This window comes from Gastrolobium bilobum, unplaced genomic scaffold (genome assembly GCF_033153095.1).
Source record: "Gastrolobium bilobum isolate Gb01-03AN ecotype WA unplaced genomic scaffold, APGP_CSIRO_Gbil_v1 utg12317, whole genome shotgun sequence".
In the NCBI taxonomy this organism is placed as follows: domain Eukaryota; kingdom Viridiplantae; phylum Streptophyta; class Magnoliopsida; order Fabales; family Fabaceae; genus Gastrolobium; species Gastrolobium bilobum.
In genome coordinates this window covers 2945-143850 of record NW_026895991.1, presented here as the reverse complement: position 1 = coordinate 143850, position 140906 = coordinate 2945, and the positions used below count along the sequence as shown (strand labels likewise).

The following is a 140906-nucleotide window of genomic DNA, read 5'->3' as shown; positions in this document are numbered from 1 at the left end:
GTCGCTGAAAGGAGAAATAGAACCTTTTTAGAGATGGCAAATCGATGCTCAGTTATTCACCTTTGCCTGATTCATTCTGGGGATATGCCTTATAAACTGCTATGTACCTTTTGAACTTGGCTCCATCAAAATTTGTTTTAAAGACACCAATAGAATTATGGAAAGGGTGTAAGCCCAGCTTGAACCATATTCGGATTTGGGGTGCACCAGCACATGTCTTACAACGGAAGCCAAATAAGATGGACTCTCGTACAGAAGTGTGCATATTTATAGGCTATCCTAAAGGAACTAGAGGCTGGTTATTTTATAGTCCAAAAGAAAAGAAGGTCTTAGTGAGTACACATGCGACTTTCTTAGAGGAGGACTATATGGAAAATAACAAGCCGAGGAGTACGGTTATACTTGATGAGCTAGACTCAGATCAAGTTTCGCGTCAACCTCAAGGGGTTCCAGCTTTTATTCCTGTATTTGTTCAAAGAGGGGAAAATATGCCTGAAGTTGAACATACATAGGAACTAGAAACAGAACCAGAAATTCAGCATGATGAACAACAAGTGGAGTTACCGCTTGTGGAAGAACAAAATCAAATGGTTAATCCAGAAATAAATGAGGGTCCTCCTCCTGAAATTGTTAACCCACCAGACTTGGATCATCCTGTAGATGCTCAACAACAAGTGTAGCACAGTCGTAGTGGGAGATTGATTCGTAAACCAGCAAGATATCTCTTGTTGGGTGAATCAAGTCAGGATGTCATCATTGAGAAAGATGATGATCCCACTAGTTATGACAATGCACTTGAAGATGTTGATGCTCAAGAATGGCTTGAGGTTATGAATCGTGAGATGGGATCTATGTATTCTAACTCAGTTTGGACTCTTGTAGAAGCACCTAAAGGGGCAAGACCTATTGGATGCAAGTGGATCCACAAGAGAAAGAGAGGATCGGACGGAAAGGTTCAAACCTTCAAAGATAGATTGGTGGCAAAAGGGTACACCCAAATAGAAGGTGTGGATTATGAAGAAACATTTTCGCCGGTTGCCATGCTCAAGTCCATCCGGATTCTCTTAGCTCTTGCAGCAAATCTTGATTATGAGATTTGGCAAATGGATGTCAAAACTGCTTTTCTAAATGGAAATTTGGAAGAGGATATCTATATGGAGCAGCCAAAAGGGTTCATAGCCAAAGGGCAAGAAAATATGGTATGCAAGTTGCAAAGGTCCATTTATGGACTTAAGCAAGCATCTAGAGCATGGAACATCATATTTGATCAAGCTATTAAGTCTTATGGTTTTTTGAAAAGTCCTGACGAGCCGTGTGCGTATAAAAGGATCCAAGGTAACGCAATATCTTTTCTATTGTTTTATGTGCATGATATTCTCCTCATCGAAAATGATGCAGAGGTATTAGCAGGCATAAAGACTTGGTTGAGCAAGCATTTTGATATGAAGGACTTGGAAACTCTTGCGAGACCGTAAGAATAGGGTATTGGCATTATCCCAGGCTAACTACATTGACAAAATACTTGCCAAGTTTGGCATGGAGAATTCCAAGAAGGGAATTCTACCCTTCAGGCATGTGATTCATCTCTCTAAGGAGCAATCTCCTAAGACTCCTGAGCAGAAAGAACGCAGGAATAGGATACCTTACGCTTCAGCGGTAGGTAGTCTCATGTATGTTATGTTGTGTACCAGACCAGATATCTGCTATGCAGTGGGAGTAGTAAGCCGGTACCAATCTAATCCTGGAGAGGAACACTGGATAACGGTTAAACATATACTCAAGTACCTACGGAGAACGAGAGATTATATGTTGGTCTATTCTAGTGGGAGTCTTGAAACCGTTGGTTACACAGACTCAGGTTTCCAAGGAGATATTGACTCAAGAAAGTCAACCTCGGGATATGTGTTTACCCTTAATGGTGGGGCCATTTCTTGGAGGAGTGTCAAACAGTCATATGTGGCAGACTCTACAATAGAGGCTGAGTATGTAGCTGCTTTTGAGACAGGAAAAGAAACTTCATGGTTAAAGAAGTTCCTAATGGATCTTCAGGTGATACCAGGTGTTAGTCGTCCCATTGTACTTTACTGTGATAACAGTGGGGCAGTAGCACAGTCCAAGGAACCAAGGTGTCACAAAAGGCAAAAACACATAGAGAGGAAGTACCACTTGATCCGAGATATCATTGAAAGAGAAGACACAGTGGTTTCCAAGATAGCATCAGATGAGAACCTTGCTGACCCTTTTACTAAGAGTTTTCCTGAATGGTGTTCGAGAGGCATGTTACATCTATGGGTCTTAGGAGGATTCCAGATTTGCTATAGCTTTAGGAGTTGATTTTTCACTTTGCTATTTTGTGCTTTTTGAGCAAGACATTATGGCATTGTTATCTTTCTGGATGTTATAAATGAGGTATTTTTCATTTATTTCGCACACTATTTACAAACAATACGGTCCAGATCAATTGTAGAGTATATGACCATATGGATACGTTCATGGAGGACATGGTCATTGGTTCTCACAATTAATGAATAAGTTCACAGCCGTTGATAAAGTTAGGCACTTTATTTAGGCTGCAATATTTTACGAAATGGTTTTGTCCAAATCATTGTAAATTATTGATGTGAATTAATACTCACATTGAAAGGATCAAGGAGAGATTTGATTACAATTGTTTTTCTATCATAAGGAATCAAGTCTCCAGTTAACTGTAGTTATGTAATTGCTCTAAATCCTGAGTTTATTTTAAATAGGTAATTAAATAGTCTTCATTCTTTGATTTACCAATGGGTGAGGTTCGATCAATTGACGGCCAATAACTCGGTATTTTTGGGATTGAGATTATCTGGTTATCAGTATTTATGAGATAAACAACAAGGAGTTTATAGGAAATGTCCTGTTGATATGTTTCAGTACTTTGATATTAAAGACACTGGCCAGTGCAATTAATCCATTAGAGAAACTATCATAGTCAAGTGAATAAATAATTGATTGGGTTACATAAAATTAATCAATCAATTATAAATATTCTGTAAAGGGGCAATGCATATTCATGTTATAAAGGTCATTAATCTTGGAGTTCACGTTCGGGCTTTTAGTGGAGTAACGCCGAATTAGATAATCTTTCAAAGATTATCAGGAGCCTTGATGACTGACAAATGGTAGATCCCCAGGCTAGCTTGAGACAAGGGATGAGTTGTATAATCAGATGATGATGGCTTATGGGCTACATAGTCTTGTGTTTATGAACTCAAGTTTTGTGTCCAAAAGAGCAAGTGAGAGATTGTTGGATTTAGTATACTCTTTTCACTTAAGCCCAATAGCTTTAGTGAGAGTGAGCCCAAAGTCTAATTTTAACCCATGAAGCTTAGGGTTAGTTTTGAATTGGGTAGGGTATATAAACTATCTTTTCTCTGTAGTGCCTTAAAGGGTTACAGGCATCAGAAACACACCAAAGAGGCAGACGTTCATCATCTGAACAGTTGCCCACACGACCCCCTGATCCCCTTGAGTCATAGTCTGGAAGATCAACCGTAGAGCAGAATTGCGACCGTTCGTGGTGCGTTGTTGTAGATCGTGAGGCTTGAGAAGGAGAACTGAACGTGAGAAATTGTCACGCTCGCTACTTCACCCCAGGTAATTAAAGCGGTGTCTTTATTCTTCATCGCATCGGTACAATGCGCTTCTGCATTTCTGATGATAATCCTTCATTAGATGCTTAGTATTTGTAAGTTTATAATTTTTCTCATGTAATATTATTCATAAATTTCGCTTTAAAAATAATATTTCGGTTCCTTTGTATGATCACAAGTTGGATAATAAATTAAGAGTGAAGATAAATATGTGCAAATCCAAGTTATAAATGAATCTAAATATTGAAACAGTGCATTGTAAAGTGAGATCAATAGTACTATATTCATTCGCCCACTTCATATATAACTATTAATTATATATAGTGAGATTATTTGTTTATAGGAGGGGAGATCAGCAATTAATTAGCTTATGTAGCTTTAAAACTAGAATTTGAAGAACAAAGGATGCCTTGAGATGTTCTTGGGTGCTTTTAAAGTAAGAGAATTTTTTTTTATATAAATATTATTCGGTATCCGAAGATCAATGCCAATGGATGTGGATTAATTTGAATTTGAACCGTGCAAAATCACAAATGCGACGAAACTCTCATTACCGGGAGAAATTTCTTACTCTAAACTATTGAATATGCACTAGTTTAGCTGCATAAGTCATAATTATTTCCTAATTTAACTAATGTTTTAATAATATAATTGATGAGGAGTTACACATTAAATGATACAAAGTTCAAGAAAAATATCTTATTCGTACAACACTTAAAAATTTCTCATAACAAGATGTCATTGCATTGATAATGGAGATTGAGAGGGATTAGGGTGGGCCATCACCCCTTTTCCAAACTTACATAAATATTTATCTTAGATATCATTAAAATTTAATAGAAAAATAATGTAACATATATTTACCCCTTCAAGCTAAGCCATTCAACTTTTATCCATAAGAAAATCTGAGAAGTCCTTTAAATCTGAATAGGTATTGATCCCTGTTATCTTATTTTGGCCGAGTTGTTTGAATTCCGTTTCCATTCCCCCACTCACGAATGTATGTTCTTTTAAGTTTCTGGAAAATGTTATATTAAATGGTATTTGGAATAGTAGGCTTTTAGTATATGAACGAAGTCACGTCATTATTCATGATGGTTTGACATTAAATTGCTTGCAATAGTCTGTTTTAATATAGGGTAAAGATAGTCAATGTAGATAAGTTATATCCGGTGAATTTAAAATGGCATCGTTTTAGGGCAAAAATTAATATGTTTTTGTAATTTTAATATATTGAAGGGTTATATTAGTCTTATTATTATATGTAATGTCCCAATTTAACAATCCAATTAGTCTTATAATTTCAAAACGACATCGTTTTGAATTCACTGGAGATAACTTTATCTCCAGTAACTGAAGAGATACTTTTTCCTTTGGGTTCTTTTTAACATTTGTGTTTAATTTATAGCATATCAAAAAAAAAATTAAACAAATAAAGAAACTTAAATCATCCACGATATATCTTTATAAAATGGCTGAATGAACATCTTGTCCACATTTTAATAAAATATTTATCATTTTATCCCTTTTTAATCTTTTCGAATAATATACCAATTTATTTATATTTTAACAAAGCTTGACCCACACTTATTTGAGTAAATGAGTCACTTACTCTATTAAATGACTTACTAAGGATTAGGATTAAATCAAATTACATATCCAAAAAAAGAAGAAGGGTTAAGTCAAATTTTAATAGGGGCAGATTGATGTATAATTTAAGAAAATAAATAAAGTGATAAATTAGTTTTAAAAGAGGAATAAAACAATCAACCAACCTTATAAAATATCACATTATGTTTAGAAAACATATACCAAATCATACAATTGCAAACACAAATTTTGTAGCTTTCTACATATATAATTGAAAATGGCTAAATGCGAAGTCTGTTAGTTAGTGACGAAGTACGTAATGTCCCAATTTAATAATTGGATTGTTAACTACAAATGGTCATACTATTCACATATAATTAAATTAAAGTCCGAGTATATGACCCTGATACTCTAGTGCAGGACCATATACTCGATTATATGATCCTGTACTCGAATATATGGTGACCAAATCCCCTACAAGATTTTTTCAACGCGTAGCTCTCAAAAAGTTATGTGGAATAAAAAAAAAGCACCTGATTTGGACCTGGGTCAAAAGTTATGGCCTTTCGAAGCTTTACTGAAAAATTTCTAAAATTTTCTTTTACATGCCAGGTCTATAAGCCTAATCGGATGTCCAAATTAGGTGCTTTTTTTTATTCCACATAGCTTATGTGTTAGCCTATGTAGGCCGAAATTATAAGTCTGGTCTGGCATATATTAAAAAATAAATTTTTTGACTCAGGCCTGTAGTAAATCCCCGTTACCGGAATAGTGTGCTATCATCACATATGATATTAACCGCAGTTACAATGATAGTAGTTCATTTAAAAATACATAAAACTTTCTTCTTCTTTTTCCTTTTCATTTACCAACACTTTCTTTAAAATCCTTTTTGTATTTAAAACAATTGCATTACCGATATTGCAACTTTTCTAAATACGGAATACTTAGAACTTTTGCCTAACATCATGTCATAGGTTTTTATAATCCAAATTGATTATTTGTCATTTTTCAAAGTGGGGAATCGATTCCTTAATGAAAGGAATCGATACCCTATCTCTATTAATTTTTTCTTTTTCAGCTGGGGAATCGATTCCTTCTTGATGGGAATCGATTCCCATTGCCCCTGTGAGTTGAGGCAGAAGATAGGTATCCTACTTTGTTCTGAGGGAATGGATTCCCTAATGGTAGGAATCGATTCCTATGCCCCTGTGACACTAAGACAGAAGTTGGGTATGATGCTCTGTTCTTAGGGATTCCCTCTTGGTGGGAATCAATTCCCATGTGTAATTTTTCTTGGCAGTAGCCAAATTTTGGCTCCCCTATTTTTGGGAATCGATTCCCTCTTGGTGGGAATCGATTCCTTCCCTATAATTTTGTTTGACAGTGGCCAAACATCTTGCAGGAATCGATTCCTATCCCATGAGAATCGGTTCCACACTGGGAATTTACACTTATGACAACATTTTGTTATATAAAAAGGTATGGGGATTCTTCTCCAAATCACTTGGTACATGGTTTTCAACTCATTTAATACTCAAATAGGCCTAAGGCCCTTCCATCTTACATGTAACCTTCCATAGCTACATCATTTACATTATCCAAAATTACATACCCATGATACCTCAATTTGAAAAATCTTATATAAACCACAATGTCAATACCTCAAATATATCAAAAGTGGTCATGGAAATCTCCCATGCTCACCAATAACTCAAACTAACATATGAGGCATATATATATACATGTAGCAAAATACAAACCATGATCAAAGACTTAGAACTAACTATGAACAACCAATACATGGCAAGTACAACCTCATGCAATACCATGTTCATAACCTAAGTCCATGATACAAAATAATGCTATAATATGCATCAAATGAAATCTATCCAAAATGCTATATAGTCCGTATGCATTCCATATATCCATCTCCGCCTCTAAGCAGGCCTCTTGCTCGATGCTCTAGTATGATAAGCAGTACCTGAAATGGTGCCCCAAAATATGGGGTGAGATATATATATATATATATATATATATATATATATATATATCAGTAAACCAAGGGTCATGGAGGGTCACTTCACCCAATGGCTCACTCAAATGTGCAACATAGATAATATCCATACAATATATCATGTAATCAACAATCAACTAGGCACACAATGCAAGAACATCCATCATGGATATTGTTCAAAGACCCCATCATATAACTCCCAAGACCCTCCTAGAGCGTTCACGACTCTAAGGTACAACGCTAACCGAAACTCTCTCATGGAGCCCTATCTGGTGGAATTCCCCAACTAGCAATCAGGCCACACGCAATCAGGCTTTACGAGCAATCAGGCCCCACGAGCAACCAGGCTCACAACAATATACATATTACATGCAACGTGTTCAAATGCATGGGTATACCTTATTAAACATCATCACAGAAATACAATTTCCAACCATTCTCAATGGACATAATGGAGCAAACAATAGAACTAACCCCAAGACACAGTATTTACCTGAATGTTGGTTCCTCCAAGTCTTGCTTCCTTGCTTCCCAAGAAAGCTCACAAATGCCAATCCTCTACAATGAGATCCGTGAGAGGCAACCTACATGATCATACCATAATATGATCAATACCAATCTTGATTACTCATGCAAGCTACAAGACAAAAACATTTCCCCCTTAGATTTCCTCTAAGGCTTTCATCGCCAAGGAACCAAGGGATTTTCAATTGATTTCCTTATGTTTTAACCTTCATTTAACATCTTCATTAATACCCCCAAAAACCAACAACCAATTCATTTAGGTGCATTAACTCCTTTCATCAATTTCATCAACTTTCCATCACCAAATTTTACCTAAGTGTCATAAATACATCACCATAAATTTTATTGATTCAATCATCAACATTCATCATTGTGAGCATTAAATTACAAAGGAACAATACCATTAAATTCCCCCAACTACCTGAACCTTTATATTCATAATCAAATATTCATCCATTTTTATGATCCCAATAAAAATTCACTCACAAGAGGGTGGAGAACAACTTTGTAGTTCAAGGTTTTGTCTCAAAGTTTCTAGAAAATGAAATGGAAGTTCAAGTTCTTTCTTTGCTCTCAAAAATGGCAACTCACAATTGGAGGAGAGGAAAAGATCGGCCAAGGGGAGAGAAATAGGCTACAAAAACTGATTACACATGTTTTAACTCACTTAAACCATCCATTTAATCCACCAATCTTCACTACATTCATATTTCATAAATTTAATCCAAACTCAACATATTTTTACTTCCTAAAACATAATTTCACTTTTCACATTTACCAGTAAAATTACACTGCAGTATTTTACCCGATGAAAATCACTATTTATCAAATTTCTCAAATCATACCTATCAAGTTCTCCACAGGACTAATGAGAGTTTTCAAGTTCTCCCGGATCTTAATATCATCCGGCATCACTACATGTGGATCATCAAGAACATAGCGTCTTAGCTATGAAACATGAAATACGTCATATAAATTAGATAAATAAGGAGGCAAGGCAAGTTGATAAGCCACTAGTCCCACACGCTTAATAATTTGATATGGTCCAATGAACCTGTGACTCAACTTTCTCACTCCTAATGCACGACAGCACCCGTAATTAGTGACTATCTCACGAACATGTGGTCCTCTTCATCAAATTCTAGGGCTCTATGCTTATTATCATAGTAACTTTTCTGACGATTCTGTGCCTATTCAATTTATCTTTAATCATCTTGATTTGCTCAGTAGTTTCCTACACAAAATTAAGTCCAAATCTTTCTTTATCACCTACCTCAGTCTAACATGTAGGAGTCCGACATCTTTGGCCATACAAGGCCTCATACGGAACCATACCCAAATTGGATTGAAAGCTACTATTATACCAAAATTCCACGAATGCTAGGTATTTATCCCAAGCAGTGCCCTGCTCCAATGTACAAGCCCTCAGCATGTCCTCCAAGGTCTGAATGGTCCGTTCAGTCTGACCTTTAGTCTGTGGATGGTAAGCAGTACTCAGTCTAAGCTGAGTGCCAAAATCTTACTGCAGAGCTCCCCAAAAATGTGAAGTGAACTTCAGGTCCCGATAGCTCACAATGCTAACAAGAATCCCATGAAGTCGTACAATCCTATGCACATAGAGCTTTGTCAATTTCTCAGTAGAGAAGTCAACTCGCACTGGCAGAAAGTGTGCAGACTTGGTAAGCCAATCCACAATCACCCAAATCGAATCGTAACCAGCCTGAGTTCGAGGCAATTCCATAACAAAATCTATTGAAATTTCCTCTCATTCCCATTTCGGAATGTCAAGAGGTTGGAGCAGCCCAACTGGTTTCTGATTCTCAATTTTAACTTTTTTACAGATCAAACACCGTGACACATAATTAGCAATGTCCTTCTTCATACTCGACCATCTGTAATTTATCTTTAAGTCTTGGTACATTTTTGTCGCACCCGAATTAATAGTATATTGACCCTTATGGGCCTCAGTCATAACTTTCTCTGCTAACACCCTAGGCACAACAATCTTACCTTGGTATAACAATATGCCTTGTTCATTCCATGATATACCACTCTTACCTTTTAGATATTTTACACTTTCATTTTGGTGTTGCACTTCCTTAATTTTAGCAAGCAATTCATTTTCAATTTTGGTAATCTCTATGTCACACAACTTGCCTGCAAAGATTTCAGTTATCCTTAAATCCCTAAATTGTTGTATAACCTCATTGTCCCACATCATTATACTAGACACACAGATAGATTTCTTGCTTAACGCATTTGCCATCACATTAGCTTTACCTGGGTGGTATTTCAGCTCGAAGTCATAGTCTTTTAAGATTTTCACCCATCTACGTTGTCTCATGTTTAGTTCTTTCTCATGAAATAAATATTTCAAATTCTTGTGCTCACTGAACACAACAAATTTCATCCCATATAAGAAATATCTCCATATTTTTAATGCAAACACAATTGCAGCTAACTCCAAATCATGTGTCGGATAGTTCTCTTCATGAGGCTTTAACTGCCTAAATGCATAAGCAATAACACTCCTATTCTGTATTAGTACACCATCCTATCATTTCTTCGAAGCATCATAATACAACTCAAATTCACCCTCAAGATCTGGAAGATTCAGCACCGGAGCTATAGTCAATCTCTCTTTTAGAGTCAAAAAACATTGTTCACACTCTGAGTCCATACAAAAGGAACACCCTTCTGTGTCAAATGGGTCAATGGTAGGACCACAGTAGAAAACCCTTCGATACGTCAACAGTAATAACCGACTAACCCTAAAAAGCTTATAATCTCAGTCACAGTCTTAGGTTGTTCCCAATCACTTACCACCTCTATTTTACTTAGGTCCAACGCAACACCATTTGCAGAAATCACATGACCCAGAAATTGTACCACAGAGAGCCAAAACTCACACTTTGACAGTTTTGACATACAAATGTTTCTCCTTCAAAACTTGCAACATAGTCCTCAGATGATTTATATGCTATTCCTTGCTCTTAGAATAAATTAAGATGTCGTCAATGAACACAATACAAACTGATTCAGATAAGGTTTAAAAATGTGATTCATGTAGTCCATGAACTTTGCCGGAGCATTAGTGAGTCCAAAAGGAAAAACTTGGTACTCAAAATGTTCTTATCTGGATCAGAACGCCATTTTAGGCACATCCTCCGGCTTAATCCGAATCTGATGATAATCGGACCGAAGGTCAATCTTTGAAAAGACACAAGCACCTCGAAGTTGATCCAAAAGACCATCAATTCTTGGTAAAGGATACTTGTTCTTGACAGTAACCTTATTAAGTTGCCGGTAATCTGTACACAATCACATACTTTCATCCTTCTTCTTTACAAAAATGACAGGTGCTCCCCAACGGAGACATATTAGGTCGAATAATCTTTTTCACCGAAAGTTTTTCAATATGTTTCTTCAATTTAGCTAATTCTAATAGTGACATTCGGTATAGAGCCAAAGAGATAGGCCCTACGCTAGGCAATAGATCAATGGAGAATTCAATCTCCCTCTCAGGTGGAAACTCAAGTATTTCATTCGAAAACACCTTCACAAATTCCTTCACCACCGGAATATTAGAAATCCCCACTTCTTTCTCTCCAACAAGACCACCCACAAACATATACCCTAGAGCTCCAGCCTTCAACGCCTTAATCGTCTGATAGACAAATAAGTAAGGAGAAGGACTTACAGTAGGCTCAGCAGGAGACAATATTAACCATTTCCCGTAGCAATCAGATATTGAACAGTTCTTGGATAACCAATCCACACCCAAAATCATATTAAAAATCAGATCAAAAGTGTAACCCCTGCCCTCATACATAAACTCAACATCTCTACAAAAGAATGAAGAATCACTCACCTCCAAGTAGCGGTTGTAATATGAATAGAGGGAATTGTCTTCGTTACAGTTAAATTAGATAGCCTAGCAACGTAATCCGCAATAAAAGAAAGTGTCATTCCAGAATCAAACAACATAGATAAATCATAATTAGCAACGAAAATTATACCTTTTACCAAATTCGGGGCTTTGTCTGATTGCTGAACGTTGGTAGTATATACTCTACCAACAGTAGGAGTGGTTGTGGTAGTCGGCAAGGCCTGCACATTCGCAGCCTTCCCAGCAGTAGAAAAACACTCTCTGGAAAAATGGCCAATATGTCCACATTTAAAACATGAACTTCTAGCCGTCAAACAATTACCTCTATGAAACTTTCAACACTTGTGACATTTGGGAGCATAGTATCTGTTAGTAGATTCGTCTCTCGGGGCTCCACCCCTCTTGAACTAACCAGAAGTTGCCTTACTTGTAAACCTTTTTTTTATTATTATTCCTCCCATTCTAATTGAAGGATTAGCAGTCTTCCTTCCCTCTTGATCAGGAGAAGTAGTAGATTTCGGGTACCTCCTATAAACTGTTTCAACCTTCTTGCATTGGATGACTAGATCAGCAAAATTTCGCACCGCCTTATTTGACATATGGTTAGCAATCTTCTCACTAAGTCCCCTCTGGAACCTCGTAGCCAAGAAATTCGGGGTTGGTAGAACCCCACCGTAGTTAGCAAACTTCACCAGCTCATTAAACCTCTCCACATAAGCATCCATGGACATAGAGCCTTGGACCAACCGATCAAACTCTCCCTGCTTTGCTTACCTAGCATCTCTAGGAAAGTATTCCTCATGGAATAAATTTTCGAACAACGCCCATGTAATCTCTTGCCCTTGAATCTCAAAAGTCCTAGACGCATTGCACCACCACTCGTAGGCATCTCCTTCCAATGTATACACAAAATACCTCATCCTCTGTGGATCCTGACATCTCATCAGTTGGAAGATCTTTTCCATTCTTTGCAGCCAAGTAGTAACTACCTTAGGATCCTTAGACCCCAAAAGGATGGAGGCTTGTGCTTCTAGAAAGAAATTAGTCTTCTCTCTTTCGTACCCGCTTCATCATAATGATGCTCAACAATAGTATATTGACTAGCATTACCAGTGTGATGACTAACCTCACTCTCCCCTTGCTGGGGAGTAATAGTAGGTGTAGGCGTGGGCATAAAAGTCATCGTAGCCATATGGGAAGGAGAATCAGCTCTCCTATTAGCATCCCTTTCAACCCTCATTTCAGTTATGAAGGTCTGAAGCAAATCTTGATTCATTTTTATCAAGTTCTCCATCATAGTTCTATTCGCAGCCGTCTCCGTCTGCAGAGCACTCAACACTGCTGCAGCAACCATATCATACGGTGGAGGATTTGCATTAAGTGCCCCACAGTTATCGCGAAGCCTCCTTCTGATAACTGTACATGTAAAACAAAAGAATGAGCTGATTAGACCTACACTAAGGAATCACATATACAATAATCGTAAAAAGTCTATAAACAACTACACAGCACTAAACACAGTCATACAATATTTAGAGTTCCATAGCAAACTGCTTTGATACAATAAAATGTAACACTTCGTTATCAGACCGGTGTGTTATCATCACATATGATATCAAGCGCAGTTACAATCACAGTAGTTTTTTAAAAAATATTGTAAATTTTTTTTTTATTTTTTTTCCTTTTCATTTACCAATACTTTCTTTAAAAACCTTTTTGTATTTAAAACAATTGCATTACCGTGATTGCAACTTTACTAAATACGGAATACTTAGAACTTTTGCCTAACATCATGTTATAGGTTTTTATAATCCAGATTGATTATTTGTCATTTTCAAATTGGGAATGGATTTTTTAATGGAGGGAATTGATTCCATATCTCTATTAATTTTCTCTTTTTAAGCTGGGGAATCGATTCCCTCTTGATGGGAATCGATTCCTATTGCCTTTATGAGTTGAGGCAGAAGCTATGTGTCCTACTCTATTCTGAGGGAATCACTTCCCTCATTGTGGGAATCGATTCCCATGCCCATGTGACATCAAGACATAAGATGAGTATGATTCTCTGTTTTTAGCAAATCGATTCCCTCTTGGTAGGAATCGATTTCCATGTGTAATTTTTCTTGGCAGTAACCAAGTTTTGGCTCTCTTATTTTTGGGAATCGATTCTGTCTTGGTGGGAATTGATTCCTACCTTATAATTTCGTTTGACAGTGGCCAAACATCTTGTGGGAATCGATTCCTAGCCGTGGGAATCATTCCCCATGGGCAATTTACACTTTTGACAACATTTTGCTGTATAAAAAGGTATGGAGATTTTTCGCCAAATCACTTGGTACCTGATTATCAACTCATTTGATACTCAAATAGGCCTAAGGCCCTTCCATCATACATGTAGCCTTCCATAGCTATATCATTTACATTATCCGTAAGATTACTTAACCATGATACCTCAATTTGAAAAATCTTACATAAACCACAATGCCAATACCTCAAATATATCAAAAGTGGCCATGGACATCTCTCATGCTCACCAATAACTCAAAATAACATATAAGGCATATATATATATATATATATATATATATATATATATATATATATATATATATATATATATATATACATACATACATGTACCAAAATACAAACCACGATAAAATGACTTAGAACTAACTATGAACAACCAATGCATGGCAAGTACAACCTCATACAATACCATGTTCATAACCTAAGTCCATTATACAAAATAACACTATAATGTGTATCAAATGAAATCTATCCAAAATGCTATATAGTCCATATGCTCTCCATGTATCCATCTCCGCCTCTAAGCAGACCTCTTGCCCGATGCTCTAGTATGATCAGTAGTACCTGAAATGGTGCCCCAAAATGTGGGGTGAGATATACATATATATCTCAGTAAACCAAGGGTCATGGAGAGTTACTCCACCCAGTGGCTCACTCATATGTGCAACATAAACAATATCCATATAGTATATCATGCAATCAATAATCAATTGGGTACACAATCCAAGAACATCCATCATGGATACCGTTTAAGCACCTTATTGTTGCGAAATCGGCAATTATACCGTTCGTTTCAAGTAATAAAATGATAAGTAAAGATATTGTCCCATGAGGATTAATACACCAATGATTAATTTTAACTATTCCCTTTTTAATTGGAAGAAAATAATTCAGGTTGATTGTGAAATAGTTGAGATTGTAATTTAAAAACAGAAATTTAAAAGCAATTAAATTCAAACGCATGCAAGAATAGCAAAAACGTCAAGAAGTTATGAGATTGATTAAAAATTGTAAAAAGACTGTAGCCAAGATGCACTTCACCTCCGATCCTCCCTTATATTCCTATATTGTATTTTATAATTAAATAATTTGTTTGCTAAGAAAATTCATTATTTTCCTATAAATTAGTTGAACCCTAGTGTCTTAGTGATTTCAACCCTTTAACCCAATTAAAATCCTAGTGTCCTAGTAATCCCTCTTGAATTAAGCATTAAGCAAATGAATTAAAAGTCTGCAATCTATGTAAGCCTATGTCTAGGTCATGCACAAATTGTTATTCTACCCTTGTCCAGATTAAAACCCCAATATGTCTATTGTGAGCCCTAACCCTCAAAGTCTTATAATTAGAGTGATCAGTTCTAATCAGGATATGGAAAAATTAACACAGGCAGAATAAAACAAACTAAACTAATTAACTTATAAAAACAGTATAGGAAATATAAAGGATTCATATCGGGTGCGTGATCCCAACTACAAAAAGAAATTAGCCAGACATATTCATGTCTGACTTAAAAATTTCAAAGAATAAAAATTGTTCATAAAAGCAGTAAAGAAGAAGAAGAAGAAGATAGAAGATCAATGGTCTTCGATCATCAACTCCGTTGGAATCCTGATCTCCAGCGCGAGTCTTCAAGAATTCTCTCAATTCTCTGTGCTCACGATTCTCTCCAGCCAAAGATTATGTCTTCTGGGGGTCTGAGTCTCTATTTATAGACTCTGTGCCCTTACTTAGAAATCTTGATCAAATCTTCATCGTGTATCTGGTTCAATCTCTTTTGGTACAGTCTGAGATAGGATTTAACACTATCACGTGCCTCCCGCGTTACTAGCGCCACTTTCGCGCTACTAGCGTTGGAGTTTTATTCAGCATACAGCAGGCTCGTGCCACTAGTGTGGTTCCCGCGCTACTAGTGTGGTTCCCGTGCTAACAGCGCGGTTAGCATGAATGGCTGGCGCTGCTAGCGCCAGTGCCACGCTAGTGGCGTGGAGGTTCTGTCTTAAGAAGTTCTTCTGGCGCTACTAGCGCCAGTGCCGTGCTAATAGCGCGGGCTTCAGACTTGTGCTTTCAATTTGGGCTTCTTTTTGTCCTATTTTCCTACAAAATTATAAGAAAATTAGTGACAAAATATCTGATTGAGATTTATCAGTTTAATAGCAATTATAGCCCTTTATAGTCATGATTGATCAAGATTCTTTCTCTTTTTGGCTTAAAATCGTATATATGCTGGAGGCATATCAAACAATTCCCAGATTTGAACGTTGTTGTCCTCAGCAATGTACTAGATCAAAATTTAGAAGTAAAGATTAACTCTGTGAAGAAAAAGATGGAACACAATTATCTTAAGATATCAGACTGCTATACATGTATAACTTCATCGTAAAAAAACTTCAAACAATGCTTTTCAGTTTTATCAAGAAATTCAGATCATAACTTGAATGTTCCTCACTAGATAAATGTATAACTCTCATCACTCTAGTGTTTGGATGGTTTCACACTCATTCCATCAGTGTAGTAGTAATTCCATAGGCTTGATCATATTCTCAATTCCCTAAGATTGAGGGACCCTTTTGACATGCATAGACTAATCAAAAGGTCTTTGACAGGTTATAACTTGGCCTGGTTTGGGGGTAAGAATCTTTTGGACAGAGGCTGATTAATTTGTGAGACTGAAATACTGAGACTTATTTTTTACAATACTTTCTTCTCAGTCTTTAATTCTGCCACTTTTCGTCATTTTGGAATTCTTATTCCCTTTTTCACTACCTTTTCTTTTCTTTCCTTGTTTGCAGATGTTTTCTTTCTTTTCTCTTTCGAGCTGCATTTTTGCAGACCATTCTTTTTTTTTCTTTTTCAACTTACTTAACTTTTTCTTTTTGAGAAGTACCTTGATTTTCCTTTTGACCAGCATTTCAATCTCTTTCAAGGTATGTCAATGGAGAAATGGTTAAGTAATTTTATCAGGTTTTTTAATAAATTGGTCTAAGGCTTAAAAGGGGCTTAACAATGGAAAAATTCTTCTAGGTAGGCTGTTTGGCTCTAAATTAACAAGAATAAAAGTGTCTTTGTCATGTCAGTAATGCATGCAAGCTAGAGAAACAATTCAAGTTCTAGAAAACTACTACAATGAGGCCTCTCTGAAAAAAAAGTTTTTGTTTAGGCTCAATCCTCACAGTTATAATTCAAGCTAGAATTTAATTTCAAAATTTCACATCAAGCATTATCTAAAAATTATTCATCAAAGCAATTATACAAACGAGCAATCATCACTCTCAGATTATCTAAAAATTTAATGCTCCACTGATATCACATGTGGTTCTTATGATTGAATCTAATTAATTACTGAGTAAGCTTTTGCAAAAAAAAAAAGCAAAAATTAGGAACGCTTGTTCAGGAATTCATTAATTTTTTTTTTTAATTGAATTAAATAAAAAAAAATTGAATTATAAACAACAGAAAAAAAAATTGAAAGGTTAAGATTTCTCCCCTTTTTAACAGAAAAATTTGTGTTAGACGTCTCTGTTGTGCAATTCCGTAGTTAGCAGGTATCGCATATGGTATGGGCCCAATTCCAAGATTTAGAATGTTGTTGTCCTTAACAATAAACTAAACTAGTCGAGTGAAGCTACTTCTGCGCAGGTGGAACACACACACTTGTTAAACATCAAACAGAATAATCATAGAAGTAAAATGTGTAAATAAATGGTGAAGTGTGTGAAGTGTGTGATACAGAGAATGCAAAAATGGCAAAATAAAATATCCAAAACAGCAAAATAAAATGCCAAGTCAAAATAAATGGTGAAGTGTGTGACATGGAATGCAAAAATGGATAAGCGTCCTCTATGGCGGCATCGGCATCATCAGCTGGAGCTACGTGAGGCTCATCCTGCTCTGGAGGTGAGGAAGGTGGTGAAAACTGGGGCCTGAAGCTGGTGGTGTCGATACCTCTATCCAAGTATATCTGCTCCATCATCCTCATGATGTAATCATTCTGAACCATCAGTCTCTGTGTCCGTCGATCAAGGGTCCGGATGATAGGAGAATATGCATAAAGTACAGCAGCCGGTGCTGGCTCTGGCTCAGGCTCTGGAGCTGGTGGTGCAGGTGGAGCTCCATCCGGTCCATGTGAGGCTCTCCACAACGCCTGCGTGTGGACTCATTGCGTATGGCAGTGAAATGACTCTGAGTCATGGAAGCATGGACCTTCACATCCCGCGGCTCATCATCTGGAATCTCCACTCCGGCCTGCAAACATAGTTGTGTAATCAATGAGCTATGTGCTAGGCGTGCATCCTCCCTCCCATGAGTGATAATATAGACTATCCTATCAGATAGGGTAGCTGCTATGTTGAGGTTCTCCTCACCCATGAGAGTATATAATAGAACCACTCACTCTACATTAATATCACTCAGGTTGGTCGAGGCGATGACAGTAGAATTAAAATGTATGCCAAAATATCGCCTCCTCATTAAGATCCAGCCTCTCCAGCTTCTTAGGCACCTCCGGCTGCCCACTCTTAGTCTTCCACACAGACTGTGGATGAGTGATAGCAATCCGCACTCTTTCAGCTATATCTGGCATGTCCTCCCTATATAACCCTCTTCCTTCAAACGGTTGCAACTTGTTGAAATGTTTGTGAAATAGCAGCTCTTGGTAGGATCATATGTGGTTTGAAGGAAGCTCTCTATTGATGCAGCATCAAAAGGGACTTCCTTCCCTCTCACCCAACTCTTCCTGGTCTCAGCCACAGTCTCCTTATCAGCATTTGCACAAAACTCCTTCAGAATTGTGCTGGAGCTAGGCTCAGGGAATTCGACCAAAGTGTGCCACTTTCTTTTCACAATAGTTTGCCACACTGGGCAACTCAGATACAGGGACTGGCTAATGGGTCTCTCTGATATGACCTTCTTGGGCAGGAACCATTTGACATACCGGTCCTGGTGATCAGGTGACAGGAACCGGGTACTATCAAACTCAGAGAATGAAGAGGCCTTGGGCCTCTTAGTGCCAGAGGTGCTGCCAGTCTTCTCACTCCCGGTACCAGTCCCCTTTTTGGTGTTTTTAGCCTGTTTTCCCTGCATCCAGAAAAGTACCAAATAGACATTGGAATTCTGGTAAGAAAATTTTATGCTAAGAGTTTAGACCAGTTGCACCAAAATTCCCAGAATGAACTTGAAATTGACTCAAAATATGCAGCATATGAGAATTTGTCTATCTACATGTGATTACAATCATTGTCATTCAGGAATAATCAAGATTATAAAATTCAGAACTTGTAACAGCCCGTTGTACACCGGTATTGTTAACATTAATTATGATATTAAGCACAGTTACAATCACAACAATTCATTGATAAAATGCGAGTAAATTTTTTCCGTTTATTACGCGAGCATTTAAAACAATAAAAGGCGTAATAATTAAAAGTTGTGACCGTAACTGTAAAATATTTACGGAATACTTATTTAGACTACTTTTATTACTTATTTTACTTACTACAAGTCACTAAGGGGTTCCCATAAACCCACTTAGCATAATTCTCACTTTTACGTTTTCTACTCTTCCGAACAAGGTTCGGTATTTAATTTTCTGCATATAAATCGCATTCTACAAGCCTCCCATATTTTGATATGTTATTCTACACTCAATTAAATTTCCAGGAAGCTATCACATGAGTTATTTAGAGCTCGTTTGCTCCGGATATCGCCGTTTGAAGTTGGACAAGCAAAACTGCCAACCAATCCCAAAACAGCTCTAAACATCCCTCACTCCACAAATTACTGCAGAAATTCCACTCAACCAATTGCTCTCAAAATTTTATACAAAAAACTAGACACCTCAAGCTTCAATTTTATATATCATACACCTAAATTTACAAAGGAGCGAAGCGGGAATTAATTTCCCAAAACCGGTCCAGAACTGCCACAAGTGCAGTGAGCAAATGGGCAGTCTACACTCTCTGCCTTCTGCAGGACGACATCCAACCCAGAATTTTACCAAATTTTACCACAAGATAGAGGACATCTCAAAATTCAAAATTCCGTATGCTACGTCCCTGTCGGACCTCTGTGGAGGGAGATATGTTCTCCCGAAATTTGCCTAAATTACGCCAATTTCTAGAAATTTCGCCAGAGTTTCCTTTGTTTTTACAAAAATTCCCAAATTTGCCAATGTGATCTAAGATCTCAAATGTACCTAATAATCATTGGGTGGCACACACAAGGACCAACAATGCCTTGGGACACTTACAACCCATCACAATTTATTTTACTTATACAATACGTATCACATTGCTTCCTTTATCAATACTTAATACGTTTCAATCATCAAAGTCCAATTGCATGCATTTGCTAATCATACACATAATCATAATCCTAAAATAGTCCTATTGCCTTTTCATCATATTACATATGCTTCACATTACACAAGATCCAAATATCATATTTACAATTATCCAAATTACAACATAATTCATAAGTCTCCAAATGTCATAAACTACATGTATCTAGACTTAGGCAAAATAGCATGAACAAATATGACATAAATCTCATCCTAACAACATATACAATGTTCATGCCCTAAGTCTAGCCTAGGCCCAATGGCCATCAAAATGAAAAAGTATAAAGTCCTCCAACGACTCATCCTACGGGCTTCTTGTCCGCCGCTCTTGCACCACTGCTACCTCCTGAAATAAAGCCCCCAAGACAGGGTGAGATATACGAATATATCTCAGTAACCCAGAGGTTCCGGAGAAAACTCCACCCAATGGCTCACTTCGATGCATATAAATAATATAAAATAACATCTTGAAAAACGGGATATAGCAAGGGATTTAGAGAAACTGGGGAACATAGGGATACAAAATACGACGAAGCTAGAATGGTCACTACCAATACCATGCAACGTCCTGCCTAATGGCTCGGCATATAAGCCTACGGGTCTCAACCAAGGCGTGTTCCTAGAACATCAAACCGAGGCACTCCTCCCATCCATACACACCCGAGACTTCCTAGTGTGCTCCTATCCGGATCACACGCCACGACCCTAGGTCAACTGGAACTCCCTCTCGGAGACCTATCCAGTTGAAGTCCACAACGCCCGAAGGCAAACTGTCTACTGGCCAGAGACTCGGTTCATCCAGTGTACCACTAACATACATAATAAATGCATGATCATGTTATTCTACATTACTTACATACACTTCCTACAATCACCCTCAATGGGCATGGTGGAACACACAAAGGGATCAAGCCTCAGTACCAAGAGGTTACCTGTATAGTCCTCTTCACTTAGCTTCCAATAATATATTCTATGAGCTCTTTACACAGCAGAAATGCCTACACAGAGGACATTCGCAATCACTTAAAATTCATACAACACATGCAAGTTATCAATTACACAAGCATGGTTCCAATTACTCACCTCAAGCCCACTTGGTCCGGGACCAAGGCAATCCACCGAACTCACACTTCGGGGTTCAAATCTACGTACGACAACCTACAACAACCATGTACTAATCATCAATACACGGCAAATCTATCAAAACATGAAAACATCAAAAATCCTCCCCTTCACAATGTAGGTTCGGCCTCTATAGTGTAAATTTGTAATTTATTTTTTTAAATTTTCTTTCTCATTTTCATAGGCATCCTTAGGTTTCCAAAAGGTCATATCAAGTGCCACTTTTCATTTTTCGTCACTCAAACGTCGTTTTGCCTAATATTTTGCTCTAGGTCCAATTAACCACTCAACACTACCAATTATTTTTCCATTGATTTTCCAACCTTTCAACCACCACACAACCCATCTAATTACCATTCAATACACAACACATCATCCAACAATTTTTCAACATAAATTCCTCTCTTTTCCCCTTAATGGCCGAATTTAAACATAGGGTACTCCAAGGGATTTTCAATCAATTTTAACAATTCCACACCTCATACAATCCTATTATAGCATCATTCAATCATACAACAACTCACCAACACAATCCTAACACAATTCAAAAACCCAAAGTCATGGCACCATCAAATTTTCCTAAGTTAAAAATCGTATTTTTCACCAATAATTTTCATTGCACTTATAGCTCTAACACATCATTCTAAGACATTATCATCTAATACACATTTTCCATTTGAGCTCTCTAACAACACAAATCATCAAAGACAAGATTAGGGTTCATAAATTCAAATCCATGAATCAACCATCAAAAGGTGAAGAAACTTACTCACAATTACGTCACAAGACTCCTTCTAGCACTCCACAAGAAATGACTTAAGAAATCAACTCCAAAATCACAAAACTTCCAATAATTTCGTGGCTGTATATGCCCTTTTTCTCATAATAGAGAGGGTTTCAAGGGAAACTAATCGGTGGAACGGGTTCGGGTGATGATTTCCATCGAATTTCAAGACAAGAATCACTCGATTCGGTTAAGATTTGAGGAAGTTATGAGATGAAGAAAATCAAACTCATCAATGGTGTCCAAGGGGGGCTGCACGGTTTGGGCAAGGGGAAAGGAGAGAGAAAATGGTGACTAGTGTTTAGCTTAGGTGGCTTAAAGGGTTTTTAAGTGAGGTGGGCTCCATCGCCATCTCACGCGATTTCAAAATAACTTGAATTTTTCCTCTGATTTCGCTAAACGTCCATAAATTCGCAACCTATTTAGAAACTCTAATTTTTAATATTAACCATTGTCCTTTAATTACCCTTGATCAGATGAATCCTGAGTTTTCCTGTCGATCGGAGAAAATGTTGTTTTAAGCTGTTACACGCGCCGTAGGCACGCTTCCCCAAACTTATTAATTTCTGTCAATTTTCATCAAAAATCATATTTCCTAGTTCTATAAACCATTTATAACTTGTATTCAAAACCTAGAGCTCAAAACTCAATCGGCACATTTTACGGTGCAATCGTACCGCGATATTTTTACCCAGTAAAAATACTATTCACTGAATTTTCTGAAACTTGCCTATCCACTTAATTTTTCATTCTGAATCCATTTCCAGGGTTATTTTTATCATTTGAAACCTCTTACTCAATTTCCTTCCTAGGGTTGTGTGCATGGCAAATTTACTGTTTTGCCATTTCTTTGTATTTTGGCCTAACTTTCAAGATTTTCACTAATCCTTCCCTTTAATTCTCATATAATATATTTTAATATATAATTTAGAATTGCCAGGTGTTATAGAACTCATGAAGATCAGAGATAGAATCAGTCTATTCCAAATTTCCTAGGTGTTTACTTAGTATCACAGAATATCATCATCACAATGACTTATGGATATTAACTCGGATAAACAAATCAGACAACCATCATTCTTCAGTTATCAATATGCAATATCAGAATGACCTATTGTTTCTATTCATGCAATATCATTCAATCAACATCTTTAGTTCTGTATGAGAAAGGTTTATAAGGTTATTGACATGTGTTTCTTTCTCAAGAATTAATTACAATTAATCACATTCCCAAATAAGACTAAATCAGCAATAGTGCATCAGTGTATGACTATGATTATGAATCATCTTGTAGTCCAGTTAAACCAAGATTATTTATATATACCAGAAGTGCAATCAAAACCAGGTGACTCATCATGTGATATTGTGTCATATGCTCAACCTAGGTTTCTAATGATTACTAGCACAATGAGTATAATAATGAGTCATCCATCTTATGATTTATCCTTTTGACAAAATCAATAACCATCATTCTATTCAGCATCCATTATAGGCATAGCTATCAACCTAAACAACAGATCAATCATCTTTAGAATTCTATTGAAGCTCAATTCTACATTCATAAAATTTTGCATCCTTTATAAGCATCCAGTTTCCAACATATCACACTTATAAGCATTCGAATTTGTAATCTATCAGTCAAATAAGCATGCTTAATTTTTTTCCTACATTGGTGACAACATCAGGCAGCATCCAGCAATTATCAAAATAAAGAAAGAAGAATACCTTGTCGCCTGCAATAGTAGCAATGGACGAATTGAAAAACCCTAATTAATTTTTTTTTCTTTTAATCAGAACCCCAAATTATGGCTACCGGTGGTTGAGGGAATTCTGAGGTGATGGGGTTAATGTGGCTGGGTGAAAAAGGATGATATTGGTTTGGTTTCTGGGGATTGGCTATCAGTTATGGAAGGTGGTGTGGTGGCTAGAGTGGTTCTCGGTGGTTGGTTCCTCGGTTGTGGATGGAGGAAATGTGGAAGAGAAGGAAAGGGGGTGAAGAGCCACACGATGTTGTGGGTTTTGTTTGTTGAGGAAAGTGAACGGTGACTGTGGGGTGGCTTTTGGTTCACCGTGAAAAATGGTGGAGTGGCGATTGTGATTGAATGCGGTGGTACTGGTAGTGAGGTGGTAGATGGTGGTGGCTAGGGTTGAAAAGGGTGGTAGAGAGAGAGGGGAAAAGAGGAGTAGGTTGATGTAGGACCAGTGGATGTGGTGGTTTTCGGTGGTTTTGGTGGTGGTTGGGGTTGAAGAAGGATGAGTATGGTGGTGTTGGCGGTGGTTAGGGTTGCTCAGAGAAAAAAAGGGAGAAAGGGTTAGCCGTGAGAGAGAGAGAGAGGGAATTAGGGAGGAAGAAATTAGGGTTAACAATTTTTAAAATCTGATTTTGAACTGGCACTGACAGCGTGGAGCTACTAGAACTTTTGGTCACTCTGGCACTAACAGCTCGAAACTCACGTTGTTAGCATGAGTATTTCTTGTAATTTTCGCACTGCTAGCGCCAAACTAGCGCTGACAGCGCAGAGTTACTGTGAATTTTTGAATTGATGGCGCTGCAAGTGCCAGTTTTCGAGCTGTTGGGCGAACTGGCTAATTCTGAAGGATTTGGCGCTTAGAGCGCCAGTTTGGCGCTATAAGCGTGGACTTACTGTTTCACTTTATTATGTGGTGCTACTAGCGCCAGGTTGGCGCTGATAGCGCCAGTCCCAGAATTTTGGATTATTCCATATGGTCACTACTTCACCAAATACTAAACTTGTTAAAAATTTAAACTAACCTAAGAAAATTAAAAATACCCTAATAAAATATAAACAAAGAAAATTAAATTTGATTATTGGGTTGCCTCCCAATTAGTGCTTGTTTAACGTCACGATCCTGACACGAATAGTTTAAGGCTCAAGTGAATTCAAAGGGACAAAAACCTTGTCATGATTCACTTGTCCTCCGTAATACAACTTCAACCTACAGCCATTAACTTTGAAAGGGTTATCAGTGTCTATAGGTGAAATTTCTATTGTGCTATAGGGGTATACCTTTTTAACTACAAAGGGACCTGACCAACGGGATTTGAGTTTACTTGGAAACAATCTCAGTCGAGAATTGTACAATAATACCTGCTGTCCCGGCTCAAATTCCTTCGGAGCTATCTTCTTGTCATGCCACCTCTTTGTCTTCTCCTTGTATATCCTGGCATTCTCATAAGCGGCTAACCTGAACTCATCCAACTCATGTAATTGCAGTAATCATTTTTCATTAGCTTTAGTTGGTTCAAAGTTCAGAAATTTAGTTGCCCAGATAGTCTTATGTTCTAGTTCAACAGGGAGATGACAGGACTTACCGTACACCTGTTGGAATGGTGACATACCTATAGGAGTCTTGAACGCTATTCGGTATGCCCATAGTGCATCATCAAGCTTCCTTGCCTAGTCTTTTCTTGTGTGCCCACAGTCTTCTCCAAGATCCTCTTCAGCTCTCTGTTAGAGATCTCCACTTGTCCACTTGTCTGAGGATGATATGGTGTAGCCACTTTGTGCGTGACTCCATACTTCGTGAGAAGACTCTCAAATTGCTTGTTGCAGAAGTGGGTTCTTCTATCACTGATGATGGCTCTTGGAACTCCGAATCGGGTGAAGATGTTCTTTCACAGAAAGGACACGACTACCTTAGCATCATTTATCGGTAGGGCCACTGCTTCAACCCACTTGGACACGTAGTCCACAGCAACCAAGATGTATTGGTTGGAATATGACATCGGGAAGGGTCCCATAAAGTCAACCAGTATGCAGTTTAAGGGCATCTCATCCTTTCGGGAGATGTTTTCCGTCTTCTAGCATCTGCCACTCTTCTCTACGAACTCCTTCGAGTCTTTGAATATTGTGGGTCAGTAGAACCCACTTTGCAAGACCTTCTGCGCTGTTCTATTTCCACCAATGTGTCCTCCATAATCCGATGCATGGCAATGCTAAAGATTCTTCGAAATCTCCATCTCAGCTGCACGCCTGCGAATAATCTCGTCAGTACATTGAAAATATAAGTAGGGGTTATCCCAGTGGTACCTCCTTGCATCATGCAAGAACTTCTTTTTCTGTTGCCATGTGAGGTCTTCAGGAATTGATCCTACAGCTTTGTAATTCGCAAATTCTGTGAACCATGGTCCGAAGCGAACTGCCATCACTTGTTCATCAGGGAAGGATTCTTTGATCTCAATTTCAGGACCATCTTGCAATTCTTTGTCTTGAATCCTTGACAAGTGATCAACTACTTTGTTTTCAACTCCCTTCTTGTCTCGAATCTCCAAGTCGAATTCCTGGAAGATAAGCATCCAACGTGTAACACCCTGTGTATACCCGATTGTTATCATATCATCGTATTAAGCAGGGCTTAATAAAAATACGGAACTAACTTTTTCTTTTCAATTATGACGTCATTATTATTAACCAAGTTGATTAATCAATCTTTTCATTTAAAACATCGCATGTATGTAAATTGCAAATAAACATTTAACTACACTGAATAACCTCATTACATAAATAAGTGAGTATCTAAATCACAGAGCCACAACACGTAGTCCGGAACATAATCCTGATACGTTATACAACTCGAATCTAAATCAACATGGTCAAGTCAATGTGGCATGGACAACCCACATGCTCACCAAATAAGGCAACAAAACCCAACATGGTCTCAAATCATATAACAATATAAGACAACAAAACAAAATAACAGCCAGGCATATCAGCACAACATCAAATATCTCAACTTAGCTTCGGCCTCCTACCGCCCGAGGTCTCATCCCCCGAGGTACCTAAACCTGAAAATGTGCCCCAAACGTGGGGTGAGATCTCTAAACAGAAATCTCAGTAAGACAAGGGGTCCTCAAAGATCTCTCCACCCCAAGCTCACTTACATGTGCAATATAAGTTCTAAAAATAGTAAAACAGTATAAGTTCCAAAATCAGTGCAATGCTGCATAATATCATGTCATGTGTGTCAATATCCTACTGGCTAGAGAAAATGCAGGAATTACATACGTCTACAACCCATAGTAGTATAAGGCGCTCCTTGTACCCGCCCACAGAATCACCATATTGTATGGTGCTACATACTCAGGCTTACTGTCTAGGTGGAACACTACATACATATCATAAGGAATTTGCACTTAACAACTCAAAAGAATTTCAATAAATCATCATTTCAGAAAGGCACATCATGCATATAAACCATCCCTCCATGAGGTATAGTGAAACCAAACATGGGCAAAATCGAGGACGCTAAAGCTTACCTCTTAAGCAATCTATCCAAGCCAAGTCCATACTAGCTCAAGGTTCACAAATAACACAATCACAATCTGTTTTAGACCAGTAATCATATCAATATACATACACCGATAGTTCATGACATAACGACAACGTTTCCTTTTACGTTTCATGCCATTAGGCTTCTCCCAAAGCCATAAGCCCTTAATCCCTTTGATTCTGACTTAGATTAATTATTACAGAGGTTCAACATAACCAATCATGGGTCCACAAACCCAAATATACAGTTATGTATAAACAGAACAGTCTCTGTCTCAAAATTCTTAGAATATCCGGATATTTGTCGAGGGCATATCCGGATATCCATATCCGGATATCATAGTCGGATATCCATATTCGGATATCACAAGCTCTATATCCGGATATCAATATCCAGATATTATATACGGATATTTCGCGACATAATGCAGTTTCTACATTTCGCGAAGATATCCATACAAGACTCAACCTTTAACCCATTTTAATGTCCAAGCATGCATTTTTATACACATTTAGGTTCATGTTCCTGTTGGTTACCTATTCAACTCATTTTACATGCCAAGACTCCTCTTTTAACAAGTAAAATCATGATCAAAGGTGATGGTTCTTATCCATAGGCTTCAAAACAGAATCACAAGTGCTCTTGGAGCTCTCAAGTCAGCTCCAAGATTCTGACTCCAAAGGTACGCGAAAATAGTGATCAAAACTTGGTCCTTTGCACAAAAGATGGCTTCTTGGAGTACCAACTACCAAGAAAATGGCTTCAACAACTCAAGCCAAGGTACTCAGCCCACACCCGCCCAAGACAGTGGCTGAAAGTCAGAAATGAGGCACTCCACTCCCTCACAATGCTAACCCACACTAAGCCAAGTGTTTAGATGAAGAAGATTAACAAGAAAGGTGGAATTTTGAGAGGTTTTCAAGCTATGGTGACCAAGGGAGAAGGTGGCAGCAGCTGAGCCTTTAGAAAAACTCACGTAGGCAGACACAATATGGCCTAGGGTTATGTGTCAATTCATTATTTATAGTCGTTTAAGTTTTAATCGCATTGTATTAGCGCTAATAGCTACGCTTAGTATTTTAATCCCAAACTTTGGATTCTGAACCTAGTCATTTTTCTAGGATTTGTCATATTTTTATTTTATTTTTCGCTGCACTTTGCCGGTATGCACTTTTACGTAGCCGATATCAGTTCTGACGCCAGTTCTCATTATTTTGATTCCAAACTTGTTATACTAGTCCTATATATTATTCTAGTAATATATACACACTTTTCAAAAAATTTGGGATACTTCATCGGTACGCATTTATACCGTGAGGCAGAACCGGTATCTGCACTTTTCGTCGAAAAAGCGGCTTTCAACATTATTAATCACTTGCCATAATTATTTAAACCTTCTCATAATTATTAGGGTCAATTATGGAATTATTTCATTAATCTCATAACTAATTAATTAAATTCCTGAATTAACGGTGCAGGTTCTTACACAACGCAGCAGCCGTGGCTTTGCATCCTGTTTACTCATGAGATACTTCAATGCAGCATGGTCAGTAAAAACAATAATTTTAGATCCTATCAAGTAAGGTCTAAATTTATCTAATGCATAAACTACAGCTAGCATTTCTTTTTCAAATGTGGCATAATTAACTTGTGCCTCATTTAACACTTTGCTAGCATAATAGATAACATGCCATAGCTTATCCTTACGCTGACTGAGTACTGCTCCTATTGCATATGCGCTCGCATCACACATGAGCTCAAACGGAAGATTCCAATCAGGCGCCATCAGGAAAGGCGCAGTTGTCAGTTTTTCCTTCAACAGATTAAAGGACTTCAGACACTCTGCATCAAATTTGAAATCAGTGTCCTTCACTAAGAGTTGGCTCAAGGGCTTTGCAATCTTGGAGAAGTCCTTGATGAATCTTCTGTAAAAACCTGCATGGCCTAAGAAGCTTCGAACACCATTAACGTTAGCAGGAGGGGGAAGTTTTTCAATTAATAACAATTTGGCTTTGTCAACTTCAATCCCTTTTTCAGAAATTTTATGGCCTAATACTATTCCATCTTTTACCATAAAATGACATTTTTCCCATTTTAAAACCAAGTTTGTTTCTTGACAACGCTTCAATACTTTAGATAAATTAACTAAGCATGAATCAAAGCAAGAACCAAAAATAGAAAAGTCATCCATAAATACCTCTAATGATTTTTCAATCATATCAGAAAAGATGGAAAGCATGCACCTTTGAAAAGTAGTGGGTGCATTGCAGAGGCCGAATGACATCCTTCTATAGGCAAACACTCCAAAGGGGCAAGTGAAAGTTGTCTTCTCTTGATCCTCTGGTGCAGCATGTATCTGATTGTAGCCGGAGTAACCGTCTAGGAAGCAATAATATGCATGTCCGGACAGTCTTTCTAGCATATGATCTATAAAGGGAAGTGGGAAGTGATCTTTTCGTGTGGCATCATTTAATCTTCTGTAATCCACACACATCCTCCACCCAGTTATGGTTCTGGTGGGAATCAATTCATTGTTTTCATTCTTGATCACTGTGACTTCGCCTTTCTTTGGCACTGTTTGGACTGGACATACCCATGCAGTGTCTGAGATCGGTAAATCATGCCGGCATCAAGGAGTTTCACTACTTCCTTCCGAACTACCTCTTTCATAGTAGGATTGAGTCATCGCTGAGGCTGTCTCACTGGTTTGATGTTGTCTTCCATCAGTATTTTGTGAGTGCAGAAGGAAGGATTGATTCCTTTTAGATCGGAGATGGATCACCCTATGGATGTTTGATGGTCTTTGAGCACTTTCATTAACTTGGCTTCTTCAGTCTCAGATAACTCCTTGTTGATGATGACAGGATACGTCTCTTCATCTCCTAAGAAGACGTATTTTAGATTAGGTGAAAGCTCTTTTAACTCCACCTTTAGTGCTTCAGCTATGATGTCTGACTTTTTCTTCTTCAATTCTTCCATTGGAATTTCAGCATCTTCCTTTGGAGGGTTTTCATCAAAGAATTATTTCTCTTCTTCAAGAGTCTAATCATCTTTCTTTTCATGGAACAGTCCTTCAAGAATGTCCACCCGGAAGCAGTCACTATTATCCTCAGCGTGCTTCATTGCATCGAACACATTAATGGTGACCTTTTCGTCATCCATTCTAAGCTCCAGCTTTCCTTTCTCCACGTCAATCATAGCTCTTGTTGTGGCAAGGAACGTCCTACCCAACAGAAGAGGCATGTCTCCTTCTTCTTCCATATCGAGCACTACGAAGTCAGCAGGGAAGATTAACTTGTCCAATTTGACGAGTACGTCTTCAATTACTCCGTTTGGTCTTCGCAACGTTCTGTCAGCAAGTTGGAGAGACACCATCGTAGGCTTCAGCTCGAAAATGCCGAGAGACTTTATCACGGAAAGTGGCATGAGGTTGATGCTTGCTCCAAGAACGCACAATGCCCGACCAACATTCATGTTGCCTATCGCAATCGGGATGTTGAAACTCCCTGGATCTCGAAGCTTCGGTGGGAAATTTTTCTGAATTATGGCACTACACTCCTCTGTGAGAGCCACTGTTTCAAATTCCTGCAACTTATGCTTTCTAGACAAAAGATCTTTCATAAACTTAGCATAGTTAGGCATGTTAGCTAAAGCTTCTGCAAAGGGAATATTAATTTGCAACTTTTTAAATATTTTTAAGAACCTGACATGTTGTTGCTTATGTGCATACTTCTTTGACTTTATGGGATATGGTGGTTTCTCAAAGCGAGAGAAATCTCATTGCTTCTTTGAAATATCTGCAGCTTTCTCCTTTGCCTCGTCTTTGTCTTTTGTCGCAGGCTCTTTGGTTGCAGGTGTTTCTTCCTCTTTTTCTTGCTCCATGGAGAAGTGTTCTGCGAAAAACTTGGCTGCCAGATCATCCCACGTTCTGATGTTGTTGGGAGCTTGCCTATCCAACCATCTGAGAGTTTTCCCTGTTACAGCAAAAGGAAAAAACCTCAATCGAATTGCATCATCTGATACCCCATGATGCTTGGTAGTGTCAGAGATTCTTAGAAATCTGTCCATGAAAGCATGGGGGTCTTCATAATCTTCTCCACCAAACTGGGTTTTCTCCACCAATCCTATCAATGACAATTGGATGTCAAAGTTGTTGGCTTTGATTTGTGGTCTGACGATGTTTGAATTCGGCCGCGTGAAAAGAGGAGCCAGAATTGACTCCATCAATTCCTCCTCCGGTGGCGGTGGATTATGAGCTGCCATCTCGGGTTCTGTTTTTGGCTCTGAACTCGAGGATTCCTCTTGCTTCCTTAGCTTGGTTAATTTTCGATTTTTCTTTGTAACCTTCTCGATTTTTGGATAAAATTGTAAAGTGTCTCGGTCAACTTTACCTCGCATAAAAGAGAGAAATCAATTAGTAACAAAAAAAATAAAAATTCCAATATCAAAGATCGAAAGTTAAAACTAATATTGGCGTAATTAATTCAAAGCAACGACGCCAAAAACTTGTAGCGAAATCGGCAAGTATACCGTTCATTTTAAGTAATAAAATGATAAGTAAAGATATCGTCCCACGAGGATTAATGCACCAATGATTAATTTTAACTATTCCCTTTTTCATTGGAAGAAAAGAATTCAGGTTGATTGTGAAATAGTTGAGATTGTAATTTAAAAACAGAAATTTAAAAGCAATTAAATTCAAACGCATGCAAGAATAGCAAAAACGTCAAGAAGTTATGAGATTGATTAAAAATTGTAAAAAGACGGTAGCCATGATGCACTTCACCTCCGATCCTCCCTTATATTCCTATATTGTATTTTATAATTAACGAATTTGTTTGCTCAGACAATTCATTATTTCCCTATAAATTAGTTGAACCCTAATGTCTTAGTGATTTCAATCCTTTAACCCAATTAGAATCCTAGTGTCCTAGTAATCCCTCTCGAATTAAGCATTAAGCAAATGAATTAAAAGTCTGTAATCTATGTAAGCCTATGACTAGGTCATGCACAAATTGTTATTTTATCCTTGTCCAGATTAAAACCTCAATATGTCTATTGTGAGCCATAACCCTCAAAGCCTTACAATTAGAGTGATCAGTTCTAATCAGGATATAGAAAAATTAACACAGGAAGAATAAAATAAACTAAACTAATTAACTTGTAAAAATAGTATAGGAAATATAAAAGATTCACATTGGGTCCGTGATCCCAACTACAAAAAGAAATTAGTCAGACATATTCATGTCTTACTTAAACAAATTCAAAGAATAAAAATTGTTCATAAAAGCAGTAAAGAAGAAGAAGAAGATAGAAGATCAATGGTCTTCGGTCTTCAACTCCGTTGGAATCCTGATCTCCAGCGCGAGTCTTCAAGAATTCTCTCAATTTTCTGTGCTCACGATTCTCTCAAGCCAAAGATTATGTCTTCTGGGGGTCTGAGTCTCTATTTATAGATTATGTGCCCTTGCTTAGAAATATTGATCAAATCTTCATCGTGTATTTGGTTCAATCTCCTTTGATACAGTTTGAGATAGGATTTAAAACTATCACGTGCCTCCTGCGCTACTAGCGCCAGTTTCGCGCAACTAGCCCCAGTTTTGTGCTACTAGCGCCAATTTTGCACTACTAGCATGGGAGTTTTATTCAGCATACAGCATGCTCGCGCTACTAGCGTGGTTCCCGCGCTAACATCGCGGTTAGCATGAATGGCTAGCGCCAGTGCCACGCTAGTAGCATGGAGGTTCTGTCTTAAGAAGTTCTTTTGGCACTACTAGCGCCAGTGTCGCGCCAATAGTGCGGGCTTCAGACTTGTGCTTCCAATTTGAGCTTCTTTTTGTCCCTTTTTCACAAAATATCTGATTGAGATTTATCAATTTAATAGCAGTTATAGCCCTTTTTATTCATGATTGATCAAGATTCTTTCTTTTTTTGGCTTAAAATCATATATATGCTGGAGGCATATCACCTGTCATATAACTCCCAGGACCATCCTAGAGCTTTTACTACTCTAAGGCATAGCGCCAACCGGAACTCCCTCGTGGAGCCCTATCCAGTGGAAGTCCCCAACAAATCTTTCTACTGGCCAGAGAAGTAGGCAATCAGGCCACATGAGCAATCAGGCTCACAATAATATACATATTACATGCAACATGTTCAAATGCATAGGCATACCTTATGAAACATTATCAAAAAATACAATTTCCAACCATTTCCAATGGACATGGTGGAGCAAACAAGGGGACTAACCCCAGGACACAGTATTTACCTTAACGTTGATTCCTCCAAGTCCCACTTCCTTGCTTCCCAAGAAAGCTCACAAACGTCAATCCTCTACAATAGGATCCGTGAAAGGCAACCTACACGATCATACCATAATATGATCAATACCAATCTTGATTACTCATGCAAGCTACAAGACAACAACATTTTCCTCTCAACTATCTCAACCTTCATATACATAATCAAAAACTCATCCACTTTTATGATCTTTATAAAAACTCAAAGAAAGTTGGAATACTTACCACCAATAGCTTCCTAGTGTTCAAGAGAATGGTCTTCAAGCAACCAATCAAGTTAAACCACCCACAAAAGCCTCCAATAAACTCACTCACAAGAGGGTAAGGAACAACTTTGTAGTTCAAGGTTTTGTCTCAAAGTGTCTAGAAAATGGAATGGAACTTGAAGCTCTTTCTTTGCACTCAAAATGGCAACTCACGATTGGGGAAAGAGGAAAGGATCAGCCAAGGAGAGAGAAATGGGTTGCAAAAACTAATTTACACGTGTTTTAACTCATTTAAGTGAGAGGTGGGTCTCATTTGTCACTTAACTCACTTAAACCATCCATTTAATCCACCAATCTTCACTAAATTCATATTTCATAAATTTAATCCAAACTCAACATATTTCTACTTCCTTGAACATAATTTGACTTTTCACGTTTACGGTAAAATAACACCGCAATATTTTACCTGGTGAAAATCACTATTCATAAATTTCCCAAATCATACTTATCAACTCCAAATATCGTACTGAATCCATTTCTATCGTTATTTTCTTCAAATTATGCTCAAGTCTAGAGTTTCACTATATAGGGTTATATATTTGGCAAATTACCATTTTGTTCCTGATGGGTATTTTGACCTAAAACTCAGGATTTTCTCTAAACAAACCTCCCCTTAACCCTCAATTATGGATTTAACATTATATTTTAAATATACGAGGTGTTACACCTGTTAGCCTCTTTAAGTCTATTAGACATTCAATAATTAAAAATAATAATTGAAAATTTTGGAAATTTTACAGTAAAACTTTAGAAGGCTATAACTTTTGACTCGAGTGTCTGAATCATGTGTTTTTTTTATTTTACATAACTTTTTGAGAGCTACGTGTTGACAAATTCCTGTAGGGGATTTGGTCACCATATACTCAAGTACAGGACCATATACTCGAGTATATAGTATATGGGTCATGTACTCTAGTAAATATTCATAAAAATCCAAATGATTAATAATACTCGAGTATCAGGCTCCTGTACTCGAGTATTTAATATTCCTCGCAATATACTCGAGTATAAGGGTTCTATATTCGAGTACATAGTTCAGTCAACAGTCAAACAGGAACAAATAGATGAAATATTTTGGAACGGAATCAAAGTTGTATTTTTTAATTCAATTAGGGGCACAATGATCAAATAGCCCAACATCACGCCGAATTTGTCCTGATATTGATATAATGTTCTATTAGGATAAGCTTAAGGAATTAAAAATATTAAATAATGATTAAGATAGTTTAGTGAAAAATAATAAATATTATAACATTATTATTTAAAACAAGTGTTAAGTGAATTATAAAATTAAGTAATTTTATCCTAATCCGAATAAGCGATAAGTTTATAATCTTATCAAGTAATTTTATATTTTCTTAATAATATTTAAAATTATTAATTAAATAAATTATTAATACTTTTTTATGTTCTTGAAGATATTGAATGACACTTATCCGATAATATTTTTGAATATTATTTCTTTCATTTTTTAGAAAAAAATACCTGTCGTTATATGAAAGTTATTTTGTTTCAATTTATTTCGCGTCTTAGAAAATTAAAAACTTAATTAAAAGTTATTAACTTCATCCTTCTCTCCATATGTTTTTATTAAATAAAATAAAAAATATTATTAATCAAGTGATATTATTTTTGATATTTTATTAAATATTTAATAAATATTATTAATTATTGTTTTAATTTATTTAATAACCTCATCGACAATAATTGATGACCTTCCCTTATTAACTTAAATTGTTGGATTATAATTTATTCTTTATATGAAATAAGTCTATGTAATAACCAAACACTCTTGGCATAGATGATAAGGTCTCATAGCCTCTTAATCAAAGGATGAATCGGTTGGAAAACTAAAAAAAAAAAAAAAAATTCTATGTGATGGAATTTTTTAACACATATAAGCCGAATAAAATGTATTGTGCACATTTTAAATGCAATAAACTCTTGTAATTTTTCTTTATTAAGTGAGATGATGGTTGATAATCAGAATGTCCCTAACCGCACACGAGTTCGTTTTAAAATTTTCTGTATAAGCAATGCTCTCCAATCATTACAAGATCTGCCCCTGCTGACCATAGAATCCAACTGCTCTTCAGGATTTTGTCTGATGAAGAATAAGTCCGTGTTGTTTTAAACTTTTTATTTTTTTTGACAGAACAAAAAATAAAAAAAATATTCAAACCCTTATTAAATGCTTCAATTTCCTTTCCATAGAAAAGATTTGGTTTTCAACTGAGATAACCCATCTTAGTGGTGGACCTCTTCCCTCTTCCTCATTATTTATGTATGTGGCAGGATTTTGTCTACTCTTACTGTTTAATAATTATGAATAGGACAACGATACTTTTACAAACAAACTCCTAATATTGGATAACATATTGATTTTAGTATTTTATTTTCAATGCTATTTTTGTCTTTTTAAAGAATGATTTTTTTAGTTAAAAAAATATTTTTTATTTAAAATTTAAATTAAAAAAAAAACTCCAACTCCCTCCGTCTATAATTTTTATTATCTATCTCTTTTTCTCACTTAACATGACATAACTTTATATCCTTTAGGAGGATAAACACTAATTCATATATATATATATATATATATCATCACTATTAAAAATAAAGTTTACTATGACATTTCTACAAAATAAATAAATAAATCAAAATAAAAACTAATTGTTTTCCACCACCTCTTTAGATTAGGAGGTTTATTTTTGTGCTCCAAAACACATCCCACTTAATGGGACGGAGAAGAGAGAGAGGAAAAAAAATTTCCTTCGAGTATCAATCTCTTAATGGAAGAATCGGCTAAAAAATTGATTTATTGTTTTTTAAATAAAAAATTACGAATTTATGACAATTTTGAAAATAATTACATATTTATTGCACAATATCACGTTCAATTTGGGCGTCACCAATCATGCCTAAATTGGGCGTCACTCAAGAGCCAATCATGCCTAATTTAGGCGTCACTCATCAGGTGTTGACACGTGTTACATTTTTTTCCAAAAATAAAAATTAACAATTTAATCATAAAACTACTGAAGGGTTATGACTCGAGTATCCAAATCAGGTAATTCTTTTTTTGATTCTAGATAAATTTTCAAGACCTACGCAATGACATTTTATTTGACATATTTTATTTCTCACAAACACAATTTAAATTTCCAAGAATGGTATTATTAGAGCAGTTAAACCCAGAAGCCTATGTGTCTTGGGTTTGTGATTTAATTTAAAAAAATAAATAAAGATTTGATTTGTGATTTAAACTCAGAAGCCTAGAGATTTAGAATATTTATTTAATTATTTTTTTTATTAATACAGATTTTTCAAATTAATTTTTGAGTTTAAATCACAAATCAAATCTTTATTTTTTTTTCCTTTTTAATAATAATTTTTATTTTTAATTTAAATCACAAACCAAATCTTTATTTATTTTTTATATTAAATCACAAACTCAGAACTCAGAGGCTTCTGAGTTTAACTACTCTTATAATATCATTCTTGCAAATTTAAATTGTGTTTGTGGCAAATAAAATATGTCAAATGAGATGTCATTGCGTAGATCTCGAAAATTTATGTGGAATCAAAAAAAGAATTACCTGATTTGGATACCCGAGTCAAAAGTTATGGTCTTAAGAAATTTTACGATTAAATTGTTAATTTTTTTTTTCAGAAAAAAAAATGACAAGTGTGACGTGATAAGTGACGCCTAAATTAGGCGTGATTGCCTCTTGAGTGACGCCCAATTTAGGCATGATTGGTGACGCCCAAATTGAATGTAATATTGTGCAATAAATATGTAATTTTTTCAAAAACTATTATAAATGCATAATTAATTTATTAAAAAATATTAAATTAATTTTTTTTGCCTAGAAGAATCACCATAGATCTGAATCACTTAAAAATTTTCCCTAGGTTAGATGAAACACGTGGACCCCTGAATTCATTAGAGTTGTACATTTTAATAAGGACCATTTGTCCAGGAGGGCTTGGTACTCATATTAGGCCTTCTCTTTTTCTTGTTTTCTTAATAATGAGGGTACCCATTTTCATATTGAGATTAATTTTTATATTTATTTTTTTCTATTGGTGATACTGAAGCACACGTTATATGGTGTATTTAAGACAAGTTGTAGAGTTTTAAGTGAAGAACAAATTGTCTAAGTGAAAAATACGAAAAGAAAGTTGTATGAATATGAAAACAAGTTCATGGACCCAGTTTCATGATGTAAATAATCTCGAATATCCTGCGCCAGATTGTCAAAATTTAAATTACCTTAAAATGAGAGTTTTAAAAAGGATGTTTATATTCAGAATGAGAAAATGCCATGTTAAAGCCCAGTCACTACAACCATGCCTCTATACAGATATTGTAAAGAAAAAAGACCTTACCAATAACCATTGCTTTAAGTGATTAGGAATTTATTTCTTTGCTAAGAGGTCTCGAGTTCGAATTCTAAAAATTGAATTCTAAAATTAGAGAAAATAATCTTGGGACAGTTGCTTAGATGCTCCTTAGGTTACCGTTTCATGTTCTTTATTTTTGACTTCCAAGGTGAAAATTGGCCACATACAAGAAAGGAACCGTTTTATGTCAAAATTTTCTTTTCACTTAGTACAATGATGCCACTCATGGGATAGTTCCTAGTATATGATCCTAAAAGTAATGCGCTTATAAACAATGAAAGAACCTATTTTGACAGTTTCTGCTTTGCATATACAAAATTACAGATCCCTTCTGCATAATGGACAAGAACCATGCCTTATGAGCCACTTATCAATGCAAGGTAGGTGAAACATGTGATGACAATGAGGCAAGCTTCTACCTGTCTCTCCATGCTGAAAATCCTGGAAATGTACAAATTCAGAATGTCAATTTCAAAATAAATATAACCTTAACAACTCTCCTTTGTCACCAAAAAAAAAGAGAAAGAGCTAAACATCATTTCAGGGTATACATAATCACATGTATTAACAAGGAAAACTACATCATAAACAAACCTGGAGGCAAACTGAACATGAAACTCTTTCACCAAAAGCATCAACATTGTTGTCACTTGTAATTGTGATCATTGGGATCTTTTCAACCGAATCTCCTGATAAACCTTTTGCACCGCCAGTGTCAAAGATGTTTTGAACCTCATCAAATCTCATTTCAACAGCAACCATCTGAAAAGGGAATAGCAAAGAACCTAAGCAAGATAATGCAAGTTCATAACCAATTTCTGTCTCATCACTATAACAAGTGCATTGCACAAATCAAACTACCTGACTTTGGACAGCACTCAACATGGCTGGACCTATCCTTTCACGCACAAGTCTCCCACTGAGTAAACTAGCAATAACATCAATCTGCATAACTCAAAATTATTAGATCACACAACTTGCCAGTGAAAATAACAATAAAATCTTAGGGGGGACTGCAATGAATTCAGCAACTGTATAGCTATATAATAAGCTTGGAAACCAATTCAACCAATAAAAGATCCCATTTTGACGAGGCCTTGAAAGCTGAGTCACTCACCAAGTATAAGAGACACTCAGTTCCAGATGCATCAGATTGCCAAAGAATAAGAGAAGATTCAAACACTTCAATGGAGAAAACAGCTCCTGACATGGCACCAACAGCAGCCCCTCGAATGAAGCCACTCTCTGTCTCTTGCCCTATCAAGGCTCCAGTCATAGCCCCCAACAAAGTTCCCACTGCCAACAAACAATCCATCACACCTTATTAAACCCAAATGTCACAACTTGGAATTAAACAAAAAGAACCACAACTTTGGATGATTATAAAAATGAGACAATACATGTAAACATATGCAAATTGCAAAACAGTCCAACACAAACCAACTTCCAAGTTATCATTTTTTCACTAAAAACAAAACAAACGTGTTCATTTGTGCCTCAAGCGAAAGCACAATAAATTATAATTGCCAACAAATTCAAAGACAACCTCATACATAACATAACATAGCATAACACCACCACAATGGCAAAGAAAAATTCAACAGAAAGCATTTGCAGGATAAACCCATATGAGCAGATCGTGAATTTGACGAAATGCGTGGGGCAAATGAGAATAGGATCATAGAAGAACCGAACCTGATGCAAAGCAGAAGGTCAAGATCGCAGAGAAGATGTTCCCAACGATGGCAGCGACGGCGAGGCTAACAACCCGTTTGACCCTCTCAATGAAATTCCACAAGGAACCCAAAAAAGGGCATTGATTTGCCACAAACTCCATCCGGGTATCTCAGAAATTGGGGTTCTGTTCTATTACGTGAGATTTGGGTTTAAGGAAGACTTGTATAAAAAATAGTATATAGAAGAAGATGAAGATAATGAGCTCTTTTTTTCCCTTTAACGAATGCTTAGTACGTATGGCAGAGAGAAGAATAGAAGATGAAATGAAACTCCCATCAACCAACTCGCATTTAAAGCTTGTGTCCCTTGATCTTAAGGCCACTCTATCTGTATCACACTTTTCTTCTTCTTCTCTCTCTCTCTGTGTATTTTGTATGTGTATGTCAATCTTTTCATCTTAAGGCTGTCACCAAAATCTGTTGGTTTGGACCATAAAGCATTCAAAAGCACACGAGACAACGACAGAGAAAATAAAAGTTAAGCTTTCTTTGACAAACGGCCAATGGGCGAGGACCAGCAATTCATGGATACTATTATAAAGAGAGGAACATTAATCATTGTGACACGGCTGATAAATTTTTTCAAATTATGTCATATCAGAATGCACGGTAAAAATAACACATGTCAAGTAGGTAGTAATTAGTTATCCTGTGTAGCATATTATCTTCGCGAATGATTTTTTGACATGTGACACACTTTCGTAGGAAAAAGCTGACGTGTCATAATTATTGGCCACGAAATTCGCTACCAGTGATAACGAACTATGACACATGACAGTCTGATAAAAAACATTGTTCGCGTGGTATTTAAATAAAAAATTTGACAAAACATAACATTTTGATCACTGTTCCGTGAAGAGAAGAGAAGGGAGAAAAAAAATTAATAGATCCACTCAAATGTGGCAGAAAAAACAGAAACAAGACCCTTGCTTTGATGTTTCTTATAGTATATGATATAATTTTATATGTTTAATATTTTTATTTTTACTGCAAATAATTTTTGTCTGCTACATTTAAATAAAATTAAATGAGTTTCACTAATTTTTTTTCTCTTTACAATATGTTTCATTTATTTTTATATGAATGTGGTAAAAAAATTTTTTTGCAACATTAGCAAAAAAAAATTTAATTAAATTTTCACATATATAAAAATATTTATAGCCTATATAAATTGATATGAGAATAAAAAAGAAAAAGACAAAATATGAGTTCAGGAGCTAAGTTTTCCAACTTCCTTTTGAAAATTAGTAAGAGAAACAGGAAAATAAATCCACATACTGGTTATTTTAAGACAGAGTGGAAAATTTTTTTAAAACTATAACGAATAAAAAGAGTGCTGTTAATTTTTTTTTTTCTTCTCTTTTTTTTTCTTTCCTACTTTCTCCCTCTTTAAGAAAAAATCAATTTCAACTTTTTATATTTTTTCTTCTTAATATACCCTTTCTTTTATATAAGTTCATCCATTGCGAACTCCAATTAGTTTAAGTTAATTATGATGTTTTACTTTAAAGTATACGTTAGTGGTAAGGAAAATTGCCTTGATAAATATATGATCTGCTAATAAAAATTGTTGTGGTCAACTAAGTGACAAAATGTCCACATGGCATGGCTTACACACACATTCACTTGCCAAATAATAATTGCTACCTTACATTTTTTAGAATCTCTTTTGTGACCACCTTTGCACATTACACTTTTGTCCCAAGGCAAGGAGTATTTTTCCATTTGCACCCTCACTCACCCATTGCATCCTGTCTAAGTACTTGATCACTTTGCTAGTGACACACCACCACCCTCTCTTCATGGTATACATTATATATGTGATGACCAAGGTAGTTAAAATCAATTTTTTTATCTAAAAGTGAAAGGAGGATAAAAAAAAGTGTAAAATGTAAAATTGTAATAAAAAATTCATAAAAAAGCAGAAGCGCTTAAAATGTTGATAAAAATATTTTGATGAAAAAAAAAATCATAAAAATGTAAAAGCACAATTTTAAAACAAGTTTTTAACTACCTTGCCTCTAACTAATCACATTAGAGTTCTAGTTTCCTTTTCCAACTACTCGCTTTCTCGTTCTAGACATCAACCAATCAATCCCCTAGCTTGGGTTGAAAGTCTCGTACAAAGGATAAGTATAAGACAACATCCACAATGTGTCAATGTCAATTGGGTATAAAGAGTGGAATGTAAAGCTTACGGGATTAAAAAATGTACCAAATTGGCTATAGCATGCATCAACGGCATATCAATTCACTCTAAATCAATATATATATGCATAAAAAGCATTTCAAAAAGTAATTGAAGCCAATGAAATTGTTTTATCAACAAAAACAGATGAAACTATTTCTAACAAATATAAGAATTTTAGGACATGAAATATAGAATTGTAGCTTTTACTTATAGATTTCCAAACATATTAATTAAAGAATAAAACTCATTGCAAATATTTTTGGGATTTTTTAATTACATGTCAGACTTTATTCTCGACCTTAGAATCATTTGTAAGCCACATTTTAGAAGACTTAGGAAAAATCCTAACCCTTATGATGAAGAGATGACTCAAGTCCTAATTAAGGTAAAATCATAGGTTAAATTCATCCTAAAACTTTTATGATTGTTGAAACTAGTGCCTCTAAAATTTGTTTTGGAGGCATTCTTAAACAAAAAATCCTGAATTCCTCAAAGTCCAAATAATTCAGTTCTATTATGGAGTATGAGTCAGACCCTAATTATATTACAATACTTTTAAAAAAGAGATTTTATCTATAGTACTATATATTATGAAATTTTAAGGTAATATAATTAATAAAATCTTCTTTTGAGAATTGATTGCATAGCTACCAAAGAAGTTTTAGAAAAAAAAATGTAAAAGATCTATATTTTTATAGAAAGAATAATTTCATTCATAATTTTTCAACTAAAGAATTTTTGCACGGATCCAAGAATTTCCTATGATGAGGCCCACTATCTCATCAAAGCCAAGTTGAAAAGCATTATCATTAGATGACTTTACCCCTTCCTTCTCAAAAGATAATGACAAAGCCTTCTACCTTAAGTTCATCTCAATAATTAATAATTAAGAAAAATCCACCTTAATTTAATACCCCTGATAATTTTCGTAAGTTTACTCTGTTGGACATGTCTCCATAATTTCTACGGAAAAACCTTTTGATTACCGCACATTAAAGAATAAAGAGGGATGCAAAAAATAAAAAATAAAAAACCGAATTCTCAAAACTAAGTCCTCAGCAACTAATTATCAAACTCTCACCAAAAGGATGGGTTTTGATTCCAAAATACTTGTGTCTCAAGAAAAATAAAAATAAAAATTATTAGTTCTCCTAATAAACATAAAATCAATAGAAATAATCCTAACGATGATTCCCACCAATCGCTCCAAAATGAATTACTCGAAATTAAAAATAAATAAAGCTGTCTTTTAAGGACTGCAATCAAAACCCTCTCACTGCTAATATTTTCTCCCAACCCTATCGTTCATATTCTTACAATTACTATGATTATCAAGAAGCTTAGTACAAAGCTCTACTTGAACTTAATCCCAGACATTCATGGTACATTACCTTTTTATATCCTCTTAATTTAGAAATTCCAACATGGCTTCTTGATTGATTTTAGTTGGACGGATAGTCAAATTGATTTTATCATATAAAGTTATAGAATTTTATGATAATTACAAATAGCTAAATCCTAAAATACCATCACATTTAAAAAATTGGGTTTCTTTGGGAGTTAGTTGACTCTTACAAAATATTTATAAATCCCATCAACAGATGTTGACTCGTACTTATACAAAGATATTGTGCATGAAAATTAGGAAGTGTTTGGTAGAGAGTTTTAATATAGATAACCAGACAATTTTCATTGATATTTCTATTTGATCATGTTTGGTACAAGAGTTTAACAAATTTTACCAGCTAAATTGTTTCCCCAGTTAGTGCAATTCATTTGCAAAAATGGATGAAAAATATTGTTTTAAAAAATCACATGGAATGTGGTATTTGAGATTTAACTGAGAAACTAAAACGGAGAGTCATTTGCTATGACTAAAATGACCAGAGTTTCTTTTCTCTTTCTTTTTTCTAAAATGGAGCGCCATTGTAAATACTGCAGTACGTTAAGACTTTTATTTTCTTTGCTAAGGGACCCAATCATAGTCAAAAAAACCAAATAACTAAGGGAGCGTTGTGGTAATTGAATTCTATTTTTCCACCAATATTTTATCTTCAACTAAACATAGATTTTGAAAACTTAAACTAATTTTTCTGGTAATTTTTTGTCCTACCAAATAACTTTTTTCTCATTTTCCTACCAAATTTATTTTCTCACTATTTTCCTAGTAATTATATTTCTCTAGTAAAAAAAAATATCTCCCCTACCAAAAGTCCCATAGAGCAAATATGATTTCAAATATCTTGAAGAAAAATTAAAGAACCAGAAGAAAACGATGCACTTTCTCCCCAGCTCCAAGGAAAAAAGAAGAAGGAAAGTTCCTCGGGACATGTCCCTTTGCAAATTAATATGAAAGCAATATCAAAAGAATAATATATACATAAAGAAAATTTGTAAGCAACACTCTCTTCAATATGATCAAACGATGAAGAATTGGGAGAAGATTCCAAGCAAGAATATGATCATTCTTGCATAATGAAGATGATTGCTATGAAATTGAGATAAACTCCAATTTGACAGACTCTTGAATTAGTTGTCTCATACAATATGACAAGTCATCTTTGTGGATACCACGTATGTTTTGATGTTAACAAAGTGACAACAACAAAATAAAATATCTTTGATCAAGAACAAAAAACATTAACTATATATGAAGATTGAAGATGCATAATGGAACCACACAAGAAAATTAATGAGATATCAAAGTTATGGATGGGCTTTGAGAATAATAAGAAGTCAAGAGAAAGTTGATCAAGTGCAAAAAAGAAGAAAAAAGAGAGCAAAACCAAGATCAATAATGACAAACTATGGACAACCTTCAAAAGGAGCTAATGCCACAACCCACAAGCCATCAAGTCCAAATAACACTACAAAAAATGCGGTGATTAGGCATACTAATTTAGGGACATCTAATTTAATTAGCGAAAATGAGGTAAAGAGGAAAATCTTCTATGAACTTAACATGTCGCAAATTTTTCTCTTACTACTTCACTTTTTAACTAGAAGCTGAAGATCCAAAATTCGATTCTCTCGTACTTTTCTTACTTTCCATTGTGACACCCCCAGTCTAGGAGAACCACATTGCTCTAATTTTCTCAATTGGTTTCATCTCCATCTTCTTCCTCAACCTCGATCGTGAGTTCGTGGTTACCGACAGAGTCCATTTGCATCGTCACCGTGAGAATCTCTACAATCGACTACTTCTTGGGGGCTTTGGGTTTGGGATTCAAATTCAATGTCTTCATCTACCACTTCTCTTCTCTCAACTCCTGCACAAGGTAATCGTAGATATGCATATTTTTTGCAGATTTGAATATGCTTCGAAGAGCTTCTTGCCCCCAAGGCCTCCCTCAAACCCTTGCAAGCGTAAGCTCTTGAAAATTTCTGTTCCCGCAACTCTGTCCAGTTCCGACATTTAGGTTTATTCATTATCGTGTTTCTCAACAATTGAGAATTTTACATTTTTTTTAATTTATGATTTTATATTTCACTTTATTGGTTGTTGTGAGGATAAGACCTAGCGTTTCTCAACAATTGAGGATTTTACATTTTTTAATTTATAGTGTTATATTCCATCTCGTAGGTTGTTGTGAGGATTCGGCCACTGTGCCATGACAAGGATGAAGGAGATTCTGTAGTTGACAGGATTTCCAGTGATTCCTTGTCCATTAACGGTCACAATTTCACATTTGACTTCGTTGCTCACACTCATGCTACCCAGCTTGATATTTTATTAAATATTATAGTTATTTGAACTATTATTTGACAGGTCATTGTTATGTAATTAGTGGAAACCCACATGTCTTGTAGATATAGAAATGTCTGTATACGTGTGTAATAGACACAAGTCTCATTTTACCCTCTTTTCAGTTTCAATGAATTTACTTTTCTCTCTCTCTCATACTTTACTCTTCTGTTGTAATATGGTATCAGTTGATAGTTAATCTTCCGTTTCGTTTGCTCTTCTCCTTCGTTTGCTGTGTTTGGTTTTATCTTCTTCATACCCATGGCGACTGAAACGATTTCTCCACTCACCGACGCGATTCCTTCCATCGGTGCAACGAATTCATCAATTCATGTTCGTTATGAGGTTGAGAATCCATCGTCACCTTACTTCCTTCATCATTCCGACAACCCAGGGCTTGTCCTAGTTTCGCAATTGCTCACCGGTGACAATTATAACTCTTGGAGTCGTGCTATGAAGATTGCTCTTTCTGTTAAGAACAAATTGGGATTTATTGACGGTTCAATCCCTAAACCTAGTGGAAACGATGCTGTGCTTTTGGCTTACTGGACCAGGAACAACGACATCGTTATTTCGTGGATCTTGAATTCTGTCTCAAAGGACATTTCAGGAAGTATTCTGTATTCTGAATCTGCTCTGGAAATATGGATCGATCTCCAAGACCGCTTTCAACAGAGCAATGGACCACGGATCTTCCAGCTTCGCCGCGATTTGATCAATTTGGCTCAAGATCAGACCTCTGTAAGTGTCTATTTCACTAAACTCAAGTCTATTTGGGAAGAACTTAGCAATTTTCGTCCTTCCTGCAATTGTGGGAAGTGTACCTGTGGCGGTGTTCGTAATCTTGCATCGTATTATCAAATGGAGTACACCATGGCTTTTCTCATGGGACTCAATGACTCATTTGCACAAGTCCGTGCGCAAATTCTCCTTAGTGATCCTCTTCCACCTATCAACAAGGTTTTCTCCTTGGTGACTCAAGAGGAAAGACAACGTCAAGTTGGTTCATCATCTGTGTCCTACTCCACTCCGGCAGCCACTATGGCTTTTGCTGTGAAATCAGATGTTCCTCCTAAAGGACTACGTAAAGAACGTCCTTTATGCACTCACTGCAAACTTCTCGGTCACACTGTGGATCGTTGCTATAAACTCCATGGATATCCACCAGGATATAAGCCCAAACCCAAGGGACCTGGAGGAAAGTATAATGTTGTCTCGGTGAATCAAGTCTCCACCAACTCAGTGGATAACTTTCTTCATGGATTAGATCCTACAAAATGTTCTCAGCTTATGCAGCTCTTGTCTACACATATGGCAAGCACAGTTACAATTCCTGATTCACTTGCTGCTTCTGCATCCTCTAATTCAGGTACCTTGTTTTCCACATCCTTCCCAAGTGGTATTATCGATCCACATTTATGGATTGTTGATTCTGGTGCTTCACACCACATATGTGCATATCCACATTGCTTTATATCCATGCGTCCAACACATGGTTCCAGGCTTACATTACCTGATAACACGACTGTAGAAGTACTCTTAATTGGTGATGTCCAGCTTACTTCACATATACTGCTTAAGGATGTATTCTTGGTTCCATCTTTTCGGTTCAATCTTTTATCTGTCAGTGCAATCACTTCAGATTTAAGACTCATGCTCACTTTTCTACCTACATCATTTGTCATTCAGGACATTATCAGCAAGAAGATGATTGGCAAGGGTGAGAGATTTGAAGGCCTATACATATTTGATTCTACTTGTAATAATTCTGTTTCATGTTTTGCTCTTGTAAATTCTGTTTCCATAGATACATGGCATAACAGACTTGGCCACTTGTCACATAGATGTCTTTCTCATATGAAACAGTCATTGAAATGTATTGATTCCTTTTCAAATAATAAAATACCTTGCTCAATTTGCCCACTTGCAAAACAGAGACGTTTGCCTTTCTTTTCACACAATAATTTGTCTCAATCTTCATTTGATTTGATTCACATTGATATTTGGGGACCATTGCACACCTCTTCATATTCTGGTTTTAGATATTTTCTCACACTTGTGGATGATGCTACACGATTTACATGGGTTTATTTTCTCAAGAACAAATCAGATGCCATCTCTATATTTCCCAAGTTCTATACCATGGTGCTCACACAATTTGGAAAGCCTATTAAAGCTATTAGATCTGATAATGCTAAAGAACTAGCTTACCATGACTTCTGCCAAGATCATGGAATTCTACATCAGTTATCTTGTGTCGAGACTCCTCGACACAACTCAGTTGTGGAGCGCAAGCATCAACACATTTTGAATGTGGCACGTGCTCTATACTTTCAATCCAGACTTCCTCTATCATTTTGGTCAGATTGTGTTTCTACAGCAGTGTTCCTTATTAACAGGACTGTATCTGCACTTCTCAACTATAAATCTCCTTATTCACTTCTTTTTAGTAAGGATGTTGATTACTCTTTTTTACGTGTATTTGGCTGTTTGACTTTTGCATCCACTTTAGCAGCACACAGGTCGAAGTTCCAGCCAAGAGCTCGAAGGTGTATTTTCATAGGCTATCCTCCTGCTATGAAAGCCTACAAGTTATTTGATTTAGACAAGAGGCAAATTTTCATTTCTCGTGATGCTGTGTTTCATGAAGAGATTTTTCCTTACCATGATTCTTCTCATTCTTTAGTGGTGGATCCATTTCCCACTTTGGTTCTCCCACACAGCAGTCTTACTCACACTTTGGTGGATCCCAACCCATGTTTACAAGATGGTACCCTCATGAGACAGTTTGCTCAGCACCTCCTATTTCCTACACTTCAAATAATGAAGTTGATTTGTCTAATCAACATAATTCTGCTCCAACAGCTGAAGCTACAGATACATCTTCACTTCAGCAGCTTAGGAGATCTACAAGAGTTTCTAAGCCTTCAACATACCTACGTGACTTTCACTGCAATCTTATTACTGATTGCATTCCAAGTGCAGATTCGGTTCCCTATCCATTATCCTCAGTCATTGCATATGATTCTTTGTCTCCTTCACATAAACATTATGCTCTCAGCATATCTTCTCACTATGAGCCACAGTTTTTTCATGAAGCTGTTCAATTTTCACATTGGTGTGCAGCTATGCAAGATGAACTTTCAGCTATGGAAGCTAACAACACTTGGTCTATTGTTCCTCTTCCTCCGGGCAAACATGCAATTGGATGTAAATGGATTTATAAAGTCAAGTTTAAAGCTGATGGCTCCGTTGAAAGGCACAAGGCACGGCTTGTGGCAAAGGGCTATACACAACAAGAAGGAGTGGATTTTATTGATACATTTTCTCCCGTTGCAAAGCTGGTCACTGTTAAAACTTTGCCCGCGGTTGCTGCTTCCCAAAATTGGCATCTTCATCAACTTGATGTCAACAATGCCTTTTTAAATGGGGATCTTTTTGAAGAAGTTTATATGCAACTTCCTCTTGGTTACAAATCTGGACAAATTCCCACAGGATCTAAGGCTGTTTGCAAACTACATAAAGCCATTTATGGTTTAAAGTAAGCCTCTAGACAATGGCATTCTAAGTTTTCTACTGTCCTTATTTCTCATGGGTTCACACAGTCCAAATCAGATTATTCTCTATTCACCAAAGGTTCAGGTGACAATTTTCTTGCTCTTTTGGTGTATGTAGATGATATAATTTTAGCCAGTCCTTCTTCTAACAACATCTTGGCTATAAAATCCTTTCTGCAAACTCAGTTTAAGCTTAAAGACTTGGGATGTCTTAAGTATTTTTTAGGGCTGGAAATAGCTCGTGCAAAGAAGGGAATAGTTCTCTCTCAACGTCATTATGCTTTGCAATTATTAGAAGAGACTGGCTTCCTTGCTGCTAAGTCTGCCCCTGTTCCTATGGATTCCAAGTTGGTGCTAAATAGTTTAGATGGTGATCCTTTGCAAGATGCCTCACAGTATAGAAGGTTGATTGGCAAGTTACTATATTTGACTCTATCCAGACCTGACATCACATATGCAGTCCATAAATTGAGTCAGTTTGTTTCTCAACCTCGTACTCCTCATTTAAATGCAGTTCATCAGCTTCTCAGGTATATCAAAGCTCATCCAAGTCAGGGACTCCTTTTTCCTGCTTCATCATCATTTCACTTGAAAGCTTTTAGTGATGCTGATTGGGGAGCATGTCATGATTCTCGAAGATCCGTGACTGGTTTTTGTATTTTCCTTGGTGATTCCCTGATTTCATGGCGTGCTAAGAAGCAAACCACTGTTTCAAGAAGTTCTGCTGAGGCTGAATATAGGGCCATGGCTGCCACAGTTGCTGAAGTGTGCTGGCTCACACAGTTACTAGTTGATCTTGGTTTCAGCCATACTTCTCCAGCCTTAATGTTTTGTGATAACCAAGCGGCTGTGCACATTGCTTCTAATCCTATCTTTCATGAGAGGACGAAACACATCGAGATTGATTGCCATTTTGTTCGGGAACAAGTTACTTCCGGGCGTATCAGATTAATGCCCATACGGTCCCATAATCAACTTGCAGACCTGTTTACTAAAGCTTTACCCGCTTCACTTCTTTTTCCTCTTTTGTCCAAGATGGCAGTGTTAGATATCCACTGTCCATCTTGAGGGGGAGTATTAAATATTATAGTTATTTGAACTATTATTTGACAGGTCATTGTTATGTAATTAGTGGAAACCCACATGTCTTGTAGATATAAATATGTCTGTATACGTGTGTAATAGACACAAGTCTCATTTTACCCTCTTTTCAGTTTCAATGAATTTACTTTTCTCTCTCTCTCATACTTTACTCTTCTGTTGTAATATATTTTCGAGCTTGTTGGGATGCCTCTTGTAGAGAATTGCTTGGCTGGATTCAATAGTTCCATATTCGCTTATGGGTAGGTTGCTTCCAAATATCCCATCCCATTATTATGCTGCTCTTGTTGTTCGTGGTTATATTAATTCTCAGATTTTACATATAGACTGGGAGTGGAAAGACTTATACGATTCTGCAAAAGATCAACAAGGAGCGACTCTTTGCTCGCATGAATGAAGTAGGCATTAAGTTTTACAATCCTTTTCTCAATAAATCTTTGTAATGTTTAAAGTTGATTATGCTTATTTTTTTCATTCTGTGATGATGCAGATTTGAATGAAATTCATCCTATTCTCCCCCAATTCCTAAGCGGTATGTGAATGCGAATAAATTGTTGTCTGTACTTTGAATTTCTTATTTGGCACTGTGAATGAGTTTAAATAATAAAAAGCTTTAGGCATAAGCTGGTTGTTACAGTACTACAACAATCTCATCAATGAACTCATCAGCAATGGTTAATCTTAATTATAAGTTGCTTTATTTGTAAAATAAACCATGCCGTAGAAAGCCCTACTTTATCATGTTTTGTAGGTGGCATCTTACGAACGCCTTGCTTTAAGCAAAGCATATCTTTTTCAAAGTGTAAGTCCATATTGCTATTACTTGAACTTTTATTCTTTTTCCTATTTTTTATACTCTTCCCTTTGGTGGTTTTGTGCCAATGGTGTTGCACTATAATTATTTTGTTTAAATTTCATGAAATTTATTTTGAATTGAATTCAATCAAATCTGTTACAGTACTGCAACAATCTCACATTGTTGTCATACTATCATTAGATTAGATTATCCAACGCCTGTCAATTGAAAAGGGCTTCTGAATCAAGAAACATACAAGCAATCTATTGATACAAAATCTGATAAAATTTCTATCTAGATCCAATGCTGGTAGGTACAGAGCTATTTGATACAATGAAAACTGAATGACAAATCATTTTGACAACCTAGGAGTGCTGCTTCAGTCGTATCTGTATAGCTCTAAAGTTGGTAAGTGTCTTCTATGGAATAATGATGTCATTTATGATCTTCACGAATATGGATTTTAAAGTTAAGCTTGTTTGCCAAGTTTATTAATTTATTTTTAAGTTAAGCTTTCAACTATCAGGAACAGGTATTTTTTTCTTTATTTGACCAAAAAAAGAGGAGAAAAGAAAACCATGTTTGCATTTGTACATTTACCTTTCATCCACATCATGTTAGACCAGCAAGCTAAGCTAAACAGAAAATACCATGCAACCCAATACTTAGTCCAGAAAGTGATGAAACATTTAAATATAAGTAAGAATCAACTAAAAATCCGAAGATAGAAATTGAGAAGAGATAGTTATGCACTAGAAAAATGTGAACTCTACAATCCATGATTGCAAGTAAAGTTGATCCATGTGCCCCATAAATCTGACACAGAATTTTCAGTTCCTAAATAACGGATCAGACTTACTTTTCCATATAATTTTTTCTCTGGGGTACCCTAAGCCTAAGGTGCAATCTAGATAATGCACGGGTACGGTCCAGCAATGGAACTTACCATGTAGAATCGGTGTATATATTTTTGTACAAAATATAAAATATATAAACGCTATATATATATGAATGCATATCTGTATATAATATGCTTACGCATCATTGACTTGACCCTGTGAAATTAAATATACTACGTATTTGTTCGTTGAAGGTGCTTTAAGACTTGCTGGTATTGGTTGTAATTTGTAATGGCCTGTATGTATGGTTATATGTTTTAATTATTAATTAAACATCAATGACACAATAAATTGCATTAGACTCATTCATCATGTGGGATTAGGAAAATAAATAAATACATCAAGTAAAAATATCACTTTAGTTATGGCATGATTGCAAGAGAACTTAATTAATTAAACAATCTAAAATCCCTTCAAAATATTAATAGACCGAAGTTTATCTTTTGCATACAAAAGAGAATGAATGTGAATGTTTTGTAAAGTAAATCAGTTTGTCGAAAGTTTCATCAGTAAATCAGTAACTGAGTGTAATATACTAATATTCAATTAAAGATCTCGATTTTGAAACTAATCTCCCAGATATGACTATACATATTGTTTTGTTATGTGCTTGTGTGGTAGAAGTGCACCTATTAGAGAGAGATGAATTCTGGAAGTAGGAGTTTACGTATAATTTTATATGTTAATGCACTGACTTATTAAAAGGAATTTTTCGATATATCTGATCTCCATCTTGTTGATTTTTAATAGTGAGCATCTAGTGATCCATGGATCTATTTTTGTTATAAGCTTTCAACATATTTGATCCTTTTTTCTATTTTTTACCTCAATTTATTTCTTCTTTTTGATTTAGATATATTTGAACTTTTTCTTCTATTTTTATTTTTTTTACCTTTTCATTTCTTTTATAAATGTTGTAAGTTTCTAACATATTTGGTCTTTTTCTTTTTCTTTTTTTGGTTACCAATCTATTTTCTTATTATAAGAAGGGTAAAATAAGCATATTAGTTATGTTTTTAACGATATTATGAATATGTTAAGATTGAAAAATTAACAGGGGGTAAGTGATTAAAAAATAGTATAAGTATTTATACAAAAGTATAAAGGAAAATAATTCAAAGCAAAAATTATTAAAAAAAAGTATGATTTTAACTATAGGCTTACGCCTGAGAGTCCTGGACCTGTAATAGTAGATGAAGGCCCAAATCCATACTCATTGTTGTCTTTACTTTTAATTGGGCCCTTCTTAATATGGGCCCGTTATCTGGTCCACAACACTCTTTACACTTTTTTAATTATTTATCGGTTATTATTTTTTCCATCTAAACTCATTTTTAATTCGACATCAATGTTACGAACTTAAATAATTTACTTAATTTACATAAAAGAAAAAAAACACAAAAAAAATAAAATAAAAATAATGTCGAATATATCAAAAACTTATCATACTTACAAAAAATTGAAAGTAAAATAATACAAATAGAAAAAAATATTCAGATATATTTAAATCTAAGAAGAAAATAATTAACTTAGATAACCAACAAAAGATAAGATTTAGTATATTGAAAACTTATAATAATGACATAAAAAACAAAAGTAAAAGAAAAGACAAAAAACAAAATAAAATAAAAAACAAAATTAAGACAAAAAAGAAATAGACAAAAAAAATTAGTATTGTAAGTTTCCTTTTTCTTCTTTTTCTTTTTTCTTTTTTATCCTCAATCTATTTTCTTCTTACATAAGCATATTTGGTCATGTTTTCTTTTACTTTTCTTTTTATCACTTTTGATCTTTTTTTATCACGCTTAAATGAAATAGAAAAAAATCAGTGTTATAAGTTTTCAATATATTTGATATTTTTTTATCCACAGTTTATTTTCTTATTTTTGATTTAGACATATTTAGTCTTTTTTTTCTTATATTTTCACTTTTAGTCTTTTTTACCGCAGTAAAATGAAATATGAAAAAAAATCAGTGGTATATATTTTCAACAAATTTGGTCTAATTATTTTTTGTATTTTTTTCTCTTGTCCTTTTCCTATATTCTTCTTTTTTATTTTTAATTATTTTTATATTTTTTTTACTTTTTGTCTTTTCTATTTTTGTTGTAAGCTTTCAACATATTTGATCCTTTTTTTTTCTATTTTTTACCTCAATTTATTTCTTCTTTTTGATTTAGATATATTTGGACTTTTTCTTCTATTTTTATTTTTTTTACCTTTTCATTTCTTTTATAAATGTTGTAAGTTTCTAACATATTTGGTCTTTTTTTTTTTTTTTACCAATCTATTTTCTTATTATAAGAAGGGTAAAATAAGCATATTAGTTATGTTTTTAACGATATTATGAATATGTTAAGATTGAAAAATTAATAGAGGATAAGTGATTAAAAAATTGTATAAGTATTTATACAAAAGTATAAAGGAAAATAATACAAAGCAAAAATTATTAAAAAAAAGTATGATTTTAACTATAGGCTTACGCCCAAGAGTCCTGGTCCTGTAATAGTAGATGAAGGCCCAAATCCATAATCATTGTTGTCTTTACTTTTAATTAGGCTCTTCTTAATATGGGCCCGTTATCTGGTCCACAACACTCTTTACACTTTTTTAATTATTTATCGGTTATTATTTTTTCCATCTAAACTCATTTTTAATTCGACATCAATGTTACGAACTTAAATAATTTACTTAATTTACATAAAAGAAAAAAAACACAAAAAAAATAAAATAAAAATAATGTCGAATATATCAAAAACTTATCATACTTACAAAAAATTGAAAGTAAAATAATACAAATAGAAAAAAATATTCAGATATATTTAAATCTAAGAAGAAAATAATTAACTTAGATAACCAACAAAAGATAAGATTTAGAATATTGAAAACTTATAATAATGACATAAAAAACAAAAGTAAAAGAAAAGACAAAAAACAAAATAAAAAAAATAAAAAAATTAAGACAAAAAAGAAATAGACAAAAAAAATTAGTATTGTAAGTTTCCTTTTTCTTCTTTTTCTTTTTTCTTTTTTATCCTCAATCTATTTTCTTCTTACATAAGCATATTTGGTCATGTTTTCTTTTACTTTTCTTTTTATCACTTTTGATCTTTTTTTATCACGCTTAAATGAAATAGAAAAAAATCAGTGTTATAAGTTTTCAATATATTTGATATTTTTTATCCACAGTTTATTTTCTTATTTTTGATTTAGACATATTTAGTCTTTTTTTCTTATATTTTCACTTTTAGTCTTTTTTACCGCAGTAAAATGAAATATGGAAAAAAAATCAGTGGTATATATTTTCAACAAATTTGGTCTAATTTTTTTTTTTGTATTTTTTTTCTCTTGTCCTTTTTCTATTTTCTTCTTTTTTATTTTTAATTATTTTTATATTTTTTTACTTTTTGTCTTTTCTATTTTTGTTATAAGCTTTCAACATATTTGATCCTTGATGAGGGCGCTTAGGTTAATGAGTCGCCACATCTATAAATAGCCCATCTTCTTCCTTAGTTTGGTATCTCTTCTTCATCTCTAATTTTCTCCACTCAAACCTTAGCCAACACACACATACAGTGAGGCGGTTATCTCTCTCTTGGAATAACCAAAGGCACTACCCAATCTCTATTCTTCTCTTGAGTCTAGCAACCTCCATTGAAGGAGATTGGGAATTCGAAGAAGTATTCTTCTCTTACACGACAACAAGGTGGTGTGAATTTCCATCGGAGGACTTGTGTTCTTCAAGTCTGAAGAATTGATCAAGAACGCATTTGATTAGGAATAATAATCCGAATAAAGGTATCGACTTTAAACCCTTACATGTCTACGGCATGATTCATGGGTTAAACATGATTGAGGGTGGGCAAAGGTTTCTTCTTCCGCATACAAAATTTAATTTTTCCCTCTTTTATGTTCATGGCCTACAAAGGCAACTTACAAACTGACCAAGAACAACCAAGAATGGAAGTCTTACAACTGACCCACAAAGAGACACTACAAGAAAATCTCACAGATAGTATCAATAGGTAATGTCTCTTATTATTTGGGTGTGTCTTTCCTTAGACCTGACGCTGTCATATAGACCTGTGCTCTGGAATGCATGCTTTGATTGTATATCTTGTCTGCCTGAAAAATGGAGACTCGTATGTATACTCTTCGGCATGCCCTAAGGACTCAGGGCTAGTGTGACAAGCTAAAAAAATTCGTCAATCTCTGTGAGAGATTAGGATATCCGTAAACCGCTGAAATCGGGATGACATTTATGGGACTCGGGAATCTATGCATAGTAAAGGAGTCATGAGATGGCCCGCTCTTTAAAGTCCGTAAATGAAGATTCCCTGTTTCGGCAAAAGCTAACCCTAGACCGCAGCGGTTGATACGTTTTCCTTGACCTAGGTCAATGGGATGGATAACCCAGACGAAAAGGACAATTCACACGGTAACCAAATAGGTATAACAGGTTGATCATTCGATGAACTCAACTAGCTCTGGGACAACAAAGCATTGCTAGTTCTCTGTGTTGTCATTAGATGGATTGGGCCTAATGGGCCCAAGCCCATTTATGTCAGTGGCAATGTTGGGCCTGATGGGTCGCACACAAACACCTTAAGTTGTCTTAAATTCTAGCATATGTATTTTGGGCCCAATAAGGCATAATGGGCCTAAGTTGGAAAAGCCCACATATTGGGCCAAGAAAAAGTAGGTCGCATCATGGGACAAGTTGGACTTGATCTATGATGTAACCTAATTAATTTAAATGTTAAATTAATAAAATTAATTTGAATTCTAATTTCGAATTTGAAATTTGAATTTAAATAAAATTAATTTAAATTCTAATTTTGAATTTCGAATCTGAAATTGGAATTTAAATATAGTCATTACATTAGATTTATTGAAGATGGAGAAAATAAAGGAAACTAATCAATTAGATTGACTGGAAATAAATCAATTGGATTGATTGACCAAAATAAAGGAAACCAATCAATTAGATTAATTGGAAACAAATCCATTGGATTGATTGATCAAAATTAAGGAAACCAATTAATTAAATTAATTGGTTAAAATTGGGGAAACAAATCAATTGGATTGATTGACCAAAATTAAAGGAAATCAATTAATTAAATTAATTGACTGAAATAAGGGAAACAAATCAATTGGATTGATTGACCAAAATTAAAAAACCAATTAATTGGCTGAAATTTGGGAAAGCAATCAATTGGATTGATTGGGTAAAATTAAGGAAACCAACTAATTAAATTAATTGCTGAAATTGGGGAAACCAATCAATCGGATTGATTGTATAAAATTAAGGAAATTACCCAATAAGATTGAAATTGGATTAGGGCGCTTAGGTTAATGAGTCGCCACATCTATAAATAGTCCATCTTCTTCCTTAGTTTGGTATCTCTTATTCATCTCTAATTTTCTCCACTGAAACCTTAGCCAACACACACATATCAGTGTGGCGGCTATCTCTCTCTTGGAATAACCAAAGGCACTACCCAATCTCTATTCTTCTCTTGAGTCTAGCAAACTCCATTGAAGGAGATTGGGCATTCGAAAGAAGTATTCTTCTCTTACAAGACAACAAGGTGGTGTGGATATCCATCGGAGGACTTGTGTTCTTCAAGTCTGAAGAATTGATCAAGAACGCATTTGATCAGGAATAATAATCTGAATAAAGGTATCTACTTTAAACCCTAACATGTCTATTGCATGATTCATGGGTTAAACATGATTGAGTGGGCAAAGGTTTCTTCTTTCGCATAAAAAATTTAATTTTTTCCTCTTTTATGGTCATGGCCTACAAAGGCAACTTACAAACTGACCAAGAACAGCCAAGAATGGGAGTCTTACAACTGACCCACAAAGAGACACTACAAGAAAATCTCACAGATAGTATCAATAGGTAATGTCTCTTATTATTTGAGTGTGACTTTCCTTAGACCTGACGTTGTCATATAGACCTGTGCTCTGGAAGGCTTGCTTTGATTGTATATATTGGTTGCCTGAAAAATGGAGACTCGTATGTATACTCTTGGGCATGCCCTAAGGACTCAGGGCTAGTGTGACAAGCTAAAGGAATTCGTCAATCTCTGTGAGAGATTAGGTTATCCGTAAACCGCTGAAATCAGGATGACATTTATGAGACTCGGGAATCAATGCATAGTAAAGGAGTCATGAGATTGCCTGCTCTTTAGAGTCCGTAAATGAAGATTCCCTGTTTCGGCAAAAGCTAACCCTAGACCGCAGGGGTTGATACGTTTTCCTTGACCTAGGTCAATGGGATGGATAACCCAGACGAAAAGGACAATTCACACGGTAACCAAATAGGTATAACAGGTTGATCATTCGATGAACTCAACTAGCTCTGGGACAACAAAGCATTGATAGTGCTCTGTGTTTTCATTAGATGGATTGGGCCTAATGGGCCCAAGCCCATTTATGTCAATGGCTATGTAGGGCCTGATGGGTCGCACACAAACACCTTAAGTTGTCTTGAATTCTAGCATATGTATTTTGGGCCCAATAAGGCATAATGGGCCTAAGTTGGAAAAGCCCACATATTGGGCCAAGAGAGAGTAGGTGGCATCATGGGTCAAGTTGGACTTGATCCATGATGCAACCTAATTAATTTAAATGTTAAATTAATAAAATTAATTTGAATTCTAATTTCAAATTTGAAATTTGAATTTAAATAAAATTAATTTAAATTCTAATTTTGAATTTTGAATCTGAAATTGGAATTTAAATATAGTCATTAAATTAGATTTATTTAAGAAGGAGAAAATAAAGGAAACCAATCAATTAAATTGAATGGAAAAAAATCAATTGGATTGATTGACCAAAATAAAGGAAACCAATCAATTAGATTGATTGGAAACAAATCCATTGGATTGATTGATCAAAATTAAGGAAACCAATTAATTAAACTAATTGGTTGAAATTGGGAAAACAAATCAATTGGATTGATTGACCAAAATTAAAGGAAATCAATTAATTAAATTAATTGGCTGAAATAAGGGAAACAAATCAATTGGATTGATTGACCAAAATTAAGAAAACCAATTAATTAGCTGAAATTTGGTAAAGCAATCAATTGGATTCATTGGGTAAAATTAAGGAAACCAATTAATTAAATTAATTGCTGAAATTGGGGAAACCAATCAATCGGTTTGATTGGATAAAATTAAGAAAATTACCCAATAAGATTGAGATTTGATGAGGGCGCTTAGGTTAATGAGTCGCCACATCTATAAATAGCCCATCTTCTTCCTTAGTTTGGTATCTCTTCTTCATCTCTAATTTTCTCCACTGAAACCTTAGCCAACACACACATACAGTGAGGCGGTTATCTCTCTCTTGGAATAACCAAAGGCACTACCCAATCTCTATTCTTCTCTTGAGTCTAGCAACCTCCATTGAAGGAGATTGGGAATTCGAAGAAGTATTCTTCTCTTACACGACAACAAGGTGGTGTGAATTTCCATCGGAGGACTTGTGTTCTTCAAGTCTGAAGAATTGATCAAGAACGCATTTGATTAGGAATAATAATCCGAATAAAGGTATCGACTTTAAACCCTTACATGTCTACGGCATGATTCATGGGTTAAACATGATTGAGGGTGGGCAAAGGTTTCTTCTTCCGCATACAAAATTTAATTTTTCCCTCTTTTATGTTCATGGCCTACAAAGGCAACTTACAAACTGACCAAGAACAACCAAGAATGGAAGTCTTACAACTGACCCACAAAGAGACACTACAAGAAAATCTCACAGATAGTATCAATAGGTAATGTCTCTTATTATTTGGGTGTGTCTTTCCTTAGACCTGACGCTGTCATATAGACCTGTGCTCTGGAATGCATGCTTTGATTGTATATCTTGTCTGCCTGAAAAATGGAGACTCGTATGTATACTCTTCGGCATGCCCTAAGGACTCAGGGCTAGTGTGACAAGCTAAAAAAATTCGTCAATCTCTGTGAGAGATTAGGATATCCGTAAACCGCTGAAATCGGGATGACATTTATGGGACTCGGGAATCTATGCATAGTAAAGGAGTCATGAGATGGCCCGCTCTTTAAAGTCCGTAAATGAAGATTCCCTGTTTCGGCAAAAGCTAACCCTAGACCGCAGCGGTTGATACGTTTTCCTTGACCTAGGTCAATGGGATGGATAACCCAGACGAAAAGGACAATTCACACGGTAACCAAATAGGTATAAAAGGTTGATCATTCGATGAACTCAATTAATTGGCTGAAATTTGGGAAAGCAATCAATTGGATTGATTGGGTAAAATTAAGGAAACCAACTAATTAAATTAATTGCTGAAATTGGGGAAACCAATCAATCGGATTGATTGTATAAAATTAAGGAAATTACCCAATAAGATTGAAATTGGATTAGGGCGCTTAGGTTAATGAGTCGCCACATCTATAAATAGTCCATCTTCTTCCTTAGTTTGGTATCTCTTCTTCATCTCTAATTTTCTCCACTGAAACCTTAGCCAACACACACATATCAGTGTGGCGGCTATCTCTCTCTTGGAATAACCAAAGGCACTACCCAATCTCTATTCTTCTCTTGAGTCTAGCAAACTCCATTGAAGGAGATTGGGCATTCGAAAGAAGTATTCTTCTCTTACAAGACAACAAGGTGGTGTGGATATCCATCGGAGGACTTGTGTTCTTCAAGTCTGAAGAATTGATCAAGAACGCATTTGATCAGGAATAATAATCTGAATAAAGGTATCTACTTTAAACCCTAACATGTCTATTGCATGATTCATGGGTTAAACATGATTGAGTGGGCAAAGGTTTCTTCTTTCGCATAAAAAATTTAATTTTTTCCTCTTTTATGGTCATGGCCTACAAAGGCAACTTACAAACTGACCAAGAACAGCCAAGAATGGGAGTCTTACAACTGACCCACAAAGAGACACTACAAGAAAATCTCACAGATAGTATCAATAGGTAATGTCTCTTATTATTTGAGTGTGACTTTCCTTAGACCTGACGTTGTCATATAGACCTGTGCTCTGGAAGGCTTGCTTTGATTGTATATATTGGTTGCCTGAAAAATGGAGACTCGTATGTATACTCTTGGGCATGCCCTAAGGACTCAGGGCTAGTGTGACAAGCTAAAGGAATTCGTCAATCTCTGTGAGAGATTAGGTTATCCGTAAACCGCTGAAATCAGGATGACATTTATGAGACTCGGGAATCAATGCATAGTAAAGGAGTCATGAGATTGCCTGCTCTTTAGAGTCCGTAAATGAAGATTCCCTGTTTCGGCAAAAGCTAACCCTAGACCGCAGGGGTTGATACGTTTTCCTTGACCTAGGTCAATGGGATGGATAACCCAGACGAAAAGGACAATTCACACGGTAACCAAATAGGTATAACAGGTTGATCATTCGATGAACTCAACTAGCTCTGGGACAACAAAGCATTGATAGTGCTCTGTGTTTTCATTAGATGGATTGGGCCTAATGGGCCCAAGCCCATTTATGTCAGTGGCTATGTAGGGCCTGATGGGTCGCACACAAACACCTTAAGTTGTCTTGAATTCTAGCATATGTATTTTGGGCCCAATAAGGCATAATGGGCCTAAGTTGGAAAAGCCCACATATTGGGCCAAGAGAGAGTAGGTGGCATCATGGGTCAAGTTGGACTTGATCCATGATGTAACCTAATTAATTTAAATGTTAAATTAATAAAATTAATTTGAATTCTAATTTCAAATTTGAAATTTGAATTTAAATAAAATTAATTTAAATTCTAATTTTGAATTTCGAATCTGAAATTGGAATTTAAATATAGTCATTAAATTAGATTTATTGAAGAAGGAGAAAATAAAGGAAACCAATCAATTAGATTGACTGGAAACAAATCAATTGGATTGATTGACCAAAATAAAGGAAACCAATCAATTAGATTGATTGGAAACAAATCCATTGGAATGATTGATCAAAATTAAGGAAACTAATTAATTAAATTAATTGGTTGAAATTGGGGAAACAAATCAAGTGAATTGATTAACCAAAATTAAAGAAAATCAATTAAATAAATTAATTGGCTGAAATAAGGAAAACAAATCAATTGGATTGATTGACCAAAATTAAGAAAACCAATTAATTAGATTAATTGGCTGAAATTTGGGAAAGCAATCAATTGGATTGATTGGGTAAAATTAAGGAAACCAATTAATTAAATTAATTGCTGAAATTGGGGAAACCAAACAATAGGATTGATTGGATAAAATTAAGGAAATTACCCAATAAGATTGAGATTTGATGAGGGCACTTAGGTTAATGAGTCGCCACATCTATAAATAGCCCATCTTCTTCCTTAGTTTGGTATCTCTTCTTCATCTCTAATTTTTTCCACTGAAACCTTAGCCAACACAAACATCAGTGTGGCGGCTATCTCTCTCTTGGAATAACCAAAGGGCACTACCCAATCTTTATTCTTCTCTTGAGTCTAGCAACCTCCATCGAAGGAGATTGGGCATTCGAAGAAGTATTCTTCTCTTACAAGACAACAAGGTGGTGTGGATATCCATCGGAGGACTTGTGTTCTTCAAGTCTGAAGAATTGATCAAGAACGCATTTGATCAGGAATAATAATCCGAATAAAGGTATCTACTTTAAACTCTTACAGGTCTATTGCATGATTCATGGGTTAAACATGATTGAGGGTGGGCAAAGGTTTCTTCTTCCGCATAAAAAATTTAATTTTTCCTTCTTTTATGTTCATGGCCTATAAAGGCAACTTACAAACTGACCAAGAACAGCCAAGAATGGAAGTCTTAACCCTGACCCACAAAGAGACACTACAAGGAAATATCACAGATAGTATCAATAGGTAATGTCTCTTATTATTTGGGTGTGTCTTTCCTTAGACCTGACGTTGTCATATAGACCTGTGCTCTGGAAGGCTTGCTTTGATTGTATATATTGGCTGCCTGAAAAATGGAGACTCGTATGTATTCTCTTGGGCATGCCCTCAGGACTCAGGGCTAGTGTGACAAGCTAAAGGAATTCTTCAATCTCTGTGAGAGATTAGGTTATCCGTAAACCGCTGAAATCGGGATGTCATTTATGGGACTCGGGAATCTTTGCATTGTAAAGGAGTCATGAGATGGCCCACTCTTTAGAGTCCGTAAATGAAGATTCCCTGTTTCGGCAAAAACTAACCCTAGACTGCAGGCGTTGATACGTTTTCCTTGACCTAGGTCAAAGGGATGGATAACCGAGACGAAAAGGACAATTCACATGGTAACCAAATAGGTATAACAGGTAGATCATTCGATGAACTCAACTAGCTCTGGGACAACAAAGCATTGCTAGTGCTCTGTGTTGTCATTAGATGGATTGGGCCTAATGTGCCCAAGCTCATTTCTGTCAGTGGCTATGTTGGGCCTGATGGGTCGCACACAAACACCTTAAGTTGTCTTGAATTCTAGCATATGTATTTTGGGCCCAATAAGGCATAATGAGCCTAAGTTGGAAAAGCCCACATATTAGGCCAAGAGAGAGTAGGTGGCATGATGGGTCAAGTTGGACTTGATCCATGATGTAACCTAATTAATTTAAATGTTAAATTAATAAAATTAATTTAAATTCTAATTTCGAATTTGAAATTTGAATTTAAATAAAATTAATTTAAATTCTAATTTTGAATTTCGAATCTGAAATTGGAATTTAAATATAGTCATTTAATTAGATTTATTGAAGATGGAGAAAATAAAGGAAACCAATCAATTAGATTGACTGGAAACAAATCAATTGGATTGATTGACCAAAATAAAGGAAAACAATCAATTAGATTGATTGGAAACAAATCCATTGGATTGATTGATCAAAATTAAGGAAACCAATTAATTAAATTAATTGGTTGAAATTAGGGAAACAAATCAATTGGATTGATTGACCAAAATTAAAGGAAATCAATTAATTAAACTAATTGGCTGAAATAAGGGAAACAAATCAATTGGATTGATTGACCAAAATTAAGAAAACCAATTAATTTGATTAATTGGCTGAAATTTGGGAAAGCAATCAATTGGATTGATTTGATAAAATTAAGGAAACTAATTAATTAAATTAATTGTCGAAATTGGGGAAACCAATAAATCGGATTGATTGGATAAAATTAAGGAAATTACCCAATAAGATTGAGATTTGATGAGGGCGCTTAGGTTAATGAGTCGCCACATCTATAAATAGCCCATCTTCTTCCTTAGTTTGGTATCTCTTCTTCATCTCTAATTTTCTCCACTGAAACCTTAGCCAACACACACATCAGTATGGCGGATATCTCTCTCTTAGAATAACCAAATGCACTACCTAATCTCTATTCTTCTCTTGAGTCTAGCAACCTCCATTGAAAGAGATTGGGCATTCGAAGAAGTATTCTTCTTTTACAAGACAACAAGGTGGTGTGGATTTCCATGGGAGGACTTGTGTTCTTCAAGTCTGAAGAATTGATCAAGAACGCATTTGATCAGGAATAATAATCCGAATAAAGGTATCTACTTTAAACCCTAACATATCTATTGCATGATTCATGGGTTAAACATGATTGAGGGTGGGCAAAGGTTTCTTCTTCCGCATAAAAAATTTAATTTTTCCCTCTTTTATGTTCATGGCCTATAAAGGTAACTTACAAACTGACCAAGAACAGCCAAGAATGGAAGTCTTAACCCTGACCCACAAAGAGACACTACAAGGAAATATCACAGATAGTATCAATAGGTAATATCTCTTATTATTTGGGTGTGTCTTTCCTTAGACCTGACGTTGTCATATAGACCTGTGCTCTGGAAGGCTTGCTTTGATTGTATATATTGGCTGCCTGAAAAATGGAGACTCGTATGTATTCTCTTGGGCATGCCCTAAGGACTCAGGGCTAGTGTGACAAGCTAAAGGAATTCGTCAATCTCTGTTAGAGATTAGGTTATCCGTAAACCGCTGAAATCGGGATGACATTTATGGGACTCGGGAATCTATGCATTGTAAAGGAGTCATGAGATGGCCCGCTCTTTAGAGTCCGTAAATGAAGATTCCCTGTTTCGCCAAAAGCTAACCCTAGGCCGCAGGGGTTGATACGTTTTCCTTGACCTAGGTCAATGGGATGGATAACCGAGACGAAAAGCACAATTCACACGGTAACCAAATAGGTATAACAGGTAGATCATTCGATGAACTCAACTAGCTCTGGGACAACAAAGCATTGTTAGTGCTCTGTGTTGTCATTAGATGGATTGGGCCTAATGTGCCCAAGCTCATTTCTGTCAGTGGCTATGTTGGGCCTGATGGGTCGCACACAAACACCTTAAGTTGTCTTGAATTCTAGCATATGTATTTTGGGCCCAATAAGGTATAATGGGCCTAAGTTGCAAAAGCCCACATATTGGGCCAAGAGAGAGTAGGTGGCATCATGGGTCAAGTTGGACTTGATCCATGATGTAACCTAATTAATTTAAATGTTAAATTAATAAAATTAATTTGAATTCTAATTTCGAATTTGAAATTTAAATTTAAATAAAATTAATTTAAATTCTAATTTTGAATTTCAAATCTGAAATATGAATTTAAATATAGTCATTAAATTAGATTTATTGAAGATGGAGAAAATAAAGGAAACCAATCAATTAGATTGACTGGAAACAAATCAATTGGATTGATTGACCAAAATAAAGGAAACCAATCAATTAGATTGATTGGAAACAAATCCATTGGAATGATTGATCAAAATTAAGGAAACTAATTAATTAAATTAATTGGTTGAAATTGGGGAAACAAATCAATTGGATTGATTGACCAAAATTAAAGGAAATCAATTAATTAAACTAATTGGCTGAAATAAGGAAAATAAATCAATTGGATTGATTAACCAAAATTAAGAAAACCAAATAATTAGATTAATTGGCTAAAATTTGGGAAAGCAATCAATTGGATTGATTGGGTAAAATTAAGGAAACCAATTAATTAAATTAATTGCTGAAATTGGGGAAACCAATCAATCGGATTGATTGGATAAAATTAAGGAAATTACCCAATAAGATTGAGATTTGATGAAGGCGCTTAGGTTAATGAGTCGCCACATCTATAAATAGCCCATCTTCTTCCTTTGTTTTGTATCTCTTCTTCATCTCTAATTTTCTCCACTGAAACCTTAGCCAACACACACATCAGTGTGGCAGCTATCTCTGTCTTAGAATAACCAAAGGCACTACCCAATCTCTATTCTTCTCTTGAGTCTAGCAACCTCCATTGAAGGAGATTGGGAAGTCAAAGAAGTATTCTTCTCTTACAAGACAACAAGGTGGTGTGGATTTCCATCGGAGGACTTGTGTTCTTCAAGTCTGAAGAATTGATCAAGAACGCATTTGATCAGGAATAATAATCCGAATAAAGGTATCTACTTTAAACCCTTACATGTCTACGGCATGATTCATGGGTTAAACATGATTGAGGGTGGGCAAAGGTTTCTTCTTCCGCATAAAAAAATTAATTTTTCCTTCTTTTATGTTCATGGCCTACAAAGGCAACTTACAAACTGACCAATAACAGCCAAGAATGGAAGTCTTACAACTGACCCACAAAGAGACAGTACAAGGAAATCTCACAGATAGTATCAATAGGTAATGTCTCTTATTATTTGGATGTGTCTTTCCTTAGACCTGACGTTGTCATATAGACCTGTGCTCTGGAAGGCTTGCTTTGATTGTATATATTGGCTTCCTGAAAAATGGAGACTCATATGTATTCTCTTGGGCATGCCCTAAGGACTCAGGGCTAGTGTGACAAGCTAAAGGAATTCGTCAATCTCTGTGAGAGATTAGGTCATCCGTAAACCGCTGAAATCGGGATGACATTTATGGGACTCGGGAATCTATGCATAGTAAAGGAGTCATGAGATGGCCCGCTCTTTAGAGTCCGTAAATGAAGATTCCCTGTTTCGCCAAAAGCTAACCCTAGACCGCAGGGGTTGATACGTTTTCCTTGACCTAGGTCAATGGGATGGATAACCGAGACGAAAAGGACAATTCACACGATAATCAAATAGGTATAACAGGTAGATCATTCGATGAACACAACTAGCTCTGAAACATGGAGACTCATAGGTATACTTTTGGGCATGTCCTAAAACAGCACAGGCCTAGGGTGATAAGCTGAAGGAATTCGTCAAATCTCTGTAAGGGATTAGGTTATTGTAAACCGGAGAAATCGGGATGACATTTACAGGACTCGGGAATCTATGCATAGTAAAAGAGATCATGAGATGATCTGTTTTTAGAGTCAGTAAATTGAAGATTCCCTATTTCGAATTAAAGCTTACCCTAAACCTCAAGGGTTGATACATTTCCTCACCCTAGGTTTAAAGGGAAGGTAATCGAGACGAAAGGAAATACATACGGTAACCAAATATATGTAATAGGATGATCATGTCATTAGCCTAACTAGCTCTGGGGCAACAAAGCATTGCTAGTGCTCTGTGTTGTCATTAAATGGGTTGAGGGCTTGTTGGGCCCAAGCCCATTTATGTCAGTGGCTATGTTGGGCATAATGGGTCACACACTAACACCTTATTGTCTTAACGAATATATCATTAAAGGTATTGGGCCTAATAAAGGTTGTTAGCCCAAGAAGAAGTTTGGAAGTCCACCTAAGAGGGAAAGGGCGCATGGTACATATAATAGGCTTGGATGGTCCAAGACATTATTAATTAATTTAATTAGTTAAATTAATTATCAAATATTTAAATTTTGAATTTGAATTTTGAATTTGAATTTTGAATTTAAATGTTTGAACGTTTGAATTCGAATTTGAATTGGCTATGAAAAATTGTTTCATAACAAAAGGATAAGATAAGATCTTGTTGGAACAAATCCTATGTATCAAGAGGAAATCTTTGGGCATCATCCAAGGCTGATTTGGGGCGCTGATTTTGGGGTCTTATAATGGTCATATGATCAACAAAATAAGCTCCAATCAGATTTGGTTGGTTGAGAGAACAAGTGAGTGAGTTGGTTCAAATTTGAATGCAACTACTCAATGTATTTGCACTCTTTTTGGGCTGAATAAGGGTGCACCATATGGCTAGCCATATGATGGTTATTAAGTCAGATTTTTGACTAGGTATAGACTTAGTCTCATGGGGATATGATAGGAGGTTGTCGGCTAGAGTTGAATTGCAACAACTCCACTTATTCCTCCACCATTGGGCGCTACATAGGTCAGATTTTTGGGAGAAAAATTTGTTCAATTCAATCATTCTCTCATCTCCAAGTGTGCTTCCTTTTGGAGGTTCTCTTTAGGGTTTTTCGAAAATTACCTAGCCTTTTCTCATAGAATTCATGTGCCACTTTGTGAGTTTTTCATGCTGAAAAATTCACTCATCTAAATACATTAACCTTGCCTCCTTCTTCTCCTATTGGGACGCCTAAAGTGCCTTCCTTGTGGTGTTCGTTTGGTGGCTTTTCAAGAAGGGTTCTTGCATCTTGACGTAGGGTGGTGTGGATCAACGTTAGAGGGTTTGAACCTTCAAACCTAACACTGATTATCTTGGAGTTTTGAATCACGAACAAGGTACATCATATTGTCTTAAAGCATGTATCTTGATTAGCATGTGTGATTCCGCTTTGAAAATTTTTTGTTTTCATCCTCACATGTCATCGGCCTTCAAGGCCATTTTCTTTCAATGAAGAATATCCCCATTGATGCAGTACCTCTCATACATGGCAGTCTGAAGAAGGAGATCAGGAAAACCACTGTCTGCCTTCCCTGCCTGATTACAAGGCTCTTTCTAAGGACTGAAGTTAAGACTTTTGACGATGAAGACTTAGTGGTAGGGTCTGTCATCGATTTCAAAACATGGAATGGTCTGAGAAGCACCTACATTGAATCAAACATTCCATTCCCTGAGGGTTACAACGTCAGACGTGACGTTGATGAGTTGGATGAAGAAGAGGGCACTGACGCCCCACAAAAGAAAACCACTTCCTCCCACACCCAGGCAAGAAAACCCATTCCCCCTCCTACAAAGGTAAAGAAAGAAGCCCTTGTTTCTACTGAAAGCAAGCAGGGCAAGAAGAAATCTCTTGCCAAAGCACCCCCAAGAAAGGGGAAACGTTCCAGTTAGAGGCTGAAGAGATCCTTCAGCAGCACCAAAAGGCCAGAGGGGGCTACCTCTGATAAACCTATCTCCCTCTCTGATAAAGAGGAGGACAATGAAGACAATGAGCCTATCTCAAAAAGGCTGAAGAAAGGAGGAACATCAAGACCTCAACCAGCTACAAGGGAGAAGTCCCCAAGTAGCTCTGCAACATCTGAATCTTCTGACGTTTCGTCCCCTCCAGCATCATGTAACACATCGTATATATCCGGTAATGTTATCACATCATCGTATTAAGTTGCGCTTAATTAAAAATGCGGAATATCTTTTTCTTTTCAATTATAACGTCATTATCATTACCAACTTGCTTACTTAATCATTTAATAAAACATTTCATGTAAGTAAATTGTAAAAGACCGCTAACTGAAATACCTTATTAATTAAAATAACAGATATAAGTATCTAGTCACGGAACTACAACACGTAGTAGACTGGACAACCCTGATAGTTTATACAACTCAACTCAAAAGTACTAACATCAAAGTGGCATGGACAAAACCCATGCTCACCCAAATAAGGCAAAAAGCCCAACATAAGTCTCAACAACAACAACATAATAATATAAAGGCGAAAAACATAAACAGCATCCAAATCCAGCATCCATACATGTCAGCATATAATATCATAATCAGCTAAGCTCTGGCCTCCTGCCGCTAGAGGCATCAGCCCCCAAATTACCTGAACCTGAAATAAACGTCCCCAAACATGGGGTGAGATCTCTAAACAAGAAATCTCAGTAAGACAAGGGGTCCTCAAGGATCTTCCACCCCAAGCTCACTTACATATGCAATATAAGTTCCAAAAGTAGTTCATCAATATCATTTCTAAAACAGCGCAATGCAGCAGATAATCATGTCATGTGTGTCAATACTATTCTACTGGCCAGAGAAATGCAGGATTTATATACGTCTATTACCCACAAATAGTGCAAGACGCTACTTGCATCCACCACAGTCTCACCATCTTGTATGACGCTACATAAACAGGCTTACCGTCAAAGTGGAACAACACATGCATATTATAAGCCATTACACTAAAGCTCAACAATATTTCAAATGTCAAAGCATGTAACACATCATGCATATAAACCATTTCCCCATGGGGTATGGTGGAACCACACAATGGCTAAACCGAGGACACAAAAGCTTACCTTGCAAGCTAACTATCCAATGCCAAGAGTCCACACAAGCTCAAGGCCCACAAACAACACAATCACAATCTGCCCATACCATAATTAATCATCAATTATCATAGCTCAGATTCCATTAAGTGATTAAGTCTTTCGTACTCATTACATGTTGTTTCTGCAGGAAGTATTCGAATACTCCACGAGTAGTATTCGAATACTTCAGTGCTCCAGAAAGTATTCGATTACTTTCATTTAAGTATTCGAATACTACCAAGTATCCGAATACTTTACCCACCAGTATCCGAATACCACAGTATCCGAATACCAAACCTTACTGTATTCGAATACTTTCCAGTATTCGAATACTTCTTCAAAGGTATCCGAATACTTTTCTTCTCAGAAAAGTATCACAATACTCCTGCAAGGAGTATTCGACTACTAGTGAACAAGTATTCGAGTACCACTCGAAAAGTATTCGAATACTTCTTCACCAGAATGCATAAATACGAACAGTGATCTGCATAATCCCATTTTTAAGGGTCCAAACGCGATTGGAAGTCCAATGACTCCCTAAACAGATGAACACCAACATGTTATGAACTCAGAAACACCTTCTTTACTCAAATGGTTAAAGTTTCACTTATTAACCGATTAAACAAGCTTAAAACTCCAAAATGACAAAGAGGTGATCATGGCTCACCTCAAGAGCTCCAAACTCCGAAAATGAAACAGAAAGGAAGCCTTCAACACAACACCAAGGTTCTGACTTCACAAGGCCACGAATTTAAACCAAAAGCTTGGACCTTTCACCATCCAAATGGCGCCATGAAGCTCAAAATGCCAAGAAGATGACCTCTCACACCAAAACTCAGAAAACAACCCTTAAACCCCACCAACCAGTGACCAAAAACTCAGAGTGAGGTTATCTACTCACCCTTAAAGCCAACTACTCAGTGTTTACAAGGTTCAAGGTGTATTAACTCTCATAAAAATGGTGTCTTGAAGGATTTTGTGAAGAAAACTAAATGGAACAGTGAAAAGGGAAGGAGGCAGCAGCTACGCACACACAACCCACGCATAGAATGGCTGAGTATCAGTCTAGGGTTGTGTGCAAGTGATTATATATAGTCCACTTAACACTAACCACACAATATTAGCATTAATAGTTACACTTAGCATTTTAATCCCAAACTTAGGATTCTGAATCTACTCAATTTTATAAGATTTGTCATATTTTTATATTAATTTTCGCAGCATCTTTCCGGTACGCGCTTTTCCATAGCCAGTATCAGTTCTGGCACCAGTTCTCATTATTTTAACTTGAAACTTGAAATCACAGTCCTACGTATTATTCTAGGAATATTTATGCACTTATTACAATTTTTCGGGATACTTCATCAATACACATTTATACTGAGTAGCAGAACCGGTATCTGCACTTTTCGTCAGAAAAGCGACTTTCAACATTATTACTCACTTTCTATAATTATACAAGCCTTATCATAATTATTAGGGTCAATTATGGAATTATCTCATTAATCTCATAATTATCTAATTAATTACCTTAATTAGCGGTGCGAGTTCTTACACATCACCTGCTCATTGTTCACCACCACCAAAACCACAACAACCCTCTCCTAGACAACAACAAGGAGAGGGGATTAAAGAAACAGAAGCAGCACCTGCTGCAAAAGAACAAGTGGCTGAGCAAGAGGCTCAGCCACATAAAAAGACTGACAAAGGAAAGGGGATTCTTGTTGAACCCCCTAAAAAGAAAAAGTCATCTGTTCCCAGACAAATCAGTCTGGGAGGACCCCTCTCTTATCCCATTAACCGTCCTGATACATCTGGGGACGAGGCCCTTGCTAGGGCTCTAGCAGAAGAAAAGGGATTGGAAGTTCCTCCACTGATGGAGGAACAAACTACAGCAGCTCCATCTACCTCAAAAACAAAGGAGGTGGTGATCAGGCAAGCGCTTGAGAAACCTCTAGCTTCTGGTTCTCAAAACAACAACCAGAAGAAAAAGAAGAAGCTAGTCTCCCCCATTCCAGTAATCCCCCTTGCATCAAGGAGAAAATCCCAAATAGGGATTGTTGAAATTTTTGAAATGATGGGGAAGAAAATGGAGAAGCTGCTACCTGAAGAACCATTCGTTCCTCAGCTGGATATGACCAACACTACTGAAGAGCTGAAGGCTCCGAGGAACGGATTGGAACAACTCTCATCTGCCTTCACCAAATTCCATGAACAACAGAAGGCAGATAGAGAGCAACTCCTCAGCACCATCCAAGCCAGCATCAAAAGCATCAGTGTTGCACCTTCTGCACCAACCTTACAAGCTGTCAGAAACGAAATTAGAAATGCATCTGACTCCTGGAAACATGCTCACTCCATGCACAATACCAGAGCTGAATTATAGCTTAGACGTCTTCTCAACCAAAATACTAGGAACGAAAAGAAACCAAAGAAGCTCTCAAGGCCTTTAGAACGTACATGGAGGAGAGAATCTACCAACTGGAGAATCGAGTGCTGGATGTTGAAGGGCAGATAGTGCATATCCACAATGGCAGGATAATGATGAGGGTCACCATTGAACACCTCACTGCTGTGATCAGCGATCTACTGAAGGATGCTGAAAAATGGCTCCCTGAAGCTGAAGTAAGAAGATTAAGAGATCAGCTAAGGAGGAGGCCACCCACACAGGAGGAAATGGATGCTAAGAAGAACTCATCTCTGGACAAAAGGCGTCCACGTTGAAAGGAGAAAGACCCTCCTATTTTATTTTGTTTTCTGTTATTTATTTCTTTCGTGCAAATTTCCAATTGTTTCCTTTTTCGTTCCTTAGTGTACATTTCACCTTTTTGAATAGAAAAATTTCTTTTTGATTCACTGTTTGGAACACACATTTCAGTTATAGTATTACAGCTGTAAAAATTTAGATGACCAATGGCATGAAACATAAATTCAATGAGTAGTTATTCTTATTCTTATTCTGAATGCTAGAAGTAGGGAAAGAGAAGTGAATTTAATCTTCAGATTTTTGAAGGATGCTGATCTGTGTGAACTAAAACTGGTGAGGAACGAAAAATGCCAAACACTTACTCATGAGAGCGTTCCTAAGGTGTAACCACAATGAAACTTCTGAACTTGCTTTGATGCTGTAAGTACTGCAGAAGGAAAGGTGAACTCCACAGACAAGGATCTACCATCAAACACTCACCTCACCACAATCAAATACACATTTTCATTCCATACACACAACCATACACATTCCTAAATACCACCAGGTCCACTGAAAAGGTCAAGAAACAACAGCAACCTGAGCAAACAGGACAAGAAGAAAGAAATCAAAGAAAATGGGAACATCCATTCAAAAGAATTCAGAAGAAAATACCAGACAAGACTCCTTCAAAGGAAGAAATCGTACAAAGACAAAGACGAGGTGTTCCCCAAACAGAAAAGTCCAAAGCTCAAACAGAAAAGTAAAATGTTCCTTGACCCAAGACCTAAGCTCACTCCAGTCTAAACCTCACCACAACTATCCTCAGCAAAGATCCTTTGAAATGGAACTTCTTAGGAAAGCACCAGAAAAGCAAGTTTGAAGAATCACATCCAGGAATGGACAGAGAAACACCAAGCCCTGAGTGTTAGTGAGACAGAAGATCAGCAACCTTCACTTACCTTGGAACAAATTCTTTCTACTTGTCATCTATGGAAAGTAGTTCATTCTTTGAAAAGATCATGATTATTCATTGGTTAAGTTTATGAAGTTGAGCTTTTCTTTGAAAATGAGTAGCCTAAGCCACTATTTCGGAGTTGTTTGAAGACAACCAACAGTTTAGTTTTAGGGTGTTTGATGGGACAAAAATTTGTTCCCATCTAAGCCCATTTTGATGGCAAAATACCATTCGTTCCCTCATCTGATGAGCAACTTCAGCACTAAAAAAACATGTTTTATATCTTTATGACAAAAACACAGTGGGGAACAGATGATGACGTAATCCTTTAGAAAATATAGAAAAAGGGGAACAGAATGGGAACATTAAATACACCTGCTCCACTAACTCTATCCATCTATACACTTTGCAAGTAACATTGAAAAGAAGCTTCCATAAAGCATAAGAGGTACAACACTCAAGTGGGAAGAAACGTGCACGGCAGGGAATAAAGAGTTCCTATTGGCCAAAGCAAGGCATGAGGGACTTCAGAAGAAAAGGAAAATCTCAACAATAAGTGTCTCATCCAAGCAACTTGCGTCCCTCTGAGCACTGTTCACGCCGCCCCGTTCATGCAGTCAAGAAAACAACTCCAGGGAAATCACGAAGAAGATCATTAAATTCCTTAAGAAGAGATCACTTAGTTTATTTTGTACTTTTACGTTTTCAGTTGTATAGTTTTAGCATTAGTTAAGTGACAACAACTTCTTCTCTATTCTGTATCACCCACTTAATACTCCTCACAAGCAACAACCATACTTCTCCACTTTTTATTTTATTGTAACCTAATTTGTTTCTAATTAAATTACCGCGTTATTTCTCTTCTTTTCCACTCGTTATCTCTGAACTGAATCTCGGGTCTATGGGATTTCAGTTTGAAATAATTATGTTTAAAGTAGTAACTATGGGCTAAGCTATCTGTGGATCAAAAAAACTGTGAAGTTCTTAAAGAACTATTTTCAAAACTCTTGTACTGAAGCTTTCGTATTTCTCTAGTTAAGTGAGCTATATTCATTGTGTATCAATGGAAATTGAACACATACTGAGAAAGGAACTTCCACAAGGAAGAGATTTCAGATAGCTTAACCAGAGGGGGAAGGCAGTGTTGTGAAAACAACACTGCTGGTTGCCTTAGGAATAAGGGACCACCTCGTTCACTAAAGTCCCGTGCTAAGTAAATGTTGGAGTCAAGGGAGCCATAGAAATATATAAACTTGTGAGCCATTTAGTCCATGAGCTGAGGAATAAGAGTTTGCAGTGAAAAGACCTGATCAAAGCCAAAAATGTTAAGGCTTGAGTGGAGAATATAGCTATTTAAGAATAGAACAGTGGATTCGTTCCTTCTGTTAAAAACTGTTTTTATCACTACATATTGTTGTCTCTTAAATATTGTTATTATTGTTTTTATTGTTTTTTTTTTTTGTTCAATCTTGTATCAATCATTCTCCCATGAATATTGTTGTCCCTTCTCTCAACAAGAATGATATCATACATAACGAAGCGAAGAGCTGTTTGCTGTCGGATTGAACCTACTGTTCTTGAGGAACGTTGTCAAGACAGTAGAGAACGTTTGACCAAATAGGTCAATTACTAACTTTTCTTTTCATTTTCATTCTTTTTAAAATAGTTTAAGGCATTAATTAGAGTACTATCCTTGTAGGAATGATAATCTGGGCATTAATAGTCCTATTTATTACTTGATGCGTGCATTTGCGCACTTAGGTTGAAGTCAAGAGAACGAAAGTGTTTTCTCTTGATGAACTAAAGTAAAGGAACGTCCTTCATCATAATATTTTAAGCAACCAACAAGTTCACACGCCCAACATGTGGTCTAAGGAGATCATAAGAATTGTAAAATTCCAGTTGTAAATTAATTTTTCAGGCACCGGTTGGAAACTTGAATATAGTGGAATGATCGACTTCAGTTTGGTTGTAGCTTTGTCGTGGTTTGAGAGTGAACCAGGATAAATTTGGTGTTTTCTTCTCTTTTCCCCATCCTTTTAATTTCTGGTGCATATAACTCAAATTGTATGTTATAAATGATGTTTTGAATCTATATTTGGATTAGGGATTGTTAGTTTTCTGTTTGAATTCGTTCTTGTATATTTTATTGAAAAGGGGTGTTGAAATTCATTGTTTCTTGAAAAAGAAGTAACACATAATTCACCCCCTTTATGTTTGTGTTTAGCCATTCTTTTCTTTACATCTCATCCCTCGGCTTCGGTCCCACCTTCGTCCAGTGACCTTCTCATTGCTCTCCGTAAAGGTACCCGTGATACGCACCCCTCTAGCCAAGTATTTAGTTAATGTTAGTTAGCATCATCTTTCTCCATCATATTTTGCATGTCTTTCTTTTTTGTCTTCTGTGTCTATTCATAAGACTACAGGTGAAGTTTTTTCCCATTCCAAATGGAGATAGGCTATTATTGATGAGATGTGTGCTCTTCAGCATAATGGCACATGAGATCTGGTTCCTCTTCCATCTGGAAAGTCTATAGTTGGTTGTTGATGGATTTATGCTATAAAGGTTGGTCCTGATAGTAAAGTGGGTTGTCTTAAAGCCCGCTTCGTGACAAAGGGATTTACTTGGGTATTTGGACTATATTATGGTGATTTTTTTTCCCTGTGGCAAAGATGTCTTATGTCTTCCTCTTCATTGCTATGGCTGCTATCCGTCACTAGCCTCTTTACCAACTTGATATTAAGAATACTTTTCTTCATGATCTTATGGAGGAATTTTATATGGAGCAACCTCTTGGGTTTGTTGTTCAGGAGGAGTCGGGTCTTGTTTGTCATCTCTGCAAATCTCTATATGGTCTCAAGCAATCTCCACGAGCTTGGTTTGACATATTTAACACTATTGTTCAACAATTTGGTATGACTCGAAGTAAGGCTGATCATTCCTTCTTTTATCTTCATTCAGCTTCTGAATCTATCTACTTGGTGGTGTATGTTGATGATAGTGTCATCACAGGTAGTGATACTCATGGGATTACTCAGTTGAAGCAACATTTATGTCATCATTTTTATACCAAGGATCTTGGGAAACTTTGATATTTCTTGGGAATCGAGGTCGTCCAATCTAAAGATGGAATTTTGATATCTCAAAGGAAATATGCTATGGATATTATTGAAGAGACTGCTTTGTTGAATTATAAGTCTGTTGATACCCATATGGATCCAAATGTTAAGCTTCTATTGAATCAGGGGGGTCCTTTTTTAGATCCTGAAAGGTATAGAAGATTGCTTTGAAAACTGAACTACCTACCTCACAGTCATTCGGCCTAACATTTTATTCGCAGTTAGTGTGGTAAGTCAGTTTCTTAATTCTCTATGTCAAGAACACTGGAATGTCATCATTCTTATCATCAAATATATCAAGGCATCTTCAGGAAAAGGCCTTAAATATGAAGATAAATGTCATGTTAAGTTATCAGATACTCTGATGTTGATTGGGCTGGTTGTCCTATTGATAGGAGATCTACTATTGGATATTATGTCTTCGTTGGAGACAAATTGGTTTCCTGAAAAAGTAAAAAGCATATTGTAGTTACTAGATTAAGTGTTGCAGTAGAGTATCACCCCATGGCTACTACTACTTGCGAATTCATTTGGCTAAAGCAACTTCTTAGAGAGCTCAATTTTGGAGACACTGGACCAACAACTCTAATTTGTAATAACCAAGCAACACTATATATTTCTTCCAATTCAGTATTTCATGAAAAAACCAAGATATCAAGATATATTGTCACTTTGTTCGAGAAAAGGTCCTTTTTGGTAAAATTATGATCAATTTTGTACCCTATAATAATCAATTAGCAGATCTATTAACAAAGTTTTTGAATAAAGTATACATGCAACAAGCTTGGTGCTTATAATTTATACGCTTTAGCTTGAGGGAAAATGATGTATATAATAGAAGTAGTATAAGAGACTTAGTCTCACATCATATATTTCAGATTATATATACACAATAGTTTTATATATAATATAAGGGAAAATCAATTGTCATGTTACTGTAAACATGTTTTTTTTCCCGCTCTCCCATCGAAAGCAGTGTTTTCTGTTTTCTTTATTTTTCTCTTGCGTGGAACCCATATCTCACTCTATCAGCAAGAAAAAAAGTAATTGGTCCTGTTACTTGATACAAATAAAACCCATAATATAATCTTTGCTGTGCTATTTTAACGCACAAATTTATTCAATGTTCCTTTTGTCTCTTGATACTTTGCATCTTTAATAACACAAGCAGATTTACAAAGATTAAAAATTAAATTATACTCTGCGTGAAAAGCCGGTAGTATACTCATTCCATCTATTAGTCTCGTACATTTTTTTTAGCCCCCCTAATTCAAATTCACAAATATAAAAAAAAAAAAAATTAAAAAAAAAATCAATATTTGTATAGGTGAAAAGGGTAGGAAAAAATAAAATTAGTTTAAGTATTGTAGAACATCCAAAATTACAGAAAGCCACAATTGCTGTAAACAACATTTCCTTCCAGCCCTGAAAGCATTATCATGCGATGTTTCAGCTCCAATTATCATTTGGTACAATATTGGCATGACGAATTATAGAAGCCTGAAAAAGAAGTAAATCAACATGAGAGGAATATAGCAACAACTAAAAATAAGCACTTCCCATGAAACCTCAACTGGTGAGGGTAGAAGTGAGAAAAATCCTGGTACAGATCCTTACATGTTTGCAAAGAGACTGTTTCTTGAATTTAAAGTATGACCTTTTGGTTGCCATGAAACAGGTTTATCATAGATCGAAGCTTGTCCTTTTAGGTGAATAAAAACAACTATCATATTAAATTCATTAAACAAAAAGCCACAGCTCAGAATAATGATTGGCTAGAAATACATTTTGTAAGTAGAATATGAAGTAAACAAACATCAGTTTCCAGTTCTATCGGTTTTAATCCTGAAGAATTGTATAGATTGCAAAAGATTCTAAACCAACTCTCCACACTATATTTTGTCCACTTGAATCCCCCAACAGTAGAACTTAATATACATGATAAAAAGGACAAACCCCGGTACACAAGGCTTCTTCACTTTACGAGAGTAGGGGTGAGAGTCAATTATATACAATCTTACCTTTGCATTTTATCTAAGAAACTGTTTCCCAAACTCAAATCTGTGACCCATTTTGTAAGTAGAATATGAAGTAAACAAACATCAGTTTCCAGTTCTATCAGTTTTAATCCAGAAGAATTGTATAGATTGCAAAAGATTCTAAACCAACTCTCCACACTATATTTTGTCCACTTGAATCCCCCAACAGTAGAACTTAATATACATGATAAAAAGGACAAACCCCGGTACACAAGGCTTCTTCACTTTACGAGAGTAGGGGTGAGAGTCAATTATATACAATCTTACCCTTGCATTTTATCTAAGAAACTGTTTCCCAAACTCAAATCTGTGACCTTCCGATCCCAAAGGAGCAACCTTACCGCTGTAGCAAGGCTCACCCTTAATAAATATGATGGTGCAAAAGAAATCATGAAATTTGAGAAGATATTTGACTTACAATATCTTTTTATATGAAAATGCATGCAAAAGCTCAGACTCATAGCCTGTTTGGCATCTCTTTTTAAGCTAAAACCTACTTTTAAACTAAAACTAAAAAAAATAGGTTTAAAAATAAAACTAAAAGCTGTTTGATGATTATAGAAAACTTTTAGCTTAAAAGCTCTTCATTTCAAAAAAAGCTATTCATTTTAAAAAAAAAAAAAAAAAAAAATTGATAACACTTGAAAAAATCTCCTCGTAGGAGTTTTTGGCTTTTGACTTTTTTCTTCATTATTAAAAAAAAAACTCTTTATTATAAGAGCTTTTGTAAAAACCTGTATGGCCTAGTTTCTGCTTATAAGGAGAAAAGAAGCAAAAAAAAGATCTCCCCCCTAGGCACTCGGTATTATGTAAAACATTGCCAAAGAGATACTATTGTCTAGCCTTAACTGTATACCTATATTTATGTCAGTACTACAAAAGGGGGTAACAATTACCTATAGTCATGCATATTTAAGCTTTGTATTCATTGACACGAATCCATTTGGTACTTGACCACTTATTACCCTTAATCACTGGACAACCACCTGAAATTTATCACGAAAACAGATAATCTTGTTAATTTATCTTCGCTAAAAGTGAAAGCTTGTTAACACAACAAGCAGCTCAGTCATAATAATAATGATCATGAAAGAGAAACTAACCATGCAAACTCGATGGATCTAAAGTTGCATCAGGCTTCATGCTCCAGAAAAGTAAAGCATCACCCCTCTTTGGCTTAATTGAAAGTCCTTTTTTCCCACAATCAGAAAGCTCATTCCACCAAGGCACAGAGCTAAAATTTCCCTTGGCAGCTGGGAACACTGTCTCACCCCCTTCTTCAACATCTGTACTGTATCATTAAAATACAAAAAGTACACAGCATGACCCTCTATCTTCATCTAGAACACAATTTGAAGTAAACAATAAATAAGAGGCAATTAAAGTCACTTACAGGTACATCAGTACTGTTGCTATACGCTGACCCCCATTCTTAGTGTTAAACTCATCCATAAAGTAGTCATAGTGAGGCTCATACTTTTGTCCAACTTCGTAATGGAGAACTTGAAGTCCTTCACCATGCTCTGCATATTGAGACACAGCTTATTTAATGGTTTTTTAAGTATATGATGAAAACTAACACTATCTCAGCATATAGTCCTGATGGCAAAGGCAAACAAAAGTATTCCATTGATACGATACTACCTTTAAGGGCATTTAGGGAAAGCAATTTGGATGAGTCAGCAAATGAGTTGTTAGGTGTGACTAAAACAGAAAATGGTTAGGAAGAAATGGAGGGAAAAGCTAAATAAGTAGTGGAGGGATGGGAGAATGACATCTTGGATATTGCTTGGACTTGGGACTTGGGAGAGAGTAGAGCCTCTCTAATTGCTCTACACTATCTTTTTACTGTAATTTTCCCTTTTCTGCTTTACAGTTTTGCAAGTAATTGTAGACTCTTTCATCACTATAATTCTGTTTCTTTCAAGCCTGAACCATATCTTGTAATTTTCTGTCATTGAAATACAAGATTCCAGCATTTATTTCCCAATTTCTCTGTTATTGTTTGGACTTGGAAGGGTTCTATCAATTGGTATCAGAACTCCCATCCGGGAGCTCTGAGGATGATGACTGCAAGGAATATGAAGAATCAGATAGAGATTATTGAGGAGCAACTGCAACGAAATGAAGAGCAGCAATCTGAGGTGATGCGGAGGCTGGGCAAAAACAATGCGCAACAAGCGGAGATCATACGGCGTCTTGATAGCATGGCACAAAATATGGAATGGATGAATGAACTAAGCAGATCTAAGCAACACCTTTCACGACATGCAAGCCCAGATTTAGAAGCGTCAGATGGCAGAAACGAAAGAAGAACATGGAACAGGGGTAATGCTAATATGACCTTGTACACTTTGCGTCAAACAGGTACAATTGCTGAATTCCGCATAGAATTTGAACGTAAGGTGTGAATGCTACGCTATAAAGATGAAGATCTTTGGAAAGAGGCATGGTTGAATGGGGTCAAGGCTAGTATCAGAGAGGAGTTATTGATGTTTCCCACGATTCGATTTTCAGATTTGATTAAGCTCTCTCTAAAAATTGAAAGAAAAAAAAAACCAAGCCAGGGAGGAGGAAGGGATTGGACCATTGGGCAAGGTATTTTCAGATGGAATCACTAAAATTGATCAGCCCCAATGGGTTGAGTCTAGCCCAAACAAATTTAAAAGAAGTAATTCTCAAAATGTGGGTTTTTCTAATCCACAACCTGCACCAGGGGAAAGTTCGTGAGAATTAGTCGCGACAAAAGGGAATACCAACCCCAATCTCAATGCAGCTCTTGGGATTGTTCGCTGGAAAACCATGGCAGTATTGGTCAATGGCTGACACAAACAGAGCCGCAAAAATGTCAGAGGATGGGTATTTACTTCAAAAGTGAGGAGCAGTGGAATCCGGGTCACAAGTGTAAGATGGGACAATTGCAATTGTCAATGGTGTATAAGAATGATGAAAGCGAGGCTGAACCAAAAGAAGAATTGACCGATTCAACACCAGGTCAGACAAAAAAAGATGGGGTTAATGGTGCTAAAGAGTACGTGAAGACGTGGAGAGAAATGGACATTGTTAGTATAAGTCATGAGGATAAGGAAACCATATTTCGTACCTCAGCTGCAGTTTTACATAAGAGAAGCATTGAATTTTCTTATGGAAAAGAGAATTATTGTCAGTAATAAGGGATGAAAAATCAAGACTTCATTTGCAAATGGCTGTTAATCTTTTCAGGTGTGATTTGAACCTTCAGGTAGCAACGTCATGTATCCATTCAATACAAACCCAAGAAGGTAATATTGTCAAAACTCTTGATTGTAATGCTATTGTTGCTGGCCGGGATGCTTTGACAAAAGCTGTTTATGTTCATTTATTTGATTGGCTTTTTGATAAGATCATTAGGTCTGCTGGGCAGGATATCAACTCCCAAGTGCAAGTTGGAGTTTTGGATATATATGATTTCAAGGGCTTTAAGGATAATAGTTTTGAGCAATTCTGTATCAATTTTGCAAATGAAAAGCTTCAACAACATTTTAATGGGCAGGTCTATTATCCTAATTCAGTTGCAGTTGCAGAAGAGGCATGGGATTTTGGTGGGAACTATTTTGCTTCTTGCATAAGTTGGTCCTTACAATTCAAACAATGGGATCCATGTGGAAGATTTTTGTGGGCTGACATGCACCTTGAGGACAATGTGGGGGGGGAGAGTTTTGATACGATACTACCTTTAAGGGCATTTAGGGAAAGCAATTTGGATGAGTCAGCAAATGAGTTGTTAGGTGTGACTAAAACAGAAAACGGTTAGGAAGAAATGGAGGGAAAAGCTAAATAAGTAGTGGAGGTATGGGGGCATGAGAATTGTCTTGGATATTGCTTGGACTTGGGACTTGGGAGACAGAGTAGAGCCTCTCGAATTGCTCTGCACTATCCCTTTTTTACTGTAATTTTCCCTTTTCTGCATTACAGTTTTACAAGTAATTGTAGACTCTTTCATCACTGTAATTCTGTTTCTTTCAAGCCTGAACCATATCTCGTAATTTTCTATCACTGAAATACAAGATTCCAGCATTTATTTCCCAAATTCTGTGTTATTGTGTGTTGAATTGTTTGGACTTGGAAGGGTTCTATCAATCTTGCTTGATTGGTGGAAAATCAGTTTTAAAATATATCTTATCCACATTTCATAAATGGGTGAAATAGCCACACAACATAATGACCCATTGCAGCAGCTAGTTGTTTCAAACTTTTAAAGAAAGAAAACTGAGGCAAATGTCTAGAGGTGATGATAGATGGAATTCAAACATATCTTATTGAAAGTATAAGCACAGCCTAAATTTGCACATATTTGAACAACTAATATTTTAATTTCATAAAGCAAACTAATTGCTAAAAAATAATATGGATGTTATCACTAATGTGATTTCCAAGGAATTCTTTTGTGTCACATAATTTTTCTTCCTTTTCATATTCAAAAGAAAAGCTTAAATGCACAAGGGTTAGTAAGCAGAATAATGGAGCACAAGCACAACTTCAATTTCACAAAGTTCACAAAGTCAGTCTCATGCAGGCTTGTCACAATATTCATTCAAGACGCATATTTGGTATACAAACTAACGTGAAAGATTGCTTCGGCATTTCAATCACTAAATATTTTAAATTCAAACTCGCAAGCATATAAGAAATGAACGATTTTTTTATTATATACATAGAGTCATAAATATTTGATAACATGGTGTGGTTTGAAAATATAAAATTACTTAAGAAAAAATTGTAAATGTATCTGTTTTTAGGATTTAATTTCAATATACTATCAATATAAGAAATTTTTATACTAACCATCCATTCATCTGCTGCCATATAATTAAAAGAGTTTGACTATGATAACAATTACCTTAGATATCAAACTCTTTGACAATGTGGCAAGTAGCATAAAAAAGTTCTCTATGTGAAACAAAATTAAAATTATTATTTTACATTATTGTATTTTAATGCAAATATAAACGTTTAAAACTTTATTTCTTATGTGTATACATTGTCTTTAATTTTGTGATTACAGCCCAAAACTTATTGGTCCGTCAAGGATCAGAGAGCGTTAATATGACCCAAATCTCTCTTTGACCCTTAAATCTTTCTGACCTTGATGATCTCATGGTGTGCACCACCTATGAAAAGGTTGCCAAGTTTTGCTCTTGGGAACCTTACACCAGCAAAGAAGACGGCATTAACTTCATTGAAAATATAGCAAGCAAGTTTCTATGGTGCAGGGCAATATGCCTTAACGATCATGCTATTGGGTGTACTTCTCTGTCCTCATATTCAGCCCATGATAAATCCAGGAACAAATCAGCGGAACTAGGCTATGTTCTGGGTTCCAAATACTGGGGTAAAGGGATTGTCACGCAGGTTGTGAAACAAGTGGTTAAGGCTGCATTCAGTGAGTTGCAACACTTGGAGAGGCTTGAAGCTCTTGTTGATGTGGAAAATGTTGGCTCTCAGAGAGTGCTGGAAAAGCAGAGGCGGACCTAAGGGGGGAGTAAACACTTTTATTTTCGCCCCCACCCATATAAATTCCTAGGTCCGCCAATGCGAGAGAATGGGTACACGGGAGGCAGGTTCATGGAAACTTTAAAGACAGGGAGCAGGATTGTTGACTTGATACATAGGTTAACCAGGAAAATTAGCAAGAGTATTGAATCCTAAATTTTATCAACAATGAAAAATCATTAAAAAAGGCAGGAAAAGGCAGAAATTACGTACCTACGGGTATGAAAGTAAAATCAGCAATTCTTTTCTCAATATTCCTCACAATTTTATCACGTCCTCTGGCCAGAAAAGTTCCAGAGCTTGTCCGTACTCTAATGCAAAAGGAACATGTACAGACAAGGTTTGCCATCAAGGGAAAAAATATTTATTTTCAATATTGAAGTATACTTAATACAGAAATACAAGGATAAAAAAAAAATCTAACCTGCTGTCTTTACTCTTTCCAGTTTCACTATCAACAACTGTCGACTTATGCATACTTGGCTTGGCTATATTGATTAGATATTCACATTCCTCCTTAGTCTGCTCAGATAAATAAGCTAAATTTTAGTATTTGGAAGGCGGGGACATTATAATGTTAATGCTACAATAAGGCATTAACCTTAAACAATGGTTAAACACAACATAACCATGTCATGCCGTGTTAAAGTGATACTCCACAATTAAAAAATACAGCTCTTTTCCACAACATTACTCCATTTCGGACGTTTCTTTTATTTCTTTTTTTGTTATTTTCCTAAACCATGAACACAATTCAGTAAAAAAAATCAAATCTTCACCTCTGAAAACGATTAGGGGTTTGCTAGTGTAAAATACGTAAACAGAATAACTGGAATAAGAAAAATGTGAGAATGTTGAAAGTGTAACGAAACTCATTTGTACTCCACTACATAATTTGCGGTCACTACAATATTATAAAAAGCGAGCCGAAAGTGATTTTACACATTTGTGTGTACATGAAATTGGGATAATTAAGAACAAAATGGAAATCATAGAAATAAAAGAATGTAAAGGAAAAATTAAAACTAACCAGAAAGTTATGATAAACAAAGGCTCTAGGCTCCCATGATACTAATTCAACCCACTTCTCTTCTTCACCTTCACTGAATAGAAAAGAGAAAAGAGAGAGACAGAGATTAATAAGAGAGAGAAAAAAAAAGGGAATGGAATGAAGCGGATTCATTGAAAAGAAGAAAAAATTGATGTACCTATGAGTAAGAAGAGTGTTGCGAGCGATGGATGTGAGATCGTTGGGTTTGGGGAGACGAGAGGAGGTGCTTGGAATGGAGAGGATTCCGAGAGCGAGCAGAATGAGAATGAGGAAGGTAAACGACACCAGCATGGTTAGTATCAGCGTCCATGACATTGACGACGATTTCCGAGGCCCAACGCGAGAGTGTCTTTGTTTCATCATTGTGTTTGTGTTTGTGTTTGGGGAAACCAATCTCCACAGAGATCGAGAATGGGAGAGGAAGAATAAGTAAGATCTGAAATTGAAAATTGAAAATTGAAAATGAATGAATAGTATTATTATATGAGAAAGAAAAAGGGAAGAGATGAAGGAGACTTTTATTTGTTTTTCTTTTCTCACTTGAGACCGGTGGGAGAGAGAGAGAAAGAGAGAGGTGAAAAGTCTCGTCTCTGTGGGCTGTGCTTGCGTTTCCGTGTGCTAATTGTATCTTCTTTAAAATATTATTGCTATCAAGATGCTACTCTGGAGTTACAGTAATCGTCCTCCTATCGTTAAAGATAAAAAAATAAAATGTACAAAACTTGTGTATCATTCAAGAAAATTGTAACGGTAGTCTTAGTTGCATCACTTTGAATAAATCTGGATCCGCAAGGACCAAAGAATGTTTGAATAGTAACGTGAAAATATTTTGCATTGACTGTTGTTGATTAAAAAAAAAAAAAAAATTTGTTATTGACCCTAAAATAATATCAAGGTTAAATCCAAGAAATAAAATCCCTTTATCAAAAGGACATATAATATTCCATAATGGGAAGATGACAAGATGTACCCTTTGGACTTGACCAGGGATGCACCACCCACCGCCACGCCACCTTCGCTCCTTATAGTCTTTTTTTTTTGGTACCCCGCTCCTTATAGTCTTATCCCCAGCTACCATGATCGGAAACACATTTATTTTTGGTTGGGACCATGCTAAACAACTGCTAAGAGAAAAAGTATTACGAGTTTTCTGTTATAATCTTTTATATAATTATGATGGGTTCATTTTTATGTATAGTAAATATAGATAAGTTATCTGTATTTAGTTCAAAATAATATTATTTTGGGACAAAAATTAAGGTATTTTTATAATTATAATTCATTTCAAGGTTATAATAGTCTTTATCATTATAATTTTTTAATCTTTCAACCCAAAATGACATCATTTTGAGAATAAATATAAATAACTTATCTGCATTCACCATAGATGTCAAACATTTAACATTAAATTGACACTTGACTAGAATTAATCTTGATGGTTCATTTTTATATTATCACGGATTGCTTTTATATAATTATGATGGGTTCATTTTTATATACAGTGAATACAGATAAGTTATCTGTATTGAGTCCAAAATAATATTATTTTGGGACAAAAATTAAGGTATTTTTATAATTATAATTTATTCTAAGGTTATAATAGTCTTTATCATTATAATTTTTTAATCTTTCAACCCAAAATGATATCATTTTGAGAGTAAATATAGATAACTTATCTACATTCATAATAGAAACATGAAAGTCAATTATGATTTAGTATTTAAGATGTCAAGCATTTAACATTAAATTGACAGTTGACTAGAATTAATCTTGATCAAAACCATTTTTACCTATCTTCATCTACAAGTGATTTGATACAGCTTAATCCATGACTCTTACTGGAACAAGGTGGGGTTGTACTCTCTATTGTATTGACATGAAACACGACACGACATATAATCCATGACTCTTCATTAGAACAAGGTGGGGTTGTACTCACTATTGTACTGACATGAAACACGACGCGACATACTAACATGTTAATTCTACAAAATGTTAGATTTTGACACTTTAAGACACATTTTGATATTAAATAATATTCGTAATATATATATATATATATATATAGTTTGCATTTAATATATGTGATTAATATGTCTGCAGTTACTGCAGATAAGTTATCTGCATTTTTAATTTATGTAGTATATATTATATTTAATATTCAATAATTTAATAACAAAATGTATCTAGACTTATGATATTCATAAATTTTGCAAAGAAACATAAGATATCTCAAATATTTATATTAAACTCAATAAAATGGTAATCATAATCCAACAAATCTAATAGTTAGAACTAAAAACTCAACGCAACTTAATTTTTGAACCTTTTTTTGAATTTCTAGAACGCGTGTTGAAGTGTCGGGGAGTGTCGGATGTCCGAGAGTGTTGAAAAGTGTCGGACACGACAGTTTTTGAAGTATCGGTGCTTCATAGGATAAAAGACACTCAATTTAGTTAAAGCAATGAGAAACTATCTGTAAAGGTTTCTAAGCAAGCATTTAGAGATTGGATATAAAAACCCGACAAGGTCGACTGTGGAATTGTCATTCTGAGACTAATTCTTGGAACTTGCCCATACTATACTAGTCATATTGAGATCAGTTTGTATCGTATGTCCATTAAGCAGGAGATTGAGCTCCGCTATGTAGAAAAATAGTTTCAAACAGAATTTCATGAAAGCTTTCAATTCTTAGTTTCCTACTCCGTTGTTCAAGCTTTGAATAATATGAATCAGATACGATCAATAAGGACCTAATGTGCTAACATTAAATTATTCTGCACTAAAAGTAACTTAAGCAAAATTTATTCGAAGTACAGAAAAAAAAAAAAATTTACTTTGATACAAATGTGTGAACAAGGTGATGATGAAGAATAAAAGAGGAGACGAACTGGAACAATAGTAAAACTTTTTTTTATGACTGAAAGGTCGTGGATTCGAATTTAGGAAAACAATTATACGAAAGTAAGACTGCATACAAAGATTAGGGAAAAGTGGTTTTTTAATTAATTATGAAATTCAATGAATTGAAACAAAAGCAGTTTATCAAGCACACATGTGATGCACCCATGACATGTTAATGAGACTAGAGTCAGCAGCAGATAATCCATTCAAGGTTAACGTTTGACACAGAATACCATTGAATCATTAAAAAAACAAAAAATGCGCTGGTATAATGGCTTGAAAGAAAATAGTTGTTGAAATGATGCACAAACATTTGGGGCATAGAATGCAGACACGAAAAACTCGAGTTGCAAAGGCTCCATTCCGTATTACAAAAGCTTATATGCTTCAAATTGAAACTTTAAAACACCTTTGTCCACTCCAACTTAATGTGTGACTTCACCGAAAGGCAAACTGATAGTCACACACGAACAGTATCTTCTACAATACAAGCATACATCACATGTAGGCATAAATCGAAAGTAACAGTACCATAATAGAATTTTGCTTCCCCTGTTCACAGATAGAAAATATGCTAACACAAAATATCACCTAGGTCCACGAGCATACTTCCTCTCTGGACTACCATATGGAGAATATGGAAGCGACCTAGATCTATCCCTCCTAGATCTTCCACCATAAGGTGAGTGCCGTGGTGAATAATCTTGGCCTCCTCGATATGGTGAACGTCTTGGAGACCTACGATCGTCACGACCTGAACCACCATGATACCTTCCTCGGTCACCACCACGATAGCCTTAACAAGGGAAGATAAAATTCAGTAAAATTAATAAATTTTGGAATTTAAGAAGAAAAAAAAAAGATTAGAATCACCATTCAAGTTAGAAGTTTCTCAAGTCAAACTTACCATAGTCTCTAGTATTTTTCAGCCCAAGATAGTGTCCTGGTGTTGGAGTTCTTGCGCGTTTTCTTCGTGACTGAAATAAAATACAGGAGCTCAAACCCTTGTGTTTCCTTGATATAAGACATAATCATTGAAATACCCCTGATAGCAAATAAACTTGAATCTCGTGACATCTTTCTTGCCTTTTCAAGTTCTATGAAGAAACATTCTACATTATATTAAGAGATTCCTTTAAAAGAAAGTTTCATGAAGGATTAAAGGTAAAGAGCCTAGCTTCTAAGAGAAGGTGAAAAAAATTTATATCCACACACATGATTAATACCAGGTGTGAGACACCATAAAAGCCTGATTAGAAAGTTGTTGATAATGTCCGTTGTTTAGTTGAGAGGTGAAAGTGAATGCTGAGGATGTAAAGTTGTTGGGCAATATAGTTGCTATGTTTAGTTGATCAGACGCATTGATTAGCTGTTTAAGCTTGCCATTGATCAAGCAGTTACACTAAAGTTGACATGGATGAACTGATCATCTTTGATTGCTGCCAACATAGCTGATGCAATGTATTCTGAATGCCAGAAAACCTTCAAGTCAAGAAGAAAGAAAAGTACAAAAGTTTTATCAACTACTATTAATGGAAAAGCACAATACCCGCTCAACAGTGATGTAACGACCCTCTAAAACTGATTGATTGAGATACTTGATGCAACGGTCCGCATCCTCAACACAATCCATTGTAACAAAAGCAAAACCACGAGAAACACGAGTACGAGGCTCCACCACAAGAAAACATGAAGCAACCTACAAAAGAAAACGACCATTAGCTGTAATTCCAAGATTTAGGGCTCAGTGGAGGTGTGAAGTATATAAAAATTCAGTGAAAAATGAATACAAAACCAATATGATGCTCACCTTTCCCTCCTTGGAGAAATGATCCTCTAGGTCCCTCTCGGTGACCCTTGAAGATAGACCAGTTACATAAAGAGTATTGCCAGGATTTGAAATTTCAGTCCTGCAATATAATTGAAAAGATTATAAGTTACCGGTGCATCATTAAAACAGAGTAACCCTTTCAGAAATACCTTGGAGACTAGAAGTGACCCTTTCAAGCAAAGTACTATGACAGAATATAAACAAAATCGAAAAAGACCAACCTTCCAGGACTTCTTGACCTTGATCTGAAGAAGAAAATACCAGCCATTCCACAAAGTCAGGCACTAAGATTGAAGCACCGCTTGAACGGGAGAAATAAAAAAAAGACTTGAAATCTAAACCACTATTGCCACTAACCTGCCACGACTTCTTGAATGGGATATTGGCCTTTGTCTTGGCTTAGACCTCGACCTCGACCTAGATCTAGACCTTGATCTCGATCTTGACTGAGCTTTCCATGGGGAAGGGGATCTTGAATTCCTGAAACACCATTATGACCAGAGAAAATAGCTCCATAGTGAGGAGAAAAAGAAAAACTATTAAAAACAAGAAGAAACTTCATTAACCCAGAATCTCATATCCAGTGTGGCCACCTTCCATAAAGCAATATCCTAAGTACATTGTCTCAAGAATGTTATGGCAAATTCTCAATTTCTCATATCAACAACACGACTAGTCAACTACCCATTCCTTGAACAAATCTCAATAATTCACACTAAAGCGATTGCAGAGTCAAATTTAAATAAATAAATAAATAACTAATTAAATAAAACTATAAACGTATGATTAAAACGACCACAAAATCCTCCACTGCAGATCATTTTGCCTAAGTATGGCAAAGAAAATCCGCAAACCCAGATCTTACAATTAAACAATCACCGACCCATAAGCGCAAGACGAAATAGATCATTGCAATTATTATAATGATTATTATCAGAATCCAAGGAGGATTTTAGGGTCTACCTTCGAAGAGGAGAATCGGCCTGCAAAGTGAAACATAAAGCGTTAGATTGAACTCACAAAAGAGAAAGGCGTGGAGGTTTGAGAAAGAGAACTTGCCATTTTCAGAAGCTAAAAGGATCTTCAATGTTCGATAACGAAGGATTAGGGTTTTGGAGGAGACTGGGTGCCGAAATGAGTTGACCTTTGGTTATTCAGCTGCGATTTGCTTTCATAGGGTAAGAGGTTTTTTATTTGGGTTCATTCAATACGGCAGGTCCATATTTTCAATCTTTATTCCACAAAAAGTGTTTTTTTTATTTTTTTAAGCGCGTTGAATGGGTAATTATTTTTGCTTCTGTTTGGATATTTGCTTCTCAAAAGATCAAAAGAAAAAAAAAAAAAAAACTTTAAGATAAAAATTTTATTTTTTAAACAAATTGAAGTAAAAGCTAAATATATTTTTTTTTCAAAATTTAAATATTTTAAAAAAATCTAAAAATTTTTATCTTTTATAAAAAATATTTTTAAAATACATAAGGGATAAAAAAATATTTTTTTAATAACCCCATACTAACGGGCCAGTACACCTTACAACTTTCTCCTTTCGGAATTTTTTCTATGCACATAACTCATTTATTTATTAAAACTAGCATATTGATCCACAGAGGCAATTAAAATATACTTTTATGCGGTTATCAAAAAAATATATATATATACTTTTATGGTATGAGACATAGACACGGACACGGAACACGACATGACACGCTAAGACGTTAATTTTGGGACACGTTTTGATAATAAATAAAAATTTTAATATATATAATATATTTTATATTTAATACATATAAGAGTCCATAATTCATATAACCAATCAAACATTTAAATTTCATAACATAAATATAAATATAAATAATTTTTCATACTTTTTTAATTTTTCATATCAAATTTCATAACAGAAAAAAATTAATTTATAAACTATTTCTTTTAAATTTAGTTAAAAAAATAAAATTAAGATTTTTATTTTAAAAAAAAAAAAAACGTGTCCGAGCGTGTACGAGCGTTGACCGCGTGTCCGAAAAAGTTGACTGCGTGTCGAAAAAATGTGTCAAAACGTGTTGGAGAATTGACCGCATGTCCTCGAATATTGATCACGTGTCCGACACGCAAATTTTTCACAAAATCGTGTGTGCGTGCTTTGGAGCTTTTATGCACTCTCATAATCCATCTCACATATTTTAAAAGATGTTAGTCTAAATTTATCCTAATTCGAAATATAAATAATGTATAGTGGGATCATCTCTTGCCCAACAAAATATTCAAGAATCCAAGGAAATTATCACAGATTATAACTAAGTTCAAGAAATTACATTATTAACCTATTCACATATATCCTATATGAACACTTTATTTTTATCCATAAATAATAATTGAAGTGAATTATAATTATATACTTCATTAAACTTTCTACTTACTGTCTCTCTTGATTTTCCAAATTTATGTTGGACATTTCTATTTGTCTCACCGTGTTCACATGTCCAAAGAAACATAGAAAGCACATCCTCTCTTGATGGATGTAACCAACCCTTACTCACCAGTATGTTTTCAAGTTCTAATATAGCATTTGATTCCATCCTAAACACCGTGTAGCTTTCACCATTAGTGTTTAATGTTTCTTGAACTCATTTCCATCCATCGAATAATTAAATCGGTTACCTTGCTTCATTAAATATTTAATGTAATGTAAATATGCAATTATTGTTGCTCCATTCATTTCTCCATAAAACTTTGCACATTTTCTTCTATTAACAATTCTTAATGATGATTCAATTTGTCTAGATGCCATGTACTATCATCTAACAACTTCTTACCTAAAAAATGATATAGACCAAAAACATAAATATAATGTCATTCAAATATCAATCAATACAGTTTAACATGGGAATAACATGCATGAAATCAGTCCAACATTTAACATGAGAATATCAAATATAAAATCAAATTCCAACCTAATCACAAGAGTTTTTATCTAATTCATATTTTTACAAAATCCACCCTACGATATCATCAATTGAGTTTGGAAAGGACATAATAATGATTATTTCTTGTTACACTCTAAGTAAATCTACTGCATAGAAAAATTGTTTGGCATCCAATTTCCCTCGTAAAATATGTTTGCATCAAATTATTTTACATAATAAAGATTCTTTCTTGTACCCCTCACTTGGTAATTGATTACTATATGCAAGTAATCGATTACCATATGCAGGTAATCGATTACCTCTCAATCTTGAGTTGTTCTGAGAGATAGAAGAAGATAAGTCTTGGTTTGTTTTTGATGGATAATAACATTGGATCATAGGTGTAACACCTCGTGTATACCCGGTTTGTTAACATGTCATCGTATTAAGCCACGCTTAATAAAAATGCGGAATATTCTTTTTCTTTTCGATTATGACGTCATTATACTTAGCCAAGTTGATTACTTAATCATTTTCATAAAAACATCGCATGTATGTAAATTGCAAAAGACAGCTAACTGAAATACCTCAATAGATAAATACGTGAGTATATAAGTCACGGATCTACAACACGTAATTCGAACAATATCCTGATACATTATTACAACTCACAACTAAAAACATAAGGTCAAGTCAATATGGCATGGACAAACCCCATGCTCACCAAATAGACGACATAACAACAGAGTCTCAACAAAACATCAAATGAAGCTATAAGCATGATATCAACAGATATAAACCAGCATCCAAGCATAGTCAGCATAAGCAAATAAACATCAATCAACTAGGCTCCGGCCTCCTGCCACTAGAGGTTTCAACCCATGGGTTACCTGAACCTGAAATAAGCGCCCCAAACGTGGGGTGAGATCTTTGAACAGAAATCTCAGTAAGACAAGGAGTCCTCAAGGATCTTCCACCCCAAGCTCATTTATATGTGCAATATAAGTTCCAAAATAGTTCAACAGTATAAGTTCCAAAATAGTGCAATGCAGCAGATAATCATGTCAAGTGTGTTATAACTAATCTACTGGCCAGAGAGATGCAGGAATACGTCTATTACCCACACTAATGCAAGACGCCACTTGCACCCACCCACAATGTCACTGTCTTGTATGACGCCACATACTCAGGCTAACCGTCTAAGTGGAACAACACATACAGATTATAAGCAATTGCACATAAAGCTCAACAGCATTTTCAATCATCAAAGCATGTAAACACATCATGCATATAAATCATTCCCCCATGGGGTATGGTGGAACCACACAATGGCTAAACCAAGGACACAAAAGCTTACCTTGCAAGCTAACAATCCAAGCCAAGAGTTCAACCAATCTCAAAGCCCAAACACAGCAGAATCATAATCTGTTTTTGGACCAACAATCATATCAAAACATACTCAACAAGTATAAGACACAAGGACAACGTCTTTCCTTTACATTTCATGTCTTAAGGCTTCTCACAAAGCCACAAGCCCTTAATCACTTGATTCTGACTTAGTTCAATTATTACAGAAGTCCCACTTCATCAAACTAGGGTTCACAAACCCATAATATCATTCAGTATGAACAGTGTAGCTACTGTTCTTCGAAAACCCATCGGGGACATATCCGGATATCAATATCCGGATTCCGGATATCTCAAAGACCATATCCGGATATCATATCCGGATATTTCGCGACAGAATGCAGTTTCTACATTTCACGAGATATCACTCCAAAGGTTGGGTTTTTAACCCATTCCAACGTTAAAGCATGCATTTTTATTTTGTTCTAGGTTCATATACGAGTTGGTTACTTAAACAACTCATTAAACATGCCAAGACTCAAGCTTTAACCCCAAAACTCATGATCAAAGGTTCAAGAACATACCCAATGCTTCAAAACAGAAAAAGATGATGCTCTTGGAGCTCACTTGAAGCTCCCAAAGTTCTGACTTCTAAAGAAACGAAAATGACCACAAAGCAAGGTCCTTTCTCTTCAAAGGTCACTCCTTGGAGCTCCCACAACCAAGGAAATGGTAGTCACAACACTCAACCAACAAGTCAGCCCTTTACCTTCCCAAAACAGAGACACCAACTCAGCATAAGGTTGACTCAACCCTCCCAAACAACTCTACCAAGTGTTTACAATGTAGAAAGAAGAAGAATCAATGGAAAAAGAGGTAACTTGAGAGGTTTTTCATGCAAGAAGGCCAAGGAAGAAGATGACCAGCATGGAGACACACCCAGCAGCCAAACTCACGCATAAAGGCTGGAGAATCAGCCTAGGGTTGTGTGAAAGGGTTTATTTATAGGTCACTTAAAATTAATCACACATTATTAGCACTAATAGCTACGCTTAGCCATTTAATCCCAAACTTTGGAATCAGAACCTACTCATTTTTCTAAGATTTATCATGTTTTATTTTTATTTTTCGCAGCACCTTTCCGGTACGCATTTTTTCATAGCCAGTATCAGTTCTGGCACCAGTTCTCATTATTTTAACTTGAAACTTATTTTACAAGTCCCATATATTATTCTAGTGACATATACACACTTTTCGTAATTTTCCGGGATACTTCACCGATACGCATTTATACTGAGTAGCAGAACCGGTATTTGCGTTTTTCGTCAGAAAAACGACTTTCAGCATTATTAATTACTTACCATGATTATTAAAGCCTTATAATAATTATTAGGGTCAATTATGAAATTATTTCCTAATTTCTCATAATTAATTAATTAACTTCCTTAATTAACGGTGCAGGTTCTTACAATAGGAAAACTGATTTCCATCATTTTAAGCATATAAGATACTTCTTGAAACACATGTAAACACCTCCAAAGATTCAAATTAACATTGTATTCAAGCAAAAGAATAAATATGCCAATTAAAGATATAATTATGTAATCACTTATATGATGGATCAATGAGGCCAATTTCTCTTCTTAAATTATAAAATACTTCCTTTGAGAGTGGATTGGTAAAAATATCAGCTAATTGCTTTGATGATTTCGTAAATTCCAAAACACAATCATCATTTTGCATATGATCTATAATGAAATTATGTCTAATGTCAATATGTTTAGTTCTTGAATGCATTATGGGATTCTTGATGAGGTTAATGGAACTTGTGTTATCACACCTAATGGGAATATGATCAACTACTTCTTGATTATACCCTTTAGTAATAAGTCTAGCTTTATTTTTGGTTATTTTTCATTTTCATCAAGCTTGTTCCTAAAGACCCATTCAGTGCCAATTATTGGATAATCATTAGGTCTTGACACAAGTTTCCAAACTTTATTTCTTTCAAATTGATTTAGTTCCTCTTGCATTGCCAAGAACCAATGTTTATCAATAATTGCCTTTTTTATGGTCGTAGGCTCAACTTGTGAAACAAATTCTAAATGATTGAAAATATTTCTAATTGAGTTTCTATTAGTTACCCCTTTGAAAATATCACCAATTATTGCATCAATGGGATGTCCTCTTGCTATTCTCCAATCTTTTGGAAGATTGTGCTCTTCTTTGTTTGCTTGAGAATGACTTTCAACTGATTTTCCCTCATTCATAGCAAGTATTGGTGAGTTGAGAAGCTTTCATCTTTGGATATTCTTTTTAGAGGAAGAGAGAGTCTCTTTGATAAATTCTTCTTCTTAAAATTTTTCTAGACTTTCTTCACAAAGAGGCTCATCTCATCTTCATCAAGGTCATTTTTGGAGTCTTCACTTTCTTTTTCTTCATCCTTTTCTTTACTTGGTGTTGAAGCTTTTAGTGCAATTCCTTTACTTTTCTTCTTGGCTTGTTCCTTCAATGTGTGTTTATTTAGCTCCAAATCATATTCTTGAAGATTTCCAAAGACAATTTCAATGTCCATGGTCTTCAAATCCTTGGATTCGATTATAGTGATCACCTTGGGTTGCCATTCCCTATTCAAACTCCTCAACAGTTTAGAAATCAAATCAAGATCAGTAAGTTCTTATTTAGAGCATTCAAATGCATAATAAGGTGTGTGAATCTCTTTTGTATGCTTTGAATACTTTCATTCTCATTAATTTCAAATAACTCAAATTCTCTAGTAAGTGCATTTACTTTAGAAAATTTTACATCACTAGTTCCTTCATGAGTTACTTGGAGAATGTCCCACATTTCCTTAGCATTCTTACAATCGGAGACACAAAAATACTCATCATGACCTAAGGCATTTGTAATTAGGTTTTGAGCTTTACCATCCCAATTTCCTTTCCTAACTTCTTCATCCGTATACTCATCAATATCCTTAGGCACATCTTCATTTAGTGCATTCTTTTTGGGTAGAGTGTCAACTATATTCCAAATTCTTAAATCATTGGATAGAAGAAAGATTCTCGTCCGACTTTTTCAATAAGGATAATCGGTGCCATTGAAAAATGAAGGTCTAATAGTTGAAGAATCCTCACTGGGCATTTTTTTTGTTCAAAGAAGCTACCCTTTCTCTTAAAGCAGTTAAGCTCTTTACACAAGAGTTCAAGTTCTGATACTGCTTGTTAGACAAGTGGCTTCAATACTCAAAAGGGAGGTGAATTATGTTTTATAAAATCTTTTTACAAAAGCACCTCATTTGATATTTTAAAGAATATTTCTTTAATCAATTGATTTAACAAGGAAAATTCTAAGTGAAGATACTAGTGTATGATTGATAAATATAAGCTAATGAATAAAAGAACACAAACTAATAGATAAAAGTAAAGAGTTGAAGATTAAAGAAATTGCAAACTAGATGTATCCTAGTTTGATCACCACCACTGTGACCTGCGTCTAGACTAAAGTTGCTTGATCAACTTTTCCACTAACAGTTAAGGTTTAAGGGTGCTTAACAAACAATACAATCTTCCAATACTCCAGGCTCTCTGATTCCTTTACACTTCACTCCAAAATTTACTTAGGAATTTTTAACCTCTCAAGTACAATTGGTTTCACTACCCTCTCAATTCAAGAATTCAAATGGAAGTGTTTAAGAATAGCTAGGTATTCTCAAAGTACAAATTACACAAGTTGAAGAGCTACGGGTGTTGACACTTTTACAAAGAATAAAACTCAAAGAGTGTGTATGATCAAGAGGAATGAGAATGAGCAAATAATATATTTTAAATCAAGAATGATGATCAATAATAGTTGTGTATCCAATGTAATAATGATTCCTTATATTTAGAAGAATAACACACATGTATTTTTAGCCATTTTTTGAAGACTAGCCATTAATAGACGTTTATAGTTATTATTTTTGTCTTATGCTGCAGTGGGTAATCGATTACCATATTCAGGTAATCGATTACTAATATGTTTCCAGCAATCAATTGATTTAACAAGGAAAATTCTAAGTGAAGATACTAGTGTATGATTGATAAATATAAGCTAATGAATAAAAGAACACAAACTAATAGATAAAAGTAAAGAGTTGAAGATTAAAGAAATTGCAAACTAGATGTATCCTGGTTTGATCACCACCACTGTGACCTGCGTCTAGACTAAAGTTGCTTGATCAACTTTTCCACTAACAGTTAAGGTTTAAGGGTGCTTAACAAACAATACAATCTTCCAATACTCCAGGCTCTCTGATTCCTTTACACTTCACTCCAAAATTTACTTAGGAATTTTTAACCTCTCAAGTACAATTGGTTTCACTACCCTCTCAATTCAAGAATTCAAATGGAAGTGTTTAAGAATAGCTAGGTATTCTCAAAGTACAAATTACACAAGTTGAAGAGCTACGGGTGTTGACACTTTTACAAAGAATAAAACTCAAAGAGTGTGTATGATCAAGAGGAATGAGAATGAGCAAATAATATATTTTAAATCAAGAATGATGATCAATAATAGTTGTGTATCCAATGTAATAATGATTCCTTATATTTAGAAGAATAACACACATGTATTTTTAGCCATTTTTTGAAGACTAGCCATTAATAGACGTTTATAGTTGTTATTTTTGTCTTATGCTGCAGTGGGTAATCGATTACCATATTCAGGTAATCGATTACTAATATGTTTCCAGCATACTATGTTTTAATGGTCAAAATTAGCATGTATTTGATTTAAATTGATTCAAAAAGACATATAATTATGATAAAGATTGCTAATCCATTCTCAAACTTGCTTTCATTAAAAAAAATCTCATGTTTTGTAGGAAAATCTACACTGAAAAGATATTAAACAATAAGAGCAAAAGAAAGAAGGCTTCTGTTTAGCCGCGCCATAAGCGCCAAGTTAGTGCTGGAAGTGCCAAAGATACAATTACCTTTTTTTCACCGCACTAGTAGCGCCAGAGTGGCGCTACCAGTTCCAATTACATCCTTACGCTGCTAGAGCAAGACTGGCGCTAGTAGGGCCAAAACTTCGAATCTTTCGTGCCACTAGCGTGGGAGTGGTGCTAGCAGTGCCAGAGTACAAATAAGTTTCTGTTTAGTGGCGCTAGCAGTGCCAGAATTGTGCCACTAGCGCCATATGCATGTGACACTTTTAAAACCTAATCTTTTGAACAACATTGAGAAAATTTGATTGGAATTTGAAGGAAATCACTCAAGGATATATAAAAGCAAAAATAAGGAAATCAAAAGGAGATCTGAGAGGACTTGGACGACTAAATGCGGAGACAGAGATTGCTAGAGAATTTGGAATTTTCAGAGAGAGAAGATTGAAGGAGATTAAAGCAACATTGAATCAACTTCTTCCTTCATCTTCGTGACTTCATATATTTTCTTTTACTTCTTTGTTTTGTTAAAGCCTATTATGTCTGGCTAGTTTTCTTTTGTAGTTAGGGATATGAATTTGACGTGAATCCTTATTTTGGGTTAATTTATTCATTAATAAATTATTTCTAATTGTTTGTGTTTATCTCGAATTTTATGTTGAAAATCTTCTATGAATTGATCACTCATATAGGAATAAAGAGGGTTAGGGTTCACAATAGACATATTGAGATTTTAGTCTTGACTGGGGTAAATCACCAATTCTTGTATGATCTAGACATAGACTTGTAGGAATTGCGAACTTCTTAATTCACTGCGCTTAAAGCTTAAACTAAGAGGGTTCTCGAAGGCATTAGGATTCTAATTAGGTTAAAAGGTTAAATAACTAAGAAATTAGGATTCAACCAATTGAATTTTAGATGATGGATTGTTTGAATCAATTGAGATAAGATATTAATGAATTGAATTAATCCATTTAAGGAGGATCTGAGGTGAAATAAACTCTAACTACAATTGATTTTCAAAACCAATTTTATTTACCTGAGTTCATCTTTGCAATTAATTATTATTCAATATTTAATTTCTTTTGTTATTTCTAAATTGATCTTATATCAATTTTAATATTACTTTCTCAAATCCAGCTCGATTCGTCTAAATTAAGGGGAATAATGAGAATAGTGATTGATATACCTAATCCTCGTGGAAACGATACTCTGTTCACTTCTTTTTTACTTTTGCGACTGGTATACTTGCAGTGAGCGCAACAAGTTTTTAGCGCCGTTGAAACTCAAAGAGTGTGTATGATCAAGAGGATTGAGAATGAGCAAATAATACGTTTTAAATCAAGAATGATGATCAATAATAGTTGTGTATCCAATGTAACAATGATTCCTTATATTTAGAAGCATAACACACATGTATTTTTAGCCATTTTTCGAAGACTAGCTGTTATTTTTGTCTTCTGCTATAGTGGGTAATCGATTACCATATTCAGGTAATCGATTATCAAACTGTTGAAAGTTTGGAAATTCGTCTGAAAATGGTTTTTTATTTTTATTTTCTAGTGTGTTTTAATCACTTTCAATCATTTCAAAAACACTTGTAAACATATTTTCATGAATATGAGATGCTAGGAATGATTCTCAATATCAAATGATGATTTAATGCATGTGTTTTGAAAAAATCCTTTGAGCTTTTTCATATAAGTTGTCAATCACCCTCACATTTAATTCTAAGTCCTAAAATATATTACTTATGGACTTTTTGGACTTAGATTCTTCTTTTGTAGCTTGAGTCTTGATCTTCTTTAACTTTGTCTATGAACTCTTTGGACTTAGATTTTTCTCTTGTAACTTAGTTTTGATCTTCTTTAAACTTTGTCCATTGCCTTGATGAACTTCACATAATTGGTTGATCCTTTAGACTTCATTTTGATTATTGTAAGTTGTAATGCTTGAAGTATTCTTTCAATGCTTGTTTGTTATTATCAACATCATGTATCTTTATATTCTTTATTTTGAGTGCATCGATTTCACATTTTTCCCTTCAAGGCTGGATTGTATTTGATTTATGTATACCCGTCTTTTTTAAATTAATTATGGTGGCATGACTAACAATTAGCATTCCGCAATATTGCGATAAAATCTGGTAATTTAACTTCGAGATAAAAGCAAAAATTAATTTCGGTATTGCTCTATTGTTTGCTGAAGTTTTTGCAACTCGAGCAATCTTCACATGTTCTTCAAGTAGTAAAATGATTTCGTTATAAGGCCTAATGTTGGATGAAATATTAATTAAGAAGAGTGGGGACATATTTGATAAAGAAAGATTCGAAGTTTTACAATCATACTACTATCTAAGTCACATATGGACCACACCTAATTACATCAAAGGATATCTAACTTCAAACTGCAAATTTTTTTGAAGTAAAACTGAATTTATTCAATCTACTATTTGAAGAAGTGATTATGAGACATTATATTTAAAATTAACCTAACTGTTATTAATTTAGTAGTAAGGTGATAAACTTTGCTTGTAAGTATAACCACCACATAAGTAATTACAAAAGCTATAGAACAAAATTGAATACTAAAATGAAAAGGGTTTTAGAGAACAAAGTGAAGGGAATGCGAAAAAACAGTACTTACGTAGGCGAGTTTCAATGCTTGGCGTATCTCGAAGAGTGCAACAAATTTTGGGACCCAAACCTCACAAAGACTCGTTCTATTACACAGAACTGTTGCACCTTTGCAAAACCATCGATTGCATTAAAAAATCGCACGCCCAGGTTATTGTCGGGGGTCATGAACAAGACCCATTTATCGTTGCTAAGCTAGTTGATAAGTACGCGCAGTTCAGTGGCTCCAACCTAGAACATGCACGCAAGGTGTTCGACAATTTGTCTGAAAGAGATGTTTTTTGTTGGAACGTGGTCATCAAAGGTTATGCCAATGTGGGTCCTTTCGCTGAAGCCTTGAAGGTCTACGATGAGATGCGATTGAGTGGCACGACCCCGAATCGCTACACTTACCCTTTTGTGCTCAAGGCTTGTGGTGCTGAGAGAGCTTCTCAAAAGGGTCAAGTGATTCATGGGCACGCTACGAAGTGTGGATTAGACTTGGATTTGTTTGTTGGGAATGCCCTTGTTGCGTTTTATGCAAAGTGTCAAGAGGTTGAAGTGTCAAGAAAAGTGTTCGATGAAATTCCTTGTAGAGACATTGTTAGTTGGAATTCTATGATTTCGGGATATACCATGAATGGATATGTGGATGATGCTATCCTGCTCTTCTATGATATGTTGATGGATGATGGTATAGGTGCCCCTGATAACGCCACCCTTGTGACAGTTCTTCCTGCATTTGCTCAGGTAGCAGATATTCGTGCCGGATACTGGATTCATTCTTATATTGTCAAGACAGGGATGAAGCTTGATCCTGCTGTAGGTAGTGGTCTTATATCATTATACTCAAATTGTGGCTATATAGGCATGGCTAGAGCCATCTTTGACCAGATCTCTGATAGAAATATCATAGTGTGGAATGCAATAATTAGGTGCTACGGGATGCATGGTCTTGCACAAGAGGCACTCAGTATGTTCCAGCAATTAGTTGAGGCTGGCTCGTGCCCAGATGGTGTTGTATTTTTGTGTTTGTTATCCGCATGCAGTCATGCAGGTATGCTTCCACAAGGGTGGCACCTTTTTCAGACCATGGAAACTTATGGAGTTGCAAAAAGCGAGGCGCATTATGCTTGCATTGTGGATCTATTGGGGAGAGCTGGGGATCTGGAAAAAGCAGTGGATTTTATTCAATCTATGCCTATCCAACCAGGTAAAAATGTTTATGGTGCCTTGTTGGGTGCTTGTAGAATACACAAAAATATGGAGCTTGCTGAATTGGCTGCAGAGAAGTTGTTTGTTTTGGACCCTTACAATGCTGGGCGTTATGTGATTCTAGCACAGATGTATGAAGATGCAGGTCGATGGCAGGATGCTGCCAGAGTGAGAAAAGTAGTCAGGGAAAAAGCAATCAAGAAGCCAATTGGGTATAGCTCTGTAGAGCTGGAATCAGGTCATCAAAAATTTGGAGTGAATGATGAAAGTCATCCATTTACAACACAGATCTTCGAGACCTTGCTAAGCTTAAATAGGGTAATGGGGAAAGAAGGTCGTGCTCGATGCGATGTCATTTTGTAGGAAATGATGGGGTGGATAAAGCTGGTATATTCAACCAGCGGAAAGGGACACCCCATTGTCACCCTGCTAATGGCTAAGTTACCCATACAAAGACCCTGTACTTGCACATTTATGTGTTTTATTTTTCAACCTGATGCACTGGAGTAGATAATATTTAATAACCATTTCAAGTTTTTGGGGAGCATCCCTAACTTTTCCATATTTTTATGAAGGGATATATGTTGTAGGAGAAGTTCCTGCAACGAATTACAACTATATCATGCCACTAAGAAATAGTTATAATTTTAAAAGTTGCTTTTTTTTCTCTATTCTCATAATGCTGTCAGCTGACGTGGCGAAAAGAAAAAAACAACTTTAATATTATAACTATGTCCTACAAGTAAGACATAGTTGTAATTCGTTGTAGGAGAAGAAAACTTCTCCTACAACATATGAATGATAGTTATCTAAAGCTGGTAAGTTACTCTTTTGTCCTCAGAGATGGTAATGAAATTACACAAGCTGCACTATAATAGTATTTAATTAACATTGTAGGTAATTAATCATTAGTTGATGTTATAAAATAATATAAATCATTAAAAAGGCCCTCATACAGTACCGTAAAATTTTGGATTGAAGTGGTTCTTTATATGGTATCAGAGCTTCAGTGATCATAAGGTCACGAGTTCGATCTTCACCATCTCCACTCGTGGAATTAAATAAATATAAGGTAAACCAACAAAAAAAAAAATTGGGCCTATACAATATCCACACTTCAAACCTAAAAGGCTCTTGCGTGAAAGGTGTTTTAGAAAATAATATAAACCACTAAAAAGACTCGTGTCTTAATATTTTGGATTAAAGTGGTTCTTTATAGTTGAAGAGTCTCTTTCGGCAAATAACAATGGTTAGACTTCAATAAGGTAGTTTCATTATGCAAAAAATACAAGTGTAAATGATAGAATTTAGAGAAGATGAAGGCCTGGTGAATATCCAAATAAACTACGTCCTGCATGAAGGGATAAAATAGAAGAGGGTTAAAACCAAGACTGTTGTAATTAAGTACGATGCTGATTTAAAGATCCTGCTAATATGTGATCAAATATAGCAAATAAATGTAAAATTTGGCAAGCAAACAGAACGGAATGGTTATGTTCTCCTTGATTTCATCCATTTAGTGAATGTTGGCTGTCCACTTTGTTATGTTATGTTCTATCTCATTTTAAGCACACAAAGTAATCAATGATTTTCTTCGTGACAGTTGATAAAACGAACCTTATAACAAAACAGATCAACATTTTGAATACAACATCTTCTTAGTTGTGATATTACTGTCTGTGATACTGCATCCTCACTACATAGTAGATTTCCTCACTGTAGATTTTGCTATCATTCTCCCTTCTCTCATATTATTCTGATCACGGGACTACATATTTCTTTGCAAAGACCAAAATCAAATAAACAGGGAAGTATCAGGCACTCTAGTAGATAGGTTTATTTAGTTATTTTGTTGATTTGGGTTTTGGGCTTCGGCCTCGTTCTTCTGTTACTCCACTTCTTATAAGTTCAACAATTAAAACAATTTTAGTGTCCTTCAAGGGTCCAAGCTACTGTAGCTTATAAATGAAATAAGCCTCAGATTTTAACCCAAAAAAAGCCACATATCAAAGAGTCAAACAAACACCTTCTGAAAAGTTCTCTGCATTTAACTTCTCTATCCAGTCAAAACTCGCTTACACTATCAAAGGGAAGAGCTAACCCCACCATGATATGGATGATTCTGTCTCGAATAAAATTGCATCCGGTAGAGAATACATGTGATTTATTAAAAAAAAAAAAAAAAGCTTGCTTACACTATCTATTAGAAAACAGAGAAAGAAGAAAGTAATAATTCTCATTGATAATCTCAGTTCATTCTTTACATGGTGTGTATATATGCATCTCAACCACACCCGAATTGGTGAGTTGTTTACACGTTTCTATAACAGCAAAAATAGCTGAGGTGTCAAAACAGAATACCTCCCTATACATGTGTCCTACAACAGAAAAGTAGATGAGGTGTAAAACTGAATACCTATAATAAAGGAAACAGAAAAATAAAATACTTATTCTAATACTCCCCCTTAAGATGGAGAGTGTATGTTAAGCACTCCCATCTTGGAAAGAAGAGAAGAAAAAAGAGAACTAGGAAGAGCCTTAGTCATGATATCAGCAAGTTGATGTTGAGAGGAAACCGGAAAAGTGCAAACAATGCCTTTTGTAACTTGATCACGAACAAGATGACAATCAATCTCGATGTGTTTTGTGCGCTCATGAAAAACGGGATTGGCGGCAATGTGAAGAGAAACTTGATTGTCGCAATATAAATGAGCTGGAGTTGGAAGAGCAATAGGAAAATCATGCAGTAAGTTGAGTAACCATAAAATCTCACAAGTGGCATTTGCCATGGACCTATATTCGGCCTCAGCAGATGAACGGGACACAGTAACCTGCTTTTTAGACTTCCATGAAATTAGTGAGTCACCAAGAAAAGCACAGATACCTGATACAGATCTCCTAGAATCAGGGCAGCTTGCCCAGTCAGAATTAGCAAAGATATGCAAAGCCAAAGAAGAAGAGGAGGAATAAAAAATTCCCTGGCCAGGGGTCTGCTTTAAATAAGCCAGCAAGCGTTGAGCAGCATGAAGATGAGGCACTCTTGGAGAAGAAACAAACTGACTCAAATGGTTCACAGCAAAACACAAGTCATGGCGAGTAATAGTTAAATAAATGAGCCTACCAATAAGCCTGCGATAAACAGAAGGGTCAGGTAGGAGATCCCCAAGATGAATAGAAAGCTTTAAATTGGATTCCGTAGGTGTAGACTGCGGTTTGCAGCCCAATAAACCTGAATCTTGCAATATGTCTAAGGCATATTTGCGCTGAGAAAGAAAAATCCCTTTAGAAGAGCGGGCAACCTCAATTCCAAGAAAATATTTCAAGGGGCCAAGATCCTTTAGCTTGAACTGTGTATTCAGAAAAGAAATAAGGTGTTGGACAGCCTCAGAATTATTTGATGCCAAAATCACATCATCAACATAAACAAGTATAGCAATAAAAGAATCATTAGTGGTGCGAGTGAACAAGGTATTATCAGCAGTAGATTGAATAAATTTCAAAGAAAGCAAGGCAGAGTTGAACTTGGCAAACCACTGGCGAGATGCTTGCTTAAGCCCATACAGAGACTTCTTCAAACGACAGACAACATTATTAGGAAGGGACTCCCCCTGAAAAATATACCCAGGAGGTAAACGCATGTACACCTCCTCAATCAAATCGCCATGGAGAAAGGCGTTATTGACATCTAGTTGATGCAAGCACCAATCATGACTAGCAGCAAGGGAAATCAACACACGAGCAGTAGAAATTTTAGCAACAGGAGAAAAGGTCTCCATATAATCAAGTCCTTCTTGTTGAGTGAAACCTTGAGCAACCAGCCTAGCTTTATATCTTTCCAGGGAGCCATCCGAGTGATATTTTACCTTGTAAACCCATTTACATCCAATAGCAACCTTGTTAGAAGGAAGAGAAACAACATCCCAGGTATGATTTTGTTCAAGAGCAAGGATCTCAGACTTCATAGCATCACACCATTCTGGCAACTGAGAAGCTTCAGCATAGGTAGTAGGTTCAAAATGGTGGGAAAGTATATTAACAAAAGCCAAGTGAGAGGGTGAAAGGCGAGTGTAACCTATAAAATTTGAAATAGGATGGGCAGTGGTAGAATGACAGACATAATCTTGGAGGTGTGGAGGAGGGCGAGTGAAACGTTTGGGACGGTCAGAAGGTGGAGAAGCTTCAGTAGTAAGCAATGGAAGAGGAGAAAAAATAGGAGAAACAGGAAAATGAGACAGAGGCTGGACAGAAGAAACAAAGGGAAAAACCTGTTCAAAGAAAACAACATCCCTGGAAATAAAAATACGATTGGAAGTGAGGTCAAGAGGTTTATAACCTTTGACACCTGGTGGATAGCCAAGAAAGACAGTAGGCAGAGCACGAGGAGAAAATTTGTGACGAGTGCGAGACAAGGTGGAAGCGTAGCAAAGACATCCAAAAGCTCGAAGATGAGAATAAAAGGGAGGACGTTGACAGAGAAGTGCAAATGGGGTCTTGTCAGATAAAACAGGAGAGGGAGTCCGATTGATCTAATAGATAGCAGTCTCAACACAATCCTGCCAATAGGGTAAAGGAACATGAGATTGGAAGTGAAGAGCGCGAGCAACATTTAAGATGTGTTGATGCTTGCGCTCAACAACGAAATTCTGCTCAGGTCGTTCAACACAAGAATGGAAAACTTGTATTCTCTTAGAAAGAAAAAAAGAAGGAAGATTAAATTCAAGAGCATTATCACAGCGAATAGACTTGATGGGAGTTTGAAATTGTGTTAGTTTAAGATTATAAAAATTTGGAAAAATAGAAGCAAAATCAGATTTGCATTCAAAAAATAAACCCAGGTAAATCTGGTTGCATCATCATCAATCGTTAAAAAATACTTATAACCAGAAATTGAAATGGGGTTAAAAGGTCCCCAAACATCACAGTGAATGAGATCAAAAGCATGAGCACAACGTTGCGGATTTAAAATGAAACGAAGTATTTTCTGTTTAGCTAAGGGTCAAATATCACAATTAAAAGAGCAAGAGCCTGTAGAAGAAAAAACAAGATCAGATTTCATTTTATGTAAAACAGGAGATGATAGATGTCCCATGCGTGAATGCCAAAGTGAAAAATCAGAAAAAACAGAAAAACAACGGGGTGGGGGAACATGTGTAGGGGGTAATAAAGCAAGAGAATCAATGATGTATAAACCAAAAACGCGGTTAGCAATCCCAATCGTCTGTCCCGTGATAATGTCCTGAAGAAAACAATGAGATGAAAAGAAATGAGCAACAAGACCATAGTCACGAGTAAGGGCGCCAATAGAGAGCAAATTAAAAGAAAAGGATGGAACAAATAAGACATCATGAAGAGTGAGAGAAGAAGAAAGAGGAAGAGAACCCTTTGCAGCCACAAAAACAGTGGAGCCATTAGGAAGAGAAACCACTGAGTCCGAGGATGAAGGAGATGAAAAAGAAGACACAGGATTGCAAGAGACATGATGGGTAGCACCTGTATCTAGGACCCAACAAGAAGCGGAGAGAGAAGAAAGAAGCTTACAACTGAAGCTGGCAACGAAGGGTGAGTCAGCCGTCTGCGACGGTGGAGATGGCGCGACAGACGGTGGTGAAGAGGTTGAACTTGGCGAAATCAGAGAAAGGAAATGTTGAAGGTGAGCCAGGGAGATATTATCTAAAGCTGGGCTTGGATGAGGTGATGTAGAAAGGGCCATATTGGAGTGGGCCGGAGGATTACAAATGGTAGTGGGCCTTTGGTATTTGGATCGAGTGGGATAGCCCGGTGGGAAGCCATGAAGACAGAAACACTTGTCTTTGGTGTGACCCAGGATGTTGCAATGTGTGCAAATGGGCTTGGATCTACGCTGTAACTGGCCACCGGTGGCAGCAACTGACGGGGAAGAAGTAAGCGGTGGTGAGGCATGATTGTGGGACATCGAGGTAGTAACTGATGCAGCAGATAACAGAGGAGCAGCAAGAGATGAAGTGAGAGACGTCAAAATCTGGCGTTGTCGTTCTTCCTGGAGAACAAGAGAAAACACCCTTGAAAGAGATGGTAGAGGATCCATAAGGAGAATCTGGGCCCGGATCGAAGAGAACGAGTCATTGAGACCCATCAAGAATTGCATGGCTCGATCCTGTTGTTGAACATTGTTGAGAAGACGAATTCCACCACAAGAACAGGGAATGTGAGGAACATAATCTTGGAGCTCATCCCAAAGGACCTTGAGACGAGTATAATAAGCATTAACATCGAGAGCACCTTGATGTAATGAAGAAATCTGCTGTTTAAGTTGAAAGATACGAGGGTCGTTTGCCTGAAGGAAACAGGTGCGGAGGTCAACCCAAACTTCAGAAGCCAAAGCAAAATACATAAGACTATCAGCAATGTCCTTTGAAACGAAATTAAGAATCCATGAAATAACCATGGAGTTGCATCGAGTCCAGGGCGAAAACAAGAAATCAGTGTTCGAAGGACAAGGAAGAGAGCCATCAACGAAACCTAACTTGTTCTTTGCCATCAAAGCTAAAATCATGGCCCTGCTCCAGGAATGAAAATTGGAGCCAACAAGCGGATGAGCAACCAAAATCAGCCCAGGGTGATCACCACTGGATAGGAAATAAGGACTACCAGAATCATCTGAACCTGCAGAAGAGGACCCAGATGAAGCTGAGTTGGAAGCGACGTTATTATTGCCGCGGGCCATTTCAAAGACTAGGAAGGAAAAATTTCTGATACCATATTAGAAAACAGAGAAAGAAGAAAGTAATAATTCTCATTGATAATCTCAGTTCATTCTTTACATGGTGTGTATATATGCATCTCAACCACACCCGAATTGGTGAGCTGTTTACACGTTTCTATAACAGCAAAAATAGTTGAGGTGTCAAAACAGAATACCTCCCTATACATGTGTCCTACAACAGAAAAGTAGATGAGGTGTAAAACTGAATACCTATAAAGGAAATAGAAAAATAAAATACTTATTCTAATATTGTCCTTGTCCTTTTGATCCTAGCTTTATTCTAGCTTTTCCAAATTGTGATTTGGCTTTATCTAATGTGATAAATTTTTTTTTTTAAAAAAAAAACACGAAAGAGTGCGATTTGGTTCACTATTTTATGAGTTAAAAAAAAAGGTATGTACATGGTTTCACATATTATAGGTGTATATATATTTACTTGATAGTGGATACAATATTTAGTAATCTAAAACTGAGGTTATACTCAGAAAAGAAACCAAGAGAGAGGAATAAGTTGGTTTTGTGACTTAAAAGTAGGGTAAAACACTTCTTCTTTTGCAATAGTAATTTTTTTGTGCCATGTTAATTTTATTTTTATTTTATTTTTTTCAAAAAACATGATGGGACCACACTTGGAAAATGATTAAGTAATCAACTTGGTTAATATTAATGACGTCATAATTGAAAAGAAAAAGTTATTCCGCATTTTTAATTAAGTGTAGCTTAATACGATGACATGATAACAAACCGAGTATACACGGGGTGTTACATGCCCCAAACGTGGGGTGAGATCTCTAAAAAGAAATCTCAGTAAGACAAGGGTTTCTCAAGGATCTCTCCACCCCAAGCTCACTTACATGTGCAATATAAGTTCTAAAAGCAGTAAAAAAGTATAAGTTCCAAAATCAGTGCAATGCAGCATATAATCATGTCATGTGTGTCAAAATACTACTAGCCAGAGAATATGCTGGAATTACATACGTCTATAACCTACAATCAGTGCAAGACGCTACTTGCACCCACCCACAGAATCACCATCTTGTATAACGCCACATACTCAGGCTTACCGTTTAGGTGGAACAACATATACATATCATAAGACATTTTCACTTAACAGCTCAATAGCATTTCAAATATCAATACATGAAAAACATCATGCATATAAACCATCCCCCATGAAGTATGGTGGAACCAACAATGGCAAAACTGAGGACACGAAAGCTTACCTCTTAAGCAATCAATCCAAGCCAAAGTCCACACTAGCTCAAGATCCACAAACATCACAATCACAATCTGTTTAGACCAGCAATCATATCAATATTTATAATCTACGAGTTCATGACACAATGACAACGTTCTCTTTATCGTTTTATGCCATTAGGCCTCTCTCAAAGCCATAATCCCTTAATCCAATTGATTCTGACTTAGTTCAATTATTACAGAGGTTCAATTTAACCAATCTAGGGTCCATAAATCCTATATTCAGTTCTGTATGAACAGAACAGTAACTGTCTTGAAATTCCCAGAATATTCAGATATTTGTCGGGATATCCGGATATCATATCCGGATATCCATATCCGGATATCCATATCGGGATATCTCCAACCCCATATCCGGATATTTTGCGACAAAATGCAGTTTCTGCATTTCGCGAGATATCACTCCCAAGGTTCCTCTTTTAACACTCATACACGTTAAAGCATGCATTTTTACACTCCATTAGGTCAGTGTTTATGTTGGTTATCTATTCAGCTCATTCTACATGCCATTACTCCTCTTTTAATAAGAAAAATCATGATCACAAGTGATGGTGCTTACCCAAAGGCTTCAAAACAGAACCACAAATGCTCTTGGAGCTCACAAGTCAGTCCAAATATTCTGACTTCAAAAGTGCACGAAAATGGCACACCAAGAATGGTTCTTTCCCTTCAAAGGTCACTCTTTGGAGCTTCTACAACCAAGACAATGGCTCCCACACCACTCAACTCAGAGGCAGCACCCCAAACCTCCACAAACAGCGCCCACAACTCAGCAAAGGCTGACCTTCATCCTCACAAATCACTCTACTAAGTGTTTACAAAGATTAAGAGGGAAGAATCAAGAGAAAGGTGACAACTTGGTGGTTTTCCAAAGAGAGGAAGGCAAGAAGGGGAAGAGGTTGATCAATAGCTCCAAAGACTCACGTAGCATCAGATTATGGCCTAGGGTTATGTGCCAAATTGCTATATATACCCTCATTAAGTTTAATCACATCGTATTAACACTAATAGCTACGCTTATCATTTTAATCCCAAACTTTGGATTCTGAACCTAGCCATTTTTCTAAGATTTGTCATATTTTTATTTTATTTTTTGCAGCACTTTGCCGGTACGCGCTTTTACGTAGCCGGTATCAGTTTTGACGCCAGTTCTCATTATTTCGACTCCAAACTTGTTATACTAGTCCTAGATATTATTCTAGTGATATATACATACTTTTCATAATTTTTGGGATACTTCATCGGTACGCATTTATACCGTGAGCAGAACCGGTATCTTCACTTTTCGTCAGAAAAGCGACTTTCAGTGTTCTTAAGCCCTTATATTAATTATTCTTAAGGTCAATTATGGAATTATTCACTTAAGCTTGTAATTAATTAATTAAATTCCTAATTTAACAGTGCGGGTCCTTACAGCCGCCATCTTCATTTCTATCGTTCTCATGATCTCGGCCTCTTTACCTCTGCATCTACCTGTTGCCTCGACCTTTATCTCTCCCTTTTTCCAGCTCGACGCGCTTGAGAAGTCAGTTTTCTAATTCGCTTATCCTCTGGGCATCCATCCTGCTCTAGACTAGATATCTGTTTTCCATCTCGTCCATTCGACCCAGGATGGCAAGGAGGGAAGTCTAGGCTATGCGATTGTCGACATCTGGCGCTAGGTGCGATTGGGCAGGTTTGGGTTGGTCTGTTCAGGGGTGGAAGCCAAGTCCGACAAGGTGTCACTGGTGTGGACAACATTATCTTCGGCCTCAGATTCGTGCTAGGGCTGAGGTCTAGGTCCATTGAGTAGCTATTCTGTCCGATAGTGGTGATGGGGTGGCAGCAACGGCTGTTAGCAGTGTTCCTTCTGTTCACCATGATGGATTGGGGGTAGAAGTTTACCTTCCCATAAACAGCGCCAATGTTCGATCTTGGGGATCGAGGTGTCAAGTCAGAGACTGATGTGTTTCTATATAATCTATATGTTCTCTTAGATATCTGTGAAAGAGATATCTTAAGGTCATCACATCGTTGTGCACTATAATAATGGCATTGCCAGAGTGTGAGGTATGTGTACAATGACAACTAATAGAGAGAGTAAGTGTGCGTACCTATAGGCTTTCCTTCTTATTTATAGAGTTTATCTGTGGGTAGTGAAATTTTGGATTTTTTGTGAATTTTGGGGTTCCAATGCTTGATCCGCCGCTGAGGAAGTGATAGGATTGATATCTTCTAAAGATTTTTTCCTTATTTCTCACTTTGCTGTTTGCCCTTATTGGGCTTTCTAGAACATAGGCCCTTAAGTTGGGCTCATAAGAATGCCTAAAAGGGTTTAGTTAGTATGAATAGAGGTTAAAAGAGAATTACGATTTTCTAATATCTTTTATATCTCATGTTTAGCCATCATACTAAAGACAAGACGCTAGTACATCCACACTCAACCTCTTGTACTTCAAGAATAGTTTGGAAGATATATTCTACAAGATCCTCATGAGAGAAGATCCCTTATATCTTGAAAGGTATGTATGTATATCCTAGAGATATGTCATATGTGATTTATATGAATGATTTATGGGTTTGTTTTTTCTAAAGTTACTTTAGATAACTTTATCAAATGTTCATCGAAACGACGTCGTTTTGGGCAGAAATCATGGTGTGTTTGTAATTTTAATTTATTTTAGGGTTATAATAGTCTTTATCATTCTAATTTTTTTATTTTTCAACCCCAAAACGACGTCGTTTTGGTAAACATTAGACAAAGTTGTCTAAAGTAACATTAGAAACTTTTTTCCCATGATTTATTAGCATAAATAATTCACGTTCATTTGCATATATTGTACCACTTTCTTAGTATTGTCTCACAAGTTTCCTTTGAGGAAGGTGTGGAGTTTTAGAGTTGATCGATTTGAGACATTAACAAAAAGTTGAACCTAAAGGTTGGGAGCAATGTGCAAACATAACGATATTAAACCCATATTTGATCCAACAAACAAGCATGTTATATATTTTTACATTGTTCCTTTAATCCTTCGCAAATATGGATGACTAGTAATAAAAATACAAATTGCATTTAGCAGAATTTTCGCAAACAAGAAAATCATATTTGTAGACATATCTCCAATCCCATTTAATTAACATAACATTACACATCTCGATGCAGGGGAAGTTCAGGTTTGGCAACCACTATTCTTCCATTTCATTTATAGTGACAGGAATCGAAGTCCTTCGCCGGCATATGGAAGGAATTGTAGGACTTATGTGAAGACGAATAGGGAATCGCATTCTCTCTCCATCTCCCCACAATGCATAAGCTTCTTCCCCATGAACAGCATCATCACCAACTTCAAGATCCTCTTCCTGCATCCTAAGATCAACAATGCGGCTTATAAGAATACAGATGATGCTAGTAACAATGGCATTCCAAACAGTAACAAAAGCTGCTCCTAGTAACTGGTACCATATTTGCTTGAACCCTTGACCCAATTTGTCTTCAAAAAAGCTATAGAATAAACCAGGACCATAAGGCATTCCAGGGCCATACATCATCCTCAAAAGTTTGGGTTTGGCAAACACACCAGAAAGGAGACCCCCAAGAATACCAGCCACAGCATGAGTGTGAAAAACTCCTAATGTATCATCCACGCTTTGAAAAAACGTTGATCTCCTATGCAACACCATCATGGTGTACCATGGAATAGAACCAGACGAAGCTCCCATCAATACTGCTGCCCATGAATCCACCAACCCTTTTCATGTGCACAAGTAAAAAGGTTAAGAATGTCGTGAACCAACTATGCTAAAATGTTAAAAGCAGTTGGGTGAAAGTGTATGAATTTCTACCACAAATTGTCCGGCGAAAGCACATGAAATTTTTTATATTATAATTTTAACACATCCTTATACAAGTGTCATTTTGGGATGTGCAAAATGGATCAAACTCTTCTAACCATATTATAAACTAATTTTCTCACAAGCTTAAGTGCGGCATATAAATAATTTTAGGGATAAATAAGAGTTATGTTGTAGAAAAAATAATTTGATCATGTTAAGATAGGGAATTGTTTTTGTTATGTAACATAACATAAAAGCAAACTTCCTACTCTCACAAAAGGAAGAGAGAGAGGAGAGAGAATAGGAAAAAGAGAAAAATTTAAAGTGGGTCCCATATAAAATTTGTGTGTGTAGGAAGATGATTTTATGTTATGTAACATAATAAAAACAATCTCCGTTAAGATATGACAAAACAAAATCATTGAATAAAGTGTCTCGTCTCATTTTTTTATTATTAATTTTTTTTTTCTTTTAGTATTGCATGATAGGAATTTCCTTCATGTAACATGACAAAATAAAGATCCATAATTTTATATGATATTTCTAACGTATGAATTCACCTAAGAGCCATTTTTGGGATTGAAACCCATGTGTGATACAAATTTATATTGAAATTCAAATGTTTTATTTTAAAAAAAATAAGATGCAAAGATTGAACTCTTTTTTTTTTTAATATTATTCATAAGTTTATCGATTATTTGACTAGTTTGATTCGAGTCGGTTTGGACTACATGGGCGGCAAAGCTCTCGCTATCAAATTTTAACCCAGCTAAATCTTCAGGAACTCAAACTCGAGATCACTGATTAAGCTAGAACAATCCATTACCAGTTGATTCACGTGTTTGGTGATTTGAACTCTAAACCACTTAATTATAGACTTATAGATGTTATGATACTATATCATAAACTTGCTTTCTCATAAGCATATTAGTTCTAACAAAATGCCAAGTCTAGTAAACATATCTCTGAGTTTATAAACTGAATAGTGAAAACATTGTGTGCACACACAGGAAGGTTTAAACTGTTTGATGTGTGGTGCTGTGTGAGCTTTACCTGCACCTGGTGTGATGCAAACAAGGCCAGTGATCATTCCCTGGACAGCACCTATGACTGAGCTCTTGTGATATACAATCATGTCAAGGGAAAGCCAAACAAGTAGGCTTGTGGCAGTGCATAGATGAGTGTTGAAGATTGCCAAGGATGCAGTCTCTCCCACTTGAAATGGAGCCCCACCATTAAAACCTGTCCAACCCATCCATAGAAACCCTGCACCTCCAAGCATGTGAATTATATTATTTGGTGGGAAGTTTTGCCTGTCATGCGAAATTCTTGGACCAACCTGCCATTCATCCACATTAATTAGACGTATGACAAGTACTCTTATATGATGTTCAACAAATATTACACGGATAATGGTTTAAGAATTTCTCTTGACATATATATGTAAGGTGTTCTAAAATTAATTGTGTTTTGAAAACTTGATTTTACTAAGAATTCAAATTTTTTAGACTTAATTTTGTTAGAAGTTGGTCTATAAGTACTTATTTATATTTAGAAATTTTTAACTAAAAAATAATTTCGATGAAAATATTAATTAAGTTTATTGATAAAAAAAATACTTTTTGATATAATATTATTACTAACGGAATGTAAATAATGTTAAAGTTATAATATAATATTAAACTATAAGAATTTTTTTGTTAATATACATCAAACTGATTTTTTTTTTTTACCGTTAAAGCAAAAGTGATATTACTTTTGCTGTTGAATAACAAAATTATGATTTTGACAAAATCAAATTTATTCTAAAATTGTCAAACATATTGGCTTAAATATCAAACTACATTTACAGCATCGAACGAAATTGTACAGTTGCAAACAATGGTAAGACATGCAACGGTTTTTTCATGTTCCAAGATGGAACTCAAACATCTACAAGTCCCATTGCATGACATAATGTTAAACAAGCTATACTATCATGTCACGACTTACAATGATTCTTACATCACTTATTGAGTTTACATATAAAGGTTGACAACTCAAGATAGTTCTATTTTTGCAATAAATATAAGGTTTTATGATCAAATTCTAACGTCACTAAAGAGGGCATAAGTAAAGAGAAAGATCTACTTTCTGTTTGTGAAACTCATAAAATTAAGGTCACACCCATAGAATGCCCCTCCCAAATAAATAAGTAAAAATAATAGTAGGCTCCAATTGTAAATCCTTTTATAAATGGTTAATGGAAATATTTTCAGTAATACGGATATATCAATCACTCGGTACATCTTTTACTAAATATGAAAAAAAAAGTAACACATCTACACTACTCTTACATTTATCATTGTTAAACAAATATAAAATCATTAATATAACTTACCCATGAGTTTAATCTTTTGAATTGAATTAGTTTTTTACATGGTATCAGAGCATGATTCTCACCGCCTCATTTAATTAATAAATAATTAAGTCTTGTGAAATTTTTTAATAATTAAGTCTTTTTGGTAAGAATGTACCTACATCCATTGCACCAAAGATTTACTCCAGATTATGCACATGTATATGTCACGTAATTTATTTGTGTCAAAGTAACTTTTTTTTAAAAAATAAAAATAAAAATTGAACACTTAAACATGATAATTATGAAACATTTTATAACTGACATATTGTTTGGACATGATTCAAGACTTGCTAAAAAATCAGGTTTGCAATTTCAATTACCCAATAAGCAGCCGTGAAACCTGCGACGCCAGAAGATAGATGAATGACAAAGCCACCAGCATAATCAATTATTTTTGGTTGAAGGAAGCCATTGCCCCATATACTGAAGGCACCAATGGTGTAAGAAAGTGTAAGCCACATAGGCACAAACAGCATCCATGCATGGAAATTCATTCTCCCAAGCAAAGACCCAGCAAGCAACACGACAGTAATTGCAGCAAAAGCAAATTGATATAGTACAAAGTCAGCCATTGGAAAAGAACCATGTATTGACTTAGCAAGTAAAAACCCATCAGCCAAAGCATGATTGGGCTTTCCCACAAATGGCATAAGCTTGGTCCCAAATGCCATTCTATGGGCCCACATGACCCAACAAACAAGTACAGCAGCAAAAGCATAGAGGGCCATGAAAGCAGAATTCACGGCCCATTTTCTTTTAACCATGCTACCATAAAGTACAACAAGCCCGGGAACACTTTGAAGGCCCACTAATGTTGCTGCAGTTAGTTGCCATGCATTATCTGCCTTGTTGTTCCACTCGGGTGATGCTTCATTTGGCAAAAGTGACTTTGGTAAAGAGAAAGCATTCTCTAGAGAACTAAAATTCATAGATGAAATGAAAATATATCACTCTCTAGTTTTGGGAAATTTTTCTGGCTTGTGGGGTGGTGTTTGGATTATAAAGGTAAGTGGTCTTTGGAATAATCACCCAAGTTGTGGTTTCTTGTTGCGGTGACTCGGACATTCCTTGATGTCAATAGCAGCTGACGCAATAAGATTCAATTGAAAATTCTATAATGAAGAGGCTAAACTTGAGATACCCTTACCCACCTCACAGAATTTCACCTTGTGTCAAGTCCATATTTTGTAATTTGCGATTGAGACAGGAGCCATAGGCAATTCAATCGTGACGCAAGGGACTTAGTTCTAATCGATTTCATGCTCAAATTTTAACGAGTTTTCAAGAAATATTAAACAAATAATTAAGGGGACGTTTGGTAGAGGAGGAAAAAATTTTTATCAGGAAGATGTAACTACTAGGGATATGGTGAGAAATGAAGTTTGGTAGGAAAATTAAAAAAAAATTATTTGGTTAGCTAAAATTTTATCGGGAAAATTGGATAGAATTTTATAAGTCTATGTTAGATTGAAGGTAAAATATAAATGGGAAAATATGGTTAAATTACCACAACAATCCTTGACTAAAATAAAATGGGAAAATATAGTTTTAGTTTGTTGTAGTTTTCCCAAACATCAGGGTCCTTTTGGTCTCCTTGCTTGCAATCCTTTTTAGATTTCTCCATCTATCAGCAAATACCACCTTGTAAGTGGTATTATTCAACAGTGTTTTTTACACACAAAAAGCAAATACTAGGCAAATGAGTTCCCTTGCAAAAAATTTTAAAACATGATACCAAACATAGACATCCAAAAATACCACTTCTATTTCCCTATCTATCCTTAATAAAATCTTCTTCCAAACACACCCTAAGAATCCAATGGACAAAGTCACGTAGTTGTCCACATTACGTACTTAAAGCAAAGCCAATGTTTGTATCCAATTATTAGTGGCTTGTAGTTTAAATTAAGTACATTGATAAACCAAGAACTGGTTTTAGCGTCCATTTCAAAACGTCAGCTAGAGTAAGGGGCTGCAATGTTGTATTCACTTTTTTTTTTTTTTTTTTGTGGCTAGCAGGAATAAGAAGGATAGAAGAACAGAACTAATTTAATTTACTAGAAAAGTGGTGGCTTAATTTATTAACGCTTAACAGGGTCAAACACCTTCAATTCTATTGAGTGTAGGCAGTGTTATAAAAATGTAGTGTCGAAACGTAGAAACGTATGGTTTCTACGTTTTATGACAAAAAACGTGATACAACACACGTAGTGTATCTGAGTAGTAACACGTAATCAACTATTTGTTTCATTCAATGACCATTCAATTACACGTTTGTATCTATTTATACATTCCCAGATGCTTGCCACCACGTATCCTTTATTACAGCACTATTACATATATGTGTCATCTATACAACTCAACTACATATATGTGTCACCTATACAACTCAACTACATCAGTAATATCCTTCTACTGAGTGTAATCCTTAACCCAACTAGGACACCCTCTCAATCTGGTTCCACGCTTGTGAGCTCCCTCCTCCTCCTTCGTATCAACAATCTCCCCTGCAACAGTAACCTTGTCCTCAAGGTTTAAGTCAGGATAAACTTGGTGCAGCTCCATCCTCTCCACCCAAGAAGCATCTTCAAGGACAGTGGAAGACCATTGAACTAGATACTCTGTTGTTAACCTTCCTCTAAACTTTGTCTGTCTTGTGGCTAACACTGCTATCGGTTGCTGAATAGGTTTGTTGTCCATACTCGAAATAGGTAAAGGCTCATAGTTCACATCAGCCTTACCATAAAACGGTTTCAACAAGGATACATGGAAGGTTGGATGAATCATACTCCCTTTAGGTAGAGTTAATCTGTAAGCCACAGGACTGATTACCTTTTCAACTAGAAAGGGTCCAAAATACCTTTTGGCTAGTTTATGATTAGCTCTCCTAGCTACAGACAACTGTCTGTAAGGCTGCGACCTTAGCAAAACCTTGTCCCCAACTTGAAATGTTCTCTCATGTCTCTTCCTATCTGCATTAGTTTTCATGCGCAGTTGTGCTTTCTCCAACTGAATTTTTAATTGACTAAGCACTTGATGACGTTGCTGCAACATCATGTCAACTGCCTCAACTTTGACATCTCATTTCTGGTACTGAGGTACTAATGTAGGTGCCTTCCCATATAAGGCTTGAAATGGGGACATTTTAATTGAAGAATGCACCGAGGTGTTGTAATGTAGCTTAGCCCAACACAACAAATTAGACCACTTATGATTTTGCTCTGAGCAAAAAGCCCTAAGATATTTCTTAATATACCGATTTGTCACCTCACTTTGGCCATTTGATTGAGGGTGATAAGCTGATGTAGCTTGCAATATAGTACCACTCAAGGTAAATAACTGACGCCAAAATTTACTTATGAATATTGGATCTCTGTCTGACACTAGATATTTTGGAAATCCACGTAATTTCACTACCATGTTACAAAAAAGATGAGCAACAGTGGCAGTTGTGTAAGAAGATGGTAAAGCTCCGAAATGGCCATATTTTGATAATCTATCAACAACAACCAAAATGGTGGTATAACCATTGGAACGTGGCAGAGCAGTGATGAAAGCTAAAGTTAGATCATCAAAAATTGCATCGGGTATTCTTAATGGTTGTAACAAACCAAAAGGTAATTGTGTTGAACTTTTAATTTGTTGACAAACCACACATTCTTTGATAAATTGCTTAACATCCTTTCGCATATTTTTCCATGTGAATGAAGTGGAAAGATGTAGAAATGTACGCTGCACACCTGCATGCCCTCCTAATTGTGAGCAGTGAGCTTCCATCAACAAAGTCTCTTTTAGTGCAGAATTGGACCCGAGCATGCACTTATTAACATGAAAAATCATTCCATCTTTGTTGCATAATGCCTTGTCTTGATTAGTACCCAGATCTAAAGCTTTGTGTAATGCTAATAACTCCTCATTAACTTTGTTTTCTGCCTGAATTTCTGCCAAATATCTAAAGTTGGTTCAGAACGTAGTGCATTAATAGTGGCATTATCCTCTTCTGAGAATTGTCTTGAAAGGGCATCTGCCACCACATTTGAGATGCTTGACTTGTACTCAATTGTGAAGTTATAGCCCATTAACTTGTAAACATATTTCTGCTGCTCTGGAGTTTGTATTGCCTACGTTAGTAGCTCCCTTAAACTTTGGTGATCTGTTCTAAGAATGAAATGAGAACCAAGCAAATAATGATGCCATCTTTTAATAGCCTCTGTCACTACATATAACTCGCGGACATAAGCAGAAGATGCTGCCATTCTTTGGCCAAATTTCTTACTAAAGAATGAGACAGGTTTTCCATTCAGCAACAATACTGCTCCATCCCCCAAATTTGATGCATCTAACTCAACCACAAATGAAGAAGCAAAATCAGGTAACTGTAATACAGGAGTTGATGATACCGCCTCCTTCAATGCTGTGAAAGCTTGCATTGCTTCAGGACTCCAATTCAGCTTCTCATGCTTCAAAAATTCAGTGATTGGACAAGCTATCGATGCATATCCTCTAACAAATCTTCGATAATACCCAATTAACCCCAAAAAGGCTCTCAGTTGTTTAATTGATTTAGGTACAGGACAATCAATCATTGCTGAGATCTTCTTAGGATCTGCCTTTACTCCATTTGTTGTCACGACATGCCCCACATATGATATTTCTTCCACACCAAATTCACATTTGCTCAATTTCACAAAGAATGAATTCTGCAGTAAGCATTTCAAGGCAATTTCCAAGTGGTTGACATGTTCTGTTAATGATGGACTATAAATCAAGACATCATAAAAAAAACTACAACAAACCTGCGCAAATATAGACGAAAAATCCTATTCATGGCAGCTTGAAAAGTTGCAGGTGCGTTGGTTAGGCCAAATGGCATCACCTTGAACTCATAGTGGCCCTCGTGATTTCTAAATGTTGTTTTGTGTATGTCTTCCATCTTCATCCTTATTTGATGATAGCCCAAGCGTAAATCGAGCTTACTGAATATCCTTGCACCAAATAACTCATCTATTATAGGAATTGGGAAGGCATCTTTGACAGTTACCGCATTCAAGGCACGATAGTCAATACACATTCTCCATATTTTATCTTGCTTCCTGACCAACAAGACTAGAGAGGAAAAAGCACTATGGCTTTGTTGAATCCCGCCATTGGCTAATAGGCTTGAGATTTGTTTCTCTATTTCTTCTTTCTGGTTGTACGGGCACCTATATGGTTTTACTTTAACAGGTTTGGAGTTTTCCACCAAATTAATAGCATGAGACATCTCTCTAAAGGGAGGTAGCAGTTTGGGAATATCAAAAACTTGTTGATAAGCAACCAATGCAGTCCACAACACCTCAGGTAATTTCCTTCTTAAAAGGCAGAGATCAGAATTTACCTCCGGAGCAATGTTTGTCTCATTTGTCATAGATAGTGAGTTGCAATTGGCCTCTTCTAACTTTACATTCTGCATCTTTCTTCGTGGTCTCACACCCTTCAAAGTGATTAACTCATTACCCCATGTAAATTTTGTCGTTGCTTCCCCATAATTGTGAGTAACTCTATCCAATGTAACTAACCATTGCATGCCCAATACTACATACAAGTCAACTAAATCAACCACATATAAGTTAGTAGTTACACAATGACCTGGAATCCATAATTGAACTTGCATACATTTCTTTTCACAGAGCAAAAATTCACCATTGCCCAAGAATACTCTCATCTTGTTGGCACGCATAATAGGTAATTGGAGTTCTTCAACTAGCTGTCTTCTAATGAAACTATGCGAACCACCCGAATCTACTAGCACTTGAACTTCTTTTCCTTTTACATCAGCAAGCAGAATAAGGGAACGACTATCCACCTTTCCAGATAACGAATGCAAGGCAGCATCTACCCGAGAGCCATGAGCATCATCCTGACCCTATACAATTTCTTTTTCTTGTTCTTCATCTGAATTCTCGTCATCTACTATCATCAGAAGCATCTTAGATTTACAACGATACTTGGATGTCCATTTCTCGTCGCATGTGTAACAAAGTCCTAAGTCTCTTTCTTTTGTAATTCTTCATTTGACATTTTCTTTACTGGTAGAGATGATTGTGAAGCAGTTAAGGCAAGTGGTGTATTAGAATTACCTTTCTCTGTTGTTCCTACCGAATACTGTTTCTGGAAAAATTTCTTTGGATGATTAGTGAAAGAAGATCGTAATTCCCCATGGTGACTATCGTAAGCAATTGCCAATTGCATGGCTTGATGCAATGAAGATGGCCAACGGAGTTGAATTGTTCCTTGCAACTCAGGTTGTAATCCAGCCACGAAAAATGTCTTTAACAGATCGCCACTAACATTTGATACCTAATTCATCAATCTCTAAAATTCAGCCATATAATTCGCTAATGATCCAGTTTACATCAGTTTGGCAAGTACCCCTCGAATATCTTTGTAATTTGATGGTCCAAAATGCTCACGAACTGATCGAGTGAAATCTTCCCAAGAACGAATCGTTCCTCCACTGAAAATCCATTGAAACCAATCTGCAGCAACTCCTTCCATTCTCAAACCTTCAAGCTCCACTTTCATCTGTTCTGGTACCTGTTGAATCTTGAAGAATAACTCTGTCTTGAAGATCCAAGGATTCGGTTCTTTCCCATCAAATTTGGGAATTTCTGGTTTCACAAACTTCAGCACGTTCCTAGGATCATCTGCGTTCCCAATTTGATGAGGAACATTGCGCGCCGGTTGGTGAGGAACCCCTTGAGGGTTTGTCTCCATTGGACCCTTGGGTATGTTGGTAAGAACATCTTTAAAGCTACTATGCAATTCTTGCACCCGTGCCTCCATCGCTATCAACAATTGTTCGATACGCAGGTTATTTTGATTGTTCTGCTCCCGATATTGCTGAAATTCGTCTACTAGATCTTGAATCTTCATGTTTTGAATCCACTAGAATGAAAGCACCAATGATACAACACACGTAGTGTATCTGAGTAGTAACACGTAATCAACTGTTTATTTCATTCAATGACCATTCAATTACACGTTTGTATCTATTTATACATTCCCACGTGCTTGCCACCACGTATCCTTTATTACAACATTATTACATATATGTGTCACCTATACAACTCAACTACATATACGTGTCACCTATACAACTCAACTACATCAGTGATATCCTTCTACTGAGTGTAATCCTTAACCCAACTAGGACACCCTCTCAATCTGGTTCCACGCGTGTGAGCTCCCTCCTCCTCCTTCGTATCAAAACGTGTTGAAACGGTAGTTGAAACGGATTCTGGATCGAAACAGTTGAAACGCCATGTCAACTAGGTAAACTCGGTTGACTCGACGAGTTTACCAAGTTGACTAAGTTTTTTTCAAAAAAAAAAAAAAAAAGTGGATGCAAAAGGGAAGAGCAGAATACACAGTTAGTTACTACAATCAGCAACAACCAGCAAAAAATTAATTTATTTTATACACGTGATCTTTTTTCTTTTTCTTTTCTACACACATTTTTCATTTTATAAAAAAATTAATTTAATTTTATAAAACAGTCAATTAAAATTTAAAATAGAAAAAAATATGTATACTTACGTACTTTAAAAAATGACAAATTATTAATTAAATTTAAAAAAAAAATTAATATTCTGGGCTTTTACAGTGGATCCAAGACGTAGCCCGTGCACGATTAATTAAGAGGATTTAACTAATTTTTTGAGTAAATGAGTCTGGGTCCAAGGACACACACAGTAGAGTGAGATGTTTTGGTTTTCTATATGTTAGATATATTGTTTTGTAAGTAGTAAACTCTTACGTTTTGCGATTTTACATTTTTACTCACCCCTACCGTTTCTACGTAGACTCTACGTCTTAACAACATTGAGTGTGAGAGATTAGGTGTTTGTTATTTGAGTTTTTTTATGATGTCAGTTGTATGAACAAGCTCGTATGGCACTAAATCTTTTGAATATGAACACCAAATGTAGGTTCGGACTTAAGTGTATCAGTTTGATATGAGTGAATGAATCTAATCTTCCTCTAATGGTATTATTCTTGTATTTATAAGGATCTTATCTAGCGGTTATTGTTAATGACCGTAGAGCAGTTATCGTGGTAATGGGTAACTATCATGACAGTTGCTAGGGCATGGATTTAACAATGCAGAATGAGAAAGGATCCGGGCTCTTGTCTTATAATCCGATCATTCGAGTTCATAGATGATAGCCCCTTAATCCGGGCTCATATTATTCCGGGCATAAAGGCATGGGCCAATGCGAGTTATATTTTGCTGGGCCTAACCAGATTAACCCAAAACAAGTCTTAAAAATTTAGACTAGAGGGAGGTGTGCTTTTTTATTGTGTCGAGAAGATCATCAACCTCAACGAGGATTTATATATATATATATTTTGATAAACTGGATTTATATACATTTATCAAAACTAATCGGTTACAACTTTCATATGACTGAATGAACTTAAAAAAAAAGCCCACTTCATATGTAAATGCTCCTTCATCATACCATCAAAACTTATACACCGATATATGCCCTCGTGTCAAAGCATAGTCCACCTCTTCTCATCATAAATTTCAAAGGAAAACGAGATGTTAATGAATAAATGGTCTGTTTGATTGTGTTTTATATTTTTTTTCTTCTTAAAACTGTTTTGTAAAGTAATTAATTAAATAAGTGTTTTTTGTATTTTTTTATTTTAAAAATTAAAAATCAAAACACAAAACAAAAATAATTTAGGTATGTTCTCTAAATTTAATTCAAAAAATTAAAAAATAGTTAAAATTATTAAAATTATTTTTACAAAATAAGTCGTGTTAAATAAGTTTTTTTGTTTTTTTATTCTGTAAATCAAAAACTGTTTTTACTTTTTAGAAACACAATTCAAAGTATCTGCATCTGCAGCAACATTGCATCAGTAAAAAGGCTGTAGATATTATGGGCTATTATTAGTTGTTCCCATAAATACCATATCAACAAAACCACAAACTACACTGAAGCATATAAAACAAAGAGTTCCAATTGTAACAGAGATACTGATTTGCCATATTGAGCAAACATCAAAAAAGCCTTTAAGCCATGGAATTACTTTTCCCCCCAGAAAAATTATAAAGGGGGAACCAAATGGTTTTGACAGTTCTAAGACACAGTTTCATGGGTACCTTGCCTATTAATGTTGCAGCCTGTTTATTCCAGAGCAAGATTCCCTCATTTAATGTGGTGTGGTCTTTCTGGTTTCTCTAACACAACTAGTATCGCCATTATGGCCAACCTCTTTACCTCTCTTGCACATATCAGCTCTTACAACTACAGCTATACCCTTGATGCAGCAAGTAATATACAAACCAACAATAGGGCTAGTTTTGACTTTCTAGGATCAATTTGAGTTAAAAAAAATGCTACATTAAAATTTGAGACCGAAAAGGGCATGGCATTATGAGTGAAAAAAAAAGGGAAAAACAAAAGTAGGGTGAAGGTAGAACTATAGATTTAAATGCTATGTCCCAACATTATGCTTTGGTAGCCGGAGTTTTAAATGCTATATTCAGAGACCCTCTTATCAAATGTTAAATCCCACACGAGAGACATTCCCACACTCACACACAACCTTCAAAGGAACACACACTCTCCTCTCCTCTCTCTCTCTCTCTCCTTGCCTTGTGCCTTCATGGCTTCTCTTCTCACTCTGCATATAGCAGCCTCATACCGTTTGAATACACACAAGTATATGAAGTAGTTATTGTGATATTGGCCTGGTTCACTCAGACAAACCACAAGGTTTGTATCAGGCAAAGATGCAAAACAAAGAAAAGAAAAGAAAGAAAGAAAAAAGATATATTGTGAGTATGTGGGTCTTGGGTTTGATTGAGCCGTGCCAATATCTCAGTGCTATTTCATGTTTGGATAGTCAGGAATGTAAAAAAGCTCAAACACAAAGGTTTGTTTGTCTTTTTATGTGATCTTAATTTCTTTATTTATTTATCAAGAAGATTATATTCACTACCTTTCTTTTTTTTAGAATTTTTTACAATTATTTTTATGATCGTTAAATCAAAATTAAATTAATAGCTCTTACTTTTGTAATCATTAATTTGATTTTGATTCGTTAACCAGAAAAAAGATATCATAATTATAATTATTCCCATTATTTATTTCCTGTACTTTTGGATATGTTTGGGTGAATGCTGGGTGATTGTTACTTCCTGTTAAAAAGTTTTTTTGTCATTTGTGTAAGTTAAACGAATCAGAAACTTGAAAGCGTGATGATGGAATTCCAAACTTTTGTTGCTATCATCGATTTGTATATATGAAATGATGTTTTTAGTTTTTAGTTTTTTTCTTGGTAAACATGTTTTTAGTTTTTTAACTAGAGAATAAAAAAACAAAATGAAAGGATTGTTATCATAAATATTTAGCTCCTCAACAAGTTAGTAATTAAGAATGCATGAGCATGACCGTGAAAAGACATAACTTGCCGACGGAAGAGCAAAGTTCTTTTATTTGAATATTCGCCCATGAAAATTTATTTCTATACTTGAATCTTTATAACATTTTTATACTTACATTTATAAAAGAAAATTAAAATGATTAATTGTTTCTGTTATCATGTGAGATAAAATTATCTCCTTGACCTAAAAATACCATATGAAAAAAAGAATATTTTTAGGAAAATTGCTTTCTTTTGTGTGTGTGCGGTGACATGAAAATAATCCACATAGAACGCAAAGATAACAAATCATATATACGATCAAAGCAAATTTTAACATGGCACTGATTTGAAAATAAGATGCATACATTGCCAAAGTTTTAACAAAATAAAGTACTTATCTTGTTTCTTTCAAATTCAAATAAAAAGTACAGTTATATGCAATTGAAGTTAATGTTTTCTTTTTCTTATTCAGAAGAAGCTAGAGTAGTATAATATCATTTTATCTAAACATCACTACGGGCCTTAAAAATAAAATGCCCAATTTTGACTGAAAAAATCAAATAGCATAAAATGGCCAATAATTTACTATCGGAATGTTCAAGGGACAAATCAATATTCCTCTAATAAAAGCAACACACATGGAAGACTATTTGTTGAACGATGGATTGGGTGGTTGTCAAATCATTTGTTTCCCTCTTCGGGGGATCTGTTCAACATGTGACTCGTTAATGGAGGAAATGGTGAAAAGAGATTTAAAATAAAAAATAAAAAATTGTGTATAATTTTTTTAAAGTTATTATTTTTAAATTTTTTAAAAAATATTAAATTTTTATTTTTAAAAATGATTTATTTATTTCAAGTTTTTATATACGTATTTTTAACAAAAAAAAAACATTTAGCAATAAATGATCGAAACATAACGCGCCTTGTAATACCATTCTTTTTTCTAAAAAACAAAATATAGTTATTTGATTGGGCGCTAAAGGACTTTAGTTTTGGACCAGAGCAAGACCTTTGGGTGTGGACTTGAGTTCACAATCTAAACTCTTCGGCCCGTGTTGTTAGCAATAAAAGTTGTATTCTCCCACTCAACGTTTTATATTCGAACCTAAAGGTTTTTATGTTTTTGGGTGTTGCATGAGAATTGAATTTTTATGTTGTGACTCAATTAGTGGTGGACCCCATATTTATTAAAAAAAAAAAAAAAAAAACTTTGCATGCAAATCGAAGGGTTAACATAAGAATTCAATTATTATGTAACATAAGAAAATATTTTTCTTTGTTTTAATAATAAAATTATTTTCTACATAGTATGCAGCTTAGCTGCTTTTTTTTTTTTTTCTTTTTCACATGACCTCACATGGGCTTTTCATATATATATATATATATATATATATATATATATATGAGATAATTTTATCTCATACAATATGTAAAATTTTAAATCAAAAGAAAAAAAATTTGATTTTTTTAATGTAAAAAACTCTCTTTCATAAATCTGTTTATTATTACTAGTATAATCTGTAAAATTTTAAATCAAAAGAAAAAAATTTGATTTTTTTAATGTAAAAAACTCTCTTTCATAAATCTGTTTATTATTACTAGTATAATAATCTTTCTACTACCACGCATTAAAATTCCATTGAATTAATTACGTGTTGGATTTTTCTATGTTCTATCCATTTTCTTTCGTTGAAAATTTTCTGCTTGGAAGCTTAAGAGGTTGGGTGAAATCTTATAAATAATTTTTATTATATTTTTTAACACGCCTCTCGTACAATAATTCTTTGGGTTTTGACCCGCTTATTTTTAATTTTTAATTTTTTTTTAAATTCAATTTTATTTTTATTAAAGAATAAGGAAAGCAAGGGAACTTTAGAACACTTCATCATAGGTATTAGTTTGTTATTACTCAGAGAAAGAAACAGATAAGGAATGAAAACTGAATATTCCATTAAGCTTGTGTAAAAAAGAAAAGTACAAGTGGTTATATATACCACAGTCATAACAGAATGGTGCGTAAAAGTAGCACATGTGCCATCACCACTAATACACACTACTAACAGAAATTAGTTACACCAGAAATTAAGAATACTGAAAATATAAAATGTTTACTAATAGGCCCCCTCAAGATGGAGAGTGGATGTTCACGATTCCCATCTTGGAAGCCAAAGTAGCAAACTTTGAGGGAAGAAGAGGCTTGGTAAGAATATCTGCAAGTTGCTTGGAAGAAGGAACAGGGAACGTCTTCAGGTGACCTTTGATAATGTGTTCACGAACAAGATGACAGTCGATCTCTATATGTTTTGTCCGTTCATGAAACACCGGATTTGTTGCAATGTTAAGGGCATACCGATTATCACAAAAAAGATGTGCAGGACCAGAGTGTAAAATCTTAAAATCTTTCAATAAAGACAGCAACCACAATAATTCACAAGTGGTAAGAGCCATGGACATGTACTCAGCTTCAGTGGATAACCTTGACACAGTATTCTGTTTCTTGGATTTCCAAGAAATGATGGAGTCTCCAATGAAGACACAAAAACCAGAAATAGAGCGACGGCTATCAATGCAGGCAGCCCAATCAAAATTACAGAAGGCATAAAGTTGAATAGTAGAAGAAGAAGAGAAAAAAATGCCTTGACCAACAGTGTACTTAACAAAACCAAGTAACCTGTGAGCAGCATGAAGATGTAGAACACGTGGAGAAGCCATGAATTGACTCAGAAAATTTACTGTGTAGCTGATGTCAGGTCTTGTGATAGTCAAATATAATAAACGGCCAATCAATCTACGGTATAAAGAAGGATCAGGAAGAAGGTCTCCCTTAGAAGCAGAAAGCTTGATGCCAACTTCAAAGGGAGTGCTTCTCGATTTGCAACCTGATAATCCAGTATCCTTAAGGATCTCCAATGCATAATGTCGTTGACAGAGTGATATACCTTTGGTAGAACAGGCCACTTCAAGGCCAAGAAAGTATCTCAAGGAACCAAGATTTTTTTAAATGAAATTTGCTGTGAAGTTGATCAGCTAAAATCTGCACTTGATGAGAATTATTAGATGCAACGATGATATCATCGACATAGACCAAAATGGCAATAAAACAAGAGTCAGAAGATCGCACAAAATAAGAATGGTCTAATTGGGATTGTGCAAAACCAAGTGATGTCAGTGTAGTAGAGAATTTATCAAACCATTGTCTTGAAGCCTGGCGAAGGTCATATATGGACTTATGAAGATGGCAAATGTAAGAACCCGCACCGTTAATTAAGGAAGTTAATTAATTAATTATGAGAAATTAGGAAATAATTTCATAATTGGCCCTAATAATTATTATGAGGCTTAGATAATTATAGTAAGTGAGTAATAATGCTGAAAGTCGTTTTTCGGACGAAAAGTGCAGATACCGGTTCTGCTACTCGGTATAAATGCGTACAGATGAAGTATCCCGGAAAATTATAATAAGTGTGGGGATATTACTAGAATAATATATAGGACTTGTAAAACAAGTTTCAAGTCAAAATAATGAGAACTGGTGCCAGAACTGATATTGGCTATGGAAAAGCGCGTACCGGAAAGGTGCTACGAAAAATAAAATAAAAATATGATAAATCTTAGAAAAATGAGTAAGTTCAGAATCCTAAGTTTGGGATTAAAGTGCTAAGCGTAGCATTTAGCGCTAATACAATGCGATTAAGCTTAAACTGCCTATATATACTTATTTGTGCAGAAAACCCTAGACTTGTTCAATTGCTGCGTGACATTCTTGGAGGTGCTGATCATTTGGCACTGTTCCATTGCCTTCTCTCCTTCATTTTGTGAACCTGAAGGCCATTTCTTTCACTAAACCTTCATCAAATCTCCTTGTGTGAGTGTGTTTTGGACTTGTGAGTGTGGGAGGTGCTTCCTTTTCTGAGTTTGGCCTCTGTGTTGGAAGTGTGAGGGCTGAGTTCATTGGTAGGAGTGGTGGGAACCATTTTCTTGAGTGTTGATGCTCCAAGAAGCAACCTTTGGAGAGAAAGGACCTTGTGTGTGCACCATTTTCGTGTCCTTGTGTGTGCTGGACTTTGGGAGCTTCAAGCGAGCTCCAAGAGCACCTTGTGCTTCTGTTTGAAGCTTGGGTAAGTTGTACCAACCATGATCATGAGTTTTAATGCTTAAAAATGGAACCTTGATGTATGTTATGATCTAAAGTTGATAACTTGGGGTTGGGTAATGTTAAACACACCTTAAATCGCATGTTTAAGCTTCTGTATGCATGAAATGAACCACCATTGAGAAGGATATCTCGCGAAATGCAGAACTGCATTCTGTCGCGAAATATCCGGATATGGGGATTTGAATATCCAGATATTGATATCTGGATTTTGGCAGAGAGATATACGGGTATTGATATCCAGATATGCCCCCGACAAATATCTGGATATTCTGGGTTGTCGTGAACAGTGAAGGTACTATTCATACAGAATGCTATTTTGGGTTTGTGGACCCATGATTGGCTACTGTGGACTTATGTAATGATTAAGGTAAGTCAGAATCTAAGTGATTAAGGGCTTGTGGCTTTGTGAGAAGCCTAAAGACGTAAAACGGAAAAGAAAGACGTTGTCTTTGTGTCTTATGCTTGTTAAGCATGAATATTGATATATTGTTGGTGCGAAACAGATTGTGATTCTGCTGTGTTTAGGCTCTGAGCTATTGTGGACTCTTGGCAGTGGATAGTTAGCTTGCAAGGTAAGCTTTTGTATCCTCGGCTTAGCCATTGTTTGTTCCACCATGTCCCATGGGGGGATAAAATTCTAGTTTTGATAAATGCTATTGAGTTGTTATATGCGAGTGCCTTTATGATATGCATGTGGTGTTCTACCTATACGGTAAGCCTGAGTATGTGAAGACATACGAGATGGTGAGGCTGTGGGTGAGGTGCAAGCGGTGTTCCTTGTACTTATTGTGGGGCTGTAGACGTACGTCCTGCATTTCTCTGGCCAGTAGAATAGTTAAAACTCACATGGCATGAATATCTGTTGCACTGCATTGAGTTTTGGAACTTATACTGTTAAATGCTTTTGAACTTATATTGCACGTGTAAGTGAGCTTGGGGTGGAAGATCCTTGAGGACCCCTTGTCTTACTGAGATTTCTTTTTAGAGATCTCACCCCACGTTTGGGGCACATATTTCAGGTTCAGGTAATGCGGGGGTTGAGACCTCCATCGGCAGGAGGCCGGAGCTTAGCTGATTATATGCTGTTATGCTGCTTATGTTAGATGCTGGATATTGACTGTTGCCTGTTATGCCTTTAGTTTCATGATGTTATTGTTGAGACTGCTGTGGGGTTTGTGCCTTATTTGGTGAGCATGGGGATTGTCCATGCCACTTTGACTTGACTTTATGCTTAGTTGTTTCTAGTTGTAATTAATAATGTATCAGGATATTGTCCGGACTACGTGTTGTAGATCCGTGACTTAGATACTCACATCTATGTTATGAGGTATTTCAGTTTGTTGTCTTTTGCAATTCACATACAGGCGATGTTTTACGAAATGAATTAAGTAATTCAACTTGGCTAGTGATAATGACGTCATAATTGAACATAAAAACATATTCTGCATTTTTAAATTAAGCGTGGCTTAATACGATGATATGATAACAAACCGGATATATACGGGGTGTTACAGCAAACAGCATTGGGAGGGATGGAATTCTGGTTATCACAGTAACCAGGTGGAAGTTGCATGTATACCTCTTCATTGAGTTCCCCATGAAGAAAGCCGTTATTTACGTTAAGTTGAAGAAGGGACCAATTGTGAATTGCAGCAAGTGCAAGGAGAACACGAAGAGTGGTTAATTTTGCAACTGGAGAAAAAGTCTCCAAGAAATCGATGCCTTCTTGTTGAGTAAAACCCTTGGCAACCAAACGTGCCTTATACCTTTCAAATGAACCATCTGATCTGTATTTGACCTTATAGACCCATCTGCAACCTACAACACGTTTCCCTGGTGGAAGAGATAGAATAGATCATGTCCGGTTGAGTTCAAGAGCTGAAAGTTCAGCTTTCATTGCAGCCTGCCACTCCGGTAACTGAGATGCAGCAGAAAATGAGTTGGGTTCAAAATGAGATGAGACAGAATTGATAAAACCTGTATAGGAAGGGGAAAGACGATTGTAGGAAAGGCAATTAGTGAGAGGGTGATGGGTGGATGAAGAACAAATATAGTCATCAAGGTGGGAAGGAAGTTTACGTGTCCGTAAAGGTCGTGAAGGTATATTAGGATCAAAGGTGGAATCAGAAGCTAGAGAGTGATCATCTGAAGGAATAGTCAATGAAGATGAAGTAGGTAAACATGAAAATTCAGTTTCTATAGTAGAAGAACCTGAATTCCAAACAAAAAGAAAAATATTTTCATGGAAGACAACATCACGAGAAATATAAATACGATTGGACTCCAAATCAAGAATCTTGTAACCTTTAATGCCAGGTGGGTACCCAATAAAAACCGCAGGCAATGCACAGGGGAAAATTTATGTCTGGTTTTGGGTAATGTGGAGCTATAGCAGAGACAACCAAAGTTGCGAAGATGGTCATATGATGGAGGCTTGTGACAGAGGAGTTCAAAAGGGGATTTGGAGGCAAGAAGGGGAGATGAGGTGCGATTGATAAGGTAAACGGCAGTAAGTATGCAATCCTGCCAATATGGTAAGGGAATATGGGATTGGAATTGAAGAGCTCTTGCTACATTCAGAAGATGCTGGTGCTTGTGTTCTACAACAGAATTCTACTGAGGGCGGTCTACACAGGAGTGAAAAACTTGGATGCCTTTAGAGGAGAAAAAGGAGGGCAAGTGGAATTCAGGGGCATTATTACAACGAAGGGATTTAATTGGTAAGGAATATTGGGTATGGATCAGATTATAAAATGATGGAAAGACAGAGGAGAAATCGGATTTGTATTTCAAAAAATATGTCCATGTAAATCTTGTGGCATCATCCACAATTGTTAGAAAGTATCGAGAACCCTGTACAGAGATGGTATAAAATGGCCTCCAGATATCACAATGCAACAGATCAAAAGGAGATGCGGACAACTTTGGGTTTAAAATAAATGGAAGACGTTTTTGTTTTGCAAGTGGACACAGAACAGTGGTGATCAACATTTAAATTTGCAGAAAAACCCAAATTATATTTCATGGAATTTAAAATTGAAATAGGCAGATGCCCTAATCTTGAGTGCCATAGAATAGGGTCTTTATAGTCAAAGAAAAACAAAGGGAACGGGGAATAAAATCTGGGGGAAGGGGATTTTTAGTGTCAAGGATATAAAGATCACCAAATCTTTTAGCAATCTCAATCGTCCTTTGTGAAGCATGATCCTGAAGAATGCAATGAGAGTTAGAGAAATTAGCAAAAATAGAGGAATCACGGGTCAAGGAACTGATCGATAAAAGATTAAACAAAAAAGAAGGAACACAAAGTACATGATATAAGGTGAAAAGTGTAGAGATGGATATCGAACCAACAGCGGTAACCATCGCAAAAGACCCATTAGGAAAAAAGACTAAGGAATTAGATGAAGAAGATGATGAGAGAAGATCGGGTGAGGTACAGACGTGGTGTGTGGCACCGGTGTCCAAAATCCAACAGAAGGAAGGTAAAACTATAAGGGACGTACTGCTGAAACTAGCCACAGACGGGGAAGACTCGACAATAGAGGGAGTGGAGATCGAAGATGAAGATGCAGAGTTCTGTTGTATCAACGCAAGATGCAGAGTTTTGATGAATAGTGATTTTACCGGTGTAAAAATACTGTAGTATAATTGTACCGATAAGTGTAAAATTTTATCATTATTTTTAGGAAACAAAAACATGACATGAACAAGAAAAATACGTAGGTTATTAATTTGTGGTTTAAATTAGGTGGTTGATTAAAATTAAATCGCGTGTGAGACCCACCTATGGGCAAAGTCACTTACGTGACTCATGAATCACCTTTTTCCTCACTTTCTCTCTCTTCCCTCTCTTCTTCTCCCCGTGAGCGTTCTCCATGGAAGCCTAGGGCAAGAAATTTTCTTGCCTTTTTGCACACAACCTAGCCACCAAATCACAAAGGTCCCAACATCAAAGTTGTTTGTATTGAGACTGTGAGTGTCTTTCCTTTCTAGAGAGTGTCTTGAAAGTGAGTGTGAGAGGAGATCCTCATCCACCTTCCTTGGGTGAATTTGAGGAGATTGGGGAACTTTGGTGGTGCTTTGGCTTGAATTGAGACTTGATTATCAATCCTAGGAACATTTGCAAGCTATTGGTGGTAAAAATCCTTGTTTTCCTTGGAGTTTTATGAAAATCATAAATGTGGGTTTGGGTTTGATGATGTGTGATGAATGGTGGTAGTTAGGAACCTTTAATGGTGTTACTCCTTTGTAATTTATTGCTTGTAATGATGTATAATTGTTGGACGTTTAGCAAGTGCACTAGTCGTACAAGTAATAAAATGATGAGTAAAGATCGTTCCCACGAGGAATTGTGTTCAAACACCAATATACCATAGAAAACTAATTTGAATCAAATAAGAGTTTGTAAAAATCATGAATAATTTGTCACCAGAAAATTGATTGTAAGTAATTTGACACAAAGTAAATATGGATTAGGAATTAATAAAACAACAAGTAGTCAGAAAACAACTTTCCTCCATAATAACCCATGTAAAAATCGATCATATGATGAATTCCTTTCCATGTGATGTTAATCAACCTTTTACTTATCATCAAGATGTAATCCCTTACTACCCTGATAGATACATTAATCAGAAACCCCAATCCCTTGGTGATCTCTTTCTTAATACATGCATGAAATACTAAAGTTTTAAGATTACATCAGAATTCTAGCATCAATCCCTTGAGTACTATAATTCTGATGTTGAGATTATCAAATACAGAAGTCATATAAACATCCCTGTTCTATACTACTTCCTTGATAGAAATAATTAACTCAGAAAATCTCAAATCAACACATGAAAAATACTTCATCATATTAATCAAATCAACATAATATTATCATGGAGTTCCATTGCATTCAGACTACAAAGACTCTACTCAGACATGACTAAAGAATAGATAAGAGAAGAAGAAGCAAACTTCATTTCCATGTTGAAAGTCTTCAATCTCCAAACTATTACAAAGAAATCCTAATACAAAAACTAAACTAAAAGAATTTAGAGAGAAGTCAGACTAAGGTTTAAGAGAGAGAGAAAGTTCAGATCCCTCTGATCCAGATCTCGTCTAAGTGTCAAGGCTTTGCCTTATATAGTGTTACAATTAAAAACAGAAAACTGATGTGGGCGCTAAAACGTCCATAAGTGACCGTTTTAGCGTCCATGCTTTACGTATGCTCAACTGCTTTTAACTGATTTCAACGCTAAAACGTTAAAGAATGACCGTTTTAGCGTCCAAACTTGGTGAATGCTCAACTAACTTTAACTGACTCCAACGCTAAAACTCTTGATTTGGACGTTTTAGCGGTGAAGACCAGAATCTTTTTTCCACTTTAGGGCGCTAAAACGCTTATTGCAGGCCGTTTTAGCGCCCAAGACCAGCAATTTTCCATCTTCTTAGTGCAGCAGTGCGCTAAAACGCTCTGTGTGGGCGTTTTAGCGCTCATCACCAGCAAGTTTTGGCCTCTTCCTGTAGCAGGGCGCTAAAACGCTCAGTGTGGACGTTTTAGCGCTCAACACTTAGGCAATTTTTCTCCTCTTGAGCTCCAGAATCTTCTTCCTTCTCCAGTTGTCTTTCAAGCTTGCTTTTCCTACAAGAATCATACAATTTTCTAATAAAGTTCTTGAACTTGTAATTGAGGACATCTTAGGACATTAACCTTGTTTTTCATCATTTAATCACACAATTTGATCCTAATTCCTGCTAAAAACCATGATGAACTAAGGGTTCATCACAATTCCCAGATTTGAATATTGCTGTCCTCAGCAATAACTTTAAAGACAGAGAAAGACTTGAGATTCTTTACACATGAAATTTATGAGGTTGGATTGAAAGATCAACTTTCCAAGATACAATCTAACAACCCAGCAATCTATCTTTTACTATGACTTGCTTAACCTCATCAAAATGACTTTCAACAGATCAGTAAGATGAAATGCAGAGACCTTCAACACAAAACACCCCCTCACTTGGAACTTCTCAAAAATTGTGAGAATAAACTCTCTTGCACTCTAGTGTCTAAGGGTGTACTCATCACTCAATCTCCACTGCACTCAAACTACTATAAGCTTGCCCATCTTCTCACTTTCCATAGTGACAGTGATTCATAAGCAGAACAAAAGAGGCTTTGGTGGTATGACTTGACTAGGAATAGGATTCTGTATAGAAGAAGGAAAATTGGCTTGGCACGTAGTTGGCTAAAGGTAGGATTTGATGTTGCAGAAGGTTAGATAGATGAATCAGATTCAGATAAGAGGAGGATCACTATTGAATTTATCTATGTACTCCTTAATCCTTCTCATTCTCTTCTTCCTTTTCATTTACTCTTTTCACCACCTTTTCTACAACTTTTCTTTTTCTTGAACTTCCTTCCTCCTTTTCTTCCAACTTTCAACACTTTGTGTTGTTTTGATTTCCCTTTTTCCTCATTTCCTTTTTCTTTTCCTTTTCCAAACCAAGCACTTTGTGCCTTTTTTTTTTCTTCTTTTTCTCCAAATTTCCAACACTTAACACTTAATATTTTTGTTCATTGCAGAAACACCTTTCTCCAACAGAGCTTTCCTCCTTACCCCTTATCTGAACACATAATCTGAAAATTTAGGATCTGGAATAAGTGCAGGGCTCTTAGTTTTATCACAAAAAATTTGGCTTAAGGCTTCCATGCAATAGGAGAATTTGGTTAAAAAGAAAAATGCCTCAATGAACTCTACTTTACAAACCATGAACTATTTCAAGTTAGAAACAGGACAAGTTCTAGAGTTACTTATACAGTAAAGTGCTCTCTGAACAAAAATTTTCTGTATAGGCTCTATGTCTCACAGTTCAGAGTGCATGCTTGAATTCCTCTATATACATCAAACTGATCTCTCTACTCCTCACATAGCATGAGTATTGCAAACATATCATTTAGCACACATGCAAAGATTTCAAATTGCATCAAATTTTTTTTTGATCAATCATGTAAAACTTTGATCATCCTATCCTCATAAAATTCACATCATCTCAACTCTAAATCCAACCTTTGTACATATACAACAATACCTAACTACCTAAAACTACATTCACAAGAATTTAAAAGAAAGGATTGAGATGTTTCCCTGTTTGTGGCTCATCAACTGTGTGTCATCATCAACTGTGTGATACCACCATAATCATGTCATTCATTCACACCCCATTCCCAGATTTAAACGTTGCTGTCCCCAGCAACTAATTTAAATCTAAAAAGTAGTTGACAAATTCTGAAACACATTCACATATCAACAAATAGCATCAGTACTATTTCAAAAGTGCATCATTCAAACAGAGAATCTCAATGTACTAACAAATGTACAAAATTAAAATAATACCACAGGTAACTAAAAGTATCCAAAATAAAACCATAAAAACAAAAAATGTATAAAAACAAAATGAGGAGTCTAGTCAGTAGACTCTTCATCATCACTAAACACCAAATATGAGCCTGGATCAGCAGTAGGCAAGGGGTTGTACTCAGGATCAATACCCTTGTCCTCATCCATAGCACCAGTATCAGCAGCAGCAGCAGTGGTCTCTGTGGTAGTAGCATCAACACCAGGCTGTCTCTCTGAAGTGTGTGCAGCATGGGAAGATGTAGCACCATCAGCAGGCGTAGCTCATCCACATGATCAGCATAGTGAGTCAGGGCCATTGCCTCAAAGGCTTCCTCCTCATCAGAATGAGGGTATACAGCAGGCTGGTAATCAATAACATCTAAGCCCTGAGCCTCACATATAGATTTCAACATCGTCACCATATATGTCTGAAATGAGTGCTGGCTGGACTGCATAAACCGGAGACGCCTGCGCAAATGTCTCATACGGAAGTCAGTATTCACTGTCCATTGCTCCCCTGACCGTAGCCTCTCTTCTAATTCATCATCACTCTGAGCTGTAGATTTCCTACCAGGAGTCAATCTTGTGGCCTCCCCTTCTCCTATCTTCAATTGCTTTGTTATCATTATTGCGGCATCAATTGTAGGGTGCAATTTAGTTGGTGCCCCATTATCAGTAACATCTACACCAGCTTTCTGACAAAGCAACTGAATCAAGAAACAATGACCCAAAGCAGCAGAGTCACTGTCAGAGTGAGCCATA

The 140906-nt window shown here is 35.8% G+C and overlaps 8 protein-coding genes across 9 annotated transcripts; 1 reads left to right on the top strand and 7 right to left on the bottom strand.

The window, feature by feature from the left end:
* Positions 1 to 30535: 30535 nt before the first annotated feature.
* Positions 30536 to 30967, bottom strand: LOC133297170 (uncharacterized). The gene has a single exon (XM_061496264.1). It carries the CDS (start codon positions 30965 to 30967, stop codon positions 30536 to 30538), a length of 432 nt encoding a protein of 143 aa, XP_061352248.1.
* Positions 30968 to 31270: 303 nt separating this feature from the next.
* Positions 31271 to 31756, bottom strand: LOC133297169 (uncharacterized). The gene has a single exon (XM_061496263.1). It carries the CDS (start codon positions 31754 to 31756, stop codon positions 31271 to 31273), a length of 486 nt encoding a protein of 161 aa, XP_061352247.1.
* Positions 31757 to 38686: 6930 nt separating this feature from the next.
* Positions 38687 to 40312, bottom strand: LOC133297174 (NEP1-interacting protein 1-like). Its single transcript, XM_061496267.1, has 5 exons — positions 40158 to 40312; positions 39580 to 39758; positions 39324 to 39407; positions 39057 to 39224; positions 38687 to 38903 (listed from the first exon to the last, which is right to left on the bottom strand). Exons 1-5 carry the CDS (start codon positions 40297 to 40299, stop codon positions 38781 to 38783), a joined length of 696 nt encoding a protein of 231 aa, XP_061352251.1. The 5' UTR covers positions 40300 to 40312; the 3' UTR covers positions 38687 to 38780.
* Positions 40313 to 78843: 38531 nt separating this feature from the next.
* LOC133297165 (probable prolyl 4-hydroxylase 10) lies at positions 78844 to 86768 on the bottom strand. Its single transcript, XM_061496253.1, has 8 exons — positions 86375 to 86768; positions 86197 to 86269; positions 85591 to 85688; positions 85380 to 85477; positions 81028 to 81157; positions 80738 to 80925; positions 80531 to 80620; positions 78844 to 79095 (listed from the first exon to the last, which is right to left on the bottom strand). The coding sequence occupies exons 1-7, from the start codon at positions 86578 to 86580 to the stop codon at positions 80547 to 80549; spliced, it is 867 nt and encodes a 288-aa protein (XP_061352237.1). The 5' UTR covers positions 86581 to 86768; the 3' UTR covers positions 78844 to 79095; positions 80531 to 80546.
* A 2633-nt stretch (positions 86769 to 89401) lies between these two features.
* Positions 89402 to 92157, bottom strand: LOC133297166 (serine/arginine-rich splicing factor SR45a-like). Of its 2 annotated transcripts, none has more exons than XM_061496255.1 (8): positions 92012 to 92152; positions 91916 to 91935; positions 91310 to 91432; positions 91174 to 91197; positions 90932 to 91031; positions 90671 to 90820; positions 90029 to 90098; positions 89402 to 89917 (listed from the first exon to the last, which is right to left on the bottom strand). In XM_061496255.1, the coding sequence occupies exons 1-8, from the start codon at positions 92012 to 92014 to the stop codon at positions 89709 to 89711; spliced, it is 699 nt and encodes a 232-aa protein (XP_061352239.1). In that variant the 5' UTR covers positions 92015 to 92152; the 3' UTR covers positions 89402 to 89708. The 2 variants fall into 2 exon arrangements, 1 of the variants encoding a protein (XP_061352239.1); XR_009749606.1 differs by lacking the exon at positions 89402 to 89917 and adding an exon at positions 90348 to 90587 and having other exon boundaries at positions 90028 to 90098; positions 92012 to 92157.
* A 10629-nt stretch (positions 92158 to 102786) lies between these two features.
* On the top strand, positions 102787 to 104444 carry LOC133297176 (pentatricopeptide repeat-containing protein CRR2, chloroplastic-like). The gene has a single exon (XM_061496269.1). It carries the CDS (start codon positions 102787 to 102789, stop codon positions 104317 to 104319), a length of 1533 nt encoding a protein of 510 aa, XP_061352253.1. The 3' UTR covers positions 104320 to 104444.
* Positions 104445 to 115120: 10676 nt separating this feature from the next.
* Positions 115121 to 119098, bottom strand: LOC133297175 (ammonium transporter 2 member 3-like). Its single transcript, XM_061496268.1, has 3 exons — positions 118490 to 119098; positions 116822 to 117107; positions 115121 to 115683 (listed from the first exon to the last, which is right to left on the bottom strand). Exons 1-3 carry the CDS (start codon positions 119096 to 119098, stop codon positions 115121 to 115123), a joined length of 1458 nt encoding a protein of 485 aa, XP_061352252.1.
* A 1483-nt stretch (positions 119099 to 120581) lies between these two features.
* On the bottom strand, positions 120582 to 121226 carry LOC133297168 (uncharacterized). Its single transcript, XM_061496260.1, has one exon. The coding sequence runs from the start codon at positions 121224 to 121226 to the stop codon at positions 120582 to 120584; it is 645 nt and encodes a 214-aa protein (XP_061352244.1).
* Positions 121227 to 140906: the final 19680 nt, after the last annotated feature.

What these genes read in the sequence shown, in the direction of transcription:
- LOC133297175 (XM_061496268.1), bottom strand. Translation starts at nt 119,098, where the DNA reads ATGAATTTTAGTTCTCTAGAGAATGCTTTCTCTTTACCAAAGTCACTT. An exon ending in GTTTCACGGCTGCTTATTGG is followed by an intron (nt 117,108 to 118,489) that starts GTAATTGAAATT and finishes GATGAATGGCAG; the next exon opens with GTTGGTCCAAGAATTTCGCA. An exon ending in TTGCATCACACCAGGTGCAG is followed by an intron (nt 115,684 to 116,821) that starts GTAAAGCTCACA and finishes GCACATGAAAAG; the next exon opens with GGTTGGTGGATTCATGGGCA.
- LOC133297174 (XM_061496267.1), bottom strand. Translation starts at nt 40,299, where the DNA reads ATGGAGTTTGTGGCAAATCAATGCCCTTTTTTGGGTTCCTTGTGGAAT. An exon ending in TGAGTGCTGTCCAAAGTCAG is followed by an intron (nt 39,225 to 39,323) that starts GTAGTTTGATTT and finishes TTCCCTTTTCAG; the next exon opens with ATGGTTGCTGTTGAAATGAG. An exon ending in CATGTTCAGTTTGCCTCCAG is followed by an intron (nt 38,904 to 39,056) that starts GTTTGTTTATGA and finishes GTACATTTCCAG; the next exon opens with GATTTTCAGCATGGAGAGAC.
- LOC133297168 (XM_061496260.1), bottom strand. Translation starts at nt 121,226, where the DNA reads ATGATGTTGCAGCAACGTCATCAAGTGCTTAGTCAATTAAAAATTCAG.
- LOC133297165 (XM_061496253.1), bottom strand. Translation starts at nt 86,580, where the DNA reads ATGATGAAACAAAGACACTCTCGCGTTGGGCCTCGGAAATCGTCGTCA. An exon ending in TTGTTTATCATAACTTTCTG is followed by an intron (nt 85,689 to 86,196) that starts GTTAGTTTTAAT and finishes TTATCTGAGCAG; the next exon opens with ACTAAGGAGGAATGTGAATA. An exon ending in GCAACAGTACTGATGTACCT is followed by an intron (nt 80,926 to 81,027) that starts GTAAGTGACTTT and finishes TTAATGATACAG; the next exon opens with TACAGATGTTGAAGAAGGGG.
- LOC133297166 (XM_061496255.1), bottom strand. An exon ending in CATTCAAGAAGTCGTGGCAG is followed by an intron (nt 91,198 to 91,309) that starts GTTAGTGGCAAT and finishes TTTCTTCTTCAG; the next exon opens with ATCAAGGTCAAGAAGTCCTG. An exon ending in GTTACATCACTGTTGAGCGG is followed by an intron (nt 90,099 to 90,670) that starts GTATTGTGCTTT and finishes ATTTTATTTCAG; the next exon opens with TCACGAAGAAAACGCGCAAG.
- LOC133297169 (XM_061496263.1), bottom strand. Translation starts at nt 31,756, where the DNA reads ATGGCAGCTCATAATCCACCGCCACCGGAGGAGGAATTGATGGAGTCA.
- LOC133297176 (XM_061496269.1), top strand. Translation starts at nt 102,787, where the DNA reads ATGCTTGGCGTATCTCGAAGAGTGCAACAAATTTTGGGACCCAAACCT.
- LOC133297170 (XM_061496264.1), bottom strand. Translation starts at nt 30,967, where the DNA reads ATGAATGTTGGTCGGGCATTGTGCGTTCTTGGAGCAAGCATCAACCTC.